Consider the following 144,179-nt stretch of genomic DNA (forward strand, 5'->3'; position numbering starts at 1 on the left):
GAATCCAACAGCACATTAAAAGGATCATACACCATGATCAAGTGGGGTTTATTCCAGGAATGCAAGGATTCTTCAATATACGCAAATCTATCAATGTGATAAACTATATTAACAAATTGAAGGAGAAAAACCATATGATCATCTCAATAGATGCAGAGAAAGCTTTCGACAAAATTCAACACCCATTTATGATAAAAACCCTCCAGAAAGTAGGCATAGAGGGAACTTTCCTAAACGTAATAAAAGCCATATATGACAAGCCCACAGCAAACATCATCCTCAATGGTGAAAAACTGAAAGCATTTCCACTAAAATCAGGAACAAGACAAGGTTGCCCACTCTCACCACTCTTATTCAACATAGTTTTGGAAGTTTTAGCCACAGCAATCAGAGAAGAAAAGGAAATAAAAGGAATCCAAATTGGAAAAGAAGAAGTAAAGCTGTCACTGTTTGCAGATGACATGATACTATACATAGAGAATCCTAAAGATGCTACCAGAAAACTACTAGAGCTAATCAATGAATTTGGTAAAGTAGCAGGATACAAAATTAATGCACAGAAATCTCTGGCATTCCTATATACTAATGATGAAAAATCTGAAAGTGAAATCAAGAAAACACTCCCATTTACCATTGCAACAAAAAGAATAAAATATCTAGGAATAAACCTACCTAAGGATACGAAAGACCTGTATGCAGAAAATTATAAGACACTGATGAAAGAAATTAAAGATGATACAAATAGATGGAGAGATATACCATGTTCTTGGATGGGAAGAATCAACATTGTGAAAATGACTCTACTACCCAAAGCAATCTACAGATTCAATGCAATCCCTATCAAACTACCACTGGCATTTTTCACAGAACTAGAACAAAAAATTTTGCAATTTGTATGGAAACACAAAAGACCCCGAATAGCCAAAGCAATCTTGAGAACGAAAAAAGGAGCTGGAGGAATAAGGCTCCCTGACTTCAGACTATATTACAAAGCAACAGTAATCAAGACAGTATGGTACTGGCACAAAAACAGAAAGATAGATCAGTGGAACAGGATAGAAAGCCCAGAGATAAACCCACGCACATATGGACACCTTATCTTTGATAAAGGAGGCAGGAATGTACAGTGGAGAAAGGACAGCCTCTTCAATAAATGGTGCTGGGAAAACTGGACAGGTACATGTAAAAGTATGAGATTAGATCACTCCCTAACACCATACACAAAAATAAGCTCAAAATGGATTAAAGACCTAAATGTAAGGCCAGAAACTATCAAACTCTTAGAAGAAAACATAAGAACACTCTATGACATAAATCACAGCAAGATCCTTTCTGACCCACCTCCTAGAGTAATGGAAATAAAAACAAAAATAAACAAATGGGACCTAATGAAACTTCAAAGCTTTTGCACAGCAAAGGAAACCATAACCAAGACCAAAAGACAACCCTCAGAATGGGAGAAAACATTTGCAAATGAAGCAACTGACAAAGGATTAATCTCCAAAATTTACAAGCAGCTCATGCAGCTCAATAACAAAAATACAAACAACCCCATCCAAAAATGGGCAGAAGACCTAAATAGACATTTCTCCAAAGAAGATATACAGAATGCCAACAAACACATGAAAGAATGCTCAACATCATTAATCATTAGAGAAATGCAAATCAAAACTACAATGAGATATCATCTCACACCAGTCAGAATGGCCATCATCAAAAAATCAGGAAACAATAAATGCTGGAGAGGGTGTGGAGAAAAGGGGACACTCTTGCACTGCTGGTGGGAATGTGAATTGGTTCAGCCACTGTGGAGAACAGTATGGAGGTTCCTTAAAAAACTACAAATAGAATTACCATATGACCCAGCAATCCCACTACTTGGCATATACCCTGAGAAAACCAAAATTCAAAGAGAGTCATGTACCAAAATGTTCATTGCAGCTCTATTTACAATAGCCAGGACATGGAAACAACCTAAGCGCCCATCATCGGATGAATGGATAAAGAAGATGTGGCACATATACACAATGGAATATTACTCAGCCTTAAAAAGAAATGAAATTGAGCTATTTGTAATGAGATGGATAGACCTAGAATCTGTCATACAGAGTGAAGTAAGTCAGAAAGAAAAAGACAAATACCGTATGCTAACACATATATATGGAATTTAAGGGAAAAAAATGTCATGAAGAACCTAGGGGTAAGATAGGAATAAAGACGCAGACCTACTGGAGAACGGACTTAAGGATATGGGGAGGGGGAAGGGTGAGTTTTGACAGGGCGAGAGAGAGTCATGGACATATACACACTAACAAACGTAGTAAGGTAGATAGCTGGGGGGAAGCAGCCGCAAGGCACAGGGATATTAGCTCGGTGCTTTGTGACAGCCTGGAAGGGTGGGAAGGGGAGAGTGGGAGGGAGGGAGACGCAAGAGGGAAGACATATGGGAACATATGTATATGTATAGCTGATTCACTTTGTTGTGAATCAGAAAGTAACACACCATTGTAAAGCAATTATACCCCAATAAAGATGTTTAAAAAAAAAAAAAAAAAAAAAAAAAGGTGTGACGAATGAAAATGCATTTTGTTAAAGGGAAAAAGGGTAGTTTTGTTCTAGAGCTGGTTGTTTCTGAATGGAAAAGAAAATAGGGGACGGATCAATATGGATACAGAAAGTTATGCAAGGTTTGTGGAAGAGGAACACTGAGGGAGTTTTGTGTTTGGTTAGGGTTGGCTAAGATAAGATTGAATTTAATTAAGAAAATGAATTTAAAGGTAAAGTGGTACTAAACCTGAATTTGGTTTTCTCTCTGAGAGGACAAAGTTTTCTTAAAATGTTGAACTGCTTTTGATAATAGGTTGTGTGAGTTTCTTTGTATTTAAGTGATTTAATACAACCTTTGAGATCTTTTATTGTCACTTTGGTTGAGTGAATGGATATTGTTTCACATTGATTTATGATCCTATTTGACCAGGTGTTTTAAAATTTTTTGATATTTTTGACAAAATTCCCGAACATCAAATTTTAAATAAAGTTCATTTGACTTCTAGCTAACTTTGAGGTTTTCCAAAGGGTCCCTGAAACACCTCAAAATATTTGTATTTTTTTTTCTATCTAGGTGAGAAATATTAAAGTAATTAAACTTATTTGGTATGTTGAATTACATGGGAAACATTATTGAATGAGTGGTGATAAAACTTCTTTGGTTGTATCATGTGGGTAAATGTTATTAACATAGATATTCTAGAAATTATATGGAACTCCTAAAATTCTGGTATGTCCTGGTAAAATGTTATCAGTCATATTTCTAGTAATTATCTTAAATTGCTATATGTCATAGCAGTAGCCAAGTTTCTTTTCAACTGCATTGTAATCAGTTCTTTAACCTTGACTTTTTAAGTCTTTTGTCGTTTATTGTTGCACTCTGATGCTTTTGCAAAAATGCTTTATCTTCAAGAAGATTCATAGAAATGACTTTTTGACAAGTACAGGTTTCTGATAACTTTCAGATCATACCACTGAACTGGGTAAGGAATTAAAGAATTCTAGGAAAACCTGATGACTTCAAAAAAACTATTAACAGAAGATTAAGATCAAGGATAAGTTACATAGGACTGAACAAACTTATGAGTATGGTTATAATTTTTCTTTCTGTCTAAAATATCACTGTTTTTTAACCTGTGTTTTCCATATATGAGGAAAGCTTTAAGTTATACCTCAATAAGTAGAACTGAAACATTTATCTTTCCTCTCTACCTGATCCCTCCAGAATTTGGAAACTCTTAAGTTCCCAAAAGCTTCCTCAGGCATAAGGAAGGCCAATTTCTAAAAAGTGCCAGAATCTCAAGGTATTTGGCAACCTCCAGAAGAGAAGAATTCACCCAAATCCATCACCCAAATCTATAGATATCACAAGTGGAATCTATGACACACCCCTGGTGTGGCTTTCCTGGCCTTGAGAGTTTTTGTTTTTTGTTTTTTTAAAGTTCAATCTGAGATTACTTATGAAAAGTTCCAGCACAGCCAGTTTGAAAAAGCCTATGTCATCAATTAACCAGACTTATTTTACAAACAGATTAGTCTTAATTTGGCTATATTTGGTAGAAATGAGGGTAATTTTAGGGAGAAAAAGATTATGTTTTAGTGAATATTAAATTCTAGTTTTGTTAATTGAGGTCTGTATTTACTGGCTAAGACTCACTTTCTAGATAGCTCCTTGTAAAGTTTAGTTATTAAAAGGACACTCTAAATTTGTTTCTGAAGCTTATCACGGTGATCTAACTTTGGCTGAAGGTCGGATTCACCATGACCTGCAACCAGGAGATTATTCATACTGGAAGAGGTTTCACATAAAGGACTCTCTACAGCCACCTTGGAAGAAACCATCTCAGCCCTCTCCTGGATGAACTGCAACTCCTGTTTTTGACACTTGACTACAACTAAGACCAGCACTACCAGGGATGAGAAGAAGATGACATCTGAAGTATACAGCTAACCCAGGACACCGGACAAGGCCTGTATACTGATTACTTTGACAATTGCTCATGCTTTTGCTTATAAACCAAATGTATTTCTTCTTTGTGCTCAATCTTATGCAAGTTTCAAAAACTAATCAAATTGCTGAGTTTATGGCCAATTACCTATGTACATTACTCCCTGTTTGCCTGGGTGGATTTCTCCTCTCCAGGGCTCTAACTGGATGGCTCTTAGAACTTTTTATTTTAAAGGAAAGAACTCTAGCACCACTCAAGCTAATGTTACCACCAATATCACTGAGACCCTCTTACCCAGCCAATTAATAATGCCTATTCTGAACTTGGCCATAAATACTCATTTTCATTAGATATTGAGTATTGGGTGGCTCCTAACAGGACCTAATGGATTTCTGGAAAAAGTTTATGACCTTGGCTCTCCCCAGGTTGCTTAGGAAGGTATATGATTGGTGAAACAGCCCCTGCCAATCTGCCTTTAATGCAGGCACATGGGGCTTGATCAGTTTTCCAATAGTACGATCATTTGATCTCATTATTTGTTCCTTCACTTGGAATAGAAGATATCATTATTCATATAAAGGCTTTAACAAAATTCACTCAACAAGATTTGAATGATAGTAATCAAACCATTAGGTGCTCAATTTGGAAGTCTCCATGATGAAAAAAGCAATCTTACAGAATGGCATAGCCCTCAGTATTTTAGCTACTTCCCAAGGGGGAACTTGTGCTGTAATATGTACTGAATACTGCATCTTCATACCTGACGAGTCTTCAAATGTAACCAGTCTTATGACCTATATGAAGTGTCACATTTCTGCTCTGAACAATCCTCTTCCCAGTTTAGGGGAAACATTAGGAAAATGGTTTGATTCAGGAGGATCTTGGCTTAAATCTTTGCTAATGATGTTGATCCTACTGGCAATTTTAGTTACAGTTTGTGGAACTTGCAAGGTAAGAGTTTCTTGCCTTTCATGCTATGTGTCACTTGCTCATACTAAGATAATGATGTCTAAATGACTTGAAAGTATAGATTACACCAATAGTTCTCTATAAAATAATGGACATATACAATGCACATGTGAGAAAAATAGGCTTAAGTCTTACTGGACAACCTAGAATTGACTGTCAGTCCTTGCCAAACATTCTGCTATTATAATCCCCCCAAAAACAGAGAACCAGGCTGTTAAGACTTGGCATTGGGACTTCCCTGGTGGCGCAGTAGTTAAGAATCTGCCTGTCAGTGCAGGGGACATGGGTTCAAGCCCTGGTCCGGGAAGATCCCACATGCCGCAGAGCAACTAAACCCGTGCACCACAACTACTGAGCCTGCGCTCTAGAGCCCACAAGCCACGACTACTGAGCCTGTGTGCCGCAACTACTGAAGCCAGCACACCTAGAGCCCATGCTCCACAGCAAGAGAAGCCACCACAATGAGAAGCTCATGCACTGCAACCAAGAGTAGCCCCTGCTCTCCACAACTAGAGAAAGCTCATGCACAGCCACCAAGACCCAATGCAGCCAAAAATTAATAAATAAATATATTAAAAAAAAAGACTTGGCATCAAGGGACATGATGACGCAGTGCAGGCAAGCAACCACCCTGGAAAATATTTGCTCACCTACTGCTTTCTATCAAAAGGTTAATGATCAAAAGGGGGAAATTGTGAAATAAAATTCATATTTTGTGACAAGACAAGAAAAAGTTAACCATAAAAAAAATTTTTTTCTTCTCCCTTTGGCTTCCTCTCTCCCCTCTACTGTGCATTATATATTGACCAAACCTCCCCCATCAGCAGAAATATCTGCTCAACCATAAAGAGCAAGATTTTCCTGGCATCAACAAGACAACTCCTTAAAAGATAACATTGCTTCTTGATCTTGTAAGGGACCACGATGATGCTTAGATATGGATTATGTAAACCTTCAATAATACATCATTTAATGCACAGCCCTATCTCAAAAAGCTTATATAACTGTGCCTTGAATTCTAATGGGCAGATTATTCTCAGAGCTTTCTGAGTTGCTGTTCCCTGGGTTATAATTCTCAATTTGTCTTGAATAAAATTTTCCATTTCTTTCTTATATTGACTGTTTAAGTTTTCATCAGCAGTGGTGTGTGGCCATTGATGATTCTGTTTGGTTAGCTTCATGCTTATCTAATGATTAGACAGAGATTTCCTTAGATGCCTTGAATCAGTATGTCTCCCAGGGTTTGTTGAGGGTATGTGTTTTTGTGTGTGTGTGTTTTGGGCAGGGCTTCAACACCAAGCCAGGCAGTTGACAGTTCTCCCTTAGTCTTCACTTCTTGCTTATGCAAAGCCTCAAGGTCAGCCTTAGGTGAATGCTTAGGGCCTTCTCAGGTCTTTCCTGAGATTACGCACTGCTTAGCACAGCCCTGGGCATGTGTGTGAGTTTCTGGATTCTCATGAATATGTTGGAGCTTACAAAGTTCCTACAGACAAATCTCCAGCTTTTCCTTTTAAGCTTTTTGGTTAACCTATTGTCTGCCCCAACCTGTTTCCACTGCCTAAGGTGTGGCAAAGTTAATCAATTCCCTTTCATTGTGTTTTTTTGTTTGCTTGATTGTTTGTGGTTTTTTTTTGTTGTTTGTTTTGTTTTGTTTTTTACAAACACTTCTGGGGAAAAGCCTTTTCCCCAGAAAACCACTGGTTTGGCTCTGAATCAAATCAAATCAAGATAGGCTTGCAAGTGAGATCTTCTGGGGAACCACCAGATAGGTTAAATGATGACTCTTCTCTTGGAATTAGGCTTTGGAGGAGTTCCAGCCTCATTCTGCCTTGTCTGGTATCTGCCAGGCTGCTCTTTTCACCATGATTGTCAACTATTGTTTTTCAGTGCTATAGTGGAGTTGGAGATGATGGGATTAGATTAGAACAAGCCAAAACATTACAAACCTTGCTCTTCTTACTGAGATTCAGCTGTTTTCTTGAATAAATGCTTCCTGGGTTGCTGCAAGCCCTTGGTTGATTTCCACAGTTCTGAAAAAGTTGACTCTGACAATTTTGCCAGTTTTCTCATTGCTCTTACGGGGAAAAGAATTTTCAGAGGTGCTTACATCTGCATTTTTGCTGATGTCACTCTAAGGATATAATTTGAATTCAGGTCCTCTTACTCCTTTACCAATCCTCCTTCTGTTACATCTGTGGTTCTCCAACTTTGCGTGCATCAGAATCACCTCAAAGGCTTGCTAAGATACAGGTCGCTTGGCTCCACACCTAGAGTTTCCAATTCAGGTCTGAGGTTGGACCTACCTGAGAATTTGCATTTAAAAAAAGTTCCCAGGTAATGCTGGTGCTGTTGGTATAGGGATCACTCTTTAAGAACTAACTACTGCATTACATCCTGTGGTACCTTCAACTCATTGCCTTAGGGAGTGTTTCCCACCTCTGAAATCAGTAATAATACATATGTCATTAATACATATCTCTCTATATATTATGTAATAATATAATACATAAGCCAATATAAATATGTATTTAGTACTTACTACATGCTAGGTATGATATGTTTCACATTTATTAGGTTATTTAGTCTATAGTACAACAGGTCATGGGTAGGCTTTATTACTTTCCACATATTTAAACTGGAAATTGAGACCAGAGATGTAAGAGTCCAGAGGCACTCAGCAATAAATGCAGGAGCTAGGATGAGAGTATAGTCTTTTGATTCTGGAATACATGCTATAAGCCTCCACAAGAGTGTTTCTCAAAGAGTAACATAGATCACTTCTGATGCCTTGGATAACTTTAGTTGGGACATGCATGCAGGATTAAAAACAATGACTATTTTTCTAACCTTTGATTACATCATGATAAAAATGCCATTTGCCGGGGCTTCCCTGGTGGCGCAGTGGTTGAGAGTCCGCCTGCCGAAGCAAGGAACGCGGGTTCGTGCCCCGGTCTGGGAAGATCCCACATGCCCCAGAGCGGCTGGGCCCGTGAGCCATGGCCGCTGAGCCTGCGCGTCTGGAGCCTGTGCTCCGCAACGGGAGAGGCCACAACAGTGAGAGGCCCGCGTACCGCAAAAAAAAAAAAAAAAAAAAAAAGCCATTTGCCTACCTGCTTTTTAAATGTTTCTAGTGCTTAGTAACACTCCCTTTTTACAGGGAGTAGTCTTTAGGCTGAGAGATCTTAGTAGAAAAAATACACTCTATCCCCAGAATTTAAAAACATTGTTTTATGTTCACTTTTCTTTCAGTTACTTTCAGCTTGAGAGGTGACACAGGTTTTCCATTAATAGTCATTTATAAAGGTTTTACTCTTAAAGAAATTGAAGGAAAGACACATTTATTTAAAGAAAATAATAAATACTACTGCGAGTGGTATACACAGATATGGTATGAAAGAGATTGAAATTTGGGGAAACCCTGCCCCAACAAACTGGTTAGTGTACCCAATTGAATCACTATGCAACAACCTAAAAGGAGATCAAGGAAATGTGATTAAAGTATCAATTCTCTTTCAAAGAAGGAGAGACTTGTATGGAGAAAAAGCCACAACTTCTAGAGCAACATGTGTAAAGCAGAGAAATATCAAGTGGGAAATGGTTTCTGGGTAAGAAATGTACTACTGGAGTGGGCTGAGAGTTAGTTTGGCTTCACAAAATGTCAAGCAAATTCTCACAGTCCAAGTTTTATAGGAAATCTGGGATAATTTGTTTTCATCAAAAGCAAAAAAATGAGTCTTGGTTCACTGGCAGGAGATTTCGCAGTTGCCAGGGACAGCACAAGAAATGGAGTTCTTAACTCTTGGCGGAGGGGATGCGATAAATATATCTTGGGCATTGGGCATGTGTGCGGAGGGGGTGAAGAGGTGAAGAGAGTTGGGGGTAAGATGGGAGGAGAGTGGTACTGTAATCAGAGAAGCGGACACGTTCAGGATGAAAAAAGAGGACATGCAGGATGAAGAAACAATTTAGCACCAGTGACATGACTGCCTAAACTGTTATCCTTGTTTAAATTAAGCAAGGTGTCCAGGGACTACAGCTGTTGTTATTTATTTTGGTTGCATGTGATGTTACTTCCCGGCTTGACAACCCATCAGCCCCAAGGTGCAACTGGAAGTCTCTGGTCAGCCCATAGCTATACAGAGGAAACGCGGGCATCCCCTATAACCCGCCCCCACCCCCAAAAGAATCAGAAAAGAAGGGGCAGGCGACTGGGGGACTGCGGAGTGGGAAGGGAGAAGGCACTATATAGTGTGCAGGCAAGGTGGGCAGGGAGGAAGACCTGCCCTTCCTCCGTCTGCTATTTTCTCTTGGCCCACCCATATCTGAACTGCAAAGGTTTGAACTTTATGCCAGGAGACCCTAATCTTGTTAGTTAGGTTTCCAGTCAAATTAGGATTGATTTTAACGCCTTCATCTTGGTTGCTGCTGTTGGAATTTCTGAAAGTCTAGCTGCGCCAGTTCTTCCTTTAGCTCTCCGCACCCGCTTCCCTTTCCCTGAGACCCCGCCCTTTTCTCCCAGCCCAAACCACAAAAGGCCTGCTGTTCCAGCCCTAGCATGGTGCCCCGCCCCTGCCCCCCAACGTCGCAGTGCTGCAGGAAACGGAGGCGGGGCCAGGCAGGGGTGGGTTTCGTCCTTCCGCTCTACGGCCAATCGGTGAACTCGCCCCTGGGCGAGAAAGCGGGACCAGGGTGTAAAGACAGTCCAAGTATATTTCCCTTTTTCTGCCACGTCCCAACCATTGACGTGAGCCCACTCCTCAGGTTCCGATTGGGTATGTGGATTTTTCCCGCAGAGGTCCTTTAAGCCTATTGGTCGACTCTGTTATGGGGACGGGGCTTGCGTTCCCTCCTCCTTCTCCTTTACCGCGGCGCAAGGGGCGGGACGCGCCGCGGCCGCTTCTGCTTCCGCCGCCGGCGCCGCCGCCGCCGCTGCCGCTGCCGCCGCAGCCGCCGCCGCCGCCAGCCGCTGCGCGTTCGGCGGGGGAGGAGTCGGAGGCGGAGAAGAAGGCGGTGGTGTTTGTTGGAGGATCGAGCGCTGTTCTCGCTCCGGAGCCGCTGCACGGTTCGGTGAGGGTTTTTTTTTTTTTTTTTTTTTAAATCTGGCTTGTTCTCATGTTGGGAAGGTGAGGGACAAGGCGAGGAAATTGCTGCCTTCACCTCCTCCGTTTCTTAATTTCTGTCCTCGAGAAGGAGTGGGGCCTGTCCCTGGCCCGCCGCGCCGGCCATGGTGGGTGGGGTTGATGGCTGGGAGAGGCCTTCTTCTCCTTCTGGGCCCTGTCCAGCCCGAACCTGGGGCCACGCTCTTGTTGGCGGCCGCAGCGCCCGCTGCCTCCGGCGATGGCATAGATAGGTATTGGGGTCTCCACCGGCCGCTTTTTCTTGCTGCCTCTTCTGCTGTCCTTGGTGCCTTGGCCAAGGACCCCGCTGCCTTAATCCCTACAATCGCGACTGTGTTAGAAGAGTGTGTCACATACTAACACCTCTCACCCGCCCTCTCTGCCCATTTCCAGTCACCCTGTGTAGAGCTGATCCATCTTACGCCACAGGCCTGCATCAGCACCCCTTCCTCGAAAAACCTTCCGTTGCCGTCGGTCTACTGACTGTATTTGCATTTTTCCCGATTGTCACCGAGGCTCTGTCACGCAGACACCCTGTACAGACCATAACAATCGTTCATCTCCCGATATTAGCACCATTCCATCAATGCTTCGCCTAGTTAGAGCTGTCAGGTCAGAGCACGCCTCTGGCGGATGCACCTTCAATTTCGGCCTCCCTGAGATTACTGCTTGTTAATCATTTTGCGCACATTCAAAATGGTGAGTTTAAAGCCGCTCAGACCAAGTTGAAGAAGAGGGGAGGAGGTAGTCTTTTTTACTGAGAGGAAGAATCTATTTAGGAGACTTAACCTCTCCAGGCATTTTTTTTCCCTTCTTTTTCTTTTTTAACATACGCATAGGCACTGCTTTGAGTCTGCTGGTTCGGGGAAGTTTATGATTTTTTTAAAGGCCTAATATGTTGTTATTTTTATCATATCTGGTAAGTTAAATTTCTTTACATTGGCAGCCACCTCTGGTGAAGACTATAGATCATTTGCAGAGTATGTAAATAAACATGAAGATAAACGTTTTAAAGATTTTTATAAACGTTTAAACTATTATTCCCATGTCCTCTGGAATTTATCATTTTTATATGAAATAACTTTAATTAAAAAAATTAATTACAGACATACGAACTAGATGTAAAATTCAGCAATACAGAAAATGAACTATTAAGTAAAATGTGAACATTTCCTTTCATCCCCCAGTCTCATTCCACTGTCTAGAGTTAACAGTATTGTACTTCTTTCTCATGTACACTTTTAAACACATATGCATACATGTAAAGTTGGGGGAGTTTGGTGGGGTATACCAAACACATTGGTATATCACTTGCTTTTTTCACTAAATTACATATCTTGGCCATCTTTACTTGTTAAACCTGTCTCCCTGATACTTTTTAAAAACTAAATGATATTTCAATAGCTTCAATGGGCTGTAATTTACTTAACCATTCCCTTACTGAAAGACATTTGAATTAATTAGTTTCTTTTTCCTATCACAAATAATGCTTTATTTGAAGCCAACTTTTACATTTATTTGTTTTTAATTACAAACTTTAAATCTTAAATTTTAAAACTTCAGACAGTATGGAAGACTGTAATGGAAAAAGTATACCTCCCACTTGCCCTTCTAGTTCTACCTTCATCCTAAGAGCTGTTCAGGAAACTTCCTCTTTATGTGATTATTTCTGGAGCATGGATTCCTAGAAATGGAATTGCTGGGTTAAAAAGAGAATGCATATTTAAAATTTTGATAACCATTTCTCCCTCCTTATTACTCATTTTGAAATTATTCTTGACTCATGCATTTCTTCTCTAAATGAACTTTAGACTCAACTTGTAAATTAAATTAAAAATCCTCAGGTATTTTGAATGAGATTATATTGAAATTTTAGATTAATATGGGGCAAACTGACCTTCGTGATACTGGGTCTCTCCCCTCAGAAATATGTGTATGTATGGTATGTCTCTACGTTTTATTCACACCTTGCTTAGGGAAAGTTTTATAGTTTTATTCCCATATGTATGACATTCCTTCTTAGTATTCCTAGATATTTTATGATTTGATAGCTCTGGTGGATGGAAACTTTCTAGTAACATTTTTTCTCTTTTTTTCCCCCTCCAGTTACATGAAAGCTTTTGAATTTTTTCTGCTTATCATGTATCTAATCACTTTATTGAGTTGATTATCTGAAAATACAGTTTTGTGGCTTTCTTTTAAATTTTATAATTTGTGTGTTTTCCTCATTGCTTTGGTTATTATACGTTTTATATAATGTTAAATAATAGCAATGATAGTTCAACTTGGTGTTGTTTCTGACGTTTTAGCAATCAATTATGATGTTTGCTGAAGCTTTCTGATAAATGGAGAGTATAATAGGTTAAAATGTGTTTTTGTATTCTTAGCATTCCAAGATGATTTTATTGTTGTTTTTCATTTCTGATGACATTTTAAAAAGCCATAAATGGGTATTGAATTTTATTGATGTTTTTGATGTCTTTTGAGTGGTCGTATAGGGGCATCACCAGTATTCCCTGGTTAATATTTTCCCAAGAGAACTCTTTTTTAAAGAATCAACTTTATTGAGGATAATTTACGTACAATAAAATGTACAGCTCGGTGTTTTTTTTGTTTTTTTTTTTGCGGTACGCGGGCCTTTCACTGTTGTGGCCTCTCCCGTTACGGAGCACAGGCTCCGGACGCGCAGGCCTAGCGGCCATGGCTCACGGGCCCAGCCGCTCTGCGGCATGTGGAATCTTCCCGGACCGGGGCATGAACCCATGTCCCCTGCATCGGCAGGCGGACTCTCAACCACTGCGCCACCAGGGAAGCCGCAGCTCGGTGTGTTTTGACATATGTATACACCCATGTCTCCACTACCACAATCAAGAGTAGAATATTTTCATTACCCCAATAAAGATACAGAATATTTCTGTCATCCCCAAAAGTTCCCTTCCGCCCTTTTGCAGTAAATCACATTTTCACCCTCAGCTCTTGTCCTCTTTTTCTCACTATAAATGGGTTTCATTTGTTCTAGAATTTTATATAAACAGAATTATGTAATATGTATTCTTTTGCATCCATGTTTTTTTCTTTCACTATGATTTTGAGGATAATGCATATGTTTGTATGTTTAGCTGGTTCACTTTTATTGCTGAGTAGTAGTTTATGGTATTGATTTACTACAGTTATTGACCATTTCACCTATATATGGATATTTGGATTGTCTCCAGTTTGCGGTTGTTATTAGTAAAGCCGCTATGAACATTCATTCATGAGTTATTGTGTGAACATATGTTTTCTTTTCTCTTGGGTAAATACTTAGAAATGGATTTGTTGGGTTGTATTGTAAACAAATGTTTAATTATAAGAACCTGCCAAACTGTTTCCCATTTTACAGTTCTAGTTGATCTACATTCTCATCAACACTTGGTTGTTTTAGTCTTTTTAATTTTAGCCCTTCTAGTGGATATGTGGAAGTATGACACTGTATTTTAAATTTGTATTTATCTGATGATTAATGATATTGAGAATTTGTTCATGTGTTATGGGTCATTTGTATGTCTTCCTTTGTGAAGTACGTGTTCATATCTTTTGCCCATTTTTAAACGTTGAGTTGTTTGTCTTATTCAGTTGGAGGAATTCTTTATACATTTTTCTGTACAAGTCCTTTGACCCACACAGATGCATATACAGAGAGTGCAGTCTGAAGCTCACCTTTTCATTTTCCTAACTGTTTAAAATAGAGGGGCTTTTAATTTTGACTAAATTCACTTTGTCAGTTTTTCCTTTTATTTGTATTTCTGTGTTCTGTTTGCTCAGTGCAAAGTTACACATATTTCCTCTTACGTTTTCTTCTACAAATGTTATAGTTTTTATGTCAAGGTGTATCATCCATTTTGAGTTAATTTTTGTATATGGTGTGAGATAAGGGTCAAGTTTTTTTTCCCAATTCTAGCACCATTTTGGGGGAACACTTTCCTTTCCAGCATTGAATTAACTTAGTCAAAACTCAATTGAGGGCTTCCCTGGTGGCGCAGTGGTTGGGAGTCCGCCTGCCGATGCGGGGGGCGCGGGTTCGTGCCCCGGTCCGGGGGGATCCCGCGTGCCGCGGAGCGGCTGGGCCCGTGGGCCATGGCCGCTGGGCCTGCGCTTCCGGAGCCTGTGCTCCGCGGCGGGAGAGGCCGCGACGGTGGGAGGCCCACGTACCGAAAAAAAAAAAAAAAAAAAAAACTCAATTGACCGTGTATGTGAGTCTGTTTCTGGACTGTCCCCTTGATCTTTGTATCTATCCTTTTGCCAGTGCCACATTGTCATGATTATTGTTGCTTTATAGTAAGTTTTAAAATCAGGTAATGTAAGTTCTTCAGCTTTATTTTTCTCCAACATCATTCTGGCTATTCTAGTTCTTTTGCTTTTCCATAAATTTTTTAGAAACGACTTGTTGGTTTCTATAGAGAGTACTGAGGGGATGTTAATTTAGATTATATTGAATGCATGGATTCATTTGGGAAGAATTGACATCTTAGTATTTAGTCTTTCAATCAATGAACACAGGATATCTCCATCTATTTTGTTTTAATCAAAGATCTTCATTTTCCATCATTAGCATTTTATAGTTTCAACATACAGATGTTGTTCATATTTTGTCAGATTTATATCCAAGTATTTCATCACTTCTGATGGTATTATAAATATAATTTTCCTAAATTTCCATGTCCAGTTGTTCACTGACAGTATTTAGAAATACAGTTTTGTATACTGACTTTGAACCTGGCAACCTTGCTAAACTCACCTATTCTAGTAACATTTTTTTTTTTGTAGATTCTTTTGGATTTTCTCATGTAGATAGTTGTATCATTTGTGGATATAGAACAGTTTTGTTTCTTTTGTTTTCAGTTTGTGTGTAACCACCTCCCCTACCACCCTTTTTTTCTCCTTATTGCACTGGCTAGGCCCTCCAGTATGATGTTGAACAGGAGTGGTGAGAGCAGATATCCTTGTTTTGTTCCTGATCTTAAGAGAAAAGCTTTCAATCTTTCATTATTAAGTATACAAGGGCCTTTTATCAGGTTTTATTATATACTACATATTATTATATTAAGTATAATAATCCTTTTATCAAGTTAATGATGTCCCCATTCTGTTTCTAGACTGCTGAGAGTTTTTTAATCATGATTGGACATTGTGCTCAAATGTTTTAACTGTACTTATTGAGATGATCTTATGGTTTATCTTCTTTGGTGTGTTAATAAGATGGATTACATTGATTTATTTACAGATGTTGAGTCAACCTTGCATTCTCTAGATATGCTTCACTTGGTTGTGATGTATTATCATTTTCATAAATTGGTGGATTAGATTTGCTAATTGTTGAGTATTTTTTGGTATCTGTGTACATGAAGAATAACTTTTTGTGTAATATTTTTGTATCAGAATAATGCTGGCCTCATAGGTTTAAAGTGTTTATTCCTCTTATATTTCCCGAAAAATCTTGGATAGGATTAGTATTATTTCATAAATGTTTGTCAGAGTTTGCAAGCTAACTCATCTGGGCCTAGTTTAATATGTTGAAAGGCTTTAAAGGATAAATTTAATTACTTTAATAGGTATAGGATGGTTAGGGTTATCTAATTTTTCTTAAAAACTTTCAGTCTTTGACTATGTGAGTGACCTACAATATGAGCTTTAGTAGTTTGTATCTTTCAATGAATTTGTCTCTTTCATCTATTAATTGCCATGAAGTTGTTTCTTTATTGTCCTTTTAATGTCTATAGCATCTATAGTGGTGTCTTTTCTTTCATTCCTGATATTGGCAATGTGTCCCCTCTTTTGTCTTTATTAGTTTGTTTCCACATTTACCAATTTTGTTAATTTTCCCAAAGATCCAGCTTTTTATTTTATTACTCAAAAAACAAATGTTTTCAATTTCATTGATTTCTGCTCTTTACTATTCCTTCTTGTGTGCCTTGGATTTAAATCCACTCTGTTACAATTTTTTAAGGTATAAGCTTAGGCTATTGATTTGAGACCTTTCTTCTTTTCCTTCTAAGCACCACATTAGATGGTCCCACAATTTTTAAAAAAATTATTATTTATTTATTTATTATTTTTGGCTGTGTTGGGTCTTTGTTGCTGTGCAGGGGCTCTTTCTAGTTGTGGCGAGCGGGGGCTACTCTTCTTTGTGGTGTGCAGGCTTCTCATTGCGGTGACTTCTCTTGTTGTGGAGCACGGGCTCTAGGTGCGTGGGCTTCAGTAGTTGTGGCTTGCAGGCTCTAGAGTGCAGGTTCAGTAGTTGTGGCACATGGGCTTAGTTACTCCATGGCATGTGGTATCTTCCGAGACCAGGTCTCGAACCCGTGTCCCCTGCATTGGCAGGATTCTTAACCACCGTGCCACCAGGGAAGCCCTGGTTCCACAAAGTTTTATGTTGATATTTTCTGAATTCTTATGTGACTTTCACATTGACCCATGGTTTGTTTAGAAATATATTGTTTAAATTCCAGTTATTTGTTGATTTTGCCTAGCTCTATAATTGATTTCTATGCTTAATTTTGTTTTAGATGGAAAGCATACTTTGTATAATTTTGTTTGAATTCTTTGAAGTTTTATTACTCAGAATATGGTAAGTCTTGGTAAATGTTCCATGTGCAATTCAAAATAATGTATATTATGCTGCTTTGGGGTGGAATATTCTATAAATTCTACATTCCATATTAAAAACTAAATTATATATTTATATGAAATATTCTGTAATTGTCAGTTGACTGGTGGTGCTTGTTAGGTTTTCTATTTCCTAACTGAGGTTTTGTCTACTTGTTTTGTTGGTCACTGAGAAGAATTGAAGTCTCCAAGTATAACTGTGGATTTGTCTATTTCTCCTCTTTGTTCTAACTATTTTTGCTTCATGAATTTTGAACCTCTCTTGTCAGATGCATATATGTTTAGGATTGTTATGTCTTCTTGGTGAATTGACCCCTTTGTCATTATATAGTATCCTTCTTTGTCTCTGGTAATATTTCTTCTTCTGCAGTCTACTTTATCTGATATTAATACTGCCACTCCATCTTTCTTTTGATTCATGTTTGCATGATTAAAAAAAAAACACCTTTAAAAGCATTTATTTTTAAAAAAGAAAAGCACTTTAAAGGCACACATAATATGAAAGTAAAAAGATTGGATAAATATTGTTTGCAAACACTCACCAAAAGAAGGCTGATGTGCCTATATTAATATTGTACAAAATAGACATAAAGGAAGAAGTATAAGAGATAACAGGAAAGTATCATAATAAGTAGGTCAGTTCATCAAGACGATATAATAATCCTAAGTGTGTGTTTACCTAATAACATAGCTTCTGAATATAGAAGTTAATATAATTAGCAGTAAAGATAGGTATGCATTCATAGCTGGAGATTTTACATATACATTTGATGTAACTGATAGAACAATTATATAAAAATATCAGTATGGGAATAGAAATTTTGAATGACATGATTAATCAACTTGATATAATTGACATTCATAGAACATTTTATCTAAAGACTGAAGACTATACTTTTATTTTCAAGTGCACTTGGGACATTTGCCAAAGTATTCTGGTCCTTGAAGTATGATCAAATTTCACAGAATTGAAATTATACAGTACATGTTTTCTGATCACTGTGGAATTAATTACAACTCAGGAACAGAAAATAACTATCAAGACTCCAAATGTTTGAAGATTAATCAAGACATTTCTAAATAGCCCATGAATCAAAATGAAGTCACGATGGAAATTAGAAAATATTTTGATCTGAAAAACAACAAGTATTACATCAGAGCTTGTTGAGTGTAACTGAAGCAGTGCTTTGAGAGGACTTTATTGCTTTATACAGGCACGCTTCGTTTTTATTGTGCTTTGTTTCATTGCACTTCGCAGATACTGTGTTTCTCTACAAACTGAGGTTTACGGCAACCCTGCAATGAGCAAGTTTATCGGTGCCATTTGTCCAACAGCATTTTCTCACTGATAGTTAGCACTTTTTTGGTAGTAAAATACTTTTTTTTTTTTTTTTTTTTTTTTTTGCGGTATGCAGGCCTCTCACTGTTGTGGCCTCTCCCGTTGCGGAGCAGAGGCTCCAGACGCGCAGGCTCAGCGGACATGGCTCACGGGCCCAGCCGCTCCGCGGCATGTGGGATCCTCCCAGACTGGGGCACGAACCCGTGTCCCCTGCATCGGCAGGCGGACTGTCAACCACTGCGCCACCAGGGAAGCCTCAGTAAAATACTTTTTAATTAAGTTGTGTCCATTGGGTTTCTTTTTAACCACAATGCTATTACATGCTTAATAGACTACAGTATAGCAAAAATGTAACTTTTATACACACTGTGAAACCAAAAAAAAATTTACTTCCTTTGTTGCACTGTTCACTTTATTTTGGTGGTTTGAAACTGAACCCACAATATCTCTGAGGTATGCCTGTATGCATATATTAGTAAGGAAGAAAAGTTCAAAATCAGTGGTGTAAGCTCACAACTGAAGGGGGCAACAAATTAAACCCAAATAAAGCAGAAAGAAGGAAGTAGTAAATATAAAAGTAGAAATCAATGAAACAGAAAAATTTACAGTTTGTTGAGAAGACTTTTAAAAAATAATAAACCTGTAGTGACTGAGCAAGAAAAAATTGGGGGACAACAGACAATACCAATACTAAGAATGAGAAACTGAAGCATCACTACAAATTGTATAGATATTAAATTGTTAAGGAAAATTATGAACAATTTTATATTAGTACATTTGATAACTTGAATGAAAGGTCATAATCTTTGAAAAACAAATTGAATTTATTAAAAACTTTTCCATCAAGAAAACCCCAGGCCCAGATGGCTTCACTGGTAAACCTCTCAAACATTTAAGTAAGATATAATGGTAATTTTACACAGACTTTTTCGAGAACTGAAAAAGAAAACATTTCCCTGAACATTTTATGATTTTTGCATAATCTTGGTAGGAAAAACCTAACGAGCATGAGAAAAAAGAGATAATTACAGGCCAATAATTCTCAAGAACATAGATACAGAGATAATCCAGTGATATGTAAAAAAGATATCACAGATTTGTTCCAGGAATACAAGGTTGGTTTGTTATTTTACAATTAATCAATGTAGTCCATCTCTTTAACAGTGTAGAAGACTCATACGATCATCTCTGTAGATAGAGAAATCATTTGACAAAAGTCACCATCTGTCATGTTAAAAAATCCTCATCAAATTAGGAATAGAAGAAAATACTGTTAATTTTCTGGAGTATCAACAACAACAAAAACCCTACAGCTAATATCATACTCAATGAAAAACCTTGTTTCATGTCCTATATCTTCTTTTTTCTATTTAACATTATGCTGGAATTCTAACCAGTGCCCTCAGGATAAAAAAAGTTAATTTTAAAAAATGGAAAAAAAAATTTTTTTTTTGCGGTACGCAGGCCTCTCACTGTTGTGGCCTCTCCCGTTGCAGAGCACAGGCTCTGGATGCGCAGGCTCAGCGGCCATGGCTCACGGGCCCAGCCGCTCCGCGGCATGTGGGATCTTCCCAGACTGGGGCACGAACCCATGTCTTCTGCATCAGCAGGCGGATTCTCAACCACTGCGCCACCAGGGAAGCCCTAAAAACTGGAAAAAAATTTTAAAAGTGTTTACCAGCAAAGTTTTAGAATAAGTGAATTTAGCAAGGTGACTGGATACAAGGACAACATGCAAAAATTAATTGTAAGTTGTGTGTTAGCAACCAAAAAGTATGAAATAAAATTAGAAAAGTACATTTAGAATAGCATCAAAATATGTAAGATACCTAAGGATAAATACAATAAAAACTTGGGCAAAACTTCTACACTGAAAAATATAAAACAGTGCTGAGACATTTTAAAATACTTAAATAAGTGGAGAAATATTCCATCTTTATATGGTAGGAACTCAATATTGTTAAAATGTCAGTTTCCCCGAGGTTGAGCTATAGGTTCAATAAAATTTCAATTAAAATCCCAGAATTTAAAAATTTTAATCAAATGGATTCCAAAATTTATATCAAAATGTAAATGTCTCAAGACTTGCTATAAAGTTACAGTAATTAAGACAGTGTTATATTAGAACCAGGTAGACAAAAAGACCAATGGAAGAATATGAGTGTCTAGAAATAGACCTTCACATATGTCGTTTCTTGGTTTATGACAAAAGCTCCACTGAAGTTAAGAAAACATTTACTTTTAATAGTGTTAGATAAATTGGATATTGGATATTTGGGAAAAAATGAACCTTGATTTTTACTTGATACTATATTCAAAAGCTCATTTGAGTTGGATCATAGAACTAAATGTAAAAGCTAAAATTATCAAGGTTCTAGAAGAAAACCTAGAAGTATATCTTCATCACCTTGGGGTAGGCAAAAATTTTTTAAATAGAACAAAAAATTGATAAATTAGACTACAATCAGTTACAAGTTTCTATTCATGAAGACATCATTAAAGAAAAGAGGCAAGCCACAGACTGCAAGAATATACTCACATTAAGTAAATCTGGTGAAAGACTTGTATCCAGAAAAATATAAGTAACTCTTAAAAATCAAAAAGAAAAAGGCAAACAACACACATTAAAAAATATGCAAAAAAGCAGGCAGGTCTTCACAAAAGAAGTTATCCAAAAGGCCAATGTGCATAGGTAAAGGTGCTCTACATCAGTGGTCCCCAACCTTTTTGGCACCAGGGACTGGTTTCGTGGAAGACAGTTTTTCCATGGACTGGCAAGGGGGGATGGTTCAGGCGGTAATGCGAGCAATGGGGAGAGATGGGGAGTGGCAGATGAAGCTTCCCTCTCCCGCCGCTCATCTCCTTCTGTGCGGCCTGGTTCCTAACAGGCTGCGGACTGGTAGTGGTCTGCGGCCCAGGGTTTGATGATCCTTCCTCTACATTATTACTCATCAGGGAAATGTCACAATGAGGCACCATCACACCCCTGTCAGAATGGCTGAAATTAGAGACTGACAATATCAAGTGTTGCCAAGGATATGAAACAACTGATACTCTTTTTTTTTTTTTTTTTTTTTGCGGTACGTGGGTCTCTCACTGTTGAGGCCTCTCCCATTGCAGAGCACAAGCTCCGCGGCCGTGGCTCAGGGCCTAGCTGCTCTGCGGCATGTGGGATCTTCCCGGACCGGGGCACGAACCCGTGTCCCCTGCATCGGCAGGCGGACTCCCAACCACTGCGCCACCAGGGAAGCCCACAACTGATACTCTTATATATTGCTGGTGGGAATGTCAGGTTGTTTCAGCCACTTTACAAAACTGTCAGTATGTGTTATAGCTAAACATAGCTGTGGACTGTGATCCAGTAATTTCAGGTCAGATGTACCCAAGAAAGGTAAACAAAACAAAACATGTACAAGGATGTTCATAACGTGAATGAATCCCAGAAACATTGTGTCAAGCAAAAGTAGACAGACACAAAAGAGTTCATGATGTATGATTCCACTTGTATGAAGTTTAAAATAGGAAAAACTAAACTGAGGTAATAGAGGTCAGGAGAGTGGTTGCCTTTGGTTCGTGAAGAGTCAGTGTCTTGGAAGGAGAGAGAGAGAGAACCCTCTGGAGTGATGGTATATGATTTACATCTTGACGTAGGTGGTAGTTTTTCAGATATATACCTATGTAAAAATTCATTGAATTGTAATGTATACTTGAGTTTTATACTTTATTATATGTAAACAATTCTTCAACAAATGATTGCAGAGAAAAGGAAAATAATTTAAGTTTTTATCATGAAAAGTTCCAAACAAATTTCAGTAGAGTACAAGGAACCCCCACGTACATATCATCTTGCTTCAACATTTTGCCATGCTTGTTTCTGTATCTCCCCAACCGCCATTCACATATGTTCCCTTTTTTTGTTGTTTTTTTGGTAGTGCTCACATCTAAATGTCTATCACAGATACATTAATTTATTCTGAGCATATTTTGTGTTTTTTAACATCAGATGAAATTTGCTACCTTTTCATATGCATAACATTTTATTTTCCTTATTTCCTGTACCCTTGTTTTTTCTTTTCCTGGCTCACTGACATGAAAATAAATCTCTGCAGCTTTTTTTTTTTTAATTGAAGTATAGTTGATTTACAGTGTTGTGTTAGTTCTCTGCAGCTTTTTTATTCTGAGCTGATTGACTTGCACATCTCAAAAGAGGGTAGGTTGAGCAGCATCCTTATTTGTGACACATTGGAATCAGAGATCTTCCTATCTAAATGAGGTAAATTTGACAAATGTTCTTCATCTTGTTTTTTAATGAATTGATACTATATTTTTTCATCTTACTTTTCTTTTGTTAATCTTTTTCCCCCTTAGCCAATTACGCTTCCAGTAAAACACAGAAAATATTGTTCTAACGTGTTGGGTGTATGCTCATTCAAGTCTTTCTTCAAGGATTGCTGTTGATAGTCTTTAAAAAAAACAGTATTTTGTTAGCACTTTTTTTTTTTAACAGAATGAGAAGTTTATAAACACTTGGTGAGACAGAGGGTTTACCAGAACAGAATTTGAAAATACAGTTTTTTACCTACTTAAATACAACATTTTTGGATTATTTGTTTCTGATTATGTATATTTTATGTTTGAGTTATGTTTTGTAATGTAATTTTCACTGTACCAATGCTGAGTTTACTGTTCCTCTTTTACAGTGGTTTACAAAAAAGTTTTCAGAGAAGAGTAGTAGTTAATCAAGTATAGCCTTTTATCAGGTTACCTCTTGTAACTAGGGATAGCAAACCCATTTCATCTTAGAAGTTTAACAGTTGTACCTGAAATTTTCTCTCTGATTTAGGTATTATCATTTCTACAGCTGTTCCTCGCAGAATTTGCCAGTCGTAGCCTGGAAGTTTGCTTGTGTAGCAGCTTGTAACTTTCAAGTCTTGTGGTTGATAATAGATTACTTGATTTACTGAAGTTAGTTTTAGTAATGTGTCCAGTTGCTTATAGTGATATATGGGAGTAATGTCACCTCAGTCCTTATTTATTGTTTACTAGTTAGATGTACTGAATATTTTGCAGTTGTATATATGTATAAGCAGCTATTTGTGCTTGTGGATAGAAGACATGAAAAATCTAGAGATACATTAAAAATAATATGTAAGCATGAAACAGAATCAAGTGCAAGCTTACATTGTTCAAAATGGATACTTTATTAATCTCTTGGGATATTTACTTTGCCTTTGCAAATGAAAGTGGAACGATGAGATAATGTTAGGAAGCTAGGTTTCAATGTACTTGGTTCCAGCATATATGAAACAGCTTTCTAGTGGCATTTGTCAGAATTTGTCATAAACTCATTTTGTCATGAAGTGTTGATTTCTGAATATATAGCTCAAGTGTGGTAATAATTACAAAATTTTGTATGACTAAAGAATTATCTTACTAAAAGGAAATGCAGGCTAGATAATTATAAAAGTTTGTTTTAAGAGGAATTTTAAGAAACATTTCTAGGGCACTTTGGAAGCATATATGTAAAGCTAAATATGGGAGAATATAAAGTAAATATTCCAGTGGGCTTGGAAGAGTAATCAAGACTTCCCTCTTCAAATAGTTGGATCAAATTGTATTTGTTTCTGAACTAACTTTTTGTTTTGTTCTGTTTTTTATATAACAGTATCTGAGTTTTAGGTGTTCAACATCTGTGTTCATTACAAAGTGACCATTACCAAAAGTCTAGTTACCATTCATTACCATATATTCTTGGTGGGAATGTAAATTGGTGCAGCCACTATGGAAAACAATATGGAGGTCCCTCAAAAAATTAAAAAATAGAACTATCATCTGATCCAGAAATTTCACTTATGGGTATTTATTAGAAGAAAATGAAAACACTAACTTGAAAAGATATATGCACCCCATGTTCACTGAAGCATCATTTACAACAGCCAAGATATGGGAGCAGCCTAAGTGCCCATCCGTGGATAAATAGATAAAGAAGATGTGGTGTGTGTATATATATATATGTATATAATGGGTTATTAGCCATTAAAAAGAATGAAATCTTGGTATTGTGACAATATTGGTGGACCTTGAGGGCATTTTGCTAAGAAATCAAACAGAGAAAGACAAATACCATGTGATCTCACATGTGGAATCTTATAAAACAAAAAAACCCAAACTCATACATACAGAGAACAGATTGGTAGTTGCCAGAGGTGGGAGTTAGGAGCAGGCAAAATGGATGAAGGGGGTCAGAAAGTGCAAATTTCCAGTTATAAAATATGTAAGTCATGGGCATGTAATGTACAGCATGTTGACTAATAGTTAATAGTACTATGTGGCATATTTGTAAGTTGCTAAGAGAGTAGATTTCAAAAGTTCTTTTCACAAGAAAAAAATTTCATAACTCTGTATAGTGACAGATATTAACTAGACTTGTGATTATTTCACAATATATATAAATATTGAATCATTATGTTGTACACCTAATACAATGTTATATGTCATTAACACCCCTCCTTTTTTTTTTTTTTTCCAAGTGAGTTTTTTCTGGCTCCCAGCAAATGGATCACAGTGGTATAGATACAGGCTTTCAGTTGAAACTTTTCCTCTGGAAGTTCAACTGGTTTCTCTCTCTTTCTGCCTAAAACTTCATTTAAATTATTTAGATGTAAATTCTAAAAGTAAGTGTTCCTGATCCAGTAGCTTTTCAATGAGTATCTACTAGGTGATAGGTGGAGTGTAAGTGCTAAGCAGCAGTTCTGACACTGTCAACAAGCAAAAGACCAGTATAATTCATTTTGATACTGTTATCCCTAACATGGCATTTTCCAAGCTGAGAATAAGTAGATCTTTTAAAGGGAGAAAATGTACTTTCATGAGATAGTATTAGAAAATCTTCGTTCTGGTGATAGGTGGAAATATAAGGAAATTCAGAATCTAAGTACACGTAATTGAAATTGCTTGTATTTATCTAATACAGGATAATTTGTTATGCAGCAATAGACCTAGCAGCTCAGAACATTTATTATCTCATAGTTTCTATGGGTCAGAAATTTAGGAGCAGCCTGGCTGGGTAGTTTTGGATCAAGGTCTCATGAGGCTACAATCAAGATGTAGGCTGGGACTGCAGTCATCTGAAGCCTTGACTGGGGCTGGAGGATCTGCGTCCTAGGTGGTTCATTCACATGGCTATTGCCAGAAGACCTCAGTTTCTTCTGGCTTTTGGCAGAAACTGCCAGTTCCTCATCATGTGGACCTTTCCATAGGACTACTTGAGTGATCTTATGGTGTAGCACCTGGCTTCTCCCAGAGAGAGTGAGCCAAGAGAGAGTAAGGAGGAAGCCACAATGTCTTCTGTGCCTGAATCTTGTACATCACACACTTACTTCTATCATTTTATCTTCATTAGAAAAAAGTCACTAATTATAGCCTACATTTACAGGGAACAAATTGGCTCTGCCTTTTGAAGGGAGAAGTATCAAAGAATTTGTGGACATATTATAAAACCAGCACATTATTCTAACAGAGGTATGGTGATGTTACTGAAGTGAGTGGGCTACATCGCAAAAATAATAATAATAAATGTGTAAGTTTTAAGTATTATACAAGCTCGTCTATTAGTTGACTACTCAGTGGTGTAGAACTATGATTCTGAAGGCAGTTCAGGGTGTAGGCTTAGTATGTATCAACTTCAGTGTATATTGTGTTCATTTAGATATATGAACATTCATTATTCTGTTTGCTTAAGTCTTTTGCTTTATTACTATTTTATTTAATTTATTTTTTTAACATTTATTAAAGTATAGTTGCTTTACAATGGTGTGTTAGTTTCTGCTGTACAACAAAGTGAATCAGCTATATGTATACATATATCCCCATATCCCCTCCCTCTTGCGTCTCCCTCCCACCCTCCCTATCCCACCTCTCTAGGTAGTCACAAAGCACCCAGCTGATCTCCCTGTGCTATATGGCTGCTTCCCACTAGCTATCTGTTTTACATTTGGTAGTGTATGTATGTCCATGCCACTCTCTCACTTCATCCCAGCTTACCCTTCCCCGCCCTGTGTCCTTAAGTCCATTCTCTACATCTGCGTCTTTATTCCTGTCCTGCCCCTAGGTACTTCAGAACCACTTTTGTTTTTAGATTCCATATACATGTGTTAGCATATGGTATTTTTTTTTCTCTTTCTAACTTGCTTCACTCTGTATGACAGACTCTAGGTCCATCCACCTCACTACAGATAACTCAATTTCGCTTCTTTTAATGGCTGAGTAATATTCCATTGTATGTATGTGCCTCATCTTCTTTATCCATTCATCTGTCGATGGACACTTAGGTTGCTTCCATGTCCTGGCTATTGTAAATAGTGCTGTAATGAACAGTGTGGTACATGACTCTTTTTGCATTATGGTCTTCTCAGGGTATATGCCTAGTAGTGGGATTACTGGGTCATATGGTAGTTTTTTCTATTTTTAGATTTTAAGGAACCTCCATACTGTTCTCCATAGTGGCTGTATCAATTTACATTCCCACCAAAAGTGTAGGAGGGTTCCTTTTTCTCCACACCCTCTCCAGCATTTACTGTTTGTAGATTTTTTAATGTTGGCCATTCTGAACAGTGTAAGGTAATACCTCATTGTAGTTTTAATTTGCATTTCTCTAATGATTAGTGATGTTGACCATCCTTTCATATGTTTGTTGGCAATCTGTATATCTTCTTAGGAGAAATGACTATTTAGGTCTTCTGCCCATTTTTACATTTTTTTTTTTTTTTTTTGATGTTGAGCTGCATGAGCTGCTTGTATATTTTGAAGATTGATCCTTTGTCAGTTGCTTCATTTGCAAATATTTTCTCCCATTCTGAGGGTTGTCGTTTCATCTTGTTTATGGTTTCCTTTGCTGTGCAAAAGTTTTGAAGTTTCATTAGGTCCCATTTGTTTATGTTTGTTTTTATTTCCATTTCTCTAGAAGGTGGGTCAAAAAGGATCTTGCTGTGATTTATGTAATAGAGTGTTGTGCCTGTGTTTTCCTCTAAGAGTTTGATAGTGTCTGGTTTTACATTTTGGTCTTTAATCCATTTTGAGTTTATTTTTGTGTATGGTGTTAGTGAATGTTCTAATTTCATTCTTTTACATGTAGCTGTCCAGTTTTCCCAGCACCACTCATTGAAGAGGCTGTCTTATCTCCATTGTATATGCTTGCCTCCTTTATCAAAGATAAGGTGACCATATGTGCGTGGGTTTATCTCTGGTCTTTTCATCCTGTTCCATTGATCTATATTTCTGTTTCTGTGCCAGTACCGTACTGTATTTATTACTGTAGCTTTGTAGTATAGTTTGAAGTTAGGAAGCCACATTCCTCCAGCTCCGTTTTTTTTCTCAAGATTGCTTTGGCTATTCAGGGTCTTTTGTGTTTCCATACAAAGTGTGAAATTTTTTGTTCTAGTTCTCTGAAAAATGCCATTGGTACTTTGATAGGGATTGCATTGAATCTGTAGATTGCTTTCAGTAGTATAGTCATTGTCACAATGTTGATTCTTTCAATCCAAGAACACGGTATATCTCTCCATCTGTTTGTATCATGTTTAATTTCTTTCATCAGTGTCTTACAATTTTCTGCGTACAGGTCTTTTGTCTCCTTAGGTAGGTTTATTCCTAGGTATTTTATTCTTTTTGTTGCAATGGTGAATGGGAGTGTTTCCTTAATTTCTCTTCCAGATTTTTCATCATTAGTATATAGGAATGCAAAAGATTTCTGTGCATTAATTTGGTATTCTGCTACTTTACCAAATTCATTGATTAGCTCTAGTAGTTTTCTGGTTGCATCTTTAGGATTCTCTATGTATAGTATCATGACATAAGCAAACAGTGAGAGCTTTACTTCTTCTTTTCTGATTTGGATTCCTTTTATTTCTTTTTCTTCTCTGATTGCTGTGGCTGAAACTTCCAAAACTATGTTGAATAATAGTGGTGAGAGTGGGTATCCTTGTCTTGTTACTGATCTTAGAGGAAATCATTTCAGTTTTTCACCATTGAGGACTATGTTGTCTGTGGGTTTGTCATATATGACCTTTATTATGTTGAGTTAGAGTCCCTCTATGCCCAGTTTCTGGAGAGTTTTTTATCATAAATGGGTGTTGAATTTTGTTGAAAGCTTTTTCTGCATCTACTGAGATTTTCATACGGTTTTTATCCTTCAATTTGTTAATATGGTGTATCACATTGATTTGCAAATATTGAAGAATCCTTGCATTCCTGGGATAAGCCCCACTTGATCATGGTGTATGATCCTTTTAATGTGATGTTGGATTCTGTTTGCTAGTATTTGGTTGAGGATTTTTGCATCTGTGTTCATCAGTCATATTGTCCTGTAGTTTGAGAAGGATAGGTGTTAGCTCTTCTCTAAATGTTTGATAGAATTCGCCTGTGAAACCATCTGGTCCTGGGCTTTTGTTTGTTTGAAGATTTTTTTTTTTTTTTTTTTTTTTGTGGTACGTGGGCCTCTCACTGTTGTGGCCTCTCCCGTTGCGGAGCACTGGCTCCGGACGCGCAGGCTCAGCGGCCATGGCTCACAGGCCCAGCCGCTCCGTGGCATGTGGGATCTTCCTGGACCAGGGCATGAACTCACATCCCCTGCATCGGCAGGCAGACTCTCAACCACTGTGCCACCAGGGAAGCCCTGTTTGAAGATTTTTAATCACCGTTTCAATTTCAGTGCTTGTGATTGGTCTGTTTATATTTTCTATTTCTTCCTGGTTCAGTCTTGGAAGGCTGTACTTTTGTAAGAATTTGTCCATTTCTTCCATGTTGTCCATCTTATTGACATACAGTTGCTTGTAGTAATCTCTCATGATCCTTTGTATTTCTGCAGTGTCAGTTGTTACTTCTCCTTTTTCATTTCTAATTCTATTGATTTGAGTCTTCTCCCTTTTTTTTTGTTTGTTTGTTTTTGCTGTATGCGGGCCTCTCACTGTTGTGGCCTCTCCCATTGCGGAACACAGGCTCCGGACGCACAGGCTCAGCAGCCATGGCTCACGGGCCCAGCTGCCCCGTGGCATGTGGGATCTTCCCGAACCGGGGCACGAACCCGTGTTGCCTGCACCAGCAGACAGAACCTCAACCACTGTGCCACCAGGGAAGTCCTCCCTTTTTTTCTTGCTGAGTCTGGCTAATGGTTTATCAACTTTGTTTATCATCTCAAAGAACCAGCTTTTAGTTTTATTGATCTTTGCTATCATTTCCTACATTTCTTTTTCATTTATTTCTGATCTGATCTTTATGATTTCTTTCCTTCGGCTAACGTTGGGTTTTTTTTTTCTTCTTTCTCTAATTGCTTTAGGTGTAAGGTTAGGTTGTTTATTTGAGATGTTTCTTGTTTCTTGAGGTAGGATCGTATTGCTGTAAACTTCCCTTTTAGAACTGCTTTTGCTGCATCCCATATGTTTTGGGTCATCGTGTTTCTAGGTATTGTTTGATTTCCTCTCTGATTTCTTTGGTGATCTCTTGGTTATTTAGTAGCATATTGTTTAGCCTCCATGTGTTTGTATTTTTTACAGTTTTTTTCCCTGTAATTGATATCTAGTCTCATAGTGTTGTGGTTGGAAAGGATACTTGATATGATTTCAGTTTTCTTAAATTTACCAAGGCTTGATTTGTGACCGAAGATATAATCTATCCTGGAGAATGTTCCATGAACACTTGAGGAGAAAGTGTATTCTGTTGTTTCTGAGTGGAATGTCCTATAAATATCAATTAAGTCCATCTTGTTTAATGTGTCATTTAAAGCTTGTGTTTCCTTATTTTTTTTCATTTTGGATGATCTGTCCATTGGTGGAAGTGGGGTGGTAAAGTCCCCTTCTATTATTGTGTTACCATTGATTTCCCCTTTTATGGCTTTTAGCATTTGCCTTATGTATTGAGGTGCTCCTGTGTTGGTTGCATAAATATTTAAATTGTTATATTTTCTTCTTGGATTGATCCCTTGATCATTATGTACTGTCCTTCTTTGTCTCTTGTAATAGTCTTTATTTTAAAGTCTATTTTGTCTGATATGAGAATTGCTTCTCCAGCTTTTTTTGATTTCCATTTGCATGGAATATTTTTTTTCCTTCCTCTCACTTTCAGTCTGTGTGTGTCCCTAGGTCTGAAGTGGGTCTCTTGTAGACAGCATATATACAGGTCTTGTTTTTGTATCCATTCAGCCCCTCTTTGTCTTTTGATTGGAGCATTTAATCCATTTACATTTCAGGTAATTATCAATATGTATGTTTCTGTTGCCATTTTCTTAATTGTTTTGGGTTTGTTATTGTAGACCTTTTCCTTCTCTTGTGTTTCCTGCCTTGAGAAGTTCCTTTACAGTATTTGCTGTAAAGCTTTTTTGTTGGTGCTGAATTCTCTTAGCTTTTGCTTGTCTGTAAAGGTTGTAATTTCTCCATCAAATCTGAATGAGATCTTTGCTGCGTAGCGTAATCTTTGTTGTAGGTTTTTCCCTTTCATCACTCTAAATATGTCCTGCCACTCCTTTCTGGCTTGCGGAGTTTCTGCTGATAGATCAGCTGTTAACCTTATGGGGATTCTCTTGTATGTTATTTGTTGCCTTCCCCTTGCTGCTTTCAATATTTTTTCTCTTTGTATTAATTTTTTTATAGTTTACTTAATATGTGTCTTGGCGTGTTTCTTCTTGGATTTATCCTTTATGGGACTCTGTGTTTCCTGGACTTGATTGACTATTTCCTCTCCCATGTTAGGGAAGTTTTCAACTGTAATCTCTTCAAATATTTTGTCAGTCCCTTTCGTTTTCTCTTCTTCTTCTGGGACCCCTAAAATTCGAATGTTGATGTGTTTAATGTTGTCCCAGAGGTCTCTGAGACTGTCCTCAATTTTTTCCATTTTTTTTTCTTTATTCTGCTCTGCAGTAGTTATTTCCACAATTTTATCTTCCAGGTCACTTACCCGTTTTTCTGCCTCAGTTATTCTGCTGTTGATTCCTTTTAGAGAATTTTTAATTTCATTTATTGTGTTGTTCATCATTGTTTGTTTGCTCTTTAGTTCTCCCATGTCCTTGTTAAACGGTTCTTGTATTTTCTTCTATTTCCAAGATTTTGGATCATCTTTACTATCATTATTCTGAATTCTCTTTCACATAGACTGCTTATCTCCTCTTCATTTGTTTGGTCTGGTTGGTTTTTACCTTGCTCCTTCATCTGCTGTGTATTTCTCTGTCTTCTTCTTTTGCTTACCGTACTTTGTTTGGGGTCTCCTTTTTGCAGGCTGCAGGTTCATAGTTCCCATTGTTTTTGGTATCTGCCCCCAGTGGGTAAGGCTGGTTCAGTGCGTTATGTAGGCTTCCTAGTGGAGGGGACTGGTGCCTGTGTTCTGTTGAATGAGGCTGGATCTTTTCTTTCTGGTGGGCAGGACTGCGTCAGGTGGTGTGTTTTGGGGTATCCGTGAACTTATGATTTTAGGCAGCCTCTCTGCTAATGGGTGGGGCTGTGTTCCTGTCTGGCTTGCTGGTTGTTTGGCATGGGGTGTCTTGCACTGGAGCTTGCTGGTCGTTGAGTGGAGCTGGGTCTTAGCATTGAGACGGGGATCTCTGGGAGAGCTCTCGCGGATTGATATTACGTGGGGCCTGGAGGTTTCTGGCGGTCCCGTGTCCTGAACTCAGCTCTCCCACCTCAGAGGCTGATGCCTGACACCCGGCTGGAACACCAAGACCCTGACAGCCACATGGCCAGGTACGTGGGGGAGTTTCTTGCCTTTTGGGAGGTCTGAGGTCTTCTGCCAGCGTTTAGTAGGTGTTCTGTAGGAGTTGTTCCACATGTAGATGTATTTTTGATGTATTTGTGGGGGGGAAGGTGATCTCCACGTCTTAACTCCTCTACCATCTTGAAGGTCCTCTTTTATTACTATTTTAGATTTTTAGTTTTCTGAATTAGTTCTACTACCACTAGCTTTCGTTTAATGTGTGTAAGTATAAGAGTTGGAGTTAGAATATAAGTATTCCCAACTCTTCGTCTCTTTTCATTATATTTCCATCAGAGAAAGGAGCACAGAATTGCCATTCATTCATTCATTCATCCCTTTTTTCACAACTGTTTAAATTCGTATCTTGTTAGAGAATGTAAAGACACAGTGCATTTAATAGACATAATGCACTTAAAGCAAGGTCTTTATCTTTAAATTCACCACAGTCTTTCAGTTCTGCTGTGGGAAGTGTACACCCCATATCCATGCTTTTCCTTGTATTCTTTTGAAGGTTGTTTCCATTGCCTATCTAGAGCTGTTGGTGTACTATCCTAGTTAAAATTATAAATGATGATATCTAGGTAAAAAGCTGGAAGATCTAGAATTAATACTTCCCTGATTAACTCCTTTAATTCTTAGACAGCAGCATATTTATGGAGTTTTTTGGGTTTTTTTTTTGGTTATTGTTTTTGTTTTTACCATTAGGAAGACGTATATGCAGATTCCACAGCACTTGAGATGAATAATCGTCACAAGTAGAGAGGAATCATATGTTACTTATTAGGTGAATAGTACTAGCAAAGGAAACGTTTCTTTAGAGAAGACTCAGAAACCAAATGTTCCCAATAAACTTTAGATACAAATTTGGCACTGATGAATTAATCATTTTAATCTTGACACACAGCTAGGTCTTTATTCTTTATTATTTATCCTCTCCTCCCTGTTTTGCTTTGTTTTCTCTTTTATACTTCAGAGATAGGAACGAGTTACATTTGTCTACATAGCTGGCCTCAGATAAAATAGAGATAGTGTCTACAGAGAGATTCTAGTCTACATTTTATTCGTAAGACAAGAGCCACTATTGAAAATGATGATGATGATGATAGAAGAAGAAGGGAATAAGAAAGTGCAAGAAATTTCAAAAATTATTGTAGAGAATATTGGAAGGCTGGAATTTAAAGCCAATGAAAGCTACCATTCCATAAATTGAAAATGAGAAAGAAAAGTTTAGAGACAAAGGATTAAACTGGGTGGGCCAAATACAGTGAAAATAGGAAGGAAAAGAAAAAAGGACATCTTTGAGACAATCTAATGAAAGCCTTTAAATTGAAGCAGCCCTACTAGGGCTATAGAGTAGACATTTTTAAAATGGTCTAAGAAAGTCCTTGCGAAATTATAGAATAATGTTTATTAAGAGAAAATCCTAATTATTCCGAAGAGAAAAATTGGTTTACCTACAAAAGGATGAGAAATAAACTGGCAGAACAGTTTCTTAACAGCAACATGGGATGCTTAGAAAACATTGCCTTTTAGAGTTTGTAAAAAATGATTTTGTTTTGACCTATATCCAAAGTGTAAGGGAAAGATGAAAATATTTTGACATGCAAAGACTCAGTGTTTACCTCCTTAAATAAAATTCCTGAAACAATTACTTGAAGATCTTCTAGTAAAGACAAAACAAACAAATGCACACCCCTTCCCAAAACAAACAAACAAAAGAAAGGAAAACATGGGTTTCAAATCAGGGGACCTAACTCAGAAGTACCATCAAAAGTTAGCACAGAAGTAGTTGGATCTTGAAAACAAGTAGACTAAATTTATATCAGGATGTTGGAGGGCTCCAAAAGTAATCTTTTAGAAGGAAGTGGATTCATGTTGAAGAAAAGTATGATTAAGAAACAGAGTGATTTTCATGATTTTGTACTCTTAACAGCACTCTCTCTTAACAGCACATTCTGCAGGCATTTATACCCACTGTTCTACCAAAGGTGCCCCGTGTCAGGAACTCTAGTAATCTTCCATGTTGCTAAGTCTAGTGGTCAGTTATAGATCCTTGTCATACTTTACCTTTTAGCAGCTTTGGCACAGTGGATCAATTCTTTGGTCTAAAGCCCTGTCTTCATTTGACATCCACACTCGGGGATTTTTTCTTTTCTCTCACAAGCCCCTCTCATGGGTCGGTTTTCCTGATACTTCTTTTTCCCTGGCCTCTTAATTTTGGATCATCTCAGGGTTCAGCCCATGAACTTCTTTCCTTCTCCAAGCCTGCTTAGACATCTCTTCCAAGTTCAAGCCCTTTTGAATATTGTCCATATCCTGATAACTCCCAAATTATACTGGCAGTTCAGAATTGTCCAGTGAACTCCAGCGTCCTATTTAACATTTCTACTTGAATATGTAATAGATATCTTAAATTTAACACATCCAGAACTAAACTCAAGATACGTTCTCCAAACCTACGTCTTCCACAGATTTTCCTGTCAGTTAATGTCAACACTGTTTTTCTAGTTGCCCAGGCTATAAAACTTAGAGTCAGCCTCAAATCCTTACCTTCTTTCATAACCTACATCAGAAAACTTTGTTGGCTCTACTTTCACAATATAGACAGAATCTGACCATTTCTCACCATCTGTTTTTACTCTGGTCCAAACCACTGTGATCTCTTGTCAGTATTGCCATAGCTTTCTAGCCAGTCTTCCTGCCTTTGACCTTGTTCCCCTTCATCTAAACACAGTAGCCAGGGCTTCCCTGGTGGCGCAGTAGTTGAGAGTCCGCCTGCCGATGCAGGGGACACGGGTTCGTGCCCTGGTCTGGGAAGATCCCACATGCCGCAGAGCGGCTGGGCCTGTGAGCCATGGCCGCTGAGCCCGCGCGTCCGGAGCCTGTGCTCCGCAACGGGAGAGGCCACAACAGTGGGAGGCCCGCGTACCAAAAAAATAAATAAATAAATAAATAAACACAGTAGCCACAGTGTTCCTTTTAAAACAGAAGTTCTCTTCTCAGAACTGTTTGGTGGTTTTCCCTCTCACTCAAAATAAAACCTACATTTCTTCTATTATCCTGTAAAGACCTATGTTGTTTGTTCCACCTTACTCCCTTCTCCCTAATTAACTTTCTGACTTCATCTGTTACTTTTTCTCATCCTCATTCCATCCCAGACTTCTTGCTAAGGTAAATTCTGGAAATTCTTACTTCAGGATCTTCTTTTTATTCTGCTGAGAATGTTCTTTCCCTAGGTTTACACGTCGCTCCCTCCTCACAGGTATTTGCTCAAATGATCCCTTCTCAGTGAGGCCTTCCCTAACCACACTACTTTAAACTGCACACCCTTAGGAGCTCTTTATTCTCTGCTCTATGTTGCTCCATAGTATTTATTGTCTAACATATCTTTATTTTTTACTTATTTGTTTAATGTCTATACCCCATACTGCAGTTTTAGGAGGGCAGGAATATTTGTCTATTTTGTTCATTGTTATATCCTCAGCACTGAAAATAGTGCCTGGAATATTGCCTTATTTCAAAGAAAAGACTGGGTAAAATACTCATGAACTTAAATCCATGGCCAGCCTTTGAGTCTGCATGTATTATTATACTGTGAATCTGTGAAGATTCAAGTTAATTACACATTATTTTTCTTACTATTAAAACAATATTAATCAGAGCTTGTGTTTTTGCCAGTATGGTAGAATTATTTTCTTGATATTCCTTTACCCTTTAGCTATTGTTAACCATCTGACTTGATTTAGCTATATTAGAACATTACTGTACAACCTATTGCTGAATTTATAATTTATACGGGAGGATATGTGTACTTTTATGTATGTTAATTTATAGCTATACATGGCTAGATAGATATATACAGTTAAACTAATTTTCAGAACTATCATCTTGTAACAACTTTAAGTTGGTGGTAGGCAGTTTAGCAATAGCTCGTTTTTAAGTAATTAAAGTATTTAATTAAAAAGCTAAGCTCTTGACAAACTTTAAAAAAAAGCACAGGTTGCAACTTTTAAAATAGTAAATAAATGGATTAACTTCAAAACAGATGAAGTCATTTTATACTTTGCATGGCAAATTTTAGTTCTTCTAATTTAGAATGGGTTTTTCTTTGGGATTAAAATATCTGAATGATCAATTGACTATTATTGTAAAGAACAAGTGTATCATTTTTATACACGTTAATTATTAATTGTCATAAGCCACTATATATTTTTAAAATGTACCACTATACATTTTTAAAATGAAGTTTGTATTCTTAGGGTTAACTTCTTTTAACAATGCCAGGGCTAAAGGAACTTAGTGTTTGATGGAGAAGCAGATAGTGTGTAGTAGACCCCCAAACAGTTTGGTCACATACCCCAATCAACACTTCTCCCAATATATTTGCTTATTTACTTATAAATTATTTGTGTGTTATTATCATTGTCAATCTTAAGGATGATATATACTTAAGGCAAGGTTTTTCAAGAGGATATCTAAATCTCTTTCAAATAGCCATCTTCATAGTTTTGAGGTTTTTTGATTGACTTGTCAGATCCAATTGTGTTTTTCTCTGTTATTATGGGCTAGCTAAGAACTTCACTAGGAGAAGTAGTATTAGTTTTGCTATTTTTGTTTTGTGCTGTATTATTACTATTTTGTTTAATCCATGGTTTCTTTGTAGGAATCTCCTGCAGCTTATCCATTGTGTGAGTAAGAACTAAATCACATCCATAATTCCACTGAACTGGGCACACAAAAACTGCCATATATGTCACAGTATACTGAAAAAGAGCCAGCAGGTAAGCAAGGTGTCTCTGTCAGTTCCTCTACATTGAGAACTTCATATTTTTCCTTCCAGATTCCTTGAGTACCATACGTGATGTGTGATCATCGTCTTACTTAAGGCTAGTTTCAATCCATGTATTGAATATTTATAAAGCTTAATTTCTAATTTTTGATACAAAAATGAGTATAAATAGAAACTCATATTTTCTTTCCATACCCCCTTGGCATCTATTGTGGAGACTATTCTTTTGGAGGTGTTGTTAAGGGTACTGGTCTGGAGTCATAATATTGGGTTATTGGAGAAGTTTCTTAAATAATTCATTTTAACCCTAGTTTTTTATTCTTTAAAATAAAATACAGTATCCACCTCAACAGGTTTGTGAGGGGATGAAGTAACAATGTAACACTTGGTATCATATATTATAATGTTACAAATACAGGTTTGTTTTTGTGCTTAAAATCAATTATATTTCTTATTCTAATGCAATAAAACAAAAATGTGTAACTTTTTCATTTATTGACTATTCCGTATACTGTGAGAAAATATTTTGTTTAGTTCCTGCATAATATATGTAAAACTCAATGGACTAAGCAAACTTTTACTATATGTATATATGAGATAATGTCCTACTCAGTAAAAGATGCTACTATTGCTACTATATATCCCTCAGGCATCAGAACTTAGTATTCGAGTTGTTCAAATGTTGATGGCTTTTTCTTTTCATACACACCATATGTATACCATTGGTAGTTTTGAAAAGTTTGACTTGGCTCACCACTGTTTTCTTTTGGAGAGTTTTACCTGACCCTGATCTTTGGGATATATTTTATTGTGGTCCCGTTAGTTCTTTATAATAGTACAGATACCATTTAAAGAAATTACTTGTTACCTTTGACTGGAATTTATTCACTTTTAATGTAATTGAAACCATCGTATCATGTACGTGTGAATAATTCACTCAACAAATATGTATTGAGCACTTATACATAAGGTACTTTGATAACTTGGAGAATCATTCTCCAATCCTTAAGGAGCTTTTACAGTATAGTAATTTGGCAAGTGGAAAAAAATTGGGGTAAGTAACATTATAAAAATCTGAAATACCTTAAAGGAACCAAACTTTAAGATATTTGGGGGGATAAGGGGGTCACATAACTCTCATAATGTAGTATTGCATGTTTTCTTTTCAGGTATGTTTTATATTACTAGTAAGGGGCATTCGATGTTCAGTAGCATATGATTTGGCAATATATGTTGAAACATTACCCCAAATGTCAGAATAAGTCATTGCTGTGTCTCTTTTATTTTTAACTTTGTTTTTCAGCAATGGATCAAGAATCCAGCAAGGCGGCCTGGCCCAAACCAGCAGGAGGATATCAGACAATCACAGGCAGGCGATATGGCAGAAGACATGCATATGTCAGTTTCAAACCGTGTATGACCAGGCATGAAAGAAGCTTAGGTAGGGCTGGTGATGACTATGAAGTGTTGGAACTAGATGATGTTCCAAAAGAAAATTCCTCAGGTATGCAACATGGGATTATTTAAAAGCTATTAATAACCATGTAAGAATTGATCTTGTAATATTTGAAATAGTGAGTGGGTTTTATGTGTGTTTCTGAGTATAAATGCTATACATTTCCTATCAAGAAATTCATTTCAAAATTTTCTATTAACTTAATAGTGTATACATTTAAACATAGAAAAAGATAGAATATGGCCAATCAATAACTACATTGTCATGGCAGTGATTACATGTTGTCACATCCTTCAGCCAGAGGAATTCTTCATCTTTCAATCCAAAAAAATTTTTAATGTGAACTGAGTATATTTTTCCCTGCATATTACATTTAAATAGCTTTTTGTTTTATTTGTATCTCAATAATTTAGCTTGGTTAAGTTGATTCTTTTAGAATCATATAAAATATAAATGTCAAGTAATACATAGTTATTTAATTAAAATTTCCTAATTATTCATTAGTTTGAAAAAGTATTTTGCAGGTATCCATGTACTATAACTACACATTTTTGGACTGGAATGTCATCTTCCTCTTGTCCTGAGCAAACTTGATAATTCTAGGTTTTTTTTTTTAACTGTCATTTATATATAAGAATCTGAATTATTACCTAAGGTCCTTCTGTTAAAGCAGCCTTTTTGTGATATGATAAGACTTCCCTTCAGTTATTTATAAATTTTTGTTCCAACAGGTCTTAGCATCTTCATTTTTTGTTATTACATTAGTGATGGTAAAAGATAGTCATGTTTAAAGTAATTTGTGGAGTAGATAGGATTTTACTCTTGTCTCAGAATTCTGACAAACTATGACAAAGAGAATCAACATATTGACTCTTTTGTTGTTTTTCACTGATAGCTGTAACATAGTTAAAGTTAACTCATTGTAGGTATATTTTAACAATTCATTTTGGGGATAGAAATGTAATATTATGTATCTAGGGACTGAGATATAATCTTCTGAATTGACATAAAACACAGTAGAGTCTCATTTCTGTTAGGTCTGTATATAGCCTGTTCTTATATCTATTATAACCACCTTTTAAAATATCTACATGTAAAAAAAAAACTGCATGTAATAAAGTAATTTAAGTCTGAATTGCAACGTCCAACAACTGGGAGGGCAGATTGGTTACCCTGTGACTTCACTTATGCCTCTCATTGTTAGTCTCTCATTAGCCTCTCTTTTAAATGTCTTTTACAGAATGTTTTAGGTATTAGGATTTAGATGAAAAACCTACAGAAGACATCTGAGGGAGAGGATATTAAGAGGCTACACAGTGGCATAAATGAACTCATAGGGTAACCAGTCCGCCCTCCCAGTTAAGTTAGGGAGCCTATAAGCACCTGTCAGAGAAATTCACTCATATTCTCAAATAAGTAATAATTGGTATGATTTCTAGTTAAAGAGTCATTATTAAATAAAACATTATCTAAATTAACCCCTCTAAATATGTTTTCTTTTGTTCCCTATGAAGGTTCCAGTCCATTGGATCAAGTTCATTCTTCTTTACCCAATGACCCTTTATTTGAAAAAACTGAAGCAGAAATTCCCATTTGTGATACAGCATTGAATCAAACCATTGAGAGCAGTGCATCCTTTGCTGCAGTACATCATAGCGAGGAAGGCAGGGAGACCTTAGGAAGCAGTACGGATCTTCACAATCATTCTGAGGGAGAATATACTTCAGGAGTTTGTAATGCTTCAAGTGTCCAAAATGGAATTACATTGGTTCATACTGACTCTTATGATCCAGATGGCAGACATGGAGAGGATAATGACAGTCATCAGCTCTCTGCAGACGTTGTGGAAGGTGGTAGATATCAGAAAGCATTGGGCAATACAGTGTTTGAGTTGGAAAATGGAGAGGTAGAGGCATACACTGGTCTTTCACCGACAGTTCCCTCTTTTAACTGTGAATTAAGAGATGAGTTTGAAGAGGTAGATTCAGCACCTTTAGTGAAAAGTTCAACTGGTGATACTGAGTTTGTCAATCAGAACAATCAGGGATTTCAGAGGTCCTCTTCTGAAGATGAAGTGGTTAGAAAGAAACAACAAAATAATACTAGCCAGGAGAGACAAAGAGAAAATTCAGTTGAAGATTCAGCCTGTGCTCCCAGGCATATTTGCAGTGAGCAAAATACCAGTGATAGGGGCAAAAACCAGGGAAGTTCTCCTGAACAGGTAGTGAGGCCCAAAGTTAGGAAACTGATAAGTTCAAGCCAGGTGGACCAAGAAACAGGTTTTAATAGGCATGAGGCTAAACAAAGAAGTGTTCAGAGGTGGAGAGAGGCTTTGGAAGTTGAGGAAAATGGCTCGGATGACCTCTTAATAAAATGTGATGACTATGATGGAGAACATGATTGTATGTTCTTGGATCTGCCTTTCGCAAGAGTTACACAGAGAGAAACAGAAGATAACCAAATAACACCAGAAAATGGAGCCACAGGAAGGCAAGAAGTTGTGGATAACACGTTTTGGAATGGCTGTGGAGATTATTACCAACTGTATGACAAAGATGAAGATAGGTAAGGTTTCGTGCTGTGCTTTGTGAGATGGTTTAGTGAGCAAAGTGGTTTATTTCTAGTACCATGATATTTGGTGGATGGGCTGTCTGACATGGTCAGTGAGTTAGATATTTTGACTTATCAAATATTCTTATTTACTGAGTGGTAACCATACATGTAAACTACTCGTTAGTTTTTCACAGAAACTCTCTTTGAGGGATTTCAGGAGTTTACAGAAATTATAAGTTCAGGTAATGGTTATTCATTATTATAAAAAGAGCTACTTATTATTTCCGTTCATGGTATTTCAGTTAATAAAATGCAAGGTAAACATTTATTGTATTTAAAAAAATTTCTAAGCCAGTCTGGGTTTAAAAAGTGATTAAAACCACAGAAAATTTTGATTGGTAATATTGCATTAACTTTGCCAGTATTTACTAATATCACCTGTTTATTCTTCCTGTTGCTGTTCCTGTCACTGTTTATTTTTTACTTATTTTTGTTTAGCACTTAATTTTCATTAACAACTTTATGTGGTACATTCTATTATTTTCCGCATTTATAGATGAAACTGAGGCATAAGAGCACTTACTAACTTCCTAAGGTCACAAAGCTAGTAAAAGGTGGAGCTGGAATTTGATTATCTACTTATTGACTAACTCCAGGCTCTGTGTTCTTCACCACTATAATTTACTATTTTCAAGAGAACATATAACTTTTCTTATAATAAGCATTCTGTTTCCTCTTACATAGATTCCTTTTTTTCCAAACTGTAGGACAACAGAAAGAAGAGAGAAATGGAGAATTTCTTTGTCCAACTGCTGACTTTTCATTACCCCAGAGTCACTTTCACCTATCCTTTTAAGCTAGTGGGAACCCTTGCCATGCTCAATTACAGTGCAATTTCAAGATTTTATTAATTTAAAGAAATAGTTTTTTATAACTAGAAAGTACTACAAGGGAAGAAATTTATCCTTTTGAATATGAATGCATTTTATATATTTTATTTCATATCATAAAGTTAATAAAATCTTTTTGATTTTCATTGGATGTATGAATTAAGCTTCCGTAGTATAGTATAAGTAACTTGTAGAAACAATTAAAATATTTCTACTGCTATCTTGAAGTTTGTAAACTTCAAGGGTTAGCAGACAATATTTATGTAACCTACTATTTTCTAAGCTAAGAATAAAGTTAGTTAAGAACTTGTGCCTGAGACTTCCCTGGCAGTCCAGTGGTTAGGATGCTGCACTTCCACTGCAGGGGATACAGGTTCTATCCCTGGCTGGGGAACTAAGATTTTGTATGCCGTGTCGTGCGGCCAATTAAAAAAAAAAAAAAAAAAGAACTTGTGCCTGATTTATTTCTGTTTTTCAGTTTAGGTCCACAGTCTTTTATCCAAAATCCGCAAAGTTCTAAAAACAGAAATTGACAACAAAACCTGACCTAATATTAACTTACTTGATGGCAGATCTAGATCTAAATTAAAACGAGGACTATTTTCAAGTATTCATACATTTTGCTACAGAAATATGAAAGTGTTTGATTTCTGGGTGCTGGCTTAGACCCCAGTGGGAATTGTTAAGTAGTATTTCTAAGCATTTTTTACTACATTTTGCTTTTTTGAAGAAAATCATTTAATTTGGCTGTGATTTCTCCATTATAGACAATAATCAAAAATAAAAGCTTCTTTTGTTTGCTTTTTATAGTTAGGCCTGATGTCATCTAATGAAGTTGATGAAATATTTACACTGTTTTCCACCCTCAAGAAAAAGGGTAGTTTACTTGGCTCTTGGTTGTTTTTTTTTAAATTATTTTATTTATTTATTTTTTAACATCTTTATTGGAGTATAATTGCTTTACAATGGTGTGTTAGTTTCTGCGTTATAACAAAGTGAATCAGTTGTACATATATACATATCCCCATATCTCTTCCTTCTTGCGTCTCCCTCCCTCCCACCCTCCCTAACCCACCCCTCTAGGTGGTCACAAAGCACCAAGCTGATCTCCCTGTGCTATGCGACTGCTTTCCACTAGTTATCTATTTTACATTTGGTAGTGTATATGTGTCCATGCCACTCTCTCACTTCGTCTCAGTTTACCCTTCCCCCTCCCAGTATCCTCAAGTCCATTCTCTAGTAGGTCTGCGTCTTTATTCCCGTCTTGCCCCTAGGTTCTTCATGACCATTTTTTATTTGATTTTTAGATTCCATATATATGTGTTAGCATACAGTATTTGTTTTCTCTTTCTGACTTCACTCTGTATGACAGACTCTAGGTCCATCCACCTCACTACAAATAACTCAATTTTGTTTCTTTTTATGGCTGAGTAATATTCCATTGTATGTATGTGCCACATCTTTATCCATTCATCTGTCGATGGGCACTTAGGTTGCTTCCATGTCCTGGCTATTGTAAATAGAGCTGCAGTGAACATTGTGGTACATGACTCATTTTGAATTATGGTTTTCTCAGGGTATATGCCCAGAAGTGGGATTGCTGGGTCATATGGTAGTTCTATTTTTAGTTTTTTAAGGAACGTCCATACTGTTCTCCATAGTGGCTGTGTCAATTTACATTCCCACCAACAGTGCAAGAGGGTTCCCTTTTCTCCAAACCCTCTCCAGCATATATTGTTTGTAGATTTTTTGATGATGGCCATTCTGACTGGTGTGAAATGATATCTCATTGTAGTTTTGATTTGCATTTCTCTAATGATTAATGATGTTGAGCGTTCTTTCATGTGTTTGTTGGCGATCTGTATATCTTCTTTGGAGAAATGTCTGTTTAGGTCTTCTGCCCATTTTTGTATTGGGTTGTTTGTTTTTTTAATATTGAGATGCATGAGCTGCTTGTAAATTTTGGAGATTAATCCTTTGTCAGTTGCTTCATTTGCAAATATTTTCTCCCATTCTGAGGGTTGTCTTTTCGTCTTGTTTATGGTTTCCTTCACTGTGTAAAAGGTTTTAAATTTCATTAGGTCCCATTTGTTTATGTTTGTTTTTATTTCCATTTCTCTAGGAGGTAGGTCAAAAAGGATCTTGCTGTGATTTATGTCATAGAGTGTTCTGCCTATGTTTTCCTCTAAGAGTTTGATAGGGTCTGACCTTACATTTAGGTCTTTACTCCATTTTGAGTTTATTTTTGTGTATGGTGTTAGGGAGTGTTCTAATTTCATTCTTTTCCATGTAGCTGTCCAGTTTTCCCAGCACCGCTTATTGAAGAGGCTGTCTTTTCTCCACTGTATATTCTTGCCTCCTTTATCAAAGATAAGGTGACCATATGTGCGTGGGTTTATCTCTCGACTTTCTATCCTGTTCCATTGATCTATATTTCTGTTTCTGTGCCCGTACCATACTATCTTGATGACTGTAACTTTGTAGTATAGTCTGAAGTCAGGGAGCCTGATTCGTCCAGCTCCGTTTTTCTTTCTCAAGATTGCTTTGGCTCTTCAGGATCTTTTGTGTTTCCATACAACTTGTGAAATTTTTTGTTCTAGTTCTGTGAAAAATGCCAGTGGTAGTTTGATAGGGTTTGCATTGACTCTGTAGATTGCTTTGGGTAGTAGAGTCATTTTCACAATGTTGATTCTTCCAATCCAAGAGCATGGTATATCTCTCTGTCTCTTTGTATCATCTTTAATTTCTTTCATCAGTGTCTTATAATTTTCTGCATACAGGTCTTTTGTCTCCTTAGGTGGGTTTATTCCTAGATATTTTATTCTTTTCGTTGCAGTCGTAAATGGTAGTGTTTTCAGCTCTTCGTTTTTAAATTGATTTTTGTTGTTGTTGTTGTTAATAGTAGCATTGTTTTCTTTGCCTAGAATGATTCTGGCCTTTTAAGAGTTATAGGGTGTTGTCTTTGTATATTTATTTATAAGTTTTTTCCTTGAGTGATAATGTCAGTACTCTGAAAAATGACAGATTTTTTAATAAACAGAGTATAGATGAGAAAAACACAGTTGATAGAAACTTTTTAGTAATATATTGACTTACAGAACCTATAGTTGGGTGTACTTAAATGATGGAACTAATTTTAGAGTATTCTTTAAGACACATCGAAATGACAGAAACACTTAATATTTTTTGTTTGTTTGTTTTTTAAGGCTTTCATCAAGGATAATGATTCTACCTAGGATTCTACCTATATATGCATCTGTAAGCCTTAAGATGTATTTTAGGACCTCATTTAAATAGTCTGTACAATCTTGGGGAGTAATTCTATTTCTGTGCTACTGTTCCAGTTCCTCTGCCCTTACTCTCTGCAAGAGATCACAGTTCCAGGATGCCTTTTAATATGGCGCCAGATAAATGTTGAAATTTCATAGCTGTACACTCCTGTTTAGTTTCATTTTGCCACTTGTTCATCTTCCTAATGTTTTACTGTCGTTCTCCTAAGTTCTGGTATTTGCAGATTGGAGAAATGGGGAAACACAGTGACTCTCTCACCAGTACCTTGAGAAGGAAAGTATAAATAGCTTCTGCTTTGCGTCTGTGAGGGATTTTTGCATTTTCTCTGCTTTGTAAAACTTGAAGATGATATACTTGAGTTTTCTTGTCATGTTAGTATTATAATAACTACAGAACTCTCTTATAAAGAACATAAACTAAAATTTACTGTGACATTTCAAGGTATAGGAATTTTTGGCCCCTTAAAAAGTATATAGTTTATTCTTTACAACTGGAAAAATACTTTAATGAATGTACGGCCTGATTCCCTGAAATATTTTAAATGATCACTTAATCACATCTGAAACATTACACTTTATGGGATAAGCATTGTAGCTGGTTGTATTGCTCTGAGCTGTTTGACGAGAACTGAACGCCACCTTATTAAATTACAACTGCAAGGGGAATTTTAACAGGCAGCATATAATTACCAGACTTGGAATTAGACCGGAGCGTTAGGTTAATACCCTGCTCTTTTGAAATATACCCTGAGAACTTTAATAACTGTTTGAGGACGAGATCTTGAGTTTAAAAGAACCTTTCAGCCATGCCAGCACATTTTAACCTTAGGCCTAATTGCTCTGAAGAGAGGTTAACCACTTCTTATCTCTTAACCACTTCTTATAGTACTTGAGGTTTTTTGGCAGAGTTTTTGTCCCTAGGCCTTAACCTTGCTTAAAAGGTAAAAAACCTTACCAAAGATAAAAATGTCAGGACAACTTTTTTGTCGTTGTTGATGACTTTGGGAGAATAAAAAGAATATTGGTTATTTAGTTGATTACAATTTGATATACTTAAAAGGGATTTATTGAAATCCTCCCAGGGGTCACATTTTGTTTCAGGTACTCTGTAAATACAAATAATCATGATTCCTGTTGCCTTGGTGTTCACCAGCCTTATGAGGAAGACAGAATATACAGATAATTATCATGAGGCTAAATTAAGCTCCTTTCCTCTCCTGTATGTTTGCTGAAAGCCATGAAGAAAGCTCCTCTGATCTCGCTATCTCCCAACAAGTAAAACATCTATGAACAACCAAAACAAAGATCTTTAAGCACATGCTCTAATATTTTAGGAACACTTTATATCTTGTTTCCAAGTTCATAGAAGTTTAAAAGGAGTAAATTGGGGATAAATAACTTTGTTCCTCAGGCATGCTAGGGAGTCATAGATTACAATATTTTGATACTAGGGGAAAAGATCAGAAAGTTGTAAAAGGCAGGCAGAATTCAAAAAGAAAAACCAGGGACTTCCCTGGAGGTCCCATGGTACTGCCAAGGGCTCAGGTCTGATCCCTGGTCAGGGAACTAAGGTCCCACAACCTGCCTGGCACAGCCAAAAAACCAAACCATTTGGGCCTTATTTACAAAATTAAGTAGACATAGATTTGAACAGCTTCCATTTGTATTACTTTATTACAACATAGTTCAGTGTTAGTACTAGTAAAAAGTCCCAAACTGTTAGATTATGTTTAGTATACTATTTTGGAAAATGCAGAGAATTATATAATATGTTTTAATATAATTTCCTTCCAGAGTATTTTCAATAAAATTCAAAAGTGTTTTTGATCCACAGATGGTCAGATAAGAAAATTACCTAAAACTTCACTCTTCCCTAAGCTCCTATATAGTTGAGTTTTTGTGGATGTGATAAATATCAAAGAAGACAAACAAACCATTCCTTGGGGGACTTAGGGAATAAGAGGTTGCTTTTGCCTGGTTTTACTTCTGTATCTTATTTATACCTAGATTTGTACATAAAATGTTTTGTCTAGAAACCACATATAATTTTATTTATGTGAAAAAGGTTTTTTGATTCACAATTGAATCTGTAAAGAGTGTAATACTTGAGTAAGTTATAGTTTTTTGCTCTTGCATATACCTCTAAATGTTAATGGGAGACAGTACTAAGGAAAGACCATATAAAAGTCACAGTGGTATTTTAGTTTTTACTTTGAAAAATTTTTAATGTTTGACTCATACGCTTTTATAATCAAGAATAAATGGGTCCTCGTTAGTCCATGACCATTTTGTGTCCTGTTTGTTCTGTTGGTTGTTCTCCTTGAAAAGTTATTTTAAAATCTTTTCTCTTTTTGCTTTTAGTTCCTTATACTCCTGTCATTCTTAGTGGATAACTTTGTCTCTGCTTTCCTGGAGATACTGAAATAATTAAATGTGAACTTTCTTGTTTTCCTCTCCTCCATCAGAATACATATTAACATACTAACATATTAGAATATGTTGGTATTGGTTCCTATTTTAAATTTCTTCTTCAGTGAAGAGAGCTGACTTTTCTCATTCTGTGCCTGCAGTCATATCTGACACCTTACATATCTGTTACCTTTACTCCTGGGTTCCTTTTCTAAATCCTGGGGGCAGCTTTCATTGATCTTGCTCCCTCTTTTAACTACTTGCCTGTTTATATTTTCTCTGACACTGCTGAATTTTCAGAATAAATGTTCCACATACTCTGCTTCTGTTCCTTCACTATCCACTATTATTAAATGCCTCAAAATCTAACTCCCTGTATTATTTCTATATTCTCCCATGTTAACGGTGACCTCCCAATTTCCATAGCCAATTGATTTTTTTCTCTACCCATTTTCTTTGACTTCAGTGCTACCATTGAGCTGTTTGCTCACCCTTTTCTGCTCCATGGTTTCTCTTCCATTGACCTATGTTCGATGCTTCTTTGCTGCATCTTCTTTGGGGTCTGCAAACTTTTTTTAAAAGTTTGACCAGATAATAAATATTTTAGGCTTTGTGGACCAAAAGGCAATATTGAGGATATTATGTGGATACTTGTATGACCATTTTAAAATGAAAAAAACATCCTTAGCGTCCGGGCCACTAAAAAACAGACAGGTGGCCGGATTTGGCTTCTGCTCCAGGGCATAATTTGCTGACCTCTGGTATAAAGCTGTTGGGTGACCAGGAGGCTGATACTGCTATTCAGTAAGACCAGAGGATGTCAAGTAGATTTTCTTTGGTAGAGAAAAGAGGAAAATGGTGGTGTGCTGGTAGGAAATCCAAATGAAATTTCTAAGCAAACCGCTTATATAATGAAAGAAGTAACTACCTTTATTAAATGTTTACCATTTTCCAAAAATTGTGCAAAACATTTTATCTGTGGTATTCATTTAAACAGCACTGTAGACCTGAAAAGTAAATATTAATATCCTCATTTTACAGATGAGGAGAAGTGAGCTCAGGGAAGTTCATTCATTGCCCAGGCTTGTACTAGTAAGTACTGAGCAGATCCTAACCTAAACTCTGTCAGACTTCAGAGCTTGCTCTTGCCATTGTGGCGTTCCACTGCCACGGTGAAAAAGGCTATCGTATGTTGTAGATGGAACTTTCACCTGATGTTAACTGTAGTATTTTGTTTCTTCAGTAAAGAAATTGCCTGTGGTAGGTTTTTTGTTTTTCATAGTAAAAAATCTTAGCCATCGATTCATAGTTTCCTCTGACTAGCCCTCTGAGCCAGTTTGGACTTTTAGAGCTACAAATTATTAATAGACATTAAGTTTGAAATTTTTCATAGATAATAACATTCAGAATGAATTATTAATAGGAAATTATTGATTACTTTCTATCACTTATATCACAAATGTATGTTAATTTCTGGGGAACGTACTTCAAAGACGATTAATTATTGGCCCTTTTTAAATAAACTGATATCACTGAAAGTTGTCTATGTAAAGTCGTTTGATAGCACAGTCTTAACTTCCGAGAGCTTACAGGTGCTTCACAATTGAGACAGATCTCCTTAGATGCTTTTCTGGGAAAAGGAACTGTGATTTTGCACTTAGAAAAATACCTTTAAAAGCAGTGTTAAAGAAGCAGCTGCACTTTAGTGGTTTAGACTGAACGAATAAGAAGGCTAGTCAATGAATTAATTGAAAAACAAAAGAAGCAGTGTTGTAGAGGAAGGTCTTGAAAGAGTGATCTGGTCCTGAAATGGGAAAAAAGGTGAAGTGATTGTGAAGACATTCTTGGTGGTGGGAGGAATAGTTGTGATGAAAATTCGTATTTGGGGGACAGCACTTGGAATAGAGCATATTGGAAGGAAAGAGTTGGATGTAAGGATGTACTCATAACTGGGATCGTATGTAGTAAATCATAAGTGCCATTCGAAGTTCAAACTTTTTTTTTTCTGTAGGCCAGTATTTTTTAAAGAGGGTAAAATATATTAAGTGGCACACAGACAAGTGTTTTTAATTTTTATCATTATATATTTATATTAGTGTGAATCAAAAAAAATATAGCTAGCACATCAAATTTGGAACTTTATGGATATTGCTTAAGAGATAACTAAAATGTATTTGAGTGAAAAAAAACTGTTGTTTAAAAAAAAGATTTGTTAATAGTTGCTGATGATATTATTTACTAAGCACTGTTAGAATGTTTTCTATATATTAACTCATTTATTCCTCAAATGAACTCAATGAGATAGTGGATGCTATTATATTTACCTGATAGGTGAGGCAATAAAGGTACAGAGAGGTTAAGTAACTTTTTCACAGCTAATAACTGGTGCATTCAAATCCAGGCCAGCTGACTCCAGAACCTGTGTTCTCAACTGCTGTACCTTAAGACACAGTGTTAATGTACAACTGTAGCAAAAATTGTGAGGACTGTAGGCAAATGGCTTAAGTTTATGAAATGCAGCTTTAGTAGAGAGGAACTGTTGAAAATTTTTGGAGTAATGTTATAAATGTACTGTTTGATATAAATGGAAGTGATAGGGATATTCAGAATGCGTTCTTTAAGTGAGTTGAGGGATTTGGGATTAAGTTTAGGGGCACCAGTTAATAATTGATTGTCTCAATCTAGGTTTGGAGAAAAGCACTTGAACCAAGGTTTGTTAGGGGAAATGGAGAAAAAGGAGCTAGGACATAAGAGCCATTGGACAGAAAGAATGGAAAGTAAAAAAGGACTTAAAAGTGGAGAGTTTGTGAAGAGTCAAAGATATGTGGTTTCCAGCTTAAGGGCAGGGTAATACCATTAGATAGAAAATCAAGAAAGGGACTTATATGGCAGATGAATTTTGTTATAAAAATATAATTTTTAAAAGGAGGCTGAAAATCTAAAAATGTTTGGTGGGCAGTTAGTGGTTATAAAAGCTTAGTATGGTGATCAGGGCTGGGGATATATATTTAAAAGTTATCTACTTTGAGGTGAGTGTTATGTGTAATGACTAATAATGATGTAGGCCAGGGGTCTGCAAACTTTCTTAAGGGGCCAGATAGTAAATATTTTAGGTTTTTTAAACTAAGAGGCAAAATCCAATATAAATAGGTAAAAAAAAAACATTTTTAGCTCACATACCATAAAACAAACAAAACAGGCAGCAGGGCCAGATTTGGCTAAAAGACTATAGTTTGCCAGTCCTTGACATAAGCTTCTTAAATATGTTGACTGTTTATCATAGACATTCTTTTTCTATTGAAATTTGGAGATATTCCATCAGTTATTTCATTAATTCAGAAAAGTTCAGAAGTTCATATGTTATCTTTCTGGACAGGATCAATCTCTGAGAGAAATGTTTAAAAAATGAAATTCACTTTTAAGTAGATATTAAAAATTGCCAGAAATTAATCTAGAAATCCAACCCTACTTCTTAAAAACATTTCAAAACTGGAGTTGGTAATTTAGCTGTGAATTTGAGAAGCTTCATTGTCAAGGGAAGTTAGCTCAGTAAGCTCCTTTAAAACTATTTTCTGTGTTAGATTTTGACACTGATACAAGTCTGGAAATGATTTACTTGATCTTAGATTATTCTTTGGGTCACAGAAAATTTTATAGAATATAAGCAGTTTTGGCTCATACCCAGTGAAGGAACACCTTTTATTTGCTATGCCAGGGCTCTGTTCTATTTCTTCTCCAGGATGTTTGGGCCCTGAAAATTGGAAATTGATTTTATTTTTTTTTACTTCTGCTAACTTCTCAGAGCTCAGATTAATGCTGCTCTTCGTTAATTGCATCTTGGGTTTATCTGCCTGTAGAAGGAGACAATACCAATTATCACTTCCTTTCAAAAAAGTAAATTAAATTTTGTTATTTTTGGGTTTCTTAAAAGTCAGTGCACAAAGGGTAATATCTTTAAGAGAATTCTTGACCAGAATGGTTGATATGGTTAGAAAAAGCATTTAAGATTTATTTTCAACACTGTTAAGTAATATTTTAGCTTCTGGTAGTATAAGATGTCTGATGCTTTGCGAGTTGTTGAATGTAGCCAAATTAACCAAAGTTAAATACGTATACTATCTAAAAGTAATTCTTCAGAGATTTTTTTATTAACCCTTTTATCACACTTTTTCATTCCTTATTGAAATATTCTCTTGAGTTGAAATTTATTTTGTGTTCACAGTCTTACCAAAGGACTTCAGTAAAGATTTGTCAGTGCTGCTTTTTATGAATTGAATCTCTCTCCATTGTAAAGTTTTTTGTAAAACGAAGAAAAAAGTAAGCTTTTAAAACATGGTAATAGTGAAAATATATTCATAGAGGATGTAATATCAGTTGTCAGTATGTAATTAGAAAGTTGTTTTAAGTCAGGTGAGTAATAACTCTATTATTTATTCCAGATAGCATTTAATCTGGCATTATCGAATAAATTACTGAAAATTTTGTGTAGAAGTATGTCTAAAATATAAAGAACCTGTGTCTAAGCACCATGGAATTAGTTACTTTAATGAAGAAGATAATAAATTGATAATTTCATAACTTGCTATATGCTATGTTCATTTGAAAAAGTTATATTCTGCTGAATATTTATCTCTGTATTTATTTATTTATTTATTTATTTAATTTATTTTTTTTTTTTGCGGTATGCGGGCCTCTTACTGTTGTGGCCTCTCCCATTGCGGAGCACAGGCTCTGGACGCGCAGGCTCAGCGGCCATGGCTCACGGGCCCAGCCGCTCTGCAGCATGTGGGATCCTCCCAGACCGGGGCACGAACCCGTGTCCCCTGCATCGGCAGGCGGACTCTCAACCACTGCGCCACCAGGGAAGCCCTGTATTTATTTTTAAAGTATGTTAAAATTTAATTGGCACCTGATGAAACATGTAGAGCATCAGTACTCCACTCTCTACCATGATGCCTGGTTAACACTCCAAATGATAAATGCACTTGTAATGACAGTATATTTCTGTTCTAAATTTGCAGTTCAGAATGCAGTGATGGAGAATGGTCTGCCTCTTTGCCTCATCGATTTTCTGGTACGGAAAAAGATCAGTCCTCAAGTGATGAAAGCTGGGAGACTCTGCCAGGAAAAGATGAGAATGAACCTGAACTACAAAGTGATAGCAGTGGTCCCGAAGAGGAAAACCAAGAATTGTCTCTTCAGGAAGGGTATGTTCACAGTAAGATTTGTTATTTTTATGCATACTGCACAAGAGTGTTATACATCACATTCAGATGTTGGGTATGCTATTAATTGCATTTACAAGCCCTATGTAGGATCAGTAGATCCTGCTGAATTTTGTTATGCCTTCGGTGTTTTCCAAAGAACAATTAAATTGAAAATACTGGTAATTACAGTGTCTTGTCTTAGATACAGTATGTGTTTCCATTTTGCTTTATTGAAGAAATGTTGGACATTTGAAAGATCATTTTGGTAAGTCAGGTATGAGTGAATCAGAGCTGCCATTGCTATTCAGTGAAGATAATAGCAAGAGAGAAGGGAAGCCCTCAGAGGGAAATCAGTGATTTTTTCATGGAAATGCAGGCAGTAGGAAAAGTTGAAGTTTTAATATTTCTCTCTAATTGCATTGGATATCTCTAGAAATTAGTGGTTGATGATATATATCTTTGTCTTTTCCTAACTTTAATGGGAATGCTCTAGTGCAGGGCTTGTCAAATTTATATTACAAAGGGCCAAATAGTAAATACTTCCAGCTTTGTGTGTCAGTTTCTGTTGGAGCTCCTCAGTTCTACTGTTATAGGGTAAAAGTAGCCATAGACAATATGTAAATGAATGGGTGTAACTGTCTTCCAACAAAATTGTATTTATAAAATTGGCAAGCTGGAAATAACCTGTGGGCCATAGTTTACCAGCCCTTGCTCCACTAGTATTTCCCTAGTAAGAATGATTTGGGGTTTTAGGTTCATTTCATACATGTACACACACACATACACAACTTTTTTGTCTTAAATCACACTAAGGAAATTAAAAAAAATTTTTTTTTTAAATTGGGGTATCGTTGCTTTACAATGTTGTGTTAGTTTCTGCTGTACAGCAAAGTGAATCAGCTATATGTACACATATATCCCCTCTTTTTCTGGATTTTCTTCCCATTTAGGTCACCACAGAGCATTGAGTAGAGTTCCCTATGCTATACAGCAGGTTCTCATTAGTTATCTGTTTTATACATATTAGTGTATATATGTCAATCCCAATCACACAAAGGAAATTTTACCCTGTTTGTATTTTATAGGTTTCTGGCAAGAATGTTCTTTGAATTTTATTAAAGTCTTGTTAGCACCAATGGAAATGATATAATGATTTTTTACTTTTGGCCTAATGATCATGAGCAATTATATTTATTTATTTATTTATTTATATATTTGTGTGTGTGTGTGTATATATATATATATATATATATACACACATATATATACACAAATATATATTTGTGTGAGTGTGTGTGTGTATATCTTTTGGTGTTTAAATAGCTATTTATTCCTTTAAAGACTGTTAGTATTTGCTTGTGAAACCTTCTAGGCTTGGTGCTTTGTTGTGAGGGAGTGTTTCTTTGATAATTAAATTTTTTTTCTATAATAATTGGTTCTAATTTAGTCTCTCAAGGGAACTATTTTGGTAAATATGTTTTCTTAGGAAAAACCTATTTCAACTTGGACATTACAATTTTTACTTTTCAAAAAGTATAAATTTCCAGTTTGAGATTACTTCTGTAAGAAACTCTGGAAATAAAGCATATTAGAAAATTTGTAAAGAAAGAAATGTAAGAACATAATTGGTCTTGATAGTGGTAGGTTGAGGTGGCATTTTTTTCCTTTTCCTAACTTTATGTTTGATCATCTCTAATCACTATTAGTTAGTTTTCTAAGTTTTATTAATTTTTTCGTATGTAATTTGTGATAGTAACTATTCATGCAACAGATATTTATTGAGCATATAGTATGTGCCAAGCGTGGTACTGGATCCTGGGATTATATCAGTGAACAAGACAAATAAGATTCTCCCATGAAGTTTACCTTGTGGTGGGAGAGGCAGGTAATAAACAAGATACAAATATGATAAATTACAAACTGATAATTACTGTGAAGGGAATAAAACATTAATGTGATAAAGTAACTGACAGGGGCTTACATTAATTAGAGTGCTCAGGGAGGACTTCTCTTAGGAATTGACTTTTGAGCTGAGCTCTAAAAGATGAGAATTAGCGGTTAGTTGAAGGAGAGCTTTCTAGGCAAAAAGAAAGATGAGAGCAGAGATACTGAAAAGGAAAGGGCTTGGCATGTAAGATGGTAGTGGGGCTGAAGCAGATGAGTGGAAAGAATAATAATAAGAGATGAAGTTGGCAGGAACCAGACTATGCAGGACATGTAGCATCTGGAATTTGTTCAGAGAGCAGTGAGATTTTAAGTGAGGAATTAACTGATTTGACACACATTTTTAAAGGATCACTCTAACAGCTTTGTGGAGATCGAATTGGAAAGGGACTAAAGTAAAAAAGAGGATGAGAGTGGATTAGGCTGTGAGGGGATGGTAGTGAGAATTTAAAAAGGTGAAGAGGTTTCAGAATATTTTTGAGTTATAAGTATTAGGAAGGATTGGGTGTGAAATGAGGGAGAAATCAGTCAGCTATGCCTAGGTTTTTTGGTTGGAACGTTGGGTATATGTTAATGTTGTTGACTGAGATGAGGAAGCCTGAGGAGAGGACTGGGAAGTAGGAACTCCTTTTTGAAATTTTAAGTGCCAGTGAGACATGCATTGTAGATGGCAGGAGGCACTTGGATATTTAACCTACAAGTTTAAGGAAAGTATCCTGAATTGTAGGTAGATGTACAGGTATATGTATAAACAGAAACACATTTGAAAATCATCAGCTACTTGCATTGATATCCTACAATAATAAAACCAGTAGTTTGATTAAAAAAAAATAGAAGTCAAGTGGTGAGGGGGGACAGAACTAAAATGCTGGACAGCAGTAGTATTTCAGTTGATGGGGGAAGATCAGAGTTGAAGTGTATAGTTTGGGAGAGGTCTGAAAGTTAACTGTTGACATGTTAAATTTGTATGGTAAAATTTCAAGGGTAACAACTACAAGAATAAATACAGAGTATATGTATTGGAAACCAGTAGAAGAGGAAAAAAGGAGTTTAAGACATAGAAAAATAACATTTAAAGTCAATCCAAATAACAGTTAAAAAAAAAAGGAAGAAAAAGCATAAAAAAGGGAAGAAAAATAGAGATGAAAAAGCAGGATGTAAGAAAAAGTCCTGTAATAAATATAAATTGCTTACTCTCTGCTTGTGAAAGAAAAGCTTCAAATCAGCTGGATTTTTTTAAAGTTAAATGCTGTTTACAAAAGACACACTTAAAGCATTAACATACAGAAAGATTGAAAGTAAAAGGGCAGAAAATGATATTTCAGGGAAACACTAACTAAATGAAAATGGACTAATTATACTAACATTAGCAATTTAGACTTAAAGACAGAAAAAGCATTAATGGGGAGAGTGGAGATCACTATGTAGTAAGTCCAATTTACTAGTAAAATGTAGCAGTTTTAAACTTGAATGCACAGACTTAAAATATATACATCAAAATTTAACCAAGCTAGAGAATATTGACAGATTTTCTGTCATATTAGAAAATTTTTAAATACCTTTCTCAATTAATAATTCATGGATATAAAAAATTAATTGCAGATTTGAACAACTTACTTAAGCTTGCTTTAATGAACACTGCATGCTGTGGAATACACAAACACACAAAAACTGAACATGTACTAGACTGCAAAGTACAGGTTAACACATTTCAAAGAATCAATGTCCTAGAGACCATTTTCTCTGACCACAGTGCAATTAATTTAGAAATAAATAATACAAATATAAATTCTTAATATATAAATATACTTTATATAAAACCCTCCATGCATTTTAAATTATCCATCCTTTTAAAAAAGCAGTAGGACAGGGCTTCCCTGGTGGCACGGTGGTTGAGAGTCCGCCTGCCGATGCAGGGGACACGGGTTCGTGCCCCGGTCCGGGAAGATCCCACATGCCGCGGAGCAGCCATGGCCGCTGAGCCTGCGCGTCCGGAGCCTGTGCTCTGCAACGGGAGAGGCCACAACAGTGAGAGGCCCGCATACCACAAAAAAAAAAAGCAGTAGGACAAAGAAGAAATTATACTAGAAGTTTAAAACGCTCACCAACTCAATGATAATGGAAATACCACCAATCAAAATCTGTGGAATTGCAATGAAATTGATATTTAAAGGGAAATTTATCTTTATAAATGCTTATGTTAGAAAAGAACCAAAGCTGAAAGTGGAGTAGCTATGCATTTAACTTAAAAAACAGAAAAGGAATATTAGAATCAACAAAGAAACTAAGGAGGTAAGAATTAGAATTAGGGAAGATAAGAACAAAATTCAATAAATCAGAAAACAGTTACGATAGAGAGAATCAAAGAAATCAGAAGTTGATACTTTGAAAAGATTAAGAAAAAGAGACATTCTACTTGATAGTGAACAGGAAAATAAAGATGACACAAATAAATAATACGGAAATACAAAAGTGGACACAGCTGCAAACACAATAAAGTTTGTATAGACTTTTTAAAAAGAGTACTATGAACTTTATACCAGTAAATTTGAAAACTTAGAAGTTGACAAATTCCTAGAAAAATAGAATTCACCAAAAGTCACTCAAGAAGAAATAGGAAACCTAACTAATATGATAACTATTACAGATACATAATCAGTGGTTTAAAATCTTCCCATGGAGAAAACAACTGATCCAGGTGATTTTAGAGCTGAATTCTCTTAAACTAAACTTTCAAGGATCATATCACACTACCCTTCGAGAGAATGGAAAAAGAACTATTTCTCCAAGTCATTCAAATAAGGCCAATATAACCCTAATACCAAAAGAGTTTGTGAAGGAAATTATAAACCTATTTCGTTCATTAAAATACACATCAGAATCTTAAACAGAATTACTGGAAATCTGAATTTGTAAGTGTATTTCTTTAACAGATAAAACTCAGTTACCAATCTGAGTTTATTCCAGATATGCAAAAGTAGTTTCACATTGAATACCTGTAAATGTCATCACCAAATCGTTAGCAAAATACAGGAGAAAATTCATATGATAAATTCTGTAGATGCAAGGGGAAAAAAATCACTTAGTAATGTTCAGTGCCTCCTTATGAAAAGAATTCAGAAACTAAGATCAGAACAGAATTTCCTTGCCCTCATAAAAACTGTCTAAAAAAAAATAGAAATCATTTCAATAAGGAAGCATTAAAAAAAAATTCCCCCTTAAGATCAGGAGCAAGACAAGTTGCACCATTTCTGTAGCCATTGGGGGGGAAGTATTAGCATGGCAGGATGGGAGAATAATAAAAGGCAGAAAAATAAAAGAAGATGTAAAGGAAGAGACACCGAAAAGGAAAGAACCAAACTAGGAAAATATATTTATAGTAGAAAGTCTTAATGTGCAGAATGTATAAAGAACTTCTAGGGCTTCCCTGGTGGCGCAGTGGTTGAGAGTCTGCCTGCCGATGCAGGGGATGCGGGTTTGTGCCCCGGTCCGGGAAGATCCCACATGCCGTGGAGCAGCTGGGCCCGTGAGCCATGGCCTCTGAGCCTGCGCGTCCAGAGCCTGTGCTCCACAACAGGAGAGGCCACAACAGTGAGAGGCCCGCGTACCGCAAAAAAAAAAAAAAGAACTCCTAGACATCAGTAAGAAAAACTGACAGTCTGATTGCAAAATCACCAAAACATTGAGCAGGTAATTCAATGAAGAAGAAATATTAATGGTGAATAAAAATATCAAAAGATGCTTACTTAGATCGTTAGTAATCAGGGGAGTGTACATTAAGATTACAAGGAGGTATCATCTTTTACCCACCCGTCGGATTAGCAAATATTAAGAAATATGACAATGTCAGGTGTTTTGGAGGATATAAATCAGTTCTTACACACTGCTGGTTGAGGTGGATATTACCAAAGTATTAATTAATAAGAGAAAAATTAGTGGCATATTCGTACATGGAGTATTACATAGCAATGGTAATGAATGAGCCACAGCTACATGCAAAAACATGGATGAACCTTAAAGATAGAATGTTGAGTGAGAACAACTATTCCTGGGAAAATGTGTATGATACCTATTTCATAACGCTTAAAAACAAGCAGTAGTAAATATCTTGTTTAAGTATGCAAAAATAGTGAAAACATCTTTCAAAAAGCAATGGAGGTGGGGCTCCCCTGGTGGCACAGTGGTTAAGAATCCTCCTGCCAATGCAGGGGACACGGGTTCAATCCCTGGTCCAAGAGGATCTCACGAGCTGTGGAGCAGCTGGGCCCATGCACTGCAACTGCTGAGCCTGCGCTCTAGAGCCAGCGAGCCACAACTACTGAGCCTGCGTGCCACAACTGTTGAGGCCCGCACGCCTGAAGCCCCTGCTCCGCAACAAGAGAAGCCACCACAATGAGAAGCCCGTGCACCGCAATGAAGAGTGGCCCCTGCTCGCTGCAACTAGAGAAAGCCTGCGTGCACAGCAACGAAGACCCAACGCAGCCAAAAATTAAAAAAATAATAATAATAAATATTTTTAAAAATAAAAAAAAAAAAAAGCAATAGAGGGACTTCCCTGGTGGTCCAGTGGTTAAGAATCCTCCTTGCAATGCAGGGGACGCCGGTTCAATCCCTGGTTGGGGAACTAGGATCCTGCATGCCATGGGGCATGCACACCACAACTAGAGAGCCCATGTGCCACAACAAAATATCCGGTGTGCTGCAACCAAGACCCAACGCAGCCAAAAAAATGAATAAATAAATAAATATTTAAAAAAAGAAAAATGCAGTGGAATGACAACAGCATCAACAAGATAGTACTTTGCTCTGTGGTCAGGCCAAGGGGATAGGAAAAGTGTAGAAAACAAGGTATATGCTAGTCAGTGGTAATATTCTAGTTCCTGGCTTAAGTGGTGGGTTTATGAATGTTCAGTATAATATGCTTTATAACTAAAATAGATTGTATATATTTTGCACTTGAAAAAATAAGAAATTAAAAAATAAAGGGAATTGAAGGTGAGAAAGTGGAGATACCCAATTCTTTACTAAAGGGAAGGGATTACAGGTGGATTTTGGGCCTAGAAAAGTGTTGTTCTCACCCCTAAAAACCTAAAAGCATGATTGTTTGCTTGTAGAATGTTCAAAAAGAAAGTAATTAACTGATAATTATAGCAAAGATAAAGTGAAGTTCTTGAGAAGATAAGAAGATGAAAAGGGATCCAGAGCTCAGGGAGAGGGTCTATAGGAGCAGAGACTCCTCCATTGTAACTAGTGGAAAGGTAACAGGTAGGTACAAGTGTAGGTGAGTCTGTAGATTTGCTGCTGGGAAGAAAAGATGAGGCTCAAGTGACTTCAGTATTCTCATTGTTACTAGATGTTGAGAGATGGGGAGGATAGGAAGGTGACATTTAAGAAGAAAAAGGTGGGAAATGGGCTTTCAGAGAACCAGGCAACAGACTTACTAGGTAGACACTTAGTAATTGCTGGACAGTATTAAGTGTCCATTTGAGATTTATGTTTTTGAATTTAAAATTAAATTAGAGACATCACACTTTTGTATTTTTCTTTAGGCTTTTCCAGCTGTTCTGGTGGCTTTACAAACTTTTAATGTAAATACTCTTAACATTTTTTAGTAAAAATTTAATAATAAAATTTTTCTATTAATCAATGCTAAATATATTAGACTAAAGAAACAGTTCTTCAAATTAAGTGTTGGGAATCCATCTTTGCAACTGGATGCCATGGAATCCATGCAAAGGATTTGCAACAGGGTACCCTTGATTTTGTAAGCTGTAATTCCCTTTAGGATTTTTTGACTCTTAAGTCAAATTTCATTTACTTTCTTCTGTACTTTACCTCCACGATAGGGATTAGAAATCTTAAACATTTGCTATACAATTAGTATTATTAAAAATGAGCTTATATCCAAAGCTTAGCAAGTACTTAAATGTATGTGTGTCTTGTTATAAAATGAAAACCGGTTAGTTAAATACCATTTAACTAGGAATGTTTATTCTGTTCAGAATTTTATAAATTTTATATTATAAGAAAATAAATTTCTTATAATATAGCTATATTACTTTAAAATGTTGGTATTAACCTGAAGATTTAATATTCTGCGTAATGGATACTCAAATTGCTGATTTTATTAGCTAAAGGAAGCCACTCAGATTTGTAAAATCAGAGTAGTTAGTGTTTTCAGGGATTTAATTTGATTTGTCTGCCTTTCATTTTCTTCACTTCTCAGGAAATTCTACGATGCATGATTATATAATAGCATATTTTAAAACATTTTAATGAAAATTTCTTTAAGATACCCAATAGTATTAGTTTATTGGTATATCTTAATACTTTTAATATTGCTATTCCAGTAATGTTATTAAATTTAGTTTCTGTTATTGAAAAATAGAGATCTTTAATCATGAAGCATAAATCATAAAGGGAGCAACAGTCTATTTATCTGAAGCTTTGACATAACAGTATGGCCTGTAATTAAGAGAATATCATGTGGGTGGTCTTCTAGGATTTTCACTGGAGGTAGGTTGTGCAGATACCTGATGGGGCATTTTTCGCTTCCTGTTACGGCAGCAGCATTCATTTCCTCCAGACTGTGCTGAAATTGCTCAAAGGGAAAGAACAGATTGGCAATTTCCCTTCCCAGGTGAAATACTTGTGACGTTGGTAGTAGTGGCAGTAGGGCTTCTGCATCTTCCATCTACTGGGTTACTTTTTTAGAGTTGACCATTTGGAGGTATGATTAAATAATATGTCTTTTTAAGTCTCATAAATTACTGTGTAACATTGTAATGACATTTTGTTGATTTTTGAATTACCAAAATGAAGAAAGGGCCTTGGAGGTCTAAATTTTTGTGAATGTGTTACTTATGGTGTGTGTGTGGTATGGGCATATGTGTATATATATAGGGAGGAAGAAAACAGAGATTGCTGAAACGTTTTCAAGATTTTTTAAGCATCTAAACTTACATTATATACTTACATTCCCATGGGGATATTTGTTTCTCTTGTTAGCTACACAAAATGAAAGATACTTTTGACCCTAGTATTCAGAATCTCTTTTTTTTTTTAGGATCAAAATTCCTTTTATTATAGTATCAAGCCAACTCTGGCCCAGCACATGGCTACTCTTCTAGCCTGATAAGTTTTGTGTTAAATGGTGAATGAACTTTATGTAACATGTTGAAAGCATATGCTACACAGCACTTATTTTCTGTTTCTGTAACTGTGTTATAATGAGTCGTGAAAGACAATCAAATGTTTAAGCAAAATATGTAGCCAAGAATTCTTTATATAGTAAAAGTATTAATGACATTTTTGTTTATTGATTCAGAATTATTTCTTATTTTAGTTTCCTTCTTTGAATTTAAAAAACTCATAAATTAATGTTTATTTCTTATACTGAATCATTTTCACCAACATATTTGAGTTTTATGTTATGCATCTGAAGTACAGAGTAACAGTCTTTTTTTTTTTTTGCGGTACGTGGGCCTCTCACTGTTGTAGCCTCTCCCGTTGCGGAGCACAGGCTCCAGACGAGCAGGCTCAGCGGTCATGGCTCATGGGCCCAGCCGCTTCGCGGCATGTGGGATCTTCCCAGACCAGGGCACGAACCCATGTCCCCTGCATCGGCAGGTGGACTCTCAACCACTGCGCCACCAGGGAAGCCCACAGAGTCATTTTGACGGCTGTATAATAGGAAACAGAAATGTATTTAGAAATAACAGACATTTCCAAGGACTATTCTGGGCTTAATCTCTAAATTATTCGACTTTTAAAAGATTATTTTTCAAGGATTTATTATTACATTTGCAACACAGAGAGAGAGAGAGTACCTATGATGTGTCAAGCACTTGTTACAGGAAGTGAGGCTACAATGATGAGAGACAACATTGTATGCCCTTGAGAAGTTCCCAGTCTAGGAGAAGACAAATGAGTCACCAGAAGAGTTACAGTACAATGTGGCAAGTACTCTCATAAAGGTGTGAAGAGAGATGTGCTGCTTAGGAATTTTTAGTTTGATTTTGTATTTTAAAACCATTTGAGGCTTAATTTTTCATTGGACTTAATTATTATGCATGAAAATAAAGCATCTACTATCTTTATGTATTAGACATTAAAATTTTTACAAAATAAGCACATTTTGTTATGCTAATTTCTCTAATTTTATGAGACTAAATCTTATAAATGTGTTATTCTGAAGTGTAGTTTAGGATCTGAAATTAAAGAAACATTTATGAGTTTAGCTATACAAAGAGATACTGTTTCTTTGTATTTAAAATGTGTTGATTCTTCTATGTGGGCATTATCTGCATCTCTTTCATAAATATTTTTATCCCTCAAGTTAAATTTGCACATTAGAATGAATAGAATTCTAATTAGAGTTGTTCTTCAAGTTGAAATACATAAATTGTTGTATAACATTATTTCTCATCTTAAAACCCAAACTAAAATTAAACTTTGCCAAGACTATATTTAACCTCCTTTTGATATAGTAAAAGGTATTTTTTTGTTAAATAACATGAAAAAGAAAATCCTACCAGTATAATTTATTTATAAATGGTTATTGCAGCCTTGAAATACCTTTTTTTCTTATATATTATAATTATTAATATTTCTCAATTTGGTCTTTGTGTCCAGATTTTTGGTGTTTTGACTTTTCTGTGTTTTCTTTAATGTGTATGTTGTGAAATTTAACAATCTGTTTATCTTTGGCTTCAAGGTTTTGCATAATGTTTAAAATGACACTGAGATTTTTGTAAAAATGTCTCTCCTGATTCTTCTTGTACTTTTTTTGTTTAGTGGTGTTGAGGATGGACATGCATTTTTTAAAAGTAGATATGGAATTTATTTAAGGCTAAATAATGACATAGAGATTTAACTCCCTCCCTCCAGGTGGATACCCAGTTGTCTCAATATCATTTATCGAGTGATCCTTTTTCTTATAGTTTTGAAATACTTCTTTCATCTTTCTTATTTTCTTTATTGATTTCTCTGTCCCTGTTTCTGTGAGCTTATTTTCTAGTGGGAGAATGACTAACAGTAAACAAATAAGAAAATGATAAGTAAAAGTAAGTTCTATAATGAAAACAAGAAGAATGACATATAGTCAGTGACTGGTGATCTACTTAAAATGAGTGGTCAAGACAGGCTTCCCTGAAAGAAGTGACATTTACTCTGAAAACCAAGGAAGGAAGCTGTGCAAAACTCTGGTGAAAGTACATTTCAGGTAGAGGAAATGGCCCCAAGGTGAATGACCTCCATGTGCTCCAAGAGAAGAAAGAATAGTAGGAGTATAGTAAATGAGGGATGGGGGAAGAGCAGTGAGGAATATAGGAAGAGTTGGAAAAGAGGGCTGAGGGGAAAGCATGTATAACGTAGAGATTTGTAGGCTGGGCTGAGCATTTGGGTTTTATTTTAACTGTGAAGGGAAACTACTCAAGATCAGGGCTTAAAGATTCAGATTGTCTAGGATGAGTTTTTCTTATTTTTCTCCTGCAAAAGAGGAAATATAGGAACATAGTATGTATATCAAATAAATAGGTTATTATGTAATTAGGAGCTATTTCTATATACATATGACTCTATAACAAATTTGCTTCCCTTTTAAATAATTTTACATTTTAAAGAAAACAGATTTTTAGAATCATCTAAGTACCAAGAATTTAGAACTCAAAGAATAAAGAATCTACTTGCACTAAATAGAACTCTTTAAAGAAAAAATTTATGATGTGTTTTAAAAATAATATTTTTTCTTCCATTAAAATGTTTGTATTAGGGAACAGACATCCTTGGAAGAAGGAGAAATTCCTTGGTTACAGTACAATGAAGTCAATGAAAGCAGCAGTGATGAAGGAAATGAGCCTGCCAACGAATTTGCACAGCCAGAAGCTTTCATGTTGGATGGTAACAATAACCTTGAGGATGACTCCAGTGTGAGTGAAGACTTGGATGTGGACTGGAGGTATGTAGCACAGTGTGTTTACCATCCTTAATTGATCATTGAGTAGAATTTGTTTTTGATTCTTAATTATGAAAACTGAATCTTTGATAATCAGCTAAGAAATAGCTCAGTTTTCTCATCTGTCAGTCTTCCTCTCCTCAAAACTCATTTCAGGTGTCACTTCATAGGTGAACTTCTTTCTTACTCCAGTCATGACCTCTTCCTTCTTTGACCGTTAGCTCTGAGGAAGCTCACTTTATATCCTAGTTATTTATACACTTAATGGTTTGAGGTTTCCGACTTTTAAACTTGGCTTTTTAAAAAAAAATTTTTATACAACAAATACATGTCATGTATCCCAATCTCCTTAATATAACACTTAGTATAATCCTTTAAAAATAAAAAGTCCATGATGAATACTACCTGAAGAATTTCAAAACCTGTGATTGAATCATAAGACTATAGTTTTCCTTCTCCATATGCAAAATATGGGAAATATAATTGTACCTTCTCAGAAATGTTGAATGTATTAAATTTACTTTATGCTGACAAAGAACAATGAGCTTCAAATAAAAGTAACATATAAATTAAATGGATTATAGAATTGTTATGGCTCATGGTATAATGATCAGAATTTAACTGTTTTGGTTTATAAACTTAGACTTATTTTTCAAGTGTGCAGTAACCCTCTGGAAGCAGCTAGTTATTGAGATATAGAGGGAATGTTCCAACTAGTCCCTTTTTGTTACTTTTTCTGGAAAAATCATGACTTGGTACTACCCTCGTTTTCATCTCTGCACAGATATATTTTTAAGAATTTGTCTTGTTTTTCCAGTTAAAATTCCATTACAGAAAATTTAGAAAAATAAAGGTAAGAAAAACTCATTCATACCCCTGGTAACCCTGCAAGTTTCTAGAACTTATGCTTTTAAGGCCTGCTTTGTGTCTTCAATTTCTCTTTCTGAGTGTTTAGTTACTTCTTTGTACTTCTCCAAATTGTTCCAGACATGAAACTCAACATCTCTATGAATTCCTCCTTACTGTTTACTTTTCTCACTCCCCAGGGGAAGAAAAAAATTATATGTTCAGAGCAGACCCTTATTGACCATGTTGTGGAAGTAGAAGTGGGGTTTCCTCACAGCCACACAATTTGTAATTCCATCCTAAATATTCTCCTCCAAAACCTATTTTCTGTCTTCCCAAACATTGTGGAAAATCAGTGGCTTCATCTAGTCCTAGTCTTGGCGATCTTGACACCCCCTTCATCTCTTCCCTCTTATATGTCTGCCTATTCCCCTGTTACTGAACTCCTTGTTAATTCTGATGTCTTCTCTGATGACATTATACAAAGTCATTACAGTGCTCAGCAGGTGACAGAATTGCCGATTTAGTGTCATCTATGTGTGTTGGGAAGCAGTTATGGTTTTATATGAGGAATTATGTTCTTTTGCACATTTTTCAAATTTTATGAATATAATTTTTATAACTCCATTATATAGGTGCTCCATCCTATAGATGCACTAAAATTTAATTATTTCCCCATTGAAATAGTGCAGTAAACTTCCCCCCCATAAAACTTGATTTGTACTTCAGTTTATTTCTTTAGGACAGATTAACAAGAGGTGACATTACTGAGATGTGTGATATTTTTTAAGATCTCGATGTATTGGATGTATTTCTAAGTAACTTTCAAAACAGGTTTCACATAAAAATTTTTTTTCTCCACTTGTTTTTGCAGTCCATTGGTCCCACCAGCTTTTTTTTTTTTCTTAATTATTTTATTTATTCTTGGCTGCGTTGCTTTTCTCTAGTTGCGGTGAGCGGGGGCTACTCTTTGTCATGGTGCGCAGGCTTCTCATTGCAGTGGCTTCTCTAGTTGCGGAGCTCGGGCTTTAGGCACGCAGAGAGTGCAGGCTCAGTAGTTGTGGCGCACGGGCTTAATTGCTCCACGACATGTGGGATCTTCCCGGACCAGGGCTCGAACCCGTGTCCCCTGCATTGGCAGGCGGATTCTTAACCACTGTGCCACCAGGGAAGCCCTCACATAAAAATTTGAAGGTATAATCAAGGTCTTTATTGAACAAAATTTAGCTTAAATTTGAAAACTTCTAATTCATTGATGATCTTTCTAGATATGGCTGTTGTATTAAGATTTTAGAGACATTGCTGGTTGTTTCAAAATTTGGGGAGCTTCAAAGTACTTTTTTTTTTAATATGGAAAACAATTTAGCATTGATTTTAAGACAAAATTTTTGAAGGTTACTGTTCTGAATTTTGTCTAGATATGGCAATACCTCCTTATTTGCTTTTGTGGTACTCTATTCAATTTATATGGTAGTAGCTAAATGTTGATCAGGTGAAAATATGGTTTGATTTTCATATTAAAATATCATGTCATTTTGACAACTAAAAGGAAAAGCCATGACAAACAGCAGCAATTCTTATCTAAAGCCAAAATTTGAGACACTTTCTTTTCAGTTTTGCCACTGCTTAGGAAAAAAATTAAATCCCTTTGGTTTTTTTATTTTAGCTTAAAGGAAAATGGAAAAAGTCCTCTATCAAAAGTTTGTTGGTTTATTTGTTTTGACTAAGTCACAGAAATATTGTAGAATAACCAGAGAATATTTCATAGATTGGTGTGGTAGGAGTTGATGTGGAGAAAACATAGATTTTGGATTTAGACATATCCCAAATGTACCATTTATTTATTCTTTGATAACAACTTAAGCTTTCTTTTGGCTAGAAATTGGGGTTATAATTATTATTTTTTAATAATTATTAACTTAATAAGAAATCAGGGTTGTAATAATTAACCTAATAAGATTGTGAGAAATTAATTCTTTGTGGATATTACCATGCTTTAATAATAGAATTTTTAAACTCCTTTGAAATTATTTCAGACTTACAGAAAAATGGAAAAAGTAGTACAGAAAATTCCCATATATCTCTGAGATTCCCTAAATGTTAACATTTACCACATTTGTGTTACCATTCTTTCTTTCCTTTCTTTATATTCATATTTTTTTTCTGACGCATTTATGTGTAAGTTGCAAACATGATGCCTCTTTACTCATAAATAGCCTAGAATGAATTTCATAAAAACAAGGATATTTTCTTATATAGCATAATAAAATTGTCAAAATGAGGAAATTAACACTGATACAATACGATTATCTAATCTACACACCTATTCAAATGTCTGTAATTGTCCCACTAATGCCATTTTTGGTCCAATCCAAGACCACCACGTTAGTTAACATGTTTCTTTAGTTTCTTTTAACCTGGAATTTTCCTCAGTCTTCTTTGTCTTTTATAACTTTGACATTTTTAAAAGTACAGGCCATTTATTTTGTAGAATGTCCCTCAGGTTGGTTTTGTCCAATGTCATAATTAGATTCGAGTTACACATTTTTAGCAGGAATACCTTAGAAACAATGTTCTGTTCTCAGTTCATATCAGAAGGCACATGGTGTCGAATTGTCCCATTACTGATGATGTTAATTCTGATCACTTCGTAAAGGTTTTATCTTTCAGATATCATCACTGTACAGTTGCCATTTTTAGCTTTATGTAAGCGTCTAGTGGGAAGATAACCTGTTTCCTTTCAAACTATCAAGCTTCCAACTACTAGTTTTAGTGTCCTTGGTGATTGTTGTCTGAGACAGTTATGACCATAGTGTTTATCAAATGAATGATACTAGAATTTTTAATATTAGCTGATTATTCTTAAGTTACCAAATTACAATCAAATACCATGCTCTGAGTGTCTAGATTTGTTTGGCCTAGAGAAGAAAAGAATTATTGGGGGATAGTTGACTCCAATCATTTGAAGGAGTTTTCTGCGAAGGGAAAGTGGGCATAGTTTGTGTTGCTTCAGCAGGCAGAACTAGAGCACTTACTTCACATAAGTTTCAAACTTCTATTAGGGCTCTCCCATACCGCATGCACCTGCTTAGAAAGTGGTATGTTTTCCGCATGGAGGAAATGGTTCTACTGTTTCTTGAATGCCTACTCTGGTGCCATCTCTGTGCAAGGCACCTGTGTGCATCTACTCATTTAATTTGTTTTACAGATAAAAGAAACAGTAACAGTTAAATAATATTTTCATACTGTTTAACTATGACTCAATTAAATGTGACATTAAATTCCTATCTGACTCCAAGACTCTTCCTCTTTGCACTACATTTCACTGATAGATGAATGAGTTCTAGTATTGCAGAGGAGGTTTATTCAGTAATCTTAGTTTTAATTCTAATTCTAAAATCTGTGATTGTAGGAAAACGTCTGTTCCTTTGTACCATGTGATGTCTGCTGATTTCTAGATACTATGAAGCTTTAATATATTCTTCATAAGAGTACTTCTGTATCTCTGGGCAATAGATTTGTAATTTTAATGGTGGCAGAAAGATTGACATCATAACTGTTTTGAGCTAGCATGTGTAACTGGATTTTTCTGACTATGATATTCAGTTTCTGATAGAAATGCGGAAGTCAACAGAAGTTTTCCTTTAGGTAGACAAAATAAGCTCCGTTTTGGAGATCTTGGATTTGAGGTGGTAGGAGTTCATTGAGGTAAAGTGCCCCACAGAAAACTAAAAATGTAGGTCAAGAACTCAAGAGGGATTTTGGAATTAGAGGTTTAGGGATCATCTGTAGAAAGGATAATTGAAGGGGTGGACTTGAATGTAATTGCCGAGGGAACAAGGTTTAGAAAGGAGAGGACTGAGGATATACTTAACGTTTTCTGAATCTTGAAATACTTAATATTTCTAAGACTAGAGAAAAAGGAGGAATCCATGTATATGTAGGCATAGAGGAAGCAGATAAGGACCAGATTAAGACATAATATTTTTCTTCAAGGGGCTTACAACCCTTCAGAAAAAAATACTAATAATAAAAATGAGCAGTTAGGAGCTAAATCTTTTTCAAACTGAATAATAAGGGAGGAGCCCTAGTTTTTAGAAGAATAGAAGAGAGATTAATGAGATAAACTTGAGAAAATAAAATTTTCTTAAGCCCGAAGTAATTAAGCAGTACAAGGTAAGAGAAGAAAAAGAGGCTTTGAACAATGAAAGAATTAAAATAAATGCAGTATTCTTAACATGTTCTCACCTAAATTTAGATTGGAAACTAAAATAAAGGGGAAAGATATGGTAAAGAATTAGGAGGGAATTGTAGGAAAACGTCTGTTCCTTTGTACCATGTGATGTTTGCTGATTTCTAGATACTACCTTTATCCCAGCCGTAAACAGTTCCCAGAGCTAGAACTAGAAACAGAGAATTTTCTTACAAACTTTGTGCAGTGAGTGTGGCAGCCTATTGGGGCTGGGAATAGTATCTTACTTCCTTATGCTTAGCATTTAACTGTTCTGTTGGGTTCTTCCTGCCCCTCACCGCACGAGATTTATATTAAAATATTTTAAGGTTTTCTGCTTGTAGCATCTTTATTGGCTTGTCAGTATGCTAATATAATTATGTCTTCACTATAAAGGTTTCCCAAATCACAGTTGTACTTTTTTTTCCAGCCTGTTTGACGGCTTTGCAGATGGACTAGGAGTTGCTGAAGCTATTTCTTATGTGGACCCTCAGTTCCTCACTTACATGGCACTAGAAGAACGCTTAGCCCAGGCTATGGAGGTATTTTAGTGCTTATTTTAGTGCTCTGGTACCCATATATAGGTTGGTGGGATGCCAAGTGATAACAATTAAAGGTTTCTTTAACTGCTTTTAAGAAAAGGTGAATAATTTTCTTACCAATTTAATAACAATTACTGAATAGTGATTCAGTATGTGTATAGAAATTGTACTTGACATCCTGCCAATTTGCCTAAAATTACAGTATTTTCCAGTTTTTACTACAGAATGTAAAGTGTTTGTTTTGCTTGCATTTAGAAAATGTTCTTTCTCTATAGAATTACTGTATACAGGTCTGTGAATCTGAATATTTTATACACACACACACACACACACACAGGTATATTTGTTAACTTCAATTAAAGATCTCTAAAGATATATTACAAATCACTTCCCTTTTTTGGTTCTTAAGGCTTCTGAATCTATCTAGCTGCTTAATGTAGTTAGAAAAGTTATTCCCTCTCATCCCCACACACATACACAGGTTAATAAATGTGGCACATTTGGTGCCTGTTTGTCTTGCCTTCTTTGCTTTATTTGACCAAAACACAATAACTTGTTCATAATTGTATTTGCCTATGGTCAAAAGCCCAAGCATTTTCATGTTTGGGAACTTCCCCTGCACTAGTGGATTTTGTTGTAAGAAGTCTTTCTTTAAATCACTATTTCCACAGTGATTTCCAAAGTAGATGAACAGTAATAACGTGAATGAGTCAAAAGTGAGAGAACAAAAATGAAAGAGGGAACTTTCAGGAACACTATAATACCATTTTATCTTGAAATGTTATGAGATCAGAAAGCCCAGTCCTGGTGGCGCAGTGGTTGAGAGTCCACCTGCCGATGCAGGGAACATGGGTTCGCGCCCCGGTCCGGGAAGATCCCACGTGCCGCGGAGCGGCTGGACCCGTGAGCCATGGTTGCTGAGCCTGTGCGTCCGGAGCCTGTGCTCCGCAACGGGAGAGGCCACAACAGTGAGAGGCCTGCGTACCGCAAAAAAAAAAAAAAAAAAAAAAAAAGAAAGAAAGCCCAGTTTAGATTTATAAATTAGGTATTAGGTAGATAGGGAGATCCAGACCTATTTATCTACACACACATATGCATGCACAGGTACACACACAAGTTAGCTCTGCATTGGTATCACTTTTTTAAGTGTGTGTAATCTTCCATGGAGATCATTGCTGTCAGTTATGCATTATAGTGTATGTTTTTCTCAAAGTGACCATAGCAGAAATACTGTGTATCATGGTGATCATTTTGAAATGTATAGAAATATCAAATCACTATGTAGTGTAACGAACTAATACAGTGTGCTAGGTCAATTATACTTCAAAAACAAACTCAGGAAAAGAATCAGATTTGTGGTTACTAGAGGCAGGGGGTTGGGGGGAGGGGGAATTGGATGAAGGTAGTCAAAAGGCATAAACTTTCAGTTATAAGATAAATAAGTACTAGGGTTGTAATGTGCAACATGATAAATATAATTAACACTGCTGTATATTGTATATGAAAGTTGTTGAGAGAGTAAATCCTAAGAGTTCTCATCACAAGGAAATAACTTTTTTTCTATTTCTTTAATTTTGCATCTATATTGAGATGATGGGTGCTCACTAAACTTATTGGGATAATCATTTCATGGTGTATGTAAGTCACATCATTATGCTATATATGTTAAACTTACATGGTGCTGTATGTCAATTATATCTCAATAAAACTGGGAGAAGAAAAAGAAAAATACTATGTACTAGAAGAAAAGTCAGAATATCATGCGACAGGATAATACACTTAGGACTTTTCCCAGATTATATAACTTGCCTTGCCAAATTCTGACACATGGGAAACAGTGACACAGCATGATAACCTGCATCAGGAATAGAATATATAAAGACTAAGGATCACTAACTTCCTTGAGTTAAAGACATTTTAAGTGACCACATGGAATATACATCAATATTAGAGTCTGGTTTCACAGTCGTTAAATAGTTTGTTTCCATTATTATGCTAGTGGTTTATGATTCCTACAATATGGAGATGTCTTTATAAAGAAGTTTTGAAAATTAAAAGTTTTATTGTTTATTACTAATGGGAACTGTGACATTTGATTGGCATCTTGAAAGAAGAGCGAGAGAGACGTCATGAGAGATCATGCTAGGTGAAGGCATTAGCAGAGTGGACAAAGACAAGAGGAAGGAAAGAATATAGTATGTCCAGGGAACATAGAGTCTCCACATTGTTGCCTCCTGCTCTCAGGAACCCAGTGGCACTGCCGCTTTCAGTTGTTCTTACCCATCTATCCTTCTGTTTCAGATTAATAGCATTAAATGTCTCCCCTTCTCTGCAGCATAACAGCTTCTTCAGATTTAGTGCTCAGCTTTATTTTATTTGAATTTGATTGAGACATGCTTCTTCTCTTCTAGAGAATCAATACAGTTCCTTCTTCCTATCACTCTCTAGAAATCTTTATTTTTCTAGCATGCACTTACTTATTCATTTTGAAAAATGAAACTGAAATAATTTATAATTTAGGATTTTTCCTTTTAAATTTAATACTAACATTCTTTAAATAAAGCAAAAACAAGTAATAAGACAAACTGAGTACTTTGATTTGTTTTTTTTCTCAGCAGCCCTATCTCTTTCTGTCAGTGGTTGTTTTCATTTCTGTTATTTTTCCAGTACTAGGCTGTTCTTTCTTTTCAGGTAGTAGATACTGGTGAATACATTGGCAATAAACATTTGCCTCATATCTCTGTCTCAGATATGAGGGCAAAATATTTAAGATATTTAACTGTTTTAAAAAATGATTTTAAAGCTTTTTACTCACTCCCAAAGAAATCTTGGGAAAAAAAAAAGTATTCCTTTGCACATCTTTACGTTGACATCTAAAATTTTTTGGCATAAATCTTAAGTAATATTATTTACCCTATTATATCACTTTTGCAATAAAAATATGTTCAGGAATTTAAATGTAAAAAAAATTGGTTTAGATTGAGTATAAAATTGTTTGTTGTGTCTATTGATCAAAAACGAACTGTTACAAAATTTGATAAATAATTACTTAAACATAAAGTAAAATTTTACTAGAAATGTATCTCTTAATGAGATAGAAGCTTTTTTCCCTTCCTAATTACTTTGTGAGTGAATTTTATTCCTAGAATGAGGCATAATTCAGCATCAACTTTATTTCTGTTTTTTATCTTATGAATGTAGATTGAAAATCCTTATTCAAATAAGTAAATTGGTAGGGATGGAAGGAGTTTATCATAGCATTGTCACTGAATTCTTCTCAGATATTTACCAAAATCACAAAAACTTGGCAAGTTGTTTAGATCCTCCTATTTTTTTTGAAAGTAGAAAATTGGAAGCCATCTACAAAGATTTCTTATCAGTCATTATAGTTCAGTTTGACCCCAGTATTTCAGATTGCCCCTTTGAAGGGGGAAGAAGTATACTTTTATTTATAAAGTGGAAAAACGGTGAGTATAAAAAGGAATGTGGGAACAGGATCAGAAGCAAAGCCCCTTTCCTTCTGCACTGTCTCTTCAGCATCCTCTATGAACAAAGCTTAACATCATGACAACTGTCAGAAGGGAATATATTTAAATGGCCCAAATCCATTTTCACAGAGCTTACAAAAACAGTGAATTTAGATCTGAGAAGCAATAACTGATTATTGGAACAGTCCATATTTTTGACTACTTGGATTCTGTATACACCTTTCTACACACATTTCAACTGCCGTCTAATGACAGTACAGCTATATTTCTACCCAACAAGATACAGCTATTCTAACAAAAGAAGAAGTTTCACCTTTTCCCCAGAATGAACAGATGAACAGTCCCAAGAGTCATTGTATTCATCGCTGGCTATATTAATTACTTCATAAATTGTCAGTCATACTGAATATTCTCTTATATACAGATTAAATTGTAAAGTTGACTGCTATATAAAATAAAAATGGGAAGGACGGGAAAAAAGAAAATGGTTAGTAGATACAGATAAATATATACATATAACAAGCAAATAGAAAATATGCAAAGCTACTAGTCCTTGTTTCTGTATTTGGTCACAGGCTGTAATTCATAGCTATAGTGTCTTCTTCCTTATTTTCTCTGTCATCAGCAAGAATCTCACCTGGTTGGGATTCTTTACTTGGTGGTGTGACCCAAACCTACATTTCTCAAGAGTCTGTGTCCTCAATCATCCTGCCTTTTTTGGCTGCTGTAGTTTTCTGGTAACTTTATACTCTTGGACATAGAAGTACTAAGAGATGTATACTCTATACTTGAAATTATCACAGGATTTTCAAGTAGAGGAAGGCTGGTTTGTGGAGGGTAAGCTACTCCTACTGGTACAAGGAGGCTCAGAGTGACATGGGGATTCAAAATAGTCAGTTTCATCTGAGTTCAATCAGATGTCCCCATTCTAAGTCTCAGAATCCTGTTTTTTAACCAATCAATGATATAATTTTTGAGAAACTTGACTGAGAATTAATTTAATTTAAAATGTATGTTTGATTTTCAAAAGTAAGAGATTTTTTTCGGGGTTATCATGGACATGCTCTGGTTCTTATACCGTGCTTCACTTTGAGAGTTAATGGGCCCAAGTCTGTCACTTTCTCTTTGTAAACGTGCAGGAGCGCTCAGAAGGATCCATCCCACATCACAGTTTTTATAGTCATCATTATTGCCATTAGGTCAGGTGCAGCAGCCACCTGGGTTCCCAAGACATGTGCTTTAGTTGGCACTTCATTGTGTTCAACCACAGTGATAGTTTAATTTTGATTCCACTGAAGACCATGGATTGATAGCATCCCTCTTCAGTTGGTAAAGAGCTCAGCAGTGAGCTCAAGCCCAAAAGCTCAACCAAACCAATCCCATTCTTACTTCATGGAATCATGCCTGATACCAGTTATCAGTCTGAGCTCTGTCACAGGGAGAAAACAATTAATTTGAATGGGGTAAGTTTAGTATAAAGAATTACTAACTATAGTTAGGCTACTAGGAAGTAAAGTGAATTCTAAAGAATATAGGAATTGTAGATTTAAGGAATAGCCTTAGGGCTGAGATGAAGCACTCCACCTCCCCACCTCCCAGGGCTGAGATCTAGGCTGCGTTGAAGAGGACACAACCATGGCTCTTAGAGAAGTGTTTATGCTATTATGCTGGCAGAACTTGCTGGAAATCTGCCCTCTGGATCTTGGCAAAAATCTACCTTTGGAGTGCTAAAGAAACTATTCACAGGGAAGAGACTAACTGGAAGCGCTCCTGCTACAAAACCATCCAAGATGGGTGCCAGGGGAAGCTGCTGGCCACCTTATACTGCAGCTGTCAGGCTCTGGGGAAACTGCCTGTGCTTCCGGATCCAAGTGCTGGAGAAACCTTTCATCACGCTGGAGGAGCCTGGTGCAGAAGCCGTCTGTGCTCCAGAAGCCCACAACAGAGAAGCCTCACACACTGCTCCCAACAAGCGCACTAGAACTAAACAGCCCATTCCTCCTGTGTTGTCTCTCCAGCACCCTCTCCTGCAGAGCCTAAGATCATGGTAGCTGACAAAGGAAAAATATTTAAAGGACCCAGATCTATTTTCCCAGGACAGAAATGAAAGGTGAATTTATCAGAGGCAATAATTCTATTACTGGCACAGTTTTTCTTTTTGCAATATCTATCTGCAAATCCAGAGTCAAATTTGGTGTTCAATGTTATTAACTATGTTTATTAACTTTTATTACCGTGAATTTTCTTTGCTCGCTCTTTTTTTAGTCCTGACTTTGCTTTGGCCTTGGCCTTATCTTTTTTTGTAAGTCATCTCAAATCCTTTTTGGAAAGACAGTTGCTAAAATATCTTGGCTAGATCTTGAGGAGTATACAAAAGATTAATGTTTGCCATCCAAGAGAACGCAAATCATCAGGCAGAAAGAATCCTATTCCTACCTAGGAAGCCTAGTTTGTTTATTTTTTATTGTGGTAACAGGCACATAATGTAAAATTTACTATTCTAACTACTTTTAAGTATATAGTTAAATGGCATTATACATAAACAATTAACCACATTCCCTCCTTTCCTCATCCTGTGGCAATCATCATTCTACTGTTTATCTTATGAATTTTACTACTTTAGGTACCTCATATCAGGTATACAATATTTGTCCTAATGTAACTGGCCTATTTCACTTAGCATAATGCCTTCAGTGTTCATCCTTGTTTTAGCATGTGTCAGAATTCCCTTCTTTTTCAAGGTTGAATTCTACTCCATTGCATGTGTATACCACATTTTTCCAGCTTTATTGGGATGTATTTGACATGTAACATTGTGTAAGTTTAAGGTGTACAGTGTGTTGATATGATACACATATATTGTGAAATTATTATCACCGTAGGGTTGTTAACCTCCATCACCTCACATAATTACCATTTCTTTCTTGTGGTGAGAATGTTTAAGATTTACTCTCTTACCAACTTTCAAGTATATAGTACAATTTGTTACCTATAATCACTTTGCTACCTTGGATCCCCAGAACTTACTCATCTTATAACTGGAAGTTTGTACCCTTTGACCAGTAACTGCCCATTTCCCCCAACTCCCAGTCTCTGGCAACCACTCTGGAAACCTCTCTGTTTCTATGAGTTCACCTTTTTTAGATTCCACATATAAGTTATATTATACAGTATTTGTGTTTCTCTCTCTGACTTATTTCACTTAGCATAATGCCCTCAAGTTTCATCCATGTTGTCACAAATGGCATGATTTCCTTTTTTCTCGTGGCTAAATAATATTCCATTTTATAGATAGATATATAGATAGATCTATACACACACACACACACACACACACACACCACCACACCACACCACACCTTCTTTATCCATTCATTCATAAGTGGATGCTTAGGTTGTTTCTATATCTTAGCTATTGTGAATAATACTACAGTGAAGATCCTGATTTTATTTCCTTTAGATAACTATCAAGAAGTGGGGTTGTTGGATCATATGGTAGTTCTATTTTTAATTTTTTGGGGGGAACTTTCTGCTGTTTTCCATAGTGGCTGCATCAGTTAACATTCCCACCAACAGTGCATGAGGGTTCCCTTATATCCCCAGCTTTACCAACACTTTGATTTCTTGTCTTTTTCATGATAGCCATCCTAACAGGTGTGAGGTGGTATCTCATTGTGGTTTTGATTTGCATTTCCCTGATGATTAGTGATATTGAGCATCTGTTAATGTACCTGTTGGCCTTTTGTATGTCTTCCTTGGAAAAATGTCTATTCAGTTCCTCTGCTTATTTTTTTATTGTTTGTTTTTTAGCTCTTAAGTTCCTTACGTGTTTTGAATATTGATCCCTTATCAGATACATGATTTGTAAATATTTTGTCCCACTTTGTAGCTAGGCTTTTCATTTTGTTGATTGGTTTTTTCCCAATGCAGAAGCTTTTGAGTTTAATGTAGTCCACTTATTTATTTTTGCTTTTGTTGCTTATGCTTTAGTTGTCACATCCAGAAAATCATTGCCAAAACCAATGTCAAGGAACTTTTTCTCAGTATTTTCTTCTAGGAGTTTTATAGTTTCAGGCCTTATGTGTAAGTTTTTATTCCATTTCAAGTTAATTTTTGTCGGTGGTGTAAGGTAGGGGTTCAGCTTTATGCATGTGATTATCCAGTTTTCCCAGTACCATTTACTGAAGAGATTATCCTTTCCCCATTGAGTATTCCTAGCTCCCTTATCAGTTGTTCGTATTTGCCAGGGTTTATTTCTGGTCTCTCAATTCTGTTATTTGGTCTATATGTCTGTTTTTATGCCAGTACCATACTGTTTTAATTACTATAGTTTTGTATACAGTTTGAAATCAGGAAATGTGATGGCTTCAGCTTTGGCTATTCAGGATGAGGATCTTTTGTGGTTCTGTACAGATTTTAAGATTTTTTTTCTATTTCCATGAAAAATGCCATTGGAATTTTGATAGGGATTGCATTAAACCTGTATATTGCTTTAGGTAGAATGGACATTTTAACATATATTTTAATTCTTCCAATCCATGAACATGGGATGTCTTTGCATTATTCATGTCTTCTTTCAGCAAAGTGGTATAGTTTTCAGTGTATAGATCTTTCACCTCTTTGCTTGAGTTTATTCCTAAGTATTTTATTAAATTTTTTATGCTGTCATGAATGGGATTTTTTTTAATTTCTTTTTCAGATATTTTATTATTAATGTATAGAAACACAAGTGATTCCTATATGTTGATTTTGTATCCTGCAACTTTACTGAATTTGTTGATTAGTTCTAACTTTTTGTGTGTGTGTGTGGAGTCTAGGAATTTCTATATATATAAGATCTTATCTGCAAACAAAGACACTTTTACTTCCTCCTTTCCAATTTGATGCCTTTTATTTATTTTTCTTGCCTGATTACTTTGGCTAGGATTTCTGTATTATGTTTAATAGGAGTGGTGAGAGTGGGCACCCTTGTCTTGTTCTTGATTTTAGGGGGAAAACTTTCCACCTTTCACTGTTGATTATGATGTTAGCTGTGGGCTTTGTGTGCCTTTATTATGTTGAGGTATGTTCCTTCTATACCCATCTGTGAAAAGTTTTTATCATGAAAGGATGCTGTGTTTTGTCAAATGAGTGTTTTCCTTTTCTTTTTCTTTTTTTTTTTTGCATCTATTGGGATGATCATATGCATTTTATCTTTTCATTTTATAAATGTGCTGTATCATATTTATTGATTCATATGTGTTGATCCATCCTTGCATCCCAGGGATAAATATCACTTGATCATTGTGTGTGATCCGTTTATGTGCTGTTGAATATGGTCTGTTACTATTTTGTTGAGGATTTTTGCATCTATGTTCATCAGGATTATTGGGCTGTAACTTTCTTTTCTTGTACAGGCATACCTCGGAGATATTGCGGGTTTGGCTCCAGACCACCGCAGTAAAGTGAATATCACAATAAAGCAAGTCAACAAATTTTTTCATTTCCCAGTGCATATAAAAAGTTATGTTTACACTATACTTACTCTATTAAGTAGGCAATAGCATTATGTCTAGAAAAACAATGTATATACCTTAATTTTTAAATACTTCATTGCTAAAAAAGCTAACTGTCATGCAAGGTTGCCACAAACCTTGAATTTGTAAATAACACAATATCTGTGAAGCGCAATGAGGCAGAACTCAATGAAGCAAGGTATGCCTCTTGTGTCATGAACTGGCTTTGCTATCAGAGTAATGCTGGACTCATAAAATGAGTTTGGGAGTGTTCCCTCCTCCTCTTGAAAGAGTTTGAGAAGGATTGGCATTAATTCTTTAAATGTTTGGTAGAATTTCCCAGGGAAACCATCTGCTCCTGGGCTTTTCTTTTGGGGGAGATTTTTGATTACTGATTCATTCTCCCTGCTTGTATTGGTCTGTTCAGTATTTCTGTTTCTTTATGATTCATTCTTCATAGGTTTTATGTTTCTCTTCTAATATATCCAATTTGTTGGTGTACAGTTATTCATGATAGTCTCCTCTGATACTTTGTATTTCTGTGTTATCAGTTGTAATGTCTCCTCTTTCATTTATTATTTTATTTGGGTCTTTTGTCTTTTTTCTTAGTCTAACTAAAGGCTTGTCAATGTTACTTTTTAAAAAAAAAACAGGTGTTATTTGGTATTTTCTATTTTTCTGGTCTCTACACTTTCTGCTCTGATCTTTGTTACTTCCTTCCTCCTGATAACTTTCAGCTTAGTTTCTTTTTCAGATATTTTGAAAAAAAATTTCAAACTACTTTCTACTTCCTTGAGGTGTAAAGTTAGGTTGTTTGGTATATTTCCTTTTTCTTAATATAGGCATTTTTTTGCTATAAACTTCCCTCTTAGAACTGCTTTTGTTTTGTCCTGTAAGTTTTGGTATATTGTGTTTCCATTATTGTTTGTTTCAAGATATCTTCTGATTTCTTCTTTGCCTCATTGGTTGTTCAGGAGTGTGTTGTTTAATTTCCACATTTTTGTGAATTTTCCAGTTTTCTTCCTATTGTTGATTTTTCATTTCTTGCCATTTTGGTCAGAAAAGATAATTGGTGTGATTTCAGTCTTCTCAAATTTGCCAAGACTTGTTTTGTGACATATATGATCTAACCTGGATAATGTTTCATGTGCATTCAAGAAGAATGTGTCTTCCGCTGCTGTTTTGTGGAATGTTCTGTATATGTCTGTTAGGTCCATTTTACCTAAAGTATAGTTCAAGTCCAATATTTCCTTTTTGTTTTCTGTCCGGATAATATCTCCATTATTGAAAGTGAAATATTGAACTCCCCTAATATCATATTGTTGTCTAATCTCACTTCAGATCTGTTTTTATTTGCTTAATATATTTAGTTGCTCTTTTTTTTGGGTACATATTCATTTATGATTGTTGTATTCTCTTGATGAGTTGATTCTGTATCATTGTATAATAATCTTCTTTGCCTCTTGTTACCATTTTTGGCTCAAAGTCTCTTTTGTCTGATATAAGTATAGCTGCCCCTGCTCTCTTTGGTTTCCACTTGAATGGAGTGTCTTTTTCCATCCCTTCACTTTTGAGCCTATGTGTTTCCTTAAAGCTGAAGTGAGTCTCTTACAGGCAGCATGTAGTTGGGTCTTGGTTTTTTTTCCGTTCACCACTGTATGCCTTTTGATTGGAGAATTTAGTCCATTTATATTAGAGTAATTATTGATAGATAAGAGCTACTAATGCCTTCTTATTATGTTGTCTGGCTGTTTTGTAATTCCCTTGTTACTTTCTCCCTCTCTTATTGTCTTCTTTTGTGACTTGGTGATTTTTTTACCTTTTGTGAATCTAATGTAGACTTTTGCTTTGTGATTACCATGAGGTTTACATAAAACATCTTAACAGCCTACTTTATGCTGATAACTTCAATTGCCTACAAAAACTCTACCCTTTTATTTCCCCACTCTTATGTTTTTGATGTCACAGTTTACCTTTTCTTATATTGAGTATTCATTAATAAGTTATTGTAGTATAATTATTTTTAATACTCTTGTCCTTTAATGTTTATTCTTAGTGAAGTGGTTAATATACTACCATATTACGATATCAAAATATTCTGAATTTGACTATATATTGAATATTTATCTTTACCAACGACATTTTGTTCATCCATTCATCTGTGGATACTTGGTGTGTTTCTACCTTTTAGATCCTGTGATTATAGGTCCTTTCTGCAGTTCTAACCTAATTGTAGCCATAAGGGCTAATCAAGCCACAAAAAGATGAGGGTGACTCATACTAGATGGTCATATGATTTGCTGTTCTTTCCATTTCTGTTAGTGACTTTTTCCAGACATTTGAACTCCTAAATAAAGTTCACAACCCAGATAGCCTAGGAATACAGGCATACCTCAGAGATATTCCAGGTTCAGTTCAAGAGCACTACAATAAAGTGAGTCACACAAATTTTTGGTTTCTCAGTGCATATAAAAGTTATGTTTACACTATACTGTAGTCAATTAAGTATGCAATAGCAGTATGTCCAAAAAAAATGTACATACCTGAATTAAAAAACACTTTATTGCTAAAAAATGCTAACCATCATCTTAGCCTTCAGTGAGTCATAGTAGTAACATCAAAGATCACTGATCACAGATCACCATAACAATTATAATAATATTGAAAAAGTTTTAAATATTTTGAGAATTACCAGAATGTGACACAGAGACATGAAGTGAGAAATGCTGTTGGAAAAAGTGGCACTGATAGATTTGTTTGAGCCAGGGTTGCCAGAAACCTTCAATTTGTAAAAACATGCAGTATCTGCAAAGTGCAATAAAATGAGTTGTGCCAGTACTAGTGAACCAGTAATGTGGATGTGCTGACTCTATACCAGTAGTAGATACAGCCGTTCAGAAATGCAATATTTGCTTCCCTACCTTTAACATCTTGTAACCTTGGCCACATTTTATATTTCATGAGTTGAACCTGTTCAAAGTATTTATTTCCTTTCATGTTATTGATCTCATATATAAGCTCATAAGTTGGAAGAGGTAACCACTCTTGAAAATATAAGTATGATGGACAAGTAAATGGTTATTGAGACAAGATAGATTTTTGTTGTACTTGTGAAAAGTAGGGATTTTTTTTTCCTGTGTTTTTTGATTTTTTGGTTTGGTGATGGTTCCTTTTGGAAGGAGGCAAAAAGGGCAGGGACTGAAGCAAAAGAAACCAGTAGGAAGAGGATAATGGTGGATATAATTTTGGAAGATACCTTTAAAAATAGTTTTTCATTACTGTTTTAAAAAGTGTTTCCTAACAAAGAAATGCTGCTTTTCATTTTCAGACTGCCCTGGCACATTTAGAGTCTCTTGCAGTGGATGTTGAGGTGGCCAATCCACCAGCCAGTAAGGAGAGCATTGATGGTCTTCCAGAGACCCTTGTTCTTGAAGATCACACTGGTAAGGGCAAAGTTGATCTCTAATGTTGAACGATACTTTGCATATTCAAGTATATTACCAATGCACCTAGAAGATAAAATAGTGGCTGTCAGAAACTTTCATTAGATTTTGTATGAAACCTAATTCAGACAAACTTTTACCTAGTGGAATTTTTTAATTTATCAAGTGATAGGCTGGGACAACTTTTCTACAAAAGCAATGTTTATTAAATTCCAAATTGTCATGTATTAAGCTAAAACACTTTTACCAATTAATTCACCAAAGTCTGGTTCTTTTGTCTTTCATAGGTGTTGTCTATGAGTTAATATGTTGGTTTTCAATTTTATTAAAATTGAACTTCATGGGATTGATAAATCAAATTATTTGTTTTCAGCTATTGGTCAGGAGCAATGCTGTCCAATCTGTTGCAGTGAGTATATTAAGGATGATATAGCAACAGAGTTACCCTGTCATCATTTCTTTCACAAACCTTGTGTCTCAATTTGGCTGCAGAAGGTGAGTTGCAGATTTACTTTTTTAAAGTTAATAGTTTCTCCTACAAGTTAATGATGATAGTAGTGTCTTTTAAGCCTATTTTATTTAGCTACATACTCGTAGTAATTTTTAATTCAGTGTTTAAAATTGGTTACCTTTTAATGATTACAGATTAATGATATATCAAACTATTTTACCTTACTAACATTGTCTAAAAACAATATAGGCAAATGATTTTAGGATAAAGCTAATTAGATCTTTGATTATATCCCTGAAATTTGATGTTTTCAAGAATCTCTTAAGCAAAGAAGCCTTTAGGACTACTCAGAGTACTATAACAGTGTACAGATATTCTGCTAATATGAGATGGTATCTTTAAAAATGTATATGAGGAAAAGCAACAAGATCCTACCATATAGCACAGGGAACTATATTTAATATCCTGGGATAAACTGTAATGGCAAAGAATATGAAAAAGAATATATATAACTGAATCACTTTGCTATATAGCAAAAATTAACACAACATTGGAAATCAACTATATTACAAGAAAATAATTATAAAAATTAAAATGTATATGATAAATATTTAATAACCTACCAAGTATCTCCTATTCAAATTTTTATATACTGTTTTTCAATGTTTACCCAATAATTTTTAAGTATATTTGAATTACTTAAGAAAAAAAAAAGTTTTACTTACATCTTCTCAGTGAATTCTATTCTTGCGTAAAGGATATTTACATGCAGTTCAGTAGAAATTCCCAAATCACATTCCCAGCTTAATTACTTACGGATATGGCTCCCTTTCTTCTCTATAACCACTCCCTTCCTTCTCCCTTCTCTTACTTCCTACCCTCTCCTTTCTCCCTTCTTTTCTTTCCTTTCTCTTTCTTTGCTGTTGCTCCCCCTCTACTGCTACTTCATCTTTGGCAAAACTCTAGTTGATATCTAAAATCCAGTGCAGAAATGTTCATGATTCCTTTATAAAATCTAAAGTTTCGGGCTTCCCTGGTGGCACAGTGGTTGAGAGTCCGCCTGCCAACATAGGGGACGCGGGTTCGTGCCCCGGTCCAGGAAGATCCCACATGCCGCGGAGCGGCTGGGCCCTTGAGCCATGGCCGCCGAGCCTGCGCGTCCGGAGGCTGTGCTCCGCAATGGGAGAGGCCACAACAGTGAGAGGCCCGCGTACCGCAAAAAAAAAAAAGTAAAAAATATAAAGTTTCTGTCTAGGCTTTCCAGGCCTTCTGTGATCTAGTCTGTCTCATCAGATTTACTCCTCTGTACATTTACTCATGTTTGCTTAGCCTGGTGTGATCTTCCCCTTACTGTAAGAATAGATGATCTAGGTAGGTCCGCTTAAATTCGACGTTTCTATCCTTAATATCCTCTTTTTTAAACTCCCACAATAGTATCAGAGCCTTAAGAAGGATCTGGTGTTGTCTGTGCCTGCTCTGTGTCAGGTATCGCTGGATGATTGATGTGTGTTTTCCCATTTAATCCTAACAGTAACTCTGGGACATATTGGTATCCTTATTCTCATTTTCCAATCATTGTTATTCATCCAAGGTTACACAGCTAGTGTGTGGTTGATTGAGACTGTACTCATACACTTGACTCTAAAATGTTGCTCTTTTGGCCCCATCTGTATGGCAAGTGCACAATAAATGTTTGCTGAATTAAATTCTTGAATTGTAAATATTATGTATGTTGTACATCTTGAATTGTCATTGATTTTGCTTTAACCCAAAGTAATAATCTCTTTAGTCTGTCTCCCGTCAGGAGGCAGCTTATTGTGAAGCCTTTCCTCTAGGGAGAAGGTTTCCAGGTTCTGAATCTTTGTCACCTTCAATAGCCTGATTTCTTCAACCTTTTTTCTGTCAGGGAGATCTCTGGGAAAAAGACAAGATTTGTGAGGGGATAACATATCGCCAGATGACACATCTCTATAACCTTCCATTGGTCCTAAAATAATGTACTCCCAGTCTAACTGCTTTCCCTGTTCCGCTTTCCCTCATTGATTATCATTTAGAAGGCACCTAAGTCTCCATATCTTTTTGAAAAGGAAGTATATGGCTTATAAAGAAGGTCTGCGGTCCATCTGCTTTGACATATCTGTGCTACACTAAAGTAAGGCTTTAGTATATATATGAGGAAGGTCCTAGGGGGATTAATTTGGTGTAATAAATATGTGAATTAGTTAGGTCTCTGGTTTCTCTAATATATGCATTCAGTTCAGGTGAAGACATGCCCTATGACTCCTTGCTCACCCTTGTAGCACCAGTGCCAAGTGGAGCATGTAGTAGACTCATAATTAATACTCACTACATGAAAGATGAGTGACCTAAAAGATGCAAACATGATTAGGAGACACTGTTTACCCTCAGAAATTGAGTCTGATTGGGATGAAGAGGAAATAGCATCAAAATTTTGCCTCTCTGTACTGCGTGGATTTGAAGTTTATTTGGTTTTGTTTTTAAGTTATTTGACTTGTTTTGAGGATAATGATACTGCTCTGATACTTTGTAGCAGTTAAGATCTTTCCATTGGCTGTGAACTTGTTTTTTTCTCCCCCCAGTCAGGGACGTGCCCTGTGTGCCGCCGTCATTTCCCACCTGCTGTGATGGAAACACCTGCAGCTGCTTCCTCTGAGCCTGATCATGATGCCCCACCTGCAACCGACAGTACTGCAGAAGCCCCCTAAGCCTGAACACTTGAATGAGATCAGTCTATCAAAGTAAATCTGCAGATCCTTCTAAAATATGATGTGCAAATAATTATATATAAATATATTTAAAATGCTATATATAGTCTATGCCATAGTTTAGAAAGAGGATATTAACCTTTCTAAACTAAATTTAGGTTTGCAGAAAGTACTAAACATTTTCAAGCTGAATGTTGAAGTAGTGCATTCATTTTCTTTAGTTTAATATGTTATTAATTGTAATATCAAGCTTATTGATTAACTTTATCCAGAAGAAATAATCATCTGTGTGGCACACATTATTGGTTTTGCCTGAAGTACTGCCACTAAGTGATTATAATTAAGTTTTCCTATTTGCGTCAAATGTGAAGATTGTGATCACAACAGTAGTAAAATTTGGTTTCGTTGGAAATAAAAAAGAATTCTAAAGCATGCTTTTTCATTGGTCCCTTTGCTTTTGCTTCATCAAAACCTCTTGGTTCATAATACTGAGTGGTTTTATAAGAAGATAACTTACTCTTTCATCTTTGTTTAAAATTAGGACTTTTTAGAATGCCAAACAAAACTTCTGGCTAGAGCATCACAAAATCTTAAATGTAATCTCCTTGAAATGGTTAGGTAGTAAAATAAGTTATTTTATTTGAAATGGTGGATGTGCTTAAAGTAAGGTTAGTAAAGCATATGAACAATCTCATGTGCTCAGTGCTTGGTACAGTGAGATGAATTAGATGGCCTTATGAAGTCCTTTCTATTTGGTTAAAATTATACTTGAAGGTCCAGAACACTCATGGCACATTTGTGTAATAAACACTGGATATAGTTAAAGGTAATTTTGGCTCTGAAATATTTTGGAAAGTCTGAAAACAAGCGTAAAGTGTTTTAAAACACTCATTCTGTTGTATCCCGAAGGAAAATCTGAATCCTTAAAAAACTAGAAGATTAATTGTGCTGTCTTGTATAAAGCATAAAACTGATGGGGTCCAGGACAGATTTGGCCATACCTTTTTACAACATATCTAAACCTTACTATGTTATAATTTATTATTTTAAAATATTGTTGAACAAGGATTAGTCATACTACATTATCAGCCTTTGTTTCTTTACACTAATTTATTTTGGGAAAATTATTCACCTGGAACTAAAATAAAAACAAGTAGTTTCAAATTAAGCCATGGGTGAAAAAGGAATAGATTGTATGATTGCCTAGTGACTGTATGAACAGAACTGAACAGGTTCCGTTCTTAATTTCCTTTCTCTAAAAGAGAAAAGAAGATGCTGACCTCACATTTATCCTTTGAAAGAGATCTATTCACAAGCTTTTACAAAAGTGAGGAAATCAGCTTTCCTTACTTTACTTTTTTTTTAATGAGAAATTTGACCCACAGGGTCATCTTTGTAATCATGTAACCAAACTAAGAGTGCACAGCTTTCTGTTTAGGTGATCACACCTAGTAAGCAAGTATGTATCAACATGGACATAATATTTAATTTACGGATGTGATTAGGTATCAACACTAGAGAATGATGGGTGTTAGAATGCCACATTTGAGCAAGTAAAATAGTAAAACACATAGTGAGTGTACCTCCATCCAAGTAGTACAATGATGATTTAGTTTAGACACATAAAAAGAATGTTTATATGACTTCCCAAATGCAAAATTACATTTTATTTGTGTAATTCCTCTGCATATTTATATTCCACCTCTTTTCTTCATTCTTAAAAATAAATGAATTTTCACTGTTGGCACATTTGAGGCTTAAATATAAGGAACATAACACTTGCATTCTAATTTTTGCATATATTGTAAATGTGTCTGGTACTTACAGCAAAATACTGTGTATCCTTTTATGGGTAAAACAAAACTGAACATTGCATGCATGTAATGTGGTGACTTTGTAATTTAGGGGTTCTTTGGGGCTTCTGTGACTTTGGAAATGCTTACATTCAAGCCTTAATGTTGCATTAGGTAGCATGTTTTTCTTCTGATGTATATAGCCACTGTTGTATAAACTAATCTTTGCTTGTTTTCTACTCTGTGATCTTTCCATACCGTATTTCATTGATGATCAGTTAGTGTCAAGGAGTCAAATCAAATTAAAATTAATTCTCATGTGTATATTGTGGAAATTTGTGGCTAGTGTGATTTTTATTGTTGTTTGTTTCCTTTAAATAATTATGATCAGTTGTGACACTTAGTGGTTAAACTGACGTTGTTACAGATTTCTCTGTAATAAGCCACACACATTATATTTAGGCAGTGTAAAGGGACCTTGGTTTTCTCTTCCTAGATAGCAGCTGTCCCAAAGAAAATATTTCTTCTTTGGCTGTTAAGATTTAACTATTATCTGCCAGTTGTTAAGAGGTTTTGGTTCCAAATTCAACCAGCAGTGTTGAGAGCTGAACTTAAGATAGCTGTTGTACATTTTGCTTTCCATCTGTTTCTGCCCTTCATTCTTGGCTCCCTACTATCTGTAAACAGCTGCTATGAAGGAGAAAAGTTGAATAAGAATTGGCTTAAAAATTCTTTTAAAAAGAAAATTGAGGTTTTAGAATTTTCATTGTAACAAGCTGATATAAGCCGAAGATGACAAGTTAGGACACCTAAATATTGTTTGATCACGTCTTGGCTCCTTTTGAAAAAGTAAAGAATATATGAAGGTAAATTAGAAATATAAATATTAATAAAAGTATTGTTTCTCTTATTTCTCTATTATATGTTAAGTGACTTGACCTAATAATTTTATTTTTTTAAACGTCTTCTTCCTTGTAATTTGAATGCTGATATTTAAAGGTAGATCTATGTGGTTTTCTTTCGTGTTAATTGTTTATCTCTAAGCTAACTAACTCTTATTTGTGATCTGCATTTATATATAAACTGTTAAATATATGTGAACTGTTAAAATGGAATGCAAGTTTTTCAAGAGCCCAGGTCTAAACGTAATGATTGGTTTATTGTTCTACAACCCCAATCCATCATTTTTCGTGTAAATCATAAACAATAAACAGGATATACTCAGTGGTCATTTCTAATATTTAATTGTGTAGTCTTATCACTTCTATAATGTAACCCCCTGGAGGATTTAGTGTTTATAGCAAAGTACACAGCTACTAAGGAAGTCTGGAATAGGCTCCTGAGCACGTGATTTTACACTCCTTTAACTGTGATCTAAGAAGGAAAACCCTAACAGAGACCTCAGCTGTACAGAAGTGGTTGATGGACTTCCAGAGTTGGAGCCACTCAGCACCCCTACAAGGGTTGGATTTCGTTAGAAAAGTATCACCCAAATGTTCCTATAAATAGCACATATGTGAAGCTAGGCAGAAAAGTCCTGTCTCTTCTGTGTGACCACCTCTTCCTGTCTTCCCTCAGGCTTCACACTTCTCAGATCTTGCATGATATCTATTCTAGACCAGGCTGGCGTTGGCTATTTCCATCCCTAACTTAAAATGTGTTGCTCAGAACTAAACACAGTTCCTCTGACTAGAGCAAGGTCCAGAAGCATTATTGCCAACATCAAAGTGACTCTCATATGACTGTTATGACTCGTATATGTTGATATTATTATCATTACCATCATTATTAGGCAAGCGTATCACGTTGTTGTCTCTTGCTAAACTTCAAGGTATTGCTGGTAAGCCAAGTCTGTTCCTAATAATTACTTACACAATTTCTTCTTAACCTAATTGGACTACATTCATCCTTACTAAATTTAACTTGTAAAGGTCCATATGAATTCTGATTCTTCTCTCATCCTGCATCAGTCCCAATTTTGATGAAGTATGCCTTTGGTGTTTAGTGGCTTTGTCCAAGTTACTGATAAATACTGAATAGAACAGGATGAAATACAGACCCTCTTCAGAATGCCACTGTAGACTGCCCTCTAGATGACTTTGATCCACCAGTCAGTACTCTGGGTACAGTTGTTGAAGCAACTACCAGTCACTTAAGTGCTTTTGTTTCTTCATGGTTCCTAAAAGGACACAGTAAGAAATTTTGTCCTGTTTGGTCGACAAGCACTATGGAAGTAGCCTAATCTGCTAGTATGTTAAATCAAGAAAACAAATGAAGTTAGCTGGAAATGCTTCACTCTTAGTGAAACCATACAACCTCCTTTTCTAACTGCTCACATGCCATCTGTTCATCTTCTCTAGAATTTGATAAGTGATCAATGTCAACCTCATTTTTCTAATTTTTGGAATCTACTTTTTTTCCTCTCAAAAATTAATGATATTTGAAGTAACATGACCTTGACAAATCACTTAATCACTCTGCTGTTTTCTCTATAAAGACTAAATTAAAGGTTGAGTACTCCTGTTTGTGCATGGGTAAAGGTTTGAAAAAAGTGTTCTTTGTTGATGTGCAAAGTCATGGGGAATAAAAAAGCATCTTAATCACCTCTCAGGAGCGGAAAGAATCTGACATGGAAACTTAAATCAAAAGAAATAAAATGTAATTAATGTCAGTTTTACTAAAAGGCTGCATGCCTGGATGTGGCAGTTTATTCCATTTTGTATTCTTAGTTTATAATCAATATGCAGTTTTTTAGTAAATATTAGAGAGGGGAGGTCTTTATCTTATTTTTTTTGGAAAGATAATACCTCTTAGCCATTCACTGTCAGAGAAATTATGCAAGCCACCATTATTTCTTTTCCTTTGCTTATAAAGCAGCAATTCTTAATAAGATTCACTGAGAAAAATGCATTTTTACATTATAAGAATAGTTCCCATTTATGAAGTGCTAAATATTAGACATTGTGTTAGGCTTTCTGTTTTAGCTGATCTTCATAATGAATCTGCAGCGTAGTTTATATTGCCCCAACTTTTACAAATGAAAACATTGAGTCCTGGTTCTTAAACAAGAGCCTGAGGGTTCTGTGTAGTTCATGCCACCTTCCTGGGTAGGAACAACCTATGTGATCAACGTTAATATTTACTAAGTTGTTTGAAATGTAGTCTGAGTTTTAAAAATGGGGAAAGTGGGGGGTCTTTAAAATTCTGAAAAATATTTTGTTAGTTTTTCCTTTTTGTATTATTTTGCTAAATTGTTATAGAGAGACATTTTTGCCTTAAGTAGTATACTGCTGACCAAAGTTATAATGTCCTACTTAGTGAAGTTTCTTAGTCACCATTAAGATCAGATGAGAACTTCCTACCTTGGCCGTACTATTTGGGATCCTTAAATTATTCTGCGGAAACTCTCTCTGGCCTGAGAGGTGTGTGGCATCCTCTTGTCTCTTCAACCAATGAGACCTTACTAATGCAGATATCTGTCTATAAGCAACTAGCCCTACCCTTTCCAAAAGTCTCTGGATTTCTTCCTTCAGAAGCCATGGACATTTGCCCTCACAGTTGCAATCACTCAGAGTGGAGAACTTACCCCCAGACTGCTTCATCATTAGAAACAAACATTTGACACAGGGTTTCCTTTTGATTTCAGTCCTTAAATGGTATTTTAAATTCTTTCCAGGCATTTAAGCTATGCCTTAGTTCTCTTGTCTATTCTATTTCCATTTTCTTGTTAAAAGACCTCAAGTGTTGCAAAGATTATAAGGGGCTTCACTATGTACCACCATTGTGATCGGCCTTTGGCCTCCACAAACAATTCCTCCTCCTGACCTGGAGCAAGGATCCTTCAACCCTGGTATTGCAGTACCCTAGGTTTGGTGCCACTAAAGAATGTCAGAGTTTTTATTTTAGTTTAAATTCACATTTAAGACAGATGAGGACAGGAATTGGGGAGCTTACAAAATCAACCTTGTCTGGAAAGCAAGCTCTAGCCTAGATTGGATGATGATGACTCACAAGTGAACCGGGGTTATAGCCCAAATGAGTAAAGAGCACCTGAAGGAAGATGCTTAAATTTTTTAATAAAAATTAGTTGTCTTATAAAATAATAAACATATCAGGCTGGCGTCCTCCCTGAATCTGTGGACACAACACTTTTATCAAAGCCAACAAATTAACTCCATGTGCTGAGCTGCTATCTGTTTAACAAATGTTTATCAAGTGCCTAATCTAGCACAACTGTTAACAAGATCATCAAACTCCCTGGCCTCCTGGAGTGTTCCCTGTATTGAGGAGACTCTATTACACGTTTCTTCCCAAAGCAGCTGGATTCACTGTATGGGAAGGAGTTCTTCTTGGCCTGGAGGGTGCCTGTGATTATCCAAACAAGAAAAAAACAAAGCAGGGAGAAAGAATAACACTTGCCGAGCCCCCCAAGGTGACTAGCTACCGGCAGCTACCCCCATTCCCCAATGATCTATAGCTGTGTTACTGTATTTATAGGTTGAAGATCTCTTAGGAGGTTATATGCCCTATGGCCCCCAGCAGGTCATGATATCTCACAACCAGAGAATTTGGAAAGATATATTTTTTTTCCAGAGATGGGGCTGGCCATAATGGAGAGAAGCAAAACTTAACAGTGTTTCACCTTATTTGTGTTGTATTTTTACCTTTGCTTCCTACTCCCTGTGCTCTAAGGCATTTACACATAAGCATCCAGTGTGTTTTTCCCCAGAAAATGGAACATAAAGCAGGCAATTCTGAGACATTGCTTTCCTGCTGGCTTTTGTAACCATGCTGGAGAACCAGGGCTAACGTACCCTGAAAACTGTCTTACTAAGGTCTGGACAAGGAGTAAGCACCACTGTCAAGTTTGCTACACTGTGATCACCATTGAAGCCGAATGAACTGGGCAGCAAGGGCACTAAACGCTATGCAGATGCACGGTCGTGCTAGGACAGCCCCTGCCTGACTCAGCAGCAGCATCATGCTACACAGAGGTGCCACACCTACGCATGCCAAGGCTCACTCAGGGAGGGCAGAAATGCCGCACAATCCTTTGGGTTCCTGTCTCCTCGCCACCCCCACTGCTGTATAACGCATTTTTCTCCCCCAAATCAGGTCCTGGAGAAGCCCCTAGAGCTTATTTAATCCTTTTGTAGGTGACACTTTATAAAGAGGAAGCAGAGTAGAAGGCTGCATTAGATGGTGCCTGCCATGGCCACCCTACTTGAAGCATCCCTTCTCATTGTCCAGAGCTGCCGAGGGTCTGAGAGTTTACCCTGCTTGTAAGCTAACACATTTCATAGACTCTAGCTGAATCTATGGGACCCCTGGATCAGAGACAAAGGGTTTTATTTCTCATGGTACAGTGGGCAGCATGAGCTACATAATCGCCTAAACAGTTCCCGTTGCCCCCATGTCCCTCACGGACAATGCAGAGCTTGGCCCAGGTGGACGCTGGACACACAGTGAGTCTGTAGCACAGATGAGAAAACTCGAGCTTAGGAAACCCTAGTCTTATAAAGGGACTGCTGGTAAGCCTGCCTAACCTTGACCTGGAGAAAGACACACATTATATGTTATCTTGGTCAGGAAACAAATCTGTCCTCTGACCTGGGGGGATGAGGGAGGGATAATATATATCTGTTTTCTAGGATTTTTCTATACAGACTCCAGTACAGAGCAAAGCTGTCAATGCCTCTTGCTCAGAAGACATGAGAAACACAAGAAACCCATGAATTGTCTCCCAACGCCTGTAGACCCTGCTTAAAGGGATGGGATACTGCAGGTCAAGAAATCCCACTCACCCCAGCCACAGCTGATTTGACTGGTGGGGGCATCAGACTCAAGGCCCATCCATTCAGAGGTTGGCCAGTGGCCAAGGGCTAAAGGTTACGCAGGCCAGCAGGTCCTCTCACTAAATTTGCCTATTTTGGTTGGGAAATAGGCAATTCCCAGTAGGAAATGGGAGATGAATTCAGCAAAAGGGTTGTACGAGGAGGGAGTAAAGTTGTGAGTAGCCACGATCATGCTGAAGCGATGAGGCAGCAGAAAGTAAGAGCAACTAGAAACTACAAGTGGGAGAAGATATGCGAGAGTGGATTGGGAAGGAAGGCTACTGCAGTGGAGGGCAGGAAGCGGAGCCTCGTTACTGTGGACACTAGAACGGAGAAGCAGTCATAGCTCCTTACTTTTCATCCCCATCTGCTCCTCACACCAAAATGGGCATCCGTGGGCTTCCCTGGTGGCGCAGTGGTTGAGAGTCCGCCTGCCGATGCAGGGGACACGGGTTCGTGCCCCGGTCCGGGAAGTTCCCACATGCCGCGGAGCGGCTGGGCCCGTGAGCCATGGCCGCTGGGCCTGCGCGTCCGGAACCCGTGCTCCGCAGGGGGAGAGGTCACAGCAGTGAGAGGCCCGCGTACCTAAAAAAAAAAAAAAAAAAAAAAAAGGCATCCATGACAGTAACACATACACAAGCCATTACTGCAGAGAATTTGAGTGAGTCTTTAGTTGAAAAAGAACTCAGGTTATAAGGAACAGAAGAGGTGCAGAAAGATGTCATAGGACAGTAAATTAGCTAACGTTTATTGAGTGCATACTGTATGCCAGGAACGTTTGTAGGTAGTTTTACATGCATTATCTTAGTTAATCCTAACAAAACTTTTTAGATGTAGACTTCTAATCTCCAAAGGGCATCGAAAGGTTAAGTAGCTGCCAGTGGTCACACAGCTAGTAAGTAGGGGAGTCAGGATTCCACTCCAGTGCTCTTCACTGCTTTGTTCTGTTGCATCCTGCATAGGCAAGTGAGTTAACCCACGAGGTAAGAATAAATGAAGTAAATTTCAGCTTCAGCACTGATAGTTCTCACAGACTGACCTGCAAGTTCAATAGCCTAACCTAACATTTGGACCAAAAACTACTCTGAAGTTGGTAATTACCTTTATCAATCAGCCCAAAGAGGCTGAGAGGAGCCTAAACATATTAAATTGCTTTAGTCCCCTACCTGAAGAAAGCAAAAGATCTCAGCAGCTGCAGAAGTTTATGTTACTTTCCAATCCACTGCAGAGAGAATTCTGCCTCAATCATTCTCTTGTCAGTCCCTGTGGTCCCCACAGTACCAGTGACCATTACCCACATCTCTAAGTAAGAACAATAATGTGGTCAAGGAAGCCTGTTATGTTTCACACCGGTAAGCCCTGGGTAGAAAGCAGGTTGTGATTGAATGGGGATGAATGTCAAGTCCCTGCTATTCTTCACCCTAAATCTACTCCACATGGTCTTGTTCTGTCCTAATTAGTCTCTGCCCCAGATAGCTAATCCTTTTGGTTAATGAGTACCCATGGCCTCATCATCTCCAGTTACGGATACCACAGGAAGCTGGGAGAGCCTTGCCCAAGCAACTTGGCAGAAGGTGCTTTAGTATTCATAGACTGCTGTGCTTAGAATCAATGAAAACTTAACAATTAAATCACCAACATATTATCTCGCCTAAGGAGGAAGCAGCAGCTTGCCCATGATCGTACAACCAGAAAATGCTGGAGCTAGGACTTGAAGGCACGTCTCCTGACCATGCCCCAAACTTCTCTTACTTTCTGGCCCAGTGTCATCCTCTGGTGAGTCAGGGCAGCAGCAAGATTAGATCAGAAATAGGTTGTATTTACCTCCAAACCTGCTCCGTGCGTAGGTCCTCATCTGCCAGCAGACAAAGTGAGAAAATAATGACAAATAAGCAGATGAAGACTTTTGCTTGTGAATTCCTCTTTTTATTCTTCCATTTTTGGACCTTTTTAAGTTAGGAAAGACTTGGGGTGAGGAGGTAGTGGGGGAGAGAGAGAGAGAGAGAGAGAGAAAACAGAGTGGCAGAGCGGGGAGCTAGAATGAGACAAAATATAAAAGCAATGTCAGTGGTTCTCTGGCTTCCAGCACCTGCGGGAATTTCGCAATAGGTGTTCCGTGCTCTTGCAGAGCACAAACGTTAAACTTCTAAGGGGATTTAAAATACAAATGTCACGAGTTTAAAAAATAAATTTTAATAACATTGCAAAAATACCCGAGAAATTAAAAGAACATATAGCAAATCCCTATATACCCATTATCTGTCTGCAGTGGATTTGACAACTTAAGAACTATTAACATTTTACCACATTGACAAAAAAATGCTCAGATGTATATTTATGTATAGTAGTCGTTCCTTTTCCTCAAAAAAGGGCCGTGTCCCTGGGAAAGTTGTTTTGACTTCAACCTCCACTGCCTGATTCATTCTCAGAGGCCCTTCTAAAACCACATATATCTCCCACCATCAAGGATCATAAATAGGCTTTGCCTAACTTGTCAACTCTGATCAGTTTGCTGGAGGAAGTACAGTTGAATCCAGGGTCAGAGAGAGAGAGTGCCACGACTGGGAAGGTATGTCCAGCTCCAGTATGGGAGGGGTGGCTTAGGGGCTGAGAGCCGTGCTTGCTCCCAGCTCTACCTCACTACGCCCTGCGCGCCCCCCCACCACCACCACCACAACCCTCTCTGTTCACTGCGGGATGTGCCACAGCTGTTCAGCCCAGCAGCTAGATAAGCTTCCTACCCTGCGAGCTTTAAGAGACTGCGCTATTGTAATGCTCTGCTCTCAAATCACTGTAAAAGCTGAACTGCACTGCATTCAGGAAGACATGTCTTAAAGGAATTAGTTTATCCTTCTCTGGTTAACTCCCTCTGCAGAAAATTCTACCTCTAACCTCTGGCCTGTTTTCCACCGTAGTTCCTCCCTGGAAAGACTGTGGAAGGCCTCATGCATGGGAAGCAGTGTTTCTTCCGCTCCAGGCAGGAGGTGAGGTGCATTTCATCTCTTCTAGACTGGAGCCTAGCCTGCCTTTGCATTTCTGACAGCTTGCTTTGCAGGAAGCCCTTTATTACAATGAAAGTACAGGGTGAAATTTTGAGCTTTTTAAGGATAACACTGATTAATCATCCCTAGGAACTGGTGATTGCTTCGTGGTCCTGAAGTAGGAAACCTGCTGGGTAAAAAAAAAAAAAAATCACATTGAAGGGAACACTCTGTCTTGTAAATTGAGTAATAGCATTCTCTGGTGTTAAAAGTAAGAGATGATGTACACAGAAGTGAGGATAAGCTTCATTGCACCCAAGGAGAATATTTTTTCTTTTCAAATGGAAATACAAATTTCAGGTTGTTCTGTGCAGACTTTCTTGACCCTGAGAAGAGGGAAGATGAGGGAATATTTACATAATCCAAGTTACAAGGGAAGAGAAAAACACCTCAATCCTGCTTGTTACTCCAGAGGTGAGAGGCACTAGCCTTTTCTACTCTTTTCTCTCCCTCCTTCCCTCCTCCCCTTCCTTCTTTTACTTCTTTCCTTCATCAGCCAGATTGGTTCAGTTGAAATCCTAAATCCAACCATTTACCAGCTGCGAAATCTTGGGCAGTTTACTCGACCTCCACGTGTGTTGCCTCATCTATACATCAGGGAATAGATAGTATTTCTCTTGTAGGGTGGTCATGAGAGTTGATTGAGTCAGTACAGTGATACTTGAGTCTGGTCAGGCGCCTAATAACTTTTAGGGCGGAACACTTTTTCCCCACTCCCCATGTTTCCCTCCATGGGGCGGGAACTCCGCTGCTGGGACACTCCCAACCTCTCTGGCTCTCATTTGCTGGGCAGTGGCTTAATCCGGTTAGAATTAGGGCGAGTAAACCGGCGTGCTTGTCTCAGCTTGTCTTCATCTCTTGGAAGTGAGTAGTCGCCTCTGTCCTTCCGAGAGCAGTTCTCGTACGAGACTGGCTCTGGCCCAGCGCTGTAACGGCGACGCCCTCAGGCTAATCCCAGATTCCCTAGTGAGACGCGCAGCGCTGCGCTTTCCGCAAGTGAGGGTCCTGCGCCTTGGCGTTGCTTCCTCAAGGCGTTCCTGGTCCCCCTCCAGGGCCTGGGTCTGGCTGGATAGGCCGTGACGTATGGGCAGGTATCCCTGTGAACCCCAGACCCGGCATTTGCTCCCTTACCCTCTACATGCAAGTGGGCACAATGAGCCGTGGCCGGCTCTGCTCCCAGGAGCATGAGCTGGCCAGCAACTTTCTCCCGCTGACTAACAATATTTCTTTTGAAAAGTGGACAAGATTAGGCCGCCAGAATCATGCTGATCCGCAGTGTCTCTCACTCACATCAGAAAGGGAGCAAGTTCAGTCTTGCCTTGAGCTGCATGTGTGGGCCTGTGTCACTGAAGCCGCCTGTTCTATGGCACTTAAGGTGGGGGCCAGCAGGTGTCCTTCATCCTGTTCCACTCCCACCGCTGGCACCCAGGGCAGTCACCCACCCCCAGCAGGTCGTCTCTGGGGTGGCAGTGCCATCTCCTCTGAGGACACTGGAGACCATTGCCCCACCACACCAGTGGGACCCTTTCCTCCTGTGTCTCCTGCCTCCAGTCGTGGTGACCTCGTGGTGCTCTCACAGGTTGGTCTTAAACTGTGCTGGATGAGGGAGGGATCAGCATTTCTTGTGCGGAAGGAACTGCTCTCTCCCGCCATCTGACACCCCTTCTCCCTGTTGATGGTGTGGAAGAGGTCTACATGGAAAGAGATCACATTCGAGGAATGAAGTGATTGCAGCCTAAGCAGTTCAAGAGAGGATGTAGTTGGAAGATACGCTGTTCTGTTCATGCCATAAAATTCAGAACAGTACATTTAACGTATCTAGAGGATGAATTATTGTTCCCATTTTCCTGCCTACTCTGGATAAGACTTGCATATGTGGTCATCATCAATGAAGCACAGTAACAACCTTTGATGGGGTCTTTGGAAGCCGGTATCCACAGGCCACACTTCGAGCAATACAGTGGCATCAGGAGTAATGATGTAACCAGCATTAAATAATAGAAGGAGGAACCTGTAGAGGCAAGAAGACCTATGTTTCAATACAAACAGGTTCTGAAAGCCATGGCCTCATGAGTAATAATGCTATTGCTATCATTTCCTCCTTATGGGCGATATGAAATTAGCCAGGAACGTTGCATATGATAATAAAGAACATGAATAAATGGCTCCTGAACCTGGACGGGAAGAAATCGTGCCTGCATAGAATGAAAAATATTCACATGCACTGATGGATAATAAACAAATATGTAAGTACATCTTCTTTTCTCATTATTGGTTCTAAATCTTGATTGATGAATCACAGTACCTCACATGGGTCCATGAGTTTTATAATATATTTTTAATCAAATTATTTATCTAGACAAGGACCCAACAAAAATATTTTTGGAGCCTTGCACACCTTAGGGGTTGTCCTGGAGAAAAGCATTTGCTCATAGAAAAAAACTATTCCCCCATCTTACCTTTATAAGTAACAAAGGTGCTATTTTGGCCACTAACTGCAACCCTTTTGTCTTATTCCTCAGTTTAGAATTTGGTCAGGAAAGAGGGGTGCTATTTATTCAAGCCCTCTCAAAGTCCTCAATAGTAAGCACTCCAAGTTAGTTATTATCATTTTTTAAGCATTCAGGTTACATTTTTTTAATATTGAGGTAAAACTGACGTATAACATTATATTAGTTTCAGGTATATAACATAATGATTCAGTGTATATATGTATTACAAAATGATCACCACAATACGTCTAAACATCCATCATCACGCAGTTACAAATTTTTTTCCTTGTGATGAGGACTCTTAATGTTTGCAAATATTTTCTCCCATTCAGTACATTGTCTTTTTATTTTGTTGATGCAAAGGCTTTTTTTTTTTTTTTTTTTTTTTGCAGCGGCTTTTTGATTTGACGTAGACCCACTTGTTTATTTTTGCTTTGTTGCTTTTGCTTTTGGAGTCAGATCTAAAAAAATCATTGCTAAAACTGAGTCAAGGAGCTGACCGCTTATGTTTCTTCTAGGAGTTTTATGGTTCCAGTTCTTACACTCAAGTCTTTAATCCATTTGAGTTAATTTTTGTGTACAGTGTAAGATAATGGTCTAGTTTCATTCTTTTGCATGTGGCTGTCCAGTGTTCCCAACACCATTTATTGAAGAGACTGTCCTTTCCATTTGTATATTTTTGGCTCTTTTATCATAAATTAATTGACCATGTATGCATGAGTTTATTTCTGGGCTCTCTGTTCTGTTCCATTGATCTATTCATGTGTTTTTATACAAATAAAATACAGTTTTGATTACTTTAGCTTTGTAATATAGTCTGAAGTTAGGGAGCATTATGCTGCCTCCTTTGCTCTTCTTTCTCAAGATTGCTTTAGCTATTCAGGGTCTTTTGTGGTTCCATAAAAATCTTAGGATTGTTTGTTCTATTTCTATGAAAAATGCCATTGGAATTTTGATAGGGATTGCATTGAATCTCTATATTTCTTTGAGTAGTGTGGACATTTTAACACTATTAATTCTTTTTTTTTAACATCTTTATTGGAGTATAATTGCTTTACATCGTTGTGTTAGTTTCTGCTGTATAACAAAGTAAATCAGCTATACGTATACTTATATCCCCATATCCCCTCCCTCTTACGTCTCCCTCCCACCCTCCCTATCCCACCCCTCTAGGTGGTCACAAAGCACTGAGCTGATCTCCCTGTGCTATGTGGCTGCTTTCCACTAGCTATCTGTTTTACATTTGATAGTGTGTATATGTCAGTGCCACTCTCTCACTTCGTCCCAGTTTACCCTTCCCCTCCCCGTGTCCTTAAGTCCATTCTCTACATCTGCATCTTTTTTCCTGTCCTGCCCCTATGTTCTTCAGAACCATTTTTTTTTTTAGATTCCATACATATAACACTATTAGTTCTTACAGTTCATGATCATGGATGTCTTTTCATTTATTTGTGTCTTCTTCAACTTTTTTCATCAATGTTTATAGTTTTTAGTGTACACCTCCTTGGTTAAATTTATTCCTAGCTATTTTATTCTTTTCAATGCAATTCTAGATGGGATTATTTTCCTAATTTTTCCTCCTGATAGTTTGTTACTAGAGTATAGAAACACAACAGATTTTTGTATATTGATTTTGTATCTTGCAACTTCATCATTGATTAGTTCTAACAGTTTTTGATGAAGTCTATAAGGTTTTCTATATGTATTATTATGTAATCAGTAAATAATGACAGTTTTACTTTTTCCTTTCTGATTTGGCTGCCTTTTATTTCTTTTTCTTGCCTAATTGCTCTGGCTAGGACTTTCAGTACTATGTTGAGTAACAGTAGCGAGAGTGGGCATCCTTGTCTTATTTCTGATTTTAGAAGAAAAGCTTGCAGCTTTTTACCATTGAGTAAGGTGTTAGCTGTGGGCTTGTCAAAAATGACCTTTATTATGTTGAGATACATTCCCTCTATAACTACCTTACTGAGAGTTTTTATCATAAGTGAATATTGAATTTTGTCAAATGCTTTTTCTTCATCAATTGAGATGATTATATGGGTTTTAAGCCTTCATTTTGTTAATGTGGTGTGTCATGTTGATTGATTTATGAATGTTGAACCATCCTTGTATCCCAGAATAAATCTCATTTGATCGTGGTGTATGATTCTTTTAATGTACTGTTGAATTTGGTTTGCTAATATTTTGTTGAGAATTTTGGTGTGTATATTCATTTGGGATATTGGCCTATAATTGTCTTTTCTTGTATTTTTTTTTCTGGTTTTGGTATCAGGATAATGCTGGTTTCATTAAATGAGTTTGGAAGTGTTTTCTTTTCTCTCTCTTTTTTTTTTTTCTTGGAAGAGTTTGAGAAGGTTTGGTATTAATTCTACTTTGAATGTTTGGTGGAATCCCCCAGTGAAGCCATCAGGTTCTGGACTTTTGTTTGTTGAGAGATTTTTGTTTATCAATTCAGTTTTCTTTCTAGTAATCATTCTATTTAGCTTTTCCATTTCCTTATAATTCAGTCTTGGAAGGTTGTATGTTTCTAGGAATTTATCCATTTCTTCCAGGTTGTCCAATTTGTTGACATATAATTATTTATAGAAGTCTCTTATGATTCCTTGTATTTCTGTGTATCAGTTATAACATTTCCTGTTTTGTATGTGATTTTTACTTATTTGAGTCCTCTGCCTTTTTCTCTTGATGAGTCTAGCTAAAGGTTTGTCAATTTTGTTTATCGTTAAAAGAACCAGTTCTTAGTTTCATTGATCTTTTCTCTTGTCTTTTTAGTCCCTATTTCATTTATTTTCACTCTGTTATATCCTTCCTTCTACTAATTTAGGTCTTTGTTCTTTTTTTTTCTAGTTACCTGAGATGTAAACTTCATTTATTTGAGGTTATTTTTATTTCTTAAGGTAGATACCACTGTGAACTCTCTTAGAACTGCTTTTGCTGCATCCCACAAATTTTGGTATGTTGTATTTCCATTTTCATTTGTCTAGAGGTATTTTTTTATTTCTTCATTGACCCATTAGTTGCCCAGTAGCATGTTGTTTAATCTCCACATATTTGTGAAATTTCCAGTTTTTTCTTGTAATTGATTTCTTGTTTCATGTCACTGTGATCAGAAAAGATGCTTGATATAATTCCAGTCTTCTTAAATATGTTAAGACTTGTTTTGTGGCCAAACATATGATCTATCCTTGAGAATATTCCATGTTTAGATTGAGAATATGTAATCTTGAGAATATGAAATCTGCTTCTTTTGGTTGAAATGTTCTCTATGTATCTATTAAGTTTAATGTGTCGTTTAAGACTGATATCTATTCATTGATGTAAGTGGGGTATTAAAGTCCCTTATTATTATTGTATTGCTGTCCATTTCTTCCTTTAGGTCTATTAATATTTGCTTTATATATTTAAGTGCTCATATATTAAGTGCATAAATATTTGCAAATGTTATATCCTCTTGTTGGATTGACCCCTTTATCATATGTAATGACCTCCTTTGTCTGTGATTACAGTCTTTGTTTTAAAGTCTGTTTTGTTAGATGTAAGTATAGCCACCCCAACTTTCTTTTGGCTTCCATTTTCATGGAATATCCTTTTTCATCTCTTCGCTTTTAGTCTGTGTGTGCCCTTACATCTGATATAAGACTGTTATAGGCAGCATATGGATGGGTCTTATTTTTTTAATCCATTCAGCCACTCTATGTCTTTTGATTGAAGAATTTAATCCATTTTTTAAATGTAATTAGTGATAGATATGTACTTATCCATGTTTAAAATTGTTTTCTGTTTTTTTATTCTTCTCTTGCTCTCTTCCCCTGTGGTTTGATGACTTTCTTTAGTGGTATGCTTAGATTCCTTTCTCATTATCTTTTGTGCATCAACTATAGATTTTTGCTTCGTGGCTACCATGAGACTTACATATAACAACATATATTTATAACAGTGTATTTTAAATTCGTAACAGCTTAAGTCTGAACACATTCCAAATCTCTACATTTTTCTCTCCCCTACCACATTTGATGTTTTAGATGTCAGATTTTACATCTTTTTATCTCATGTATCCCTTAATTATTATAGTTATTTTTACTACTTTTCTTTTAATTTTCATACTAGTTTTATAAGTGATTAATCCACTACTTTCACTATATATTTGCTTTAACCAGTCAGATTTATACTTTCATATGTTTTCTTGTTATTAATTAGTGTCCTTTCTTTTCATCTTAGAGAAGTACTTTAACATTTATTTTCAGGTAGGTTTAGTGGTGACGAACTCCTTTAGCTTTTGATAGGCTGAAAACTCTTTATCTGTCCTTCAATTCTGAATAATAATTTTTCCAGCTAGAGTATTCTTGGTTGGAAGTGTTTTTCTTTCAGCACTTTAAATATATCATGCTTTCTGGTCTGCAAAGTTTCTGCTGAAAAATCTGTTAATAGTCTTATGGGGGTCCCCTTGCACATAACAAGTTGCTTTCCTCTTGCAACTTTTAAGATTCTCTTCTTGTCTTTAACTTTTGAAATTTTAATTATAATTTGTCTTGGGTCTCTTTGGATTCATCTTATTTGGACCTCTGTGGGCTTTCTGGATCTGGATATGTTTCCTTCCCCAGGTTAGGGAATTTTTCAGCCGTTGTTTTTTCAGATAAGTTTTCTGCCCCTTTCTCTCTTCTTCTGGGAGCCCTATAAAGCAGATATTAATCTGTCTGATGTTGTTCCATAAGTCCCTTAAGCTATCTTCACTTTTTTAAATTCTTTTTATTTTTTGCTGCTCTGATTGGGTGAGTTCCATTGCCCTGTCTTCAAGCTGACTGATCCTTTATTCTGCTTTATCTAGTCTTCCACTGAACCCCTCTAGTGTGCTTTTCAGCTCAGTTATTGTATTCTTCAGGTCTATGACTTCTATTTAGTACTTCCGTATATTTTCTGTCTCTTAATTGAAATTCTCACTGTGTTCATCCATTCGTCTTTCAAGTTCAGGAAACAACTTTATGACCATTACTTAGAACCCCTTATCAGGTAGATTACTTATCTCCTTTTCACCAAGGTTTTTTTCTGAGGTTTTATCTTGTTCTTTCATTGGAACATATTCCTCTGTTTTATCATTATGCTTGACTCTCTGTGTTTGTTTCTATGTAGTAGATAAAACAGCCACCTTTCCCAGTCATGAAGGAGTAACCTCATGTAGGAGATGAACCTTGTTCAACCTTGTCCTAGCTCTTTGTTGTCCCTTGGACTTGTGGGGTTGTCCAAGTAGTCTGTTTTATTTTTAATAGCTCTCAGTTTTTGAGGGTTTTCCAAGACCTGTCAGTGTCCCAGAGGGGTGGAATTTCAGCACCTAGATTCAGGCTGATTGGAAGCCACAGCTTCAGGTGGCAAATTTAAAGTATACAAATATATACAGTCCTGTGTAATTGCAACTGTAAGCCCTGCCAGCCACCAGAACAGGCAATCTGGAGTGTCCCCTGGATGATAATCACAGAAATCAGGGCTTTATGTGATCTATGGGCTCCTTTCTGGGAGGTACCAGCAAGGTGTAGTGAGGCAGAGGGAAAGCACAAAGATGGTGTCCTCTGGCCTGTGTTCCCTGAGAGCACTTCCCTAGGTCCCTAGATGTGTGCCAAACCTGAAGCCTGCCCTTCAGGCTGACGCTCCAGTGTAAGCAAATAGGCCTCTTTCCTAGAGAGGCTGGGGGTGTATTTCAGTCAGCTATCTGTGTAGTACCTTGGAGGTGGTAGACTGCCAAGAACTGTCTTTCTGATTGTTACAGTCCCCTTGGACACAGGAATGCAAGATCCCCTGACCTCCAGAGCCTGGTGATGAAAGGGCATCCCCTGGGCTGCAGCTGTAAAAACTGAGGCACCAGATGTAAGAACTGGGGCATCAGACATGTGTGAAAACTCCCCTGTGGGAGATGCAGACAGAGAATGCAAAGGTGACGTCTGTCAGTTGGAAGATAAAGAAGGCACTTGCTGAGAAAAAAACAAAGATCTAGAGTAAAATAAAAATAGTAATGTCTGCTGGCTTTAGCAAGGCAGAGGGAGAGTATAAAAATGGCACCTGCCAACTCCTCTATCCCCAGAGAATATCCCAACAAGCCTCTGCTCCTCTGGCTAACACTTTAAGATTAGCAAATGAATCTCTTTCACATGAAGTCCGGGCACATTTCAAATGGCTGCTTCTGCCCTGGGACCTGGGGTGGGTGACAGTATGCACGAGCCCTTTAGGAGGTGTTTCTCAGTTCATTACAGCCCTTTGGTTCTCATGGAAACGAGCCCCATTGGTCAGCTGTTTTAGGGGCTTGTCGATCGGGTGCATGCCTTAAAAACTGAGGTGTCTGGTGTGAGGTATGAAGCTTTCACTTCTCAAGGAGAAGCTCAGGGTTTGTGAGTTCCCTCCTGATTGTGGGTCCCTACACTGGGAGTGCAGTTCATGGTGAGATTGTGTCTCAGCCTCTCTGACTCACTTCAATGTGGCCTTTTTCTCATTTGCCACATGTGTAGGAGTTGCTCAGCTAGTTTTCTGACCTCTTTCTGAGGAAATTGTTCCATGTGCGGCTGTAGATACAGTATGTCTGTGGGATGAGGTGAGTTCAGGGTCTTCCTACATTGCTGTCTTGAACCACTTCCTCAGTTTGCATTTTATGTTTCATTTTTCTCCTTCCCTTCCATTCTCAAAAGCTTATAAACTCTTCTCTGAGGTCTGCAAGATCCCTGGATTTTTTGTTGATGTTGTTTGTTTTTATGATTATTCTGGAGACCTGGACAATAGCACAGAAAGAAATCCCCTTCTTTCTTAATATCCTTCAGTAGTTTGGACTGAATGAAAATTCTTTGTTTCCTAGCCCTCAACTGCAGTGCTCTTGAGGCCCATAGACTGTACCTGGGCCCTGACTTGAGGGAAGGATGACAAGAGGGGTGTATTCATGGGTTAAAAAACAAGATGCCCAGAAAGAAGTGTATCTACCTTAAGCATTTAAATCAAAAGGTCAAGGGTTATAGGAATGAAGGTATTCAACATAGCAAACTTGGAAGCAAACTAAATATTCACTAAATGTAGGAAGGACATGATAAAGTAAGTCATTGCTAAACCAATCAATAAACCAATATGGAGTGCTTTGCCATTATGTTAGGGAGGCCAGGGAGAGACAGGGGATAAGCCTTCTGTGAAATAAAATAAAGAGGAAAGGAGGCAATGCAACTTTATAAACGTATATCTTGTGATTATAACTAAGGAAAATTTAACATCTGAAAAAAGGATGGGAATAAAGTGATAATAGAGAATATGTTAGAGTAATTGGATTCTATTTCTTATTGCTTTAAAAAATGTAATATAGTTATATTACTTTAATATAATTTAATAAATGCCTTCTTTCTAAGGGAGGGTCAGTCATTGCCTTTCTCCCAGCAATCTGCAGCCCCAGGGTCCCTATGCCTGAGTCACACTAAGCAGTCTTGTCTCCTATGACAAGACTTGCTCTTTTCTCTCTAATTTGTTCTTTCTCAAAGTATGCTCTTTGTATCATTTGAAAGTCTTTGGGGATGGAGCTTAGGAATCTGCCTTGTAAACAGATTCCTGGGTGGTCCTCATGCTCACTAAAGTTTACAGCAAAATGTCTTCTTTTTAGGCAAAAGCCCTCAAGGAAAAGCACACAGGGATTTCTGTGATCTATATTATTTCTTAAAGCAAACTGAATCCTGTGAAATTATGCTATGTGTGTGTGTTTAGTTAAAAACTCAGTGAACAGAGTGTTATTTATCCTCAAGGACTTTTCTTTAGAAATTTTTATTTATAATCTAATAATTTCTGCTTAGAATATTATCTTTTAAGCAAGCTGTCCTGTCATAGGATTGTCATTTGCTTTCCCTCCACTTTGAGGCCTGCCTGCCATAGTTAGGACTGATTGACTATTCAAGACACACTTCCCTTGGGTCTTGATTACAACAAAACAGAAAGCATAGGACTCTGGAGTCCTAAGACTGGCCAAAGTGTTTCAGTTTTCCTTAATTCTCTATTATTATAGTGCCATGAAATACCCAGTCATGATCCCACTGCTTCCAGCCCTCAAACTAAGGGTGGGATCCTCCACTGTCCCAACAGTCCTGGGCCTCCAGGCAGTGAGGTGCCAAGAGGAGCGGGCCTGTCCCCTGTCACCACGGAGCCTCCGCTGCACTACAGAGAGGAAACCCTGCTGAAGTGGGGCATGTTCTCACACTTTAGAGACTTCACCCAGGCAGTGAATTTCACTCAAGGCAGAAATTGAGAGCCCAAGGTTTCACCCAATCAAAATTGTATTTTATCTTTTTAAGAAGGGTAAGATACCTTCTGTAGGGGCAAGAATTTCCCTAATCTTTTTCAGAAACATAAAAAGTAAGCAAGCATGTTTTCTAAGACAGATGAGGCTTTTTCCTGGCAATTTATGGCTCTAGCATGAACTCCTTCCTCACTGCTATTTCTTGGGTGGGCTCCATAGGCCTCGAGGGCTCTGCTCATGGAGAAGGGCCAGACGCACAGGCTGGGGTCCAGCCATTTGGTGCCACGTGGCATTGTCAGGAGGTCCCTGTGCCCATCTTGCCAAGTTCTGCTAAAATAGAGCTCCCAACAAGAAAATTCAAACTTCCCTCACCTCCTGTGTGTGTAAATAAGCCTACTGAGTTATTAAAAAACTCACGCTTGGGCTTCCCTGGTGGCACAGTTGTTGAGAGTCCTCCTGCCGATGCAGGGGACGCGGGTTTGTGCCCTGGTCCGGGAAGATCCCACATGCCGCAGAGCGGCTAGGTGCGTGAGCCATGGCCGCTGAGCCTGTGCGTCCAGAGCCTGTGCTCCGCAACGGGAGAGGCCACAACAGTGAGAGGCCCGCATACTGAAAAAAAAAAAAAAAAATTTAACTCATGCTTTCCTTTATAATCATTTGTAATTTCTATCCAGGATAAAATGATCATCCAGATTTTCACAGAATTCATGAATAATAATCAGATCCACTAATAACCCACTCTCCTAAATAGCAAGGGTTCCATTAAGTAGTGTGCTGGGTAAAAGGCCCAAATTTATTTTCAAAGCTTTGAAGATAAATTATGAAGCCTCCCAGGACATGAGCTTTTCTGCAGCAAAAGAAAAATATATTTGAGGGTCAAGTTGCTAGGCCAGCTAAGGAGGCCAGACCCATGGGCCAGGAGGCCCTCTGAAGTATGCATGCAGTTATCCTCTATAGGGTAGAATTAGTGTCGAAGAACCCAGCTGAGGTGCCCCCAAGGCTGGGCCAATGGTAGTGGTTCCCTAGGCCTGTTGTCTCTCTTAGCCATTAAGGGGAAAAGCACTTTCTCTGTGCTGGAACCTGCTTCTATGAAGACGTTCATAATCCCTTCATCCATTACTCTCAGCAAAAAGCTTAAGTGAGGACCAGACTACCACTGGAAACCCTTAAAAGTTCCTTCTCTTTCTTTCTTTCCAATCAAAAAGAATGGTTCACTTTTCAGTATCAAAGCTATTCCTTAAAGCACAAAGAATTTACTTTAAAAAAATCTAAAGCTTACCTCTTCCTCTTTCCTTCCTGAACAATTGCAGTCCTAAAGCCATTAGGTAGAGCAGGGTGAGGGAGGTATAGGCACCGGGGTGAGGGGAGCCATGTGGCACAGAGTGGGTGCCCAAGTCTGAGAAGCGGGAGGAGATGCCTCCATAGCAGCTCATCATGGTGTGTCCAAGTGCCACAGGGTGGGGTACTGGAGCCCAACAGGTGTGGAGAGCGTCCCCACAGAGAAGGGCCCAGCAGGGTAATCAGATCGCAAGGAATAGTGGGGTGGCTGCCAGAGAGAGTCAAGGCCAAGCTGGGTAAGGTGGGCATCCATGCAGAGGTAGCCCTGTGTAGACAGCCAGAGCCCATGAGGTGAGTGCAGGGTGTACACGGTGGTGGCAGAGACAGGAGATTGGTTACATCCAGGGAGACTGATAAAATAAATAAATGTACTAATGATACGGAATCCAGATTTTTTACTGTCAGTGAAGGGAGTTACAAATGTGGAGAGGGAGAAAATGAGCCCTCTGGTATTGATTGGAATTGGATATGTCAGTGTGAATTCATGGTTTTCAGTATACACAGATATAGAAATACAGATGTAAATACTTGTATGTGTGTGTGCATACAAACGTGCATTGCTTACCTCTGTCCACTGAGATGCCAGGAGTAGTGATAATCCTAATACCCAGATCTTGGTCTCTAAAAACCATCTTCCACTAAAAGGGACCAGGGCTTATTAGAGAAATGGCTGATTCTAGGGCTGGGCTAGGAAAAGTACAACTTGAGCCTAAAACACCTTGAGTCAGAAAAGGAAGTGATCAGAGAATGATGGAGACAGTTCACAAAGTCTCAAAAGGTGCTAGAAGTAGCTCCCACTGGCCAAATAGAGGACAATTTGTGCATCGAATTAAATAATGATCATGAAAGACTATAACCCATTAATCAAAATAGGAAACTATGAATCCGTTCAGGTAATAAATAAGTGAAAGTTTGATTAAAATATAGTATAATTACATAATTTCAAAGTACTTTTCCATAAAACACTTTGCAAAAAGATAACTTTGCAGTGGAAACATCTGGCAGACACCACCTTATCCAAGTTGTCAAAGTGAACAAACATCATCAGTAATGAGACAAATTGAGATCCTGTGTCACCTGATAGGTGGCCTTCAGAAGAAGTTCTGTGATATTCCTGCTACAGATGCATAACCAGAGTCTAACTATGAAGGAACATCAGAAAAACCCAAGTTGAGAAACACTCCAAAGTCAACTGGCCTGTCATCTTCAAAAGGTTCAAGGTCAGGAAAGTCAGAAAAGCTGAGAAACTGTTCCAGACTAAAAAGGACCTCAGAGACATGATCGTTAAATGCGATGCATGGTGCAGAACTGGACCTTTTTGCATAAACCGGAGTGAGGTCTGGGGCTTAGATGGTAGCAGTGCGTCATCCTCAGGCTCCTCAGCGTGGTGCCTGACAAAGTCACTACAGCATCTACAGCCTCACATCCTCCTACGTTTGAGTCTAAATCAAGAGAGGTCTTTTCAGTATCCTCCCCAACAGCCCGGAGGTGCAATATGATTGCAGCCAAGTTGGTCATACCCGTTACTCTTCAAATCACTGTGACCAGAAGGAAGTGGTGCTATAATTGGTCAGGCCTGAGTCATGTGTTTGAGCACAAGACCACTGCGGGAGCCTTGGATGGAGTTGCATAGACCTATAGACTGATAGTGGGGAAGGGGTGGATGCCAATGGAAAACAGGGGCAACTGCAAGAAAGAAGGGGTGATGAATGCTGGGAAGGCAAATGTCCACAAATGACCACTATGTGGTCATAAAAACCTACAAATCTCTTCTGAAACTATTAACTGACTTTCACCATTGTGCAAGTTTTTAGAATCTGTGATTTAAATAAGCGCTTGGCAGTTTGGCAATAGAAAATAATTCCTTCTTATTGTTAGTTACCCAATACTTCTATCTAATTTCAATATAAATCCTGGCATATACTTGAATTAGTAAGCTACACTCTCTGTTTCTCCATACAGTTTCAATCATTTTGTTCATATGTCTTTCCATATCTGTAAGGAAGCATGATCTGCTCAGGAGTCCAACATATTTGTTCTCTCAGAGCCCTTTAAAAATCAAAAATTTTCTGTGGTTGGGAAAGTAGATGGTAAATCGCTGTAGCAATTTCTGTGTCCTAGTTTCTCGTTATATTTTAATTAAGTCAGTCTCTATAACCTGTTTCAAGTTTTTCCATAAGTTTCTCCATAAATTTCTCAACCCCACACTTACAAAGGGATAGGCTCTGTTTGCCTATGAATGCTAAATAGAAATATATAGGCTATTTTCCTAAAGTCTTGGGCCTTAGCCCTTCCACTATTGAATATTGTCATTTAAGATTTCATGAGTTATAATATAATAGTGCAATAGTGTCATACCAGATTTCCCCATCTTGAGTCCCTTCGATTTCTGATGAATAGATAAGTAAATGAGACTCAGATCCTTTGAGTCCAACAAAGGAGATTCTAAAGAACTTTAAAAGTGAAACTGGGGCTTCCCTGGTGGCGCAGTGGTTGAGAATCCGCCTGCCAATGCAGGGAACACGGGTTCGAGCCCTGGTCTGGGAAGATCCCACATGCCGCGGAGCAACTAAGCCCGTGCGCCACAACTACTGAGCCTGCGCGTCTGGAGCCTGTGCTCTGCAACAAGAGAAGCTGTGATATTGAGAGGCCCGCGCACCGTGATGAAGAGTGGCCCCCGCTCGCCGCAACTAGAGAAAGCCCACGCACAGAAACGAAGACCCAACACGGCCAAATAAATAAATTTATTTTTTTTTAAAAAAGTGAAACTGATGTCATCAAAGCAGTTTCTTTTTTTGCCCCTTGTATTTGCTGTTACAAGAGTATCATATTGAGATCATCTTTAGAGTTTTAAATATAAATTTAGCATTTAGTATTTAATAAACTTATAGCTATGATGTTGTCAAGGTTTGGAATAACTGTATTAAAGTCCAGTTCAGAAAACCTACTTGCTCTGCCCACATCAGATATTATGTATTATTTTCTATCTTTCTGGTTCTGATATTTGCAATGATTTTAGTCATAATTAATTACTAATACAGGATGGTAGTTATTAGTGATGTTTCAGATCCTTAGAAATAGACTTAGCTGAGTGCCCAGTAGTTCTCTAACAATTTGAGTGAGCATTATTAAATTGTCTATATAGCATTCTGCCTCTCCTGAAACAACAAACTTGAAAATCTTTAGTTTCTCAAAACAAGTTTCAAGAGGTTGCTGGGAAGCAGATTGTTGGTTAGAACAGATGGGTTACCTACCTATGTTTCAACACTGATTACAGGTTCACAAATATTTTTCCCCTGGCCTAATCCAATCCTCCACTTGTATTCCCTATAGATAGTTTGACCCGGGGAAAGTCAGAAATCAGAGAATGTGAATGCCAGAAGCAACTTTAGAGGTTGCTTGCAAACGATTGATGGTTTAACTTTTTTTGAGAATTTGAGGAAACACATGTGCTAACTCCCTGAGAACATGCACATTAAAACATATATGCAGAACTCCTTGGATCCCAGAAGATGTATCTGGGTTTCTTGGGCTTGGACTGTCATTGAAATAAAGTGACTTGCTCAAGACCGTAGAACAAGTTGATGGAGTTGGGACTTGAGCCTGAAATACTAGGGAGTCCTGACTACCCCAGAGTTCACACAGTTGGCAAGAGGGACTTAAAAGAAAAATAGTGTCTAATGGGCCAAACAGTCATAAAGTTATTCCCCATTCAAACATTCTGCTCCATTTAGGGTTGATTCCCACCGATCACATCAATGTCTTTGTTTTTCAGACTCCAGGATTATTGGTTGTTTGGAATATCCAACAATGCATTGTTAATATTGTACAATGCATGTTGATTGCAAAGTGAAAATGCACATCTTGTGAAAGATGCAGGGTTTCTTGAGGTTGATGGAAGTGAAAACCGCTCAAAGGCACATGTGCTAAGACTTTTTTTTTTTTTTTTTTTTTGCGGCACGCGGGCCTCTCACTGTTGTGGGCTCTCCCATTGAGGAGCACAGGCTCCGGACGCGCAGGCTCAGCGGCCATGGCTCACGGGCCCAGCCACTCCGCGGCATGTGGGATCCTCCCGGACCGGGGCACGAACCCATGTCCCCTGCATCGGCAGGCAGACTCTCAACCACTGCGCCACCAGGGAAGCCCACGTGTGCTAAGACTTTGATAAATGAAGCCTTGTTGGAGTCAGACTAATTGACAGCTGAGAGGAGAAGAGGACAAGGAGGCCAACTAGCTAAGCACCCAAGTAAATATTCGGATATGAAAGTGTTGAAGGAATCCCCTGGGGAGACCAACGAAGCCCTCACACGTTTTTGTTTAATGATCCTCTTTGTGGTCATGTTGTGAAAATCAAGCATCAAATGAAATATGGCATATGCTGAAGTACAATTTTGTTGCAAAGTTACAGCAAAATCTGCACAGTTCTTAATTTCATTGACTTCTATGGAAACTTGTTTTGTTTTCATTATTTACTGTGAAATGTTGGTCCCTATTTTATGTAAGTTCAATGTAAATTGCTGTTTTCTTTCTCTTAGCCATTATCCTTAGATATTGAACATGTCCTGTATTTCAAGGACATGTTTCAAGAAGGAGAAACTTCTCTTATGCCTTGATCTTTACATTTTTCTGATTCCAAATCACAAAGTTCCTTGAGGACTGTCATTTTGCAATTCTCCTTCCAGGATTTTTTGGTCAGGTTCATAGATATGGAGTGTTAATGATGACCTCTGGGGAATAAAATTGTTGTGCTACAAATTGAGTAAATTTTGATTAACTGGGAAGAACTTTTCTGAAACTCCATGTGCAGCGTAACTCAATATTGTTTTGAAAAATGAGAATGTCATTGAAACCAAAGGGCATGGACATGAAATAGATGAATTCTGGGTTATTTATTGAATGCCTCTCCTAGATAGAATTTTATAAAGTCCTGTGTGGTTTGAATAATTTGTAACTATTCATGCTTCTGTTCCCAGACATTTTAATCATTAATGATTCTGCAGCATAAAACACTCTCCAAGACATTTTTACTCTGTTCAGTAATCTAAGTATGAATTATAAAATTAACCTTTATAATTAGATTGTTCGGGTTTATCCAGCAGGGCAGAATTACTGTTAATTTGAACAGCTGATCAATTTCTTATTGGGACTTAACAATGGCAATTAAATTTAGGACTCATATTTAGGCATCTCTCCAAGCTGTTAAGATCTCCCTAGTTTTTACCCTGACACTTTCAAGGCTGAGTACCAGTGGTAACATAGGGCTAGTTAGTAGGGTGACCATATAATTTATCCAAACTGGGGCACTTTTGAGAGGGGTACTTTTAATAAATACACTGGGACAACAGCTGTGCACAAGGTTTATCTCAGTTCACAAGGACATATGGCCGCCATACCTACTGACGGCCTGTTTGCTATTGTTGCTAAAGAGTCAGGGACCCTGGCCTTTCATTATTTACAAAGCTCCCAGTTCCCATTCAGTCCCCTCCACCTGAGACCCAGGTCCTGACTCATCAGTGCATGCTGCCCCCAGAGGCAGCTTCCCCAGAAGGCAAACTTTGCTGTCAGAGGGTCAGAGAGGGTCCTGGCCCTCCGGACACTCACCTCTACTTCCTTCCTTGTCCTCGTTGGTTGAATTCTTTCTAAGACGTCAAGGCTGAATGACATTCCAAGCATGAAAATGGGATAAATCCCATCTAAGCACAGAACACTGAGCTCTGTGTGTGTATTTGTGTATGTGGTGTGTGTGTGTGTGAGAGACAGACAAAAATGTTAAACAGCAAACTAAAATGTAATCTTGTTATGAGTCCTGCCTTTTTACTGACTAATGGTGTGATCTCTGACCTCTTTAAGCCCCAGTTTCTCCATATGTAAAATGAAATGATACTAATCTCTATCTAATGTGATTGTTATAAGGCCTAAAGTTCTGCTTATTGTCCCCACGTCTAGTTTCCCCTTCTTCCTCTTAGTAATAGAATTCACCAAGTGTTAATTGGACACATATTCTCCAAACCAGCCATTACATCTACCAGGTTCTCATGCAGCTCTGGTGAAGGTGAAGTGTGCAACTTCCCCGTCGTGTCTTCACAAGGCACTGCGGGCCCTCCTCTCCCCTCCCCTCCCTCTTTCCCCCTCTCCACGGGCTAGGAAATGGCAACAACTGGAACAGCCAGCCTAGACCCATAGAGGGAAGCTACACCTTCCACCTGGCAGAGACACTGACTTCTACACTTACATGGAGAAAAATCAGTTTATCTTAGTTAAGCCACTGTACATGGGGGCCTCATAATCACAGCCAACACTTATTAAGCAGCAGTAGTGAGTTCGAAAGCTCAATAGGCTTGGGATCAGAAGGTGTGTGTTGTGGTCCTGCTCTGTTGTTTGAATGTCTTGAGCATCCCTAAACTTTAATTTTCTCATCATGAAATATAAGGAGAAATAATACAAAGGTAGGTGACTATTAAATAATAGATAAACACAACATGCTGATTACTTTTCTTTCTGAACCAGGGTTCATCTCCATGAATTCATTCATTGGCAAACTTTTAAGGAGTCCAGCACTAACCAAGACACGGGTTATCTAGCTTTGCATAAGATGCTGAAAGTCTGCAGTCTTCTTGTGGACGGAGAGTAAATAGACCAACAGGAAACATTATGTAGTGATGAGTGTTATGTAAGACAAGGTGATGTTTTATTTATTTAAAAAATTTTAAAAAATATTACAGATGTTTATTTTTTTCTTGTTTTTTTAAAAAATTTTTATTTTGTATTGGAGTATAGTTGACTTACAATGTTGTGTTAGTTTCAGGTGAACAGTAAAGTGATTCAGTTATACATATACATATATCTATTCTTTTTTGAATTCTATTCCCATTTAGGTTATTACAGAGTATTGAATAGAGTTCTCTGTGCTGTACAGTAGGTTCTTATTGTTATCTATTTTAAAATAGTAGTGTGAGGCTTCCCTGGTGGCGCAGTGGTTGAGAGTCTGCCTGCTGATGCAGGGGACACGGGTTCGTGCCCTGGTCCGGGAAGATCCCACATGCCGCGGAGCGGCTGGGCCCGTGAGCCATGGCCGCTGAGCCTGCACATCCGGGGCCTGTGCTCCACAATGGGAGAGGCCACAACAGTGAGAGGCCTGCATACCGCAGAAAAATAAATAAAATAAAATAAAGTAGTAGTGTGTATATGTTAATCCCAAACTCCTAATTTATCTCTCCCCCTCCACCTTTCCCCTTTGGTAACCATATGTATATTTTCTAAGTCTGTGAGTCTGTTTTGTAAATAAGTTCATTTGTATTATTTTTTTTAGATTCAGCATATAAGCAATATCATGATATTTGTCTTTCTCTGTCTGACATACTTCACTTAGTATGATAATCTCTATGTCCATCCATGTTGCTGCAAATGGCAATATTTCATTCTTTTTATGGCTGTTTAACATTTCATTGTATATATGGACCATGTCTTCTGTATCCATTCCTCTGTTGATGGGCATTTAGTTTGCTTCCATGTCCTGGCTATTGTAAATAGTGCTGCAGTGAACATTAGGGAGCATGTATCTTTTTGAATTATGGTTTTCTCTGGATATATGCCCAGTAGTGGGATTGCTGGATCGTATGGTAGCTCTATTTTTAGTTTTTTAAGGAACTTCCGTACTGTTCTCCATAGTGGCTGTACCAATTTACATTTCTACAAACAGTATGTGAGGGTTCCCTGGTTTTCTTTTCTCCACACCCTCTCCAGGGTTTATTGCTTGTAGACTTTTTGATCATGGCCATTCTAACTGGTGTGAGGTGATATCTCATTGTGGTTTTGATTTGCATTTCTCTAAATAATTAGCAATGTTGAGCTAATTATTCATGTGCTAATTATTTCATGTGCCTCTTGGCCATCTGTATGTCTTCTTTGGAGAAATGTCTGCTTAGGTCTTCTGCCCATTTTTTAATTGAGTTTTTTTTTATATTGAGCCACATGAGCTGTTTGTATATTTTGGAGATTAATCCCTTGTCACTCTCATCATTTGCAAATATTTTCTCGCATTCTGTGGGTTATCTTTTCATTTTGTTTATGGTTTCCTTTGCTGTGCAAAAGCTTTTGAGTTTAATTAGGTCCCATTTGTTTATTTTTGTTTTTATTTCCATTACTCTAGGAGAAGGGTAATGTTTTAGAGATTGATTGGGGCGCCATTATGGGACATGGGCAGAAAGGACTCTCTTACATTTCTGTTGAGACTGAGTAACCAAAGAAGCCTGTTTGTGAAGACTTGGCGGGCAAGGATTCTAGACAGAGGGAACATGTAGAGCAACAACCATGGTGGGAAGAGCATAACTTATTCAAAGACTAGAAAGAAAGCCGGTGTGGCTAGAGCAGAGTGAGAAAATGGCGATTAGTAAGAGAACAAGTCAGAGGTAGGAGAGGCTAGATCATTTGTTCATACAGCTCATGGAATTAATTCCAAGCACAATGAAATGTCATTAGAGGGCTTTAAATAGGGGTGATACGAAGATAGCAGCACCTCAGACTTCCTCAGATGCCAATGCTACAACTAAATGCAGGCAGCTAATACCTATTTTACATGTCAAGCAGCTTCTTAAAATAGGGGAATAGCTAGTTCTAGCTACTAGTCATCTGAGAACACACGGGGGTGTTATCAAGAGAAATGTTTAAACCCAAGTCAGGCACCATTGCTAAGTCCTTTACTGTCATTATTATTTATAGTTAATAGCTTAGAATTTGATGTCAGAAACACTTGGCTCTTTGAATCACATCTTTTCTACCACTAGATAGGTTATCTTAGATAAGACACACTACCTCTTGGAGTTTCATTTATCCTCATCCATAAAATGTGGAAAATAACATCCATCTCAGCAATGTCATCATAAGGCTTTAGTGAGATATTGTGTGTAAAATGCCTGATACATTGTAAGTACTCAATAAAAAGCAATATATATATTTAGTTTTTGTATGGTGTTAGGATTCATTGAGAAATCACTAGGTTAGCTTGTCACTCCAGAGGTGCTGAGGTGGGGACTGAAGCCTTCAGGACTCCTCTCCCCACCCCCACCCCACTCTGTAAATCCTGTTAAAATCCTCTTATTCTTCCACCCACGCCCTTCCCTCAGGGATCATGCTGACTACCCCCTCCTCTGACTCTCTGCCATGCTACTACTTTGAGCTGAGCTTTTGTTTTACGACATTCCACGTAGTGATGCCTTCTTTCCCCTGTTCAATTAAGAGCTCCTTGAGAGAAGGAACTATTGATCATTCTTCACCAGTGTTTTACAAAGTGCTTAATAATATATAGAGAGTGCTTAACAAATACGTGTTTGATGAGTAAATGAATGAACAAAGAGCTGAATTTGAGCATTTGGTTAGTCACCTCTGCTTCTCTAAATCCCCATTTACTGCGTTTCTTCCACTTGCCCTGGGATCCATTGTCCATCTCTCTCCATCCTCCCTGTGACCTAGGAGGCTAAATCAACAGGCTCCCTCGTCATCTGCCTTCCGACAGGTTTAGCTGATGGGAACCACTGGCAGGAGATGGGAGGATAGGCAGAGTGAGGTCTGAACCAGGAAGTCCTTTCTGTACAACTACTGTTTCTGGGGTCCTATAACTGCTCCATCCATCTAAGGCCTAGAGGTGGTGACTCCCTGCTGTTGCTAGTCCTGCAAATTTCTGTACCACTTCCCATCACCCTGCCCACACCATTGCAAGTAGTCCATTTCAAAAAAAAATCCCCTCAAATTATCTGCTTTGTATCGGCCATTTTTTCCCCAAGGACACTGATATAGCTCATATATATCATGTCAGGTAGATCTAAATGTATTCTATTCTAGATTAAAACTTGGACATTTTTGGTTTGGGGAGAGCAGATCCTACCACTTCCCTTAGTAAACTTCTGTTGTTTCACAATCACACCAAATTGCTCTGAGCCTGCTGTAACTTGGGCAAACAAGTTATGATGAAGCTGTCCATTGTCTTGAGGAACTAAGCAAGTTGTTCAGAGAAATTGCAGAACTTAGCAGACATGAGCCATTGCTGACAGTTAAATGTTTTTAAGAAGAGTAAGATAAAATGTCACTTCATGGAAAAACCTAAAAATACTTTTAAAGTGTATATTGTGCATGATTTTTTTCCTATTCTGAGTTGCCAGGCTGTGGGTGTTGAAAACTCTTCAGAAGATTTGGTCTGTCATGTTTAGATGGTGGGTGGCAAAAGAAATTCTAGGTTAAAAAAGAATACAAGACATTCACTACATTACCTCTTGTTTAAGTGTGAATTGTAGAATGTTGGATCCAAAAATAATATGAGCTGGCAAAGTCAAGGCCAGTTGGCGGCTCCCACGGAAGACAGGTTTCCTGTGGAATGGCATGTCCAAACCATCCCCCTCCTGGCTTTCAGGCTACCACCTTGATCACTCTTGCACTAATTCACATGAAGACAGGGTGTTCTCTATCAAATACAATCTTAGAAGTGGCCAAAGTAGGCTCAATAAATTGGAATTTCTATAAGAAAAAAGCAGTAAAATATTTATCATTTGCAACATTGACGTATCCAAAGAGGAGGATGTTTACCAATAAAGTTAAATGAAAAAACTAAATGAGGAGATGAAAAGATTTCTGATTGGTTGACCTGAGATATTGCTTTCCATTGACACCAGCTCAGTAAACATCTATCCTCAGTTCCCTGATTTCACAACATGGAGCTTCTTGGACACTCCCATGGAGCACCTAGATATTCTGCACAGTGAACAGCCCTTCTGCACTTTGCACACCACCCATGCTTCCCTACCACCTTCCCAGCTTCCTGTAGGATGGTACTCAGTGGTCTGTAGCTAATGACCTCCACCAAGTGACCTCTCTCCAAGGCAAGTACAGCTCATAGACTACAAACTCTCTTTGGCCCTCATCACTCTGGGAATACCCTGGCCAGAGTTTCACTCCCCAGAGGGGAGGGGACATTGTGTTTGGTCAGGTGGGCCAAGTGCATGCAAAGTCTGCAAATAAAGTAAAAAGCACCTAGGGCTTCCCTGGTGGCACAGTGGTTGAGAATCCGTCTGCCGATGCAGGGGACGCAGGTTCGTGCCCCAGTCTAGGAAGATCCCACATGCCGCGGAGCGGCTAGGCCCGTGAGCCATGGCCGCTGAGCCTGCACATCTGGAGCCTGTGCTCCACAACGGGAGAGGTCACGACAGTGAGAGGCGCGTACTGCAAAAAAAAAAAAAAAAAAGTAAGAAGCACCTATAAGTTGGCCACTGATCTCCCAGCTTCCAAACGAATTATTTTTCTGATTAATTCATTCAATAGAAGTTCTAGGCATTGGTGATAATGTCCTTGAGCCAATCAAACAAATTTAATTCTCTCATTATGAAAAGGAGAGTTAGATAATAAGTGAATAAACAAAACAACTACCAAAGTCCAATCACCTTCTTTCAAAGAGAAACAATGAAAATAAAGTTTGTGAAAATTAAAGCCAGGCCCTGGGCCACACCACTACTACAACCCCTGTCACCAGATGCAGACATACCTTCTCCCTGAGAGACACTGAAGCTACACCTGAGAAAGCAGTCAAAATTGCAGATGCATTTGGGGGCTGAAAGTTAATACAGAATTTAGGGCTGCAAGAGCATCTAACCTGTTGATAGAATTCAGTCCTCTTTGGCACATAGGAGCCCATGTAGTTTCCAGAGATTCCTACAAGGAATGCATGTACCATCAGTAACATATTACAGGTGTGATGACCTTCAGTGAAAAGGTGCTTGTCTTCATGTCTAAACCAAACTCGTTTTGTCTTACACTATTCTCAGGAGGAATAGAGGCCAATGGTTCATCTTCTATAAGAAAATAAACTTTCCAGGTCACCTGAGGACGAGACACTGGGGAGGTACACCAGCCATGAGGGACAGGCAGAGCCCTGACGACGTTGGAACAGCCCTGGGGCTGAGTGGATGTACTTCCTCCACTGAAGTCTTGAACCCCTCAAAGTCATCCATGAGGATTGGAATTAACTTCTTCCAAACTTCCATTAATATTGGTGAGAAACAGGCTCGGGGACATTTGGGCTGTACCTGGGTTCAACAAACAGCAAGTGACTGAGGCATCACTTCATCCAGTTCTTCTGACTTTAAAACCTTCTGCTCTTTCAAATGTCAGGTGCCTGCCACAGGAATAGGAATTGAGATGGAGATAGGATTGCAAGAGGGGGAAGCAAGCTGTGTGGCTGGCAGGGTCTTGGTGCCCTGGCCAGGTGACAGGCCTTTGCTCTGAGGTGGGAGAGCCAACTTCAGGACACTGGTCCACAAGAGACCTCCCAGCTCCACATAATGTCAAACAGCGAAAATCTCCCAGAGATCTCCATCTCAACACCAGCACCCAGCTTCACTCAATGACCAGCAAGCTACAGTGCTGGACACCCTATGCCAAACAACTAGCAAGACAGGAACACAATTCCACCTATTAGCAGAGAGTCTGCCTAAAATCATAATAAGGTCACAGACACCCCAAAACACATAACTGGACATGGTCCTGCCCATCAGGAAGACAAGATCCAGCCTCATCCTCCAGAACACAGGCACCAGTCCCCTCCACCAAGAAGCCTACACAACCCACTGAACCAACCTTAGCCACTGGGTGCAGATAACAAAAACAATGAGATCTACGAACCTACAGCCTGTGAAAAGGAGACCCCAAACACAGTAAGTTAAGCAAAATGAGAAGACAGAGAAACACACAGCTGATGAAGGAGCAAGGTAAAAACCCACCAGCCCAAAAATATGAAGAAGGAATAGACAGTCTGCCTGAAAAATAATTTAGAGTAATGATAGTAAAGATGATCCAAAATCTTGGAAAGAGAATGGAGAAAATACAAGAAACGTTTAACAAGGGCTTAGAAGAACTAAAGAGCAAACAAACAATGATGAACAACACAATAAATGAAATAAAAAATTCTCTAGAAGGAATCAACAGCAGAATAACTGAGGCAGAAGAACGGATAAGTAACCTGGAAGATAAAATAGTGGAAAAAAATACTGCAAAGCAGAATAAAGAAAAAAGAATGAAAAGAATTGAGGACAGTCTTAGAGACCTCTGGGACAACATTAAACACACCAGCATTTGAATTATAGGGGTCCAAGAAGAGGAAGAGAAAAAGAAAGGGACTGAGAAAATATTTGAAGAGATTATAGATGAAAACTTCCCTAATATGGGAGAGGAAATAGTTAATCAAGTCCAGGAAGCACAGAGAGTCCCATTCAGGATAAATCCAAGGAGAAACATGCCAAGAAAGATATTAATCAAACTATCAAAAATTAAATACAAAGAAAATAGTTTAAAACAGCAAGGGAAAAACAACAAATAACATACGAGGGAATCCCGGTAAGGTTAACAGCTGATCTATCAGCAGAAACTCTGCAAGCCAGAGGGAGTGGCAGGACATATTTAAAGTGATGAAATGGAAGAACCTACAAACAAGATTACCCTACACAGCAAGGATCTCATTCAGATTTGACAGAGAAATTAAAACATTTACAGACAAGCAAAAGCTAAGAGGATTCAGCACCACCAAACCAGCTTTACAACAAATGCTAAAGGAACTTCTCTAGGCAGGAAACACAAGAGAAGGAAAAGGCCTACAATAACAAACCCAAAACAATTAAGAAAATGGTAATAGGAACATACATATCGATAATTACCTGAAATGTAAATGGATTAAATGCTCCAACCAAAAGACATAGACTGGCTAAATGAATATAAAAACAAGACCCGTACATATGCTGTCTACAAGAGACCCACTTCACACATAGGTACACATACAGACTGAAAGTGAGGGGATGGAAAACGATATTCCATGCAAATGGAAATCAAAAGAAAGCTGGAGTAGCAATTCTCATATCAGACAAAATAGACTTTAAAATAAAGACTATTACAAGAGACAAAGAAGGAGGCTACATAATGATCAAGGGATCGATCCAAGAAGAAGATATAACAATTGTTAATATTTATGAACCCAACATAGGAGCACCACACTACATAAGGCAAATGCTAACAGCCATAAAAGGGGAAATCGACAGTAACACAATCATAGTAGGGGACTTTACCACCCCACTTTCACCAATGGACAGATCATCCAAAATGAAATAAGGAAACACAAGCTTTAAATGACACATTTAACAAGATGGACTTAATTGATATTTATAGGACATTCCATCCAAAAACAACAGAATACTCTTTCTTCTCAAGTGCTCATGGAACATTCTCCAGGATAGATCATATCTTGGGTCACAAATCAAGACTTGGTAAATTTAAGAAAATTGAAATTGTATCAAATATCTTTTCCAACCACAATCCTATGAGACTAGATATCAATTACAAGAAAAAATCTGTAAAAAATACAAATACATGGTGGCTAAACAATATGCTACTGAATAACCAAGAGATCAATGAAGAAATCAAAGAGGAAATCAAAAAATACCTAGAAACAAATGACAATGAAAACACGATGACCCAAAAACAATGGGATGAAGCAAAAGCAGTTCTAAGAAGGAAGTTTATATCAATACAATCCTACCTCAAGAAACAAGAAGCATCTCAAATAAAAAACCTAACCTTACACCTAAAGCAATTAGAGAAAGAAGAACAAAATAACCCCAAAGTTAGCAGAAGGAAAGAAATCATAAAGATCAGACCAGAAATAAATAAAAAAGAAATGAAGGAAACAATAGCAAAGATCAATAAAACTAAAAGCTGGTTCTTTGAGAAGATAAACAAAATTGATAAACCATTAGCCAGACTCATCAAGAAAAAAAGGGAGAAGACTCAAATCAATATAATTAGAAATGAAAAAGGTGAAATAACAAGTGACACTGCAGAAATACAAAGGATCATGAGAGATTACTACAAGCAACTATATGCCAATAAAATGGACGACCTGGAAGAAATGGACACATTCTTAGAAAAGCACAACCTTGCAACACTGAACCAGAAAGAAATAGGAAATATAAACAGACCAATCACAAGCAGTGAAATTGAGACTGTGATTAAAAATCTTCCAACAAACAAAAGGCCAGGAGCAGATGGTTTCACAGTTGAATTCAATCAAACATTCAGAGAAGAGCTAACACCTTTCCTTCTCAAACTCTTCCAAAATATAGCAGAGGGAGGAACACTCCCCAACTCATTCTACAAGGCCACCATCACCCTGATACCAAAATCAGACAAAGTTGTCACAAAGAAAGAAAACTACAAGCCAGTATCACTGATGAACATCAATGCAAAAATTCTCAACATAATACTAGCAAACAGAATCCAACAGCACATTAGAAGGATCATACACCATGATCAAGTGGGGTTTATCCCAGGAATGCAAGGATTCTTCAATATACGCAAATCAATGTGATACACCACATTAACAAATGGAAGGGTAAAAACCATATGATTGGGCTTCCCTGGTGGCGCAGTGGTTGAGAGTCCACCTGCTGATGCAGGGGACACAGGTTCATGCCCCGGTCTGGGAAGATCCCACATGCCATGGAGTGGCTAGGCACGTGAACCTTGGCCACTGAGCCTGCGCGTCCGGAACCTGTGCTCCGCAATGGGAGAGACCACAAGAGTGAGAGGCCTGCGTACTGCAAAAAAACAAAACAAAACAAATATCATCTCAATAGATGCAAAAAAAGCTTTTGACAAAATTCAACACCCATTTATTATAAAAACCCTCCAGAAAGTAAGCATAGAGGGAACTTACCTCAACATAATAAAGGCCATATATGACAAACCCACAGCCAACATTGTTCTCAATGGTGAAAAACTGAAACCATGTCCACTATGATCAGGAGCAAGACAAGGTTGCCCACTCTCACCAATGTTATTCAACATTGTTTTGGAAGTTTTAGCCACAGCAATCAGAGAAGAAAAAGAAATAAAAGGAATTCAAATTGGAAAGTAGAAGTAAAGCTGTCACTGTTTGCAGGTGACATGATACTATACATAGAGAATGCTAAAGATGCTACCAGAAAACTACTACAGCTAATCAATGAATTTGGTAAGTAGCAGGATACAAAATTAATGCACAGAAATCTCTTGCATTCCTATACACCAATGATGAAAAATCTGAAAGAGAAATTAAGGAAACACTCCCATTTACCATTGCAACAAAAATAATAAAATATCTAGGAATAAACCTACCTAAGGAGACAAAATATCTAGGAATTAACCTACCTAAGGAGACAAAAGACCTGTATGCAGAAAACTATAAGACACTGATGAAAGAAATTAAAGATGATACAAACAGATGGAGAGATATACCATGTTCTTGGATTGGAAGAATCAACAGTGTGGAAATGACTATACTACCCAAAGCAATCTACAGATTCAGTGCAATCCCTATCAAACTACCAATGGCATTTTTCACAGAACTAGAGCAAAAAATTTCACAATTTGTATGGAAACACAAAATAATCTGAATAGCTAAAGCATTCTTGAGAAAGAAAAATGGAGCTGGAGGAATCAGGCTCCCTGACTTCAGACTATACTACAAAGCTACAGTCATTAAGACAGTATGGTACTGGCACAAAAACAGAAATATAGATCAATGGAACAGGATAGAAAGCCCATATAAACCCATGCACATATAGTCATCTTATTTTTGATAAAGGAAGCAAGAATATACAATGGAGAAAAGACGGCCTATTCAATAAGTGGTGCTGGGAAAACTGGACAGCTACATGTAAAAGAATGAAATTAGAACATTCACTAACACCATACAGAAAAATAAACTCAAAATTGATTAAAGACCTAAATGTAAGACCAGACACTAACAAACTCTTAGAGGAAAACATAGGCAGAGCACTCAATGATATAAATCACAGCAAGATCCTTTTTGACCCACCTCCTAGAGAAATGTAAATTAAAAACTAAAATAAACAAATGGGACCTAATGAAACTTAAAAGCTTTTGCACAGCAAAGGAAACCATAAATAAGATGAAAAGACAGCCCTCAGAATGGGAGAAAATATTTGCAAATGAAGCAAGTGACAAAGGACTAATCTCCAAAATTTACAAGCATCTCATGCAGCTCAATATCAAAAAAACAAACAACCCAATCCAAAAATGGGCAGAAGACCTAAATAGACATTTCTCCAAAGAAGACAGACTGCCAACAAACTCATGAAAGAATGCTCAACATCACTAATCATTAAAGAAATGCAAATCAAAACTACAATGAGGTATCACCTCACACCAGTCAGAATAGCTATCATCAAAAAATCTACAAACAGTAAATGCTGGAGAGGGTGTGGAGAAAAGGAAACCCTCTTGCACTGTTGGTGGGAATGTAAATTGATACAGCCACTGTGGAGAACAGTATGGAGGGTACTTAAAAAACTAAAAATAGAACTACCAAATGACCCAGAAACCCACTACTGGGCATATACCCTGAGAAAACCATAATTCAAAAAGAGTCATGTACCACAATGTTCATTGCAGCCCTATTTACCATAGCCAGTACATGGAAGCAAGCTAAGTGTCCATCGACAGATGAATAGGTAAAGAAGATGTGACACATATATACAATGGAATATTACTCAGCCATAAAAAGAAATGAAATTGAGTTGTCGTGAGGTGGATGGACCTAGAGTCTGTCATACAGAGTGAAGTAAGTCAGGAAGAGAAAAACAAACACCATGTGCTAACACATAGATATGGAATCTAAAAGAAAAAAAAATGGTTATGAAGAACATAGGGGCAAGACAGGAATAATGATGCAGATGTAGAGAATGGACTTGAGGACACGCGGAGGGTAAGGGTAAGCTGGGACGAAGTGAGTAAGTGGCATGGTTATATACACACTACCAAATATAAAATAGCTAGCTAGTGGGAAGCAGCTGCATAGCACAGGGAGATCAGCTTGGTGCTCTGTGACCACCTAGAGGGGTGGGGTAGGGAGGGTGGGAGGGAGACACAAGAGGGAGGGGATATGGGGATATATGTATATGTATAGCTGATTCACGTTGTTATAAAGTAGAAACTAACACACCATTGTAAAGCAATTATACTCCAATAAAGATGTTTAAAAATAAATAAATAAAATGGGAAAAAGAAGCCTTCATATGAGTGTAGGTTAACAGCACACAATTCCTTAAAAATTCCTTCCTGCTTCATTTCATGCCTCTATTCATATTAGGGGAAATATAATATTTTTGGTAAATAAGTATTATTTGGAAGGGAGTATGTGAAAGTTGTCAGTTTACCACCACTTGGAGAGATCCTGGCTGATCCAAGGCCAAGGAAAGCAAAATTTAGGCATGGAAAGAGAAGCAGATATCTGATGCCAAAGTGTTAGTATTGCTACTGCTATCATATTGTTGTGGATATTTGAGTAGAAGTTTGATTTGGAATGACATCTTAAGAGTTATTTGTTACAAGTAGCTCCCAGTTCTGGTTGCACATCTGAACCACCTGGGGAGTTTATAAAAAGACAAATATTTAGGACCTCCCCTTGAGTATTCTGATTAGTAAGTATAGGGTCCAGGAATCTTCAGTTTAAAAAAATTTCTTCCAATGAGTTTAAGGTACAGTTAGCACCAAGAACCATTGATTGGGGCCAACTTTACCCTACAACAGAGAAGAATATCTGTGGTTCCCCATGGAAACTCCAGTGCAATGGAGTTCATAAGGCTGTTCGTTCCTCTAGAGGACAAATCTAGGTACAGATTACATCTTAATATTGGAATGCTAAAATCAGTCCTTTCTGACTTCCCCACTGTGACCCTGACTCTGTTCCCAGGAACAACACAGTACCAGTTTTCTCCCTCCTTTTCCCTTAGCCATTTCTTATTGTGACTGGAGAGAGGGAGGAGAGAAAGCTCCTCAGCAGCTTCTTTATTCTTTACATGGAAGAGTTTCTGGACTCTTCGGGACAGTGCTCAGAATGGTAAAAGTGTTTGGAATATGGTCCCCTGGATGCCGTGTTTGTTGGAACTGTAAGTTTCTTTGGTAATATTCCTAGTGACACCCACACCTCAGAATGGCCTGTGCTCCTTAATTCCTTCTTCTCCTCTCCTTGAACGTCAGTACTTCCATCTTCTCCAGGGCACACTTTTGATTGGATTCATCATGCCACAGGAAGGGCTGTTCAAGTCCTACAGGAGAAAGGTATTCAGCGAATGCATAAAAGGTCAGACGAGGTGGAAGAGAAGCAGGGAAATGTCACACTTAACTGCAGGATACATTATGTTCATCAGAGGTGTTTATACTAAAAGGAAAATAAAACTATGACTGCATGTAAATAGAGAACCCTCAATGTAAGCTAATAAATACATTAATGCTGCATGATAAGCCTGAATCCAATAACCCATAATAAAATATCTCCTCCACATTGTGGAGAGACAGAGTTGTCAAACCAAGTCTGTAAATTTTCAGCAACAGACACATCCTGTGCTTTTACCTGGCAATTGTATTACAACAATAAAGCTTTTTAGCATTGCTTTTCAACTAATTGAAAATACTCCAAAGATGTACTGTGAAAAGACAAAGATGTGTGTGAGTGGAATGGAATGGAGTTACTGAAACAAATGTGGAGATTGATTGAAGGCACACCCAAACTGGATTTTACCTCAAGCGCTGGGATGATTCTGTGAACCTTAGCTAAATATCTTTAATGAAAAATGCAATCTCAACATCCTCGTGTGTGTTTCTGTGTGTGTGGGCATGAGCGTGCACACGTGCCCATATGCACACAATGTTTTATTTTTAATTAAGAATGAAGTATTTCTGCACACGTTAATCAAAATACATAGAAATTTTAAAAATAAAGATGCTTTTTTTATGGCCGGCATTACCTGTTATAGAAGAGGGAACAAAGAAGTTGAGGAAGGAAGACAAAGCTGCTATACCTTCGCTATAGACAGAATGGTTGTATCTTTCCTAAATTCATATGTTGAAACCTAATCACCAGTGTGATGGTATTTGGAGATGAGGGCTTTGGGAGGTGCTGCATGCATGAGGTTGGCACCCTCATGAGTGGGATTAGTGCTCTTATAAAAGAGACCCCACAGAGCTCTCTTCCGCCTTCCACCATGTGAGGACACAGAGAGAAGAGGCTGTTTATGAACCAGGAAACAGGCTCTCACCAGACACCAAATCTGCCAGTGCCCTGATCTTAGACTTTCCAGCCTCAAGAACTGTGAGAAGTAAATTTCTCTTGTCTATAAGCCACCCAGTCTGTGGTATTCTGTTATAGAGTCCTGAACTAAGACAACCTTCCTGGTTTTAAAATACAGCTCCATAGCCAGTGCCCTCGAGTAAAGTAAAAAGACATGGCTGGTACTTAGCTTTGGCTACTTACAGAACAGCATAAGTCTATGGTGGTTGTTCAACATGAGACAGTATAATCACGGAATAGCTAAATACAATCTGTTAAAGTTTTCCAAAAGCAGCAGAAACAGGAGCATCTGTCACACTGCCTGTTATTAGTACGTGATGTACATCGAGGTGTGTAGATACATACGAAGGAATGGGGCATATCAACATAAGGCAGGGAGACAGATGGCATGCTCCTTTCGACGTGTTTTCTTGTCAACTTTGGTAGAACAAATGCTCCTGCTATACTTTAATTTGTAAAGTACATATTTATCTTTAAAGTGAGGATGTCTACCACATAAAGAACAAAATTTAATAGAGTTCAATATTTCTTAAAAATGATTTGTCTCTTGTGCAGTACCTTCTGAGCCAAGTAACCAATTTTATTTGGAAATTAAAAAATGACAGAGGATTATTTTAAAGCAGTTTTTCTACTCCTGCCCTGTAACCTCTGAAGAAGTCAGGCCTATGATGACATACACAAAGAGCAACAAAATTGTCATCATCTATATTTATTTCTTGAAGAGGACTATCTAATCAGATGTTAGATGTTGCCTTTGTGGCCAAGATTCTGAAATGGATGTGACTATTCCATCTTACTACTTTTAGAAATATGATTTACAGCTCTCTTCTGCTTATTTTTCACTCGGTATGTCTATTATGTTTCCTTTTAAAGGTTGTATTTAAAAAAATTTTTTTTGACTTAATTTAAAACCAGAAAAAGAAACTGGCAGGCTGGCAGAAACAATTTGAGGTGGAGAATCTATTTAGGGGACGTAGATTTCAGATACATGACTGCTATTGCTCCTGGGCCTGGATATACTTTCTTCATTTCTGTGGCCTGGGGCCATCTGCCTTAAGGAGGTCCAGAGAGAGACCTGGATGTCGTGACCCAGAGCCTGGAGCAGAGGAGCAGTCCCCTGAGCTTCTGTAATATTCCATCTGGCCATCCGATCTCTAACGTCTGTCATGGTAGCTGGACCCGACAATAGTCCAGAAGTGTGCAGCCTCCTTCCCAATAGGTTCCTTTTATTTAGTTATTTTTTCTAAATATTTGCTGAATATTGGTCACGCTACTTTTATTTATTTATTTTTAAAGTTATTCATTTATTTATTTCTGGCTGCGTTGGGTCTTCATTGCTGCGCTCGGGCTTTCTCCAGTCGCGGCGAGCGGGGGCTGCTCTTCGTTGCGGTGCGTGGGCTTCTCATTGCGGTGGCTTCTCTTGTTGCGGAGCACGGGCTCTAGACTGCAGGCTCAGTAGTTGTGGCGCACGGGCTTAGTTGCTCTGCGGCATGTGGGATCTTCCCAAACCAGGGATAGGACCCGTGTCCCCTGCATTGGCAGGTGGATTCTTAACCACTGCACCGCCAAGGAAGCCCCTCAATGGGTTCCTTTTAGTCTTCACTTCTCGACATCTAAGGAAAGACTGCCTCTGATCCATTTAAATACCTGCTCAGAAACATCCAGTGACTTGTCACTGCCAGAGTAAAGCTCATCCCTGAGACCGGACTATGGGGTCCTACCCCATTTGAACGTGACTTTCCTCTCTGTGTTTATTTCCCTGTACTGCTCCTGAAGGGTTCCATGCATTTTGCTGAGTGGAAAATCTGCCACAGTTTCCCTTCTCAGCATCCCCATGTTTCTTCCTATGCAGTCCCCTCTGCCAGGAAGGGGCTCCCTGCACCCCACTAAGATCCTACCTATTCTCGCATTACAGCTTAGCCTCCACCTCCTCTATCAAAGCTTCTCTGATTCTTCCAAACAGAAACAGTCTCTCAGACTAAAGGCCCCTTTTTTTTTTGCGGTACGCGGGCCTCTCACTGTTGTGGCCTCTCCCGTTGTGGAGCACAGGCTCCGGACGCGCAGGCTCAGCGGCCATGGCTCACGGGCCCAGCCGCTCCGCGGCATGTGGGATCTTCCCGGACCGGGACACAAACCCGTGTCCCCTGCATCGGCAGGCGGACTCTCAACCACTGCGCCACCAGGGAAGCCCCCTAAAGGCCCCTTTTTAACGTCGGTCGTGGCCATTGTATTGGTCATCTGTGTGCACACCTGTCTTCTCCCTCAGTGAGGAGCATCTTGAGGGCAATTGTTACATCTATTGTCTTCTCATGTTTCTCATGACCCAACACAGTCCTGGCATAGGGAAGCTGCTCTGGAAAGTTGGCTCAATCCACTGTCCAGTAAAGTTCCTGTTCCCAGTTTGGGGAAGTTGAGATGAGGAGTTCTAGCGTAGAGAGTGCTCAGGGGTGAGAGCAGCTCTTGGATGAGTGCCTGTTGATACTGTAATGCAGACACACCTCTAGGGGGCGCCACGGTGTCACCAGCCACACACCCTTGCTACACTCACAAGTTGTTCCTGTGATTTTCTTTCTGAGGCCGGCTGTTCCCTGGACTGAGGCAGTTTACAAGGTCTCCTGGCCTTCCTCCTCTGGCTCTGCAAGCATGATTAAAGCCTACCGCAACTCAGGTGAAATACAGCAGCAATGGCAAACGTCTCTGTGGGGCTCCTTTCTGGCAGGAAACCATGAGTTCATTTGAACTGGTCGCTCCCCGTTGTGCAGCTGTTCAGTAGCTCTGGGTGTGAGGCCGCTGCTTGCCCCCTTCACCACCATCTCTTGAACGTAACCCTCCAACTCCTCTCCAAACCCACCCCACCACATGATCCTTTGTCAAAATTATGGCTTCTGGCAACTGAACCTCTTTAACCTCTTTTCTAAGGGCTAATTTTCCACTGAGCTGTGAAAAAGCATGAAGGTAGTAAATAGAGCTATAGACATTTTATCAGGAAAAAGACAACCAGCTGAAACTTGCTTATAATTAATACACTTTTACTTTTTTATATCCACCTTGCTTACATTAATTTATTCATACAGTAATGAATAAGTTGAGCACCTACTATGTGCCTGGCATTTTCTCAGTAGTTGGAATACACGGTGAAGAGACACGAAGAGGCAAACATCCTGCCCTCATGGCGAGGCTTAGGGTTGACAGACAATAAGCAATGAACTTAGTAAATAAGTAAATTACATCATTTACCATGGACCAGAGGATGGAGCAAGAATTCGGGATATTGAGAACTCTGCGACAAACTGTGCAGGTAGTGAGGGCAGATTTGATGGAGGTGGCAGGAGAGGAGGGAATGAGAAGGAGGTCGCAAAGACCAGCATTTATGGCCTCATGTGTCAATGTTCCAGAGCTCTGTCTAGGAAATAAAAAAAGCAAACTGTAAAGAAAACAAATTCATGACTGTCATTCCAGGTATTACAGAAAGCTACCTGGATAGAAGTCATGGCTACAGAATCATGGTGGAGACAAATATATTGGCAAGCGTGAAGGTGTGGTTTGTAAATCAAGAAGTTATGACTACTTATAGAAATTAATGAAGCTGGCAGTGAGGTGATGTGGAGGAAGGACATGTGACTGAAGGTAAAAGGGGAAAACATAGATGACAGCTAACCTGCCCAGTTCCATCAGTTAAGAAAAAAAAAAGTTTGCTTACAATTTAGCATATTATGCTTGGTAAACTAACCAGAAATCCAGAGAGAAGGCTGATGCCCTTATTCTGGCATGTTGCTTGGAAACTGTCATCCTTACTTGAATGGGTGAATTTTAAGGAGGAGAAAAAAAAGTGCTGCAAAGCCAGTCTTGGTTCTTCCTTCCTGCAACAAATAGCACAGGGTGCTGGGTCATATTTCTAGCATCAGTGTAGGCAGAACTGTGAAGGGGTGATGTGTGTCCTGAAACTTTATACTCTCCCAGTTCCCACTTCCTTAACACTCCCACCTCTTATGATCTCACTCAGCATCACAGGGAGCTGCCTCCTCAGCCTGTCAGCCTCTGCCCCGTCCCAGCCGAATCCCCAGGAGGTCAACAACATGAGAAGTTGACAAGAGGTCAAGGGAGATGTAGGTTGAAAGGTGTCCATTGGACTCAATGACAAGGAGCAAGAGTAGTGTTCACGGAGCTCATGTCCGGCTGCGTTTGGGTTGAGGGATGAATGAGAGAGGTAAGGAGTTGAAGCCAGTAAATGTAAGGAATCCAATGTGAAAAGAAAGGCATAAGAGGAGACATTTGAATTTTAAGACAGGAGCACATGGAGCATATTTAAGTGTTAAATGTTACTGGAAAGGAGCTAGTTGCGAGGAACAGGTTGATGGTACAGCAGAGGAAGGGAACAATCAATAGCACAAGGCCCTGAACCTGGCTGGGATTTTAATACAAGATGATTAATGGTCCTGTCCTGGTGTTTGGCCTGTTGCTGAGATCCAGCAAACACGTGCATGCAGGGAAAGGTTTCTGGCTGCCCCCTCACATTCAAGAATCTTAAACATCATCATTAAGTAGGATCTTGAGCACTGGAGCCATTAAACAAATCTAAGAGAAATGGCAGGTCGTCTGCGTCTAAAGTTACGTGATTGTGAAAAGACTCCCTGTGCTCTACTACGTGTGTAACATTTTCTTAATGTTCTCGGAGGTCTGTGACTAATATTATGATAAACAACTCTAACGATTTCTGAAAGCCATTTCCACATTAACATTATCCAATTGATTTTCATTATCTTGGGAACATTTTTTTTCCTCTAAAGATCTATTGCATCTGCTCTACCTTTAATTGTTTTAAAAACAAACGTCATCTCCAAGCAAGACGTTTACAGAGACATAAATTAGTTTGGCCCAAACCCAGAGCTCTATGTGATTTCGAGAGAGCTCAGCTCTGACCAACAAAGACCTGAGCTAAAGAGATATACTGGTCAGCATTGCTGTTTAGTTATATCAGTGTTAACAGTTTAATTTTCAAAGAGAATCTCACAGAAAATGCAGGTGGGAAAGAATCTCCTGGAACCATCCAAACGGGGACTCTAATTAGTCCTGGGATTCATATTCCCATATGTTGTTTAAATCTTGTGAGCTTTGGATGCTCGTTACCTCCCACCTAAAAGTAAGCATGCATAATAAATAACCCTCGCACGACAGCAGCCTGGGCAGCTGCAGGGGGACAGTCGGACTCAGAGCCCTGCCCTGCAGTGCGGTGGAGAGATGCCGTTCCAGGCTGTGAGTAACCAGCAGCCAGCGATGTGGGGCACAGTGATGGAAAGTAGAAGCCTCTTAGCAATCAAGTAAAGATTCAGTACTAAAGTGAGCATTGAACAACTGCATACACAGGAGCTAAGAATTTTCTGAAAATTAATAGAGTCTGGCAGTAAAGAAGATAATAAAATCATTCATGGCACACAGATGAACACCAGTAGAACCTGGCAAGTTTAAGAGACTCCCAGAGCCAACCAGAACAGACCAGAAGACCACTGGTCACACTGGACCGGATGTTCTCAATCATTCCTTAGTGAGAGTGCTTTAGACATTGACATGAGACCCCGCTGGATGGTGAGTAGAGCTCTCGACACTGACACTACGGTGTGTCACATGTGGTTCTCATTGCGCTGTGGATCCAGCATTCCCATCTCTCCTGTTAAGAACCTGCTTCAGCTACCGTGAGGAATAACAGCAATGGCTGGATTGAGTGCACTCAAGCTGCTTGTTTCCGGCAAGCTTCTGTCGCTTGTATAGAATCTGCCTTATTCTAAGTGTGTTACATGTTACACTAGATATTGATTTCCATTTTTCAAGAGAAGGCTTTCCTCCTAAAGCTCAGTGAAGCATTTATAATTCTTTTCAGAACACCATGTTTTTATACCTACAAATAATGTCAAAGCTGGGTCATGTTGCTTTATGGGTTCAAACGTGATATAGGCCAATAAAGAAGGCAGTTTCATTGCATTAAAAGTGGCCTGTGCTCATAAAGTGGATACTTCAGAATAGGCTTGATCTGAGACTAGACCAACTCTTATTGCAAGATGCTTTTCTAATTTTCTGAAAGCATTTTGCCAGTCTGTTAGATAAAATACTCCCAGCTATTTGGTTTAGGGAAGTACTTGGATGAATCTCTCGTATGTAAACTGTTGCTTTGCTTTGCACTTCGGTGAAGGTCATTGATGGTTTGATCTAAATGTGGTCCGTCCACAGCCACTCATGTTGGAGACTCAGAAGCTGCCTGACTTGGTGTGAAGCACGTCATGCCAGACCCACTGGATTCTCTTAAGTGCAACTATATTTAGCTCTGAATTTTAGAAACAACTGGACCTGGAATCTACTGGAAGCATGGAGGATAAAGAGGCAGCCCAGAGGGTTCCAAGTGGACTACTCAGAAGACCCTGATACCAGACTGCCAGAATCCATCCTTCTGCTTCTCCGGCATGGGCCAGGGCTTTCTCTGAAAAGGATTTGGCTTGTATTTTAGACATGAGGGCAAAGCTGTCCAAAAGAATGCAAAAATTTATCTTGATTTGGGTTCTTCCAGAAGCTGACCCTGAGACAAATTTAAATGCAAGTAAGTTATTTGACGGCTGACACTAGGAGCCCAGGTAGGAAGTGGGGAAGTGAGATAGGGAGAAGAAAGAGGCCAATAAAGGGTGTGCCTCAGGCCTATTGCCACTGGGGAAACCAGGGCTCAGTCCTGCCTGGGGTTTTGGGGACAGTGTGGAACACACATCAGTCACTTCACCTTGGGAGAAGGGCAGCGAGGAAGCTGGGATATTGATCCATCAACTCGCCATCTTTCATTGGCTAAGGGCTGCTTCCTGGTGCACAGGTGCCTGCAGCAAGGAAAAGGAAGTGCTCAGGCAGAGAGTGGCAGGTACCGGCAGTCAGGCAGCCTTGGCGTGCAGAGGAGGTGCTGGGGGGTGTGGACAAACAGTGTGTCTGCATCTTGGGCCACCAGATGAGCGGGAACCGGGTCCCTGTATGGAGAGAAAAGACCCTGTTTTAGTCTTTCAGGCGGCGGTAACGAAAGTACCATAAGCTGGGTAGCTTATAAACAACAAGCATTGATTTCTGACAGTTCTGGAGGTTGGGAGTCCAAGGTCATGGCAGCAGCCCAGTGGGATTCTGGTGAAGGCCCTCTTCCATGCTGCAGACTGCTACTTCTCTCCGGGTCTTCACAGGGCAGAAGGGACTAGGGCGCTCTGTGGGGTCTCTTTTATAAGAGCACGAATCCCATTCATGGGGGCTCTACCTCTCGATACTACCTCCTAATACCATCAGATTGGGCATTGAGATTTCAATATATAAATTGCGGGAGGACACAAACATTCAGACCATAGCACACCAACCCCAAGTAAACTGCCTCAACTGGGGAAAGCTAAGGAGACGGTCCTTCTCACCCTCCTCCACCTTCTTCTTATTCCTCTATCCCACTGTCCATCCACTCACGTCTAAACGTTTTTAAATGGACAGTACCATGTTCTGGCAAGCATGTGAAGTAACCAGGATTCTCTTACATTACTGATGGGGATGCAAAATGGTACAGCCACTTCGGAAGCCAATTAGCAAGTTCTTATAAAATTAACATACACTTACCGTATGACCCAGCAACTCTACTCCTAAGTTATTACCCGAGAGAAAAGACCTAAAGATACACGTCCACAAAGAGACCTGCAAGGCAGCTTTAGTCATAATCTCCCCACCCTGGAAAGAACCAAAATGTTCATCAACTGTAAACTAATAAACAAATTGTAGAACAGCGATTCAATGAAACACGTCTCAGCCATAAGAAGAAATGAAATACTGATAAGTACAACAGCATTCTGTTGTCTTACGAGCATTCTGTTAAGTGAAAGAAGTTAGATACAAAATGACGTTCTGAAAAAGGCAAAATTATAGCAACAGAAGGCAGATAAGAATTTGCCAGGAGCTGGGAGTGGGAGTGGAGTGAACTTTACTGTGTGCAAATTATACTTCAGTAAACTTGCCTTAATAAAAACTGAAGATTTGGGGGTGGGGTGGATAGCCAGACGGTGGCAGGAGAGTTACTGGATCCATTCCCGCCTCGGGGGAATCAGAGAGAGAAGATAAAGGGGAGACCCCCTTTCTAGAGTGGATACGGAGTACTGACTGGGATCCTCAAAGACGCTCTCCTCTCACAACTCTCTCTTTCTAGACAGTTGCCCACCTTACAGAGATGGGACTGGCGCTCCAAGTGCTCCTGAGATTCCTGGGGCTGTGTGTCCACAAAACCTCCGACGGGCAAACTGAGCCAGTCTAGGGAGGGTGCCGGGAGAACTGCTGACCGGGGTTCCAGCTCCAGCTCTGCCCAGAAAACTGCCTGTCCCTTAGTCCCTTTACCCATGGAGACTGTGTCCTCATGGCAACACATGCAATTCTTGTACTGGATGGCATCTTTCAGGGTGACTCCAGGTTGGCTGTGGACAACATGGAAATCGGCTTGTTTCAGGTTCTTTGTAGTGATTTCCACCTACTCACGTGTTCATTCATGTCCTAGACTGAAAAACCTGGGAAAACTCAAAATGAGTGGAAATGGGGGGTCTCTGGTCAAGAGTCGAGCGTCACTTTTTAAGGTCACAGATATTCTTAGGTTGCTGTGAGCCAGGAAACTCAGCCGGAACGTTTGTCTTGAATGACTGTGTCACTTATTTCCATCCTGCCTCTGACCTGGACTTGAGTCGAGGGAGGAAAACGTAATAGTCTGTGACAGTGATTGCCAACAGGGAAATGTCAAGAGGAGAAAAGAGCCCTTGTAAACAGCAACACGATTTTCTTAGAAAGGAGGCAATTTGGGAGAATTTAGTGGGATTCCAAAAGGATGATTGCATGTAAACCTCTATATGGCTCTGGGCATCGCATTTCTTATCTGCACCTTTGTGTTATCTTCTCATAACAAGCAGAGATTATAAATGTAATCTCCTAATGAATACGTGTTTTTCATGCATTGTAACCCTTCAGTTAGATGTTGCATCTTATCTATTTAACCTAAACTCAGTTTTGCTGGTTATATTTGTAGGTAGCACAATATTGAAATGCAAAGAGGCTTTTCCAAATATACAACCCTGTACTTTTGCTGCTTAAGTTAATAGAAAACTATTTTGCTTTCTGTAGGATTTGGGGTTTGTCTTGCCTTATCCTTCTTTCAGTCTTTCACGAAGGTGAGTGAGACAAGGTATTTAAAACAGTACACACTGAAGATCCAAGATCACTGGTCTGGCAGCAGCTCTGCCCGGTTCACTGTGTTCACACATTTGACAATTAATCTCCCTTTATGGATTAGAGAGGGGGAGAGCCCATCCTTCTCAGCAAGTGATCCTGTGAAACTTCCATTTGTGGGATAGGTGCATCATCACAGGAGATGGGCGGAAGTGTTCTTGCACAGAGGAAAGGAAAAGATATGTAATTTCTCACATTACGACAGAGGCTTGCTTTAGAAGGAGAGAAAGAAGGAAGAGAGAGAGAAAAGGAAGGAAAGGGAAGAACAAATTTTGAGGGAGATGAGATCCAAACATCTGAGGTACGACCACAAGTAAATTTTATTTGGAGTTACAGCTTTGGAGAGTAGCATTCTTCCTTCATAATCTTCTATGCTTGAGTACAAATACATGAAAATCTCCCTTTAAATGTGTGGGTATGTGTGTGTTAATAATAAAAAAAAAAATCTCCCACTCCCTTACCTCCACATGGAACAGAGTAAAAACAATATATGTTAAGACCCACTGTGGCGCCAGACCCTGCAGAGTAGAGAAGTACTGATTTCAGAATTGGGGGCCTAAAAATAAAATTTGAAATTAGGAGGCTTGAAATGTCGCCATAGTTGAGAAGTATGACAGCTGAAGAATTTGCAAAGACTAATGATTTGTCAGAAGTAGAAGGATAAATAAGAATGAGTTGTTTGCTTGCATTTTTCTCCTTTCATAATGACAATCAACAGAGTCACTCACAAGATAATGAGTAACTTCAAAGAAAGACACAGATATCTGAGTTTGCAGCACAAGCACCTAAGACTGCAAAGAACCCTCAAAGAAGATAAAACAGTGCTATGTTCTCTGGAGAAGAAGGCGTCCAGTTCTAGGGCATTGAGGGTGGCAAACTTTATGGAAATATTCAACTCATGTAAATGGTACATAGAGCAGACTTGTCTCATACAAGGGTCTCACTGTATTAAAAAAACAAAAACTTTTTTCTGTTTCCATTTAAATTTATTTGGTAGAGGGCCAATTCCTTCCCTGGAGCCGGGTATCACATGAATCTCCTGGTCACTCTCATGTCATACAAATCCTCAAGGTATTCTAAATTTCGGCACGGTATTTAGAAATTACAAGCCCAGTCCCTGTAATAATCAAAACTATGAACTTGATTTAAAATTGAGGCATCTCCCCACACCAAGCTTGGGCCATAACTCACTGTTATGAGTGTCACCCTTTCGTACATAGCCTGGCATGTATTATTGCTGACCCTCTCATGGGGTCTAGAGACCCTTCCTCCCTGACCCCTTTGCCTGGAACTGCCCCTTGCAGTCCCCTTGATGTGGGTGATTTACTCTCTCATGATGTGTCTTGAACTTCAGAGGTTCACCTGTAGCTCCGTTATCCTGAGGGAACTTTGCCCCTCCAGGTGGCCCTCTTGAGCAGGGCTGAAGTTGCCTCTGCCCACGACTCACAGCTGGTCCATGGGAAGCCTGGTGGGTAGGCGCTGCAGGATTAGGCCTTTCCTTTGTAGCTGCCCCTCACCCCTCTTTCTACCAGCAGAGCAGTCATATTTTGCCATTTAAATTTGATAGCCGGACTTCCCTGGTGGTTCTGTGGCTAAGACTCTGGGCTCCCAGGGGGCCCAGTTTCGATCCCTGGTCAGGGAACTAGATCCTGCATGCCACAACTAAGACGGTGCAGACAAATAAATTTGATAGCCAAAGTTAGATGCCAGTCCACTGTGACTACCCCCCCACCCCCAAACTGCAGGGGGGGAGTATTACCCTTTCTGATGAAAGCCCAGCACCCTTGCTTTCAGTTGAACAGGAAGGAGGAAGGAACCACCATCCCTGGCTTCTAGGGCTGACCTAGGGCTCAGAAGTTTCCTTCAAATGTAGCCTCCAACAAAGTGCTTCACACACATAGCCATGGAAACCTCTGCTTTTAAACCCATCCCGATTTTCCAAGACAATCTCCTTTACTAAAGCCAACTGATTATGGACTTTAATTAAACCTACAAATGTCTTCATAGCAACACGTAGATTAGCATTTAATTGTATTATGCTTGACTGTAGCCTAGTCAAGTTGACCCACCACAAGTACCTACATCACCGGTCATTTGTAAAGCTTAAGTGACAGCTGTAAATCACTTAACAGTGTCTGGTACACAGTAAACACTCAAGTGTTAACTATCATAACTATTACTAGCTATGTGGCTTTGAGCAAATCATGTAATTTGTCCAATCCTTGATTTCTTCATGGGTAAAATGAAAGCACTGGAATAGAAAATCACAAATGCTTCTTTCGTCTCTTAATGTCTATGATTTTGGGCTGCATTAAGGAAAAGGAGACTAAGAAAGCTGAGATTGGAGGGGAAGCAAACTGGAGTGAATGAAGTAGGGACAGAAAAAGGAAGAGGTCGTGGCATAGGAGGAAGAATGTAAACAGTAAGAAGATTCCTAAGCCCCACTGGACACGGGAACCTTGTAGTGAATAGACTCTTCCAAACGGCATTGAGTAGACTCAACGTTGAGTAGACCTTGGAGCCCTGGTCCCTAGGTGCCCTGGCCTGACCCCGGGAGACTCTTACCAGAAATGGCAGTAAAAGCCCAACTCTTCTGCACTGTAGACTTATTCAGGCAACACTCTTTGAGGACCTACTGTGTGCCAGGACTAGGCACCCACTACGTGACATGACAAACCCAGGGGAAGCTGGCTCCAATTCCTCATTAGCAGAACACTTTAATCATCACCTTTACTCTTTCTCAGCATCATCTCCACAAAGAGAGTTATTTCCACTTGAGGGCCCGCAGGTTGTATGCCAATCTGGAGGCCTGGGGACAATTTAGGGAAGCACTCAATGGTCCCACTTCCACCCAGTTTGAAGGTGCTGTCAACCTTGAAAGATAGCACCACCTAGTACTTTACAACAGAAACAGTTTCAGACATTTCCTCAGAAGAAAGGATAAAGGTATTCTGCTCCCTCAGAAAGCAATAGCTAAAGCCAAGTAAAACAGGGGAGAACCTACCAATTTGTCCCCTGAGAATAGCTGAGGTGCTTGGCTGTATTGATAATCTTCAGTCAAATCCCCTTGTCAGAAGGAAAGATGGAACTAGGGTTAAGGCAATTGCGAAGGGCCCGGAGAAGGAAAGAAAAGCAGAGTCTCTTGTGGACTCCTAGAGACGTTCTATTAATGGCAATTCCATCCAAGAATGTACTTCACACGATGTCCTAGAAAATGACAAGCTGGATCTTGCTTAACCTAACAAGACAGGGTGGGTTTCTGGTATTTGGGAAATAGCCAGAGAAGTGTGGCCGCCAGCAAACTGAAGATTTCCCATCTTGGTTCCTGTTCTGTGAAGCTCCAGGTTCCAGTGTCCATTGTTTCAGGGTAGTTTTTCTCAGAGCAGTATGACTGATTTAGAAAGGTAAAATCTAGAAATCCCACAATTTGTTTTTTGCAGGTATTCTTTTTAATCTGTTGCCCTTATATTTGCCTCCACTTTATTGTATAGCACTGACTTACAGAAAGAAAATTGTCACCTGATGGTTTTTTGTAAATAATATTGTAATTCTGTAAATATTAATGGTGTATTGTTATTATTTCTGGTTTCAGATAAGGAAGTGCAGGCATTTCATCTGAATTCAACTCTAATATTATTTTAAAAAGACTATAAAGCATTACTCCATAACAGCGAACTTGATTCTCTCCTCTCAGGTGAGAAAGCAGATTTTAAAAAACATTTTAATATTTTTAAATATTTTATAATTCTACATTTTTGAGCACATATTTTGGGTTTGAGCTCCCTTTGCACAGCTGCCTGGATCGTTTATGTGGAGTCAAGGCAGGAATCCTGACACTAACTTTCCCCCATGGCTTCTAAGGCATCTTACAATGAGTCACCGTGTTCATTATTTGCCTCACCCTGGACAAGGAGTTCATTGTTCCTCTGTTGCAAGTACAATGTAATCCATTTATAAATAATTTATATTTACATCACATATTATAAAATACTGGATATATTTTGGTTTTCTACTTAAAATTTTAGGATTCTTATTGCAAATGAATTAATTGCCCCTTCTCCTTTTGCAAGGTTGAGGTGAAAACTAATGACGCAGATAACAGATTATTTTCCTTTGGTAGTTAGAAAGCCTTTAGCTTCATTATTTAATCCCCAAGGACAGGGTAAGTGACTACTCTGTATGAATGAATTGCAGTCTACAGTTGCATTTTAATTAAAAAATTTTCACAATATGAGAGATTTGTTCAGTAAATTTTAGCAACACAAATGCTTGAGGACATAGGAATTGTTTTAAAGATTTCTATAAAATTATTAGTGTATCACACTGTGATTCTCACAAACTTTATCTTTTATTAAATCAATTTACAAAGGGAACACTATTTTCCCATAGTTGTATTTTGGTGATATTTATATTCTGATTTTTTTGTTCTGCAGTCAGCAGATCATCAGATGTGTAAGGAACTTCCCCTTTGACTTGAGAATTCCACTTCTAGAAATTTTTCTCAAGGAATTTGGCGTTTCTAGGACACATTTATCCCGTCGTATATTTGGGAGCCTCCAAGGACTGGTGAGTGGACTTATAACTTCAATTTCCCCATGCTAGGCCTTGTTACATGTTGTGCTGTGGAAACTCCTGAGGGCACTGTAACAAGTGATAAAATCACACCTGGCACTGGTTTTGGTGAGGCGTTTTAATCAAATGCAGGCCAGATGAAATCCGTTCTGCTAGAGACCCGGTGCCAATTTAGCTGTTACCTGATCAGTGGAACCAGCTGAATTGTTAAAGGATGTAGAGGCTGCCAATTAGAAGGCGGGTAATTGGGTAACTGTCTGTTCGCAGGACAAGCCAGATCTGTATTGATCAAGAAAGGAAAAAGTCTGAATTGATTAACAAACCTTCTCAGCATCAGTAAACTAATGGTTGGTTCTAATGTAATTTTGCTTCCCTTCCTCAGCGAGTGGCCAAAAATAGCTCAGCGAGGGGCTGTGGAGAAAGAGAAAGTGTTTATAAATCAGGAGCTTTTGCTGTTGTTTGGGGAAACCTGGTAATGAGAAAGTGGCAGGATTTCTGTCCCAGGCAAAGAGTGTCTCTACCCCTTGAACGCTGTACAGTAGAATTCAACACAGCTTTACACTGAAGCTTCAGTGTTGGATCTGTGGCTCCATGTTCTGCTCTGAAGTGATTTCTGCTGGGAGCAAATGTGTTGAGAAAGAGAAAGCTTTCCGATATCAAGAAACCTGTCACTCAGCTGCCGTGCTACAGGGGCTCTCAGGACAGTTCCTCCACAGGGACCTGACACCCGAGGCACGTCCTCTGGGAAGCTGACGGGATTGATACATTGGGAATTTTCTCCCTCTTCTTGAAGCAAAATACACCCAGGCCCGTGCTCCCTCTTCCCTGAAGACAGGGCACCTCACCACAGAATGGGTAGACAGAGGTAACATCTGTAAATTCCCTTACTTTTTATGTCCCCATTAAAGAACAGGGGAAAACCTGCCCGTAGTTGTCCCAGAGAAGGTTGGAGAGCTGAGACTGCGTATGGACGTGGGTCCACAGCTGAGACCTGAGGGCACCGGGAAAATGTGAGTCCCTCCGCCTCCCGCCTTAGAACAGAGCCCCTGCAGACCTGCAGTGAGCCAGCTGAAGATGTGGGCAACCCCCTGGGTCTTTCCCTCCCACAGCCGCCCCCCACTGTTGAAGAAGCAGCACCAGTGTTGGGGGCCCTGATTACACAGGGGAAGAGTCTCACTGAGGGCAGGAAGCCGGGAACAGAGCAGATACTCAATCTGGACATGACATGGCATGTGACAGGGAATGCAGAATGTGGAAAGCACGTTGACAGTATCTCTCTCTCAGTGTCCTGTGACTTCTAGCTCATGGCAGTAAAACCAGAATCAGCTTGGTTTGGTCCAGAGAACAGAGGCAGCTCCAAGGTTGATAAAACCTAAAACAATAACATTTTATTCTAATAGAAGAATTGGGATGGAGATGGCAAAAAATAAATA

At 38.1% G+C, this 144,179-nt stretch overlaps 1 protein-coding gene across 6 annotated transcripts; it reads left to right on the forward strand.

Annotated features, from left to right (window-relative positions):
- Positions 1-10,387: 10,387 nt before the first annotated feature.
- Positions 10,388-89,051, forward strand: PJA2 (praja ring finger ubiquitin ligase 2). Of its 6 annotated transcripts, XR_004349062.1 has the most exons (12): positions 10,441-10,532; positions 10,976-11,281; positions 36,967-37,084; positions 38,396-38,596; positions 40,063-41,113; positions 52,712-52,897; positions 64,614-64,799; positions 70,304-70,415; positions 75,578-76,013; positions 82,727-82,841; positions 83,215-83,336; positions 85,893-89,051. XR_004349062.1 is itself a non-coding variant. In XM_032625659.1 (11 exons), exons 3-11 carry the CDS (start codon positions 37,054-37,056, stop codon positions 86,016-86,018), a joined length of 2,130 nt encoding a protein of 709 aa, XP_032481550.1. In that variant the 5' UTR covers positions 10,448-10,532; positions 32,238-32,293; positions 36,967-37,053; the 3' UTR covers positions 86,019-89,051. The 6 variants fall into 6 exon arrangements, 5 of the variants coding, with proteins under 5 accessions (XP_032481548.1, XP_032481553.1, XP_032481550.1 ...); XM_032625659.1 differs by lacking the exons at positions 10,976-11,281; positions 75,578-76,013 and adding an exon at positions 32,238-32,293 and having other exon boundaries at positions 10,448-10,532; XM_032625660.1 differs by lacking the exons at positions 10,976-11,281; positions 75,578-76,013 and adding an exon at positions 26,002-26,087 and having other exon boundaries at positions 10,453-10,532.
- Positions 89,052-144,179: the final 55,128 nt, after the last annotated feature.

Source organism: Phocoena sinus, chromosome 3 (genome assembly GCF_008692025.1).
Source record: "Phocoena sinus isolate mPhoSin1 chromosome 3, mPhoSin1.pri, whole genome shotgun sequence".
NCBI classification, from domain to species: Eukaryota; Metazoa; Chordata; class Mammalia; order Artiodactyla; family Phocoenidae; genus Phocoena; species Phocoena sinus.

Bases quoted from the DNA above. Each gene is read 5' to 3' on its own strand.
- PJA2 (XM_032625657.1), top strand. From the start codon at position 37,054: ATGTCACAGTATACTGAAAAAGAGCCAGCAG. The intron at 41,114-52,711 runs GTAAGGTTTCGT...CTAAATTTGCAG, and splicing joins TATGACAAAGATGAAGATAG to TTCAGAATGCAGTGATGGAG. The intron at 83,337-85,892 runs GTGAGTTGCAGA...TTCTCCCCCCAG, and splicing joins TCTCAATTTGGCTGCAGAAG to TCAGGGACGTGCCCTGTGTG.